This window comes from Coloeus monedula, assembly GCF_965178545.1.
Source record: "Coloeus monedula genome assembly, contig: HAP1_SCAFFOLD_73, whole genome shotgun sequence".
Classification (NCBI taxonomy): domain Eukaryota; kingdom Metazoa; phylum Chordata; class Aves; order Passeriformes; family Corvidae; genus Coloeus; species Coloeus monedula.
The window spans coordinates 183,094-322,221 of record NW_028120821.1 but is presented as its reverse complement, the minus strand read 5'-3'; the positions used below and the strand labels follow the sequence as shown (position 1 = coordinate 322,221).

Genomic DNA, 139,128 nt, shown 5'->3' with positions numbered 1-139,128 from the left:
GTGGCTTTAATAAAGCACAAACGTGGATTTTAAACCACACCTGGCATTGATGTTGCTTGGACTGAATGTGTGCACAGCCCAATGTTTCTCCTCATTGTCCCTGTTATGAATTTCTGCCATTTTTCCTCTTCATTCCTGTCTGAACAAAAGCAGACTTTGTGCCACTGAGTTGAGAACGTTATAAATAAGGTATGGAATTCGTGCTATTATGTATAAAATTGGAGTGTAATCAGACCCTACAGAGACCGAGTTTCAAAATCCCTTCAGCAGCCTGGCTGAGAGAAAAATTTCACAACACTAAAAGAAGTTCTCTCACAATAAGTGAGGATTCCACCCAGGTGGGGTTAGATCTTATCACCGGGACATTTGCACCATAACGACTTGATTGCCACCTTCTGATATCTACATCTCATCTGATAAGGAATCGGACATCCCGGGAACTAAAAATAACTGTTCCAGGAAGAAGAGATGGCCCATTCATCAGCAGAAATGGCCCACTCATCACCCAGGATGGACAATTCCTGGGATCCAGGAAAGGCTTTGTGCAGCCCAACTCCGGGACAAGAAAACTTCATGAATATGCTAAAATGACGAGAAGAATAGAATTAATTCGGACTCTGCCCAAAAAATGTATAAGAAGGGACCAGCCAAAGCAGCATCCGTGAACTTGGGAGGTCTGGTGCGACAGAGATCAGATCTATGCGTGTTCACCCAGCTCCGACCCCGGGCTCGGAGCTGCTTTTCTCCATCGTGGCTTTTAAAACCGATATTTCGGTCACATAATAAATGTCATTTCTTTATAAATTTTGATTGGGCAATTTTGTTTATCTTAAGAACATCCTTCTCAGGCATCAGGAAACTGCCCCATCTCTTTGTTCACCATCTTGAGTGCTTTTCTCACTCAGAGAGGATGGTAACACCACAGAGATTCGTGTACTGACTCTGAGCAGCAAGCTTTGGCCCTGGTGAAGCTGAAGGACCATAAGGCAAGGCAGGAATTTGTTAAGAAGTTCTCACTAATCCCTGGATTTGAAGGAATGATGGAATAAATGGCAAACCTTTTGCTTCAGGCACTGGAGCAGATGATTTTTCTAACAAATAATATTGTTTTGAGTGTTACTGAGCTCATTCACCTTGTGAGGGATTTTTTCTTTAAAAAAACATTGATTTCTTTGTACCTTAACTGCACAGCTTTTGAACAGCTGGGTGCTTTTGTGTTCCTTCTCCTGTTTATGATGTCAGTGTGCTTTTTACTGCATATCCAAGAACAGCTTTTAATTTTTCTCATTTTTAGCTTCACTTCCTAGTTTTTACAGTTAAGTGCATTTTTTATGTTGTAGGTCACCTGTCACATTTCCCTCGGGCAGTATCTGTACACTGCAAGTGATTCAGCCTCTCTCTTTCTGTTTCATCTCATGCTAATGGCTGGGAGATGTTATCTGGGTTAGCCAGGCTAAGGAACATCCTGTTCTTGCTTGATTTTCTTGAGCTGAGAACCTTCTGGCTATCTCACTGCTCCTTGGAGTATTGTGTTGCTCTGGGTTCTGCAGATAGTTATCTGAGGTGTGAACTGGCCAGATGAGTTGCTGCCCTTTGTAAATGGCTCTGTTTAAATTTCTGTGCTATCTTGGACACCGCTTAAGGTGTTGGGTCCTTCTTGCTTCAGGTGCTGTAAAATGGGAAGATGAGAAATTCCTTCCCATCACTGATCAAAGTCCTGGCCAATCTCAGTATCAGGGGAGATCTGTAATGTGATGAATTTCCTTTGCTGCAGTGTCTGTGCCAGGCTTTTCTCCCTTGTGTTTGATCGTTTATAACATACACAGATACATGTTTTACTTAGGGAAAATCTGGGAGCATGGTGTGTTCATAGCTACTCGGTAACATATTTTCAGTATATATAACACGTGAATGGAAAAGGGGAAGTGCAGCACAATGAGTGTGTTTTGGGTATCTCCTGCAGATGTTGAATCTGTCCATAAGAAGAGATTTCTAAGAAAGTTTTATTAATGAACGTTGCATCATTGCTTTTTTTATGCTTGCAGCTGCTCAGAGGGAAGGAAAGTCCCACGTCTCTCTTACACTTGTTGAAACACAGCATGATTTGTTGGTGTATATAAATTTAAGCTAGCTATTTCTCATTTGACTTCATTTTGCTTTGTGCCAAGGTCCTCTGGAGTAACTGAAACAAAAGTAAAATGCCTGTTCTGATGGAATGATTGAATAAAATGTAAAAGGTTAGCAACAGTCAAATTAGATCCCCTTGCTGCTCATTGCCAGGAAGAGCTGGTTCATTAAACCAAAGCAGGATGGAAGTGATGAGCAATGTGCTTGCTTAAAGGATTCCTCTCTTGAGAGGGTGATGGTGTCACCTGGATCCTTGAGATCATCATCTGCTGCTTGCTGACTGCCTCTGAGGAACAAGCCTCAATGTCATCTTACCTGTCTGTGACCCATCGGCCTCGGGAAACAGCTGCATTCTCTCATGCTGCACTGGTTTGGAAAGGAAGAGGCAGGAAAATTGTGACTTTCACCTGTGTGAGTGCTTTGGTGGGAACAAGATTGTGTCTTTCTATGTAAGAAAGTGTGTGTGTGTCTCTCTTAAAAAGCCTGGTGCTTGTTATCTTTGCTAAGCAATTGCAAAGAACCAATAAAATAGACAGTGTTGTGGTGGATATTAACTTTTAATGAGCTTACAGAATAGAGCCTCTCATAATCGGAATTCCTTAGCTCTACAGAGATAATGAAAATAAGAATGCAGTGAAGTTGCTATATACGCTAGGAGATGATTTCCAAACACTGAAACCCAAAGGATTTAAAATTTATTCTGCTAAGAAATTGCTTGGGACATGCAACTCTTGGACAGGAACTATATTTCATGCTAAGTAGACATCATCTGGTTATGTTGAAATGTAAAGACTCAATTGGGGTCTTGCAGAAAGCAGTGGTAGAAGTACTGTTGGCTTTGCTAAACGCAGACCTGGGGCAGTGGGAACTATCCTGGTGCTGGCAGACAACAAGGTCTGCATGGAGGCGGCGGTGGGGGAAATCACGGGTAGGGCTTGGCCCCAGTATTTTCAGAACTATAAAGGACTTGGAATGGCCTGGGAAATTCTGTTCCGGGTAGAGCTGATGATGGGATGGGTCAGCATTTAGGAAATGCTGATTAAATGAAGGGCACGCAGGGAGTTGAAGACATTGTGTTAAGGTGAGGAACAAGACCGGGACACCGCGCTGGGGCCCCGCGCACTTTTCCAGCCCGGCCGCCCCCACGGGCCGGGCCCCGCGGCTCCCGCTGCCGCCCCCCAGCACGGGGCTGTGTCCCAGACCCCACGGTCCAGCCCGAGGGTTGGGGGCGGCAGCGGAGCTGCTGGACGGAGCTTCCAGCCCCGCCAGCCGCAGCTCCGATCCCTTGGGCCGTGACGCTGGGGACGGGTGTCCGTCGGCGCTCGGGTCTGTCAGCTTTTGCAATGCAGAGGGAGAAACTGAGTCCCAAGGGGTGTCGCTTTCCATCAATCGCTATTTCTCCTCTCTTTTCCATGACGGATTTCACAGCGCTTCCTTTCGCCCCAGAGATTTGGAAAACAAAATTCCCGGCTGCCCCGGATCCCTGCAGCTCTCCACAGCTCCAGCCTCGTCCCTCCTCTCCGTTTCCTTCTCTCCAGTCTCTCCCGCCTGGCCCTGCCGGCTCGGAGGAAGGAGATTCCCCCGGCACCCCCTGCCTCCTCCTCCTGTCCCGTGGGGCGCAGTTGGTGCTTCTGGAGCCGCCTGCCCGCGCAGCCGGACCCGCCCTGCGGCCGCTCAGCGCTGCAGCCGAGGGAATGAATTGCAGGCACCGCTGCGCTGGGCTGGCCCTGGCCGGGTGCCCGGGGCCACCAAAGCCGCTCTGGCACTCTGCTCACAGCTGCAGCACACAGAGCACTGAAGGAAAGGCTCGTGGGCTGGGATCGGGGCAGGGAGAGCTCACTCACTGCTCACTGCCAGGGCCACAACAGACCCAAGCTGGGGAAATTAATGGAATTTATTTCCAAACCAATCACACCAGGACAAGGAGAACTAAAACAAATCCTAAAGAAACACCTTCCCCACCCCTCCCTCCTTCCCGGGCTCCCAGTCTCCGCCCGCAGTCCCTCCTCTGCCCTCCCTGCACGGCAATCGTGTCACCAGCCATGAACTTGGCTTTTGCCTCATCCCGGGATCTCTTCCCGGACAGGAAGAACTTTCCCCAGCACAGATTCAGGCTGTGGCAGCCTTTGAGGCTCAGGGTGTTTCTCCTGCAGCTCCTTGCAGGTCTCCTCTCCCCGTGCCGGCTCTCCTGCGCCACAGAACTCTGCCGGCTGCAGCTTTGCAAACGTCAGGTCCAGGTCTGGATGTTCCTGCACGATTTGCTCGAGGTCCTTGGGGGCACTTGGGAGGTCACACCCCAAAGGGGGAGACCCAGGCCAGGGACAGGGACAGACAACCGGAATTCCTGGAGAACAGATGGGCTCAGGTGGACACCTTCTGCCAGCACAACTACGAGACTGTGGCCCCAATCTGCCTGGCTTCGCTGCCCCACAACATTCAGATCCTCCCAAATATTCCTCTGAACCCCAAATTCACCCCCAAATTCCGGTAAAATGGTGCCGCTTTAGACCTCTTTGTTTAATTTCTTTATTTTTACCCCAATTTTGGTTGTTTCAGTAGGATTAACACAGAAGTTACTTAGGCTGCAGAAGATCTCCAAGATCATCCAGGGTTGCTTGATACCACCAGAGAAAACAATTGGACAGAGCAGATGAAAATTTAGGGTGTAAAGGTCAAAAATCAGCTCTTCCCAATGGATCTCCAATGTTGATCTGAGTCCCGATGGATGTTCCTGCCCCTGCGTTCACCCAGGTGCCTAAGGGGATCCAGGAGAACGTGGAGAGCACCAGCCAGGGCTCTTCCCAACCTGGATCACAGGGAATGTGGGTCACCAGGGCTCTGCCAAACGTGGCTCCTCTGATGGGAGATGAAGTTGGAGCAGAGGACAAAGCTCTTCCCGCAGTCGAGGCACTCGCAGGGCTTCCCTTAGTGGTGCCTCTGTTGGTATTTGGTCAAGGTAGAGCTCTGTGAGAAGCTCTTCCCACACTGGGGACACTCGTAGGGCCTCTCCCCTGTGTGGATGCGCCGGTGCCTGACGAGGTGGGAGTTTTGCTTGAAGCCCTCCCTGCAGTCGGGGCAGCGGAAGGGCCTCGCATCCGTGTGAATCCGCTGGTGCCGGAGGAGATTGGAGCTGGTGTGAAACCTCTTCCCACACTCCCCACACTCGTAGGGCCTCTCCCCAGTGTGGATCATCTGGTGGACAATCAGGTGGGAGCTCCACCTGAAGCTCTTCCCACATTCCCCACACTTGTGGGGCTTCTCCCCATCGTGAAGCTGCTCATGAACCACCAGCTCTGACCTCTGGCTGCATCTCCGGCCGCCTTCCCGGCACAGGGTGGGTCTTTCCTCCTCAGAGCACCCTGGGCTGCGTTTGCAGCCCCTCCTCCTGCGGGATCTCCGGGGCTTTTCCTCCCCGTTGGATTCCTGCGCTGCGGAGCCGCTCAAAACGGCCTCTTCCACCAGGTTCTGCCGCGGGGATTTGTCCTCCCTGGGCTCCGTGCTCAGCTCCTTGTCTGGGGAGGAAGGACAAGGAGAGGATGGGATTTGCCTCCGGGCCACAGGGAAGGGCAAGGAGATCCCCCCAGTCCGTCCCCGGCAGGACGGCGTCGGCAGCGGGGTTGTCCTGCAGCCGGGGGCGATGCTGGGCTGGGAGATGGAGCAGGAGAGAGGGGAAAGGGGCACTGACTTCCTCCTCACCTGCCTGGGGCTCCCGGGGCATCTTCCTCTTCCTCACAGCCTCCTCCTCCATCTGGCCAAGGGCTGGGAATGGGAAATCCTGGTTTGGGGAAAACAAGGGATGAGCACATTGAGTTTAAGGTCCCTCTGCCCAAGTCCATCTCTAGAAGTCACTGGGCACTGTGTGTCCATAAAAATCTGCTCTGAAAAAGCCTCTCAGGAGTTCCCTGTCTCTGGTCTCTCCCCTTTGGTGTTTGGGGGTTCCCCCCTGTCCCAGCTGCTGGGGTCCCTCTTTTATTGGGGTCCCCCTCTCTCCTTGGTCTCCACCCTCCCCAGGCTGCTGGGAGTCCAGGAATCCAAAAGCTCCCCGCTTTGGTCTCCCCACTTAGGGATGCTGGGGGTTATGGGATCCCCAGGTCCCTTCTCCCCTTATTCTCTGCTTCGGGGTGCAGGGGGTCCAAGGAGTCCCCCCTGCCCCTCTCCAGGCTGTTGAGGGTCCCGCGAATGGCGGCGCTCCCCCCTCTCTGGGCTCCCCACTTTGGGGCCCTGGGGGTCACAGGGGTTCGCTCCTCCAGACTGCCGGGGCTCCCCTGCTCCCGGTACTGCCCCTCTCTGCTCGTCCCACTCTGGGGCTCCCGAGGTTCCCCCTCCGGCTCTCCCAAGGGGTCCCGCAGCCCCCTGGCTCCGGGCTGGAGGTGGCCGTGCCTGACCCACCAGCATGGGGTGGACCTGACATCCCACCACCCCCCACTGAGGCTCTGCCAGCAGCCAGCACAGGGACCCCCCAAAAACACCGCCTGGGGACCCCCCAGTATCCCCTCAAGGGGCACCTACAGCTCAGCTCTGGACTCCTGCAAGATCCAAACATCCCCCCCACAAACACTGGCCCAGGGACTCCCCAGGATATTTGGGCCAAGCTCCCCCTCCCCATCACCTGTGGGATGGGGGGGTCGATGCTCCTTGGGGTGAGGGGCCTGCAAATTCTGGGACCGCTGGACCCACGAGCTCCCTCCTCTTCCTCCATCTTCTTCTCGTCTACCTTCATCCGTCCTCCTCCTTCTCCCTAATCCCACCTCCTGCTCCTCCTCTCTCCATCCTTTCTCCTGCTTCTTCTTCCCCCGTTCTTCTCTTCCATCCCTCCTCCCCTGTTCCCCAAGCCCCTCACATCCCACGGGAGGAATGGGAATGGAGCCAGGACAGGTCGGGATGGGCAGTGCAGGGCTCTGGGCTGCTCCCACGCCCTGGGGTAACCTGGCCAAGGGAAAAGATGCAAAATTGGTGGGTGGAGATAAAAACTTGGTGTTGTGGTCACCCTGGGTGGGGACTTCCACCCCTCTGGTCTCATGTCAGGATGGAGAGGGGAGCGGGGAATGCAGAGACTGATGGGAGATCCCAAGGGATTTTAGGGGCAGGACGAGGGCTGCTGTGAGTTCTTGTTGGGAGAGGTCAGCCCGGAGACCCCAGAGTGTTCCCAGGGCCCTGGGATGGAGAGTTGTCACCACCTTCTGCTTCAGGTGGTGGTTCTGGAGGGACCTGGGCTCCTTGGGGCTCTTCCTGCAGCCGAGAACTTGTAGGGAACCTCCTCCAGGTGGCTCCTCCAGGTGTTCCAGGGGCTTGGGGCTCACGGTGAAGCCCTTCCCAGAGTCTGGGCATCCATAGGGGCTCCCCAGTGTGGATCCCCTGGTGTCTGGGGAGGCTGGAGCTCCTATGAAAGCTTTTCCTGCCCTCCTGGCCCCTGTAGGGTCTCTCTCCTCTGAGATGGCACCTCTGGGCAAAGCTTGGGCAGACACAGGACTTCTCCCCCACTTGGATCCTGTGCTGGGAGATCAGCTCCGTGCTCCGGCCAAAGCTCTTCCCACAGGAGATCAGTCCCCTGCAATGATGGCAACTTTGGACTTCTCCAGAACCCCTCCCACTCCTCTGGAGGTCCCACCCCCCATCTTTCCCCTCCTCCACCCTTTTCCCATCATCCCCCAATCCTCATCCACCAACGGACCCCACGAAGGGGAAGGGTCCCACTCCCTTTTTCCTCCCTCTCTCCAATATCCCCCTCTCCTTTCTCATCTTCCCCCAAAGCCTCCGTGTCCCACGTACCTGGTTTGGGGCTCTCAGTTCCCTCTCCCACTCAGTCTGGGGAGTCCGATCCCCTTTTCACTGCTCTTCCCCTCTTTAAAACGGGTCTCCCTTCCCCCCCCCGCCCCTCACCCCAGAGCTCCTCGCCCGCGGCCGGGGGGCTCCCAGCACCACCAGTGCCACCAGTGCGGCCCCAGCTGCCCCCACCCGCCCCATGCCCAGCGCCGGGCGCTGCCCACAGCCCCAAAGCAGCCGCGCTGTGCCCTGGGGGGTCCCCAGAGCGGCCCCGCCCCGCACGGCACTGGGAGCACCAGTCCGGACCAGTGCGGAGCGCGGGCGGGCGGCATCAGCCGTGCCCGGGCAGGGCCGGGCCCCGCGGGGCTCCCGCCCGCACTCGGCCCCCGCCGGGACAGCGCGGGGGGGCCCGGCCTGGCCGCCCCCACCTCCCCCTCCCCAAATTCCGCTCCGGGGGGCGCTGGCGGCGGGGGGGGCTCAGCTGGGGCCAGAGCTGCCGGAGCCACGTGTCCCCCGCTGCCGGCACCACCCCCCCAGGATTAGGGGTGCCCCAAAACTCCCTCCGAGCTGCCGGATACCCCGCACGCCCCTCAGGAGTGGGGTCCCCCCGGCCTCATCATCCCCAACCTTCGGCTGCCTCAGCCCAGGCCCCATCCCGCCCATCCCCCTCCGCCACACTTCATCCCACCCCCCAATCCACATCCCACCCTTCCCGGGCCCCATCCCGCCCCATCCCATTTCTCCCGGCAGCCGCCACCGGGACCCCAAAAACCCCGCGTGCCGGGGGCTCCCCAATATCCCCCAAGGGGCATTTGCGACTCACATTTGGAGCCCTGTAAGATCCAAACATCCGCCTCACCCCCCGCCCCACCAAACCCCCTTCCCCCAGGAACCAACAAAGATATTTGGGGCTCGGTGCTGGAGTCCTCCAAGCTCCAAAAATCCCCTCTCCCAAAAATAACCCCAGTGACTCCCCAAGATATTTGGGGCGAGCTGTCCCTACCCGGTCACCTGCGGGATGGGGGGAGCCGAGAGCTGCGGACACAGAGAGCGATGGATGCACGTGGAGGCTCCTCTTCCTGCCTCCTCTGTCCTGCCTCTTCCTCCCGCTCCTCCCCTTTTATCTCTCCTCTTCCTCCCGCCCCTCCCCTTTTATCTCTCCTCTTCCTCCCGCTCCTCCCCTTTTATCTCTCCTCTTCCTCCCGCCCCTCCCCTTTTATCTCTCCTCTTCCTCCCGCTCCTGCTCCTCCATCCGCCCTCCCCCCTCGCTCTTCCTCGTCCTCTCCTACCCCTCCTCCCGTTGTTTGTGGCTCCCATCCCGGCTTTGTCTGGCATCAGCCCTGGGGCCGTCCCGTGCTCAGCAGCAGCAGCAGCAGCAGCAGCAGCATCCTGTGCTCTGGCAGCACTCGCTGCTCCTTAGGGAAGGCTTTGGCATTTCTGCCGGGCACAGACACTGAAGCTCACCCCGACCTGCCCCGCTCCCATTGCTGTCCCCTGAGCGCTGGGCAGCTGCTGTGCCAGGGCAGCCAGAGACACAAAGGAAGCCAAGTCCAGCCCAGCTGCCCGGGCTGATGCAGACGAGCCCCAGGGCCGAGGTCCTGCAGAGCCCCACGGAGCCCTGGGCTCCTCGCTGGGAACGGGCTGTGCTGCGGCTGCCACAGCGGCCACAGCGAGTCCTGGGGCTCCCCCGGCGCCGCTGCAGCAGCACCCAGGTTCCACCTCCTGTGCCAGGCCCTGGCCAGGGGCCATCAGATCCATGGGCTCCGTGCCGAGGGGGAGCACAACAACAGTGGATCGGATGCAGCCCCCAAGGACCTCGAGCAAATCGTGCAGGAACATCCAGACCTGGACCTGACGTTTGCAAAGCTGCAGCCGGCAGAGTTCTGTGGCGCAGGAGAGCCGGCACGGGGAGAGGAGACCTGCAAGGAGCTGCAGGAGAAACACCCTGAGCCTCAAAGGCTGCCACAGCCTGAATCTGTGCTGGGGAAAGTTCTTCCTGTCCGGGAAGAGATCCCGGGATGAGGCAAAAGCCAAGTTCATGGCTGGTGACACGATTGCCGTGCAGGGAGGGCAGAGGAGGGACTGCGGGCGGAGACTGGGAGCCCGGGAAGGAGGGAGGGGGGGGGAAGGTGTTTCTTTAGGATTTGTTTTAGTTCTCCTTGTCCTGGTGTGATTGGTTTGGAAATAAATTCCATTAATTTCCCCAGCTTGGGTCTGTTGTGGCCCTGGCAGTGAGCAATGAGTGTACTCTCCCTGCCCCGATCCCAGCCCACGAGCCTTTCCTTCTGTGCTCTGTGTGCTGCAGCTGTGAGCAGAGTGCCAGAGCGGCTTTGGTGGCCCCGGGCACCCGGCCAGGGCCAGCCCAGCGCAGCGGTGCCTGCAATTCATTCCCTCGGCTGCAGCGCTGAGCGGCCGCAGGGCGGGTCCGGCTGCGCGGGCAGGCGGCTCCAGAAGCACCAACTGCGCCCCACGGGACAGGAGGAGGAGGCAGGGGGTGCCGGGGGAATCTCCTTCCTCCGAGCCGGCAGGGCCAGGCGGGAGAGACTGGAGAGAAGGAAACGGAGAGGAGGGACGAGGCTGGAGCTGTGGAGAGCTGCAGGGATGCCGGGGCAGCCGGGAATTTTGTTTTCCAAATCTCTGGGGCGAAAGGAAGCGCTGTGAAATCCGTCATGGAAAAGAGAGGAGAAATAGCGATTGATGGAAAGCGACACCCCTTGGGACTCAGTTTCTCCCTCTGCATTGCAAAAGCTGACAGACCCCGAGTGCCGACGGACACCCGTCCCCGGCGTCACGGCCCAAGGGATCGGAGCTGCGGCTGGCGGGGCTGGAAGCTCCGTCCAGCAGCTCCGCTGCCGCCCCCAACCCTCGGGCTGGACCGTGGGGTCTGGGACACAGCCCCGTGCTGGGGGGCGGCAGCGGGAGCCGCGGGGCCCGGCCTGTGGGGGCGGCCGGGCTGGAAAAGTGCGCGGGGCCCCAGCGCGGTGTCCCGGTCTTGTTCCTCACCTTAACACAATGTCTTCAACTCCCTGCGTGCCCTTCATTTAATCAGCATTTCCTAAATGCTGACCCATCCCATCATCAGCTCTACCCAGAACAGAATTTCCCAGGCCATTCCAAGTCCTTTATAGTTCTGAAAATACTGGGGCCAAGCCCTACCCGTGATTTCCCCCACCCCCGCCTCCATGCAGACCTTGTTGTCTGCCAGCACCAGGATAGTTCCCACTGCCCCAGGTCTGCGTTTAGCAAAGCCAACAGTACTTCTACCACTGCTTTCTGCAAGACCCCAATTGAGTCTTTACATTTCAACATAACCAGATGATGTCTACTTAGCATGAAATGTAGTTCCTGTCCAAGAGTTGCATGTCCCAAGCAATTTCTTAGCAGAATAAATTTTAAATCCTTTGGGTTTCAGTGTTTGGAAATCATCTGCTAGCGTATATAGCAACTTCACTGCATTCTTATTTTCATTATCTCTGTAGAGCTAAGGAATTCCAATCATGAGAGGCTCTATTCTGTAAGCTCATTAAAAGTTAATATCCACCACAACACTGTCTATTTTATTGGTTCTTTGCAATTGCTTAGCAAAGATAACAAGCACCAGGCTTTTTAAGAGAGACACACACACACTTTCTTACATAGAAAGACACAATCTTGTTGCCACCAAAGCACTCACACAGGTGAAAGTCACAATTTTCCTGCCTCTTCCTTCCTTTCCAAACCAGTGCAGCATGAGAGAAAGCAGCTGTTTCCCGAGGCCGATGGGTCACAGACAGGTAAGATGACATTGAGGCTTGTTCCTCAGAGGCAGTCAGCAAGCAGCAGATGATGATCTCAAGGATCCAGGTGACACCATCACCCTCCCAAGGGAGGAATCCTTTAAGCAAGCACATTGCTCATCACTTCCATCCTGCTTTGGTTTAATGAACCAGCTCTTCCTGGCAATGAGCAGCAAGGGGATCTAATTTGACTGTTGCTATCCTTTTACATTTTATTCAATCATTCCATCAGAACAGGCATTTTACTTTTGTTTCAGTTACTCCAGAGGACCTTGGCACAAAGCAAAATGAAGTCAAATGAGAAATAGCTAGCTTAAATTTATATACACCAACAAATCATGCTGTGTTTCAACAAGTGTAAGAGAGACGTGGGACTTTCCTTCCCTCTGAGCAGCTGCAAGCATAAAAAAAGCAATGATGCAACGTTCATTAATAAAACTTTCTTAGAAATCTCTTCTTATGGACAGATTCAACATCTGCAGGAGATACCCAAAACACACTCATTGTGCTGCACTTCCCCTTTTCCATTCACGTGTTATATATACTGAAAATATGTTACCGAGTAGCTATGAACACACCATGCTCCCAGATTTTCCCTAAGTAAAACATGTATCTGTGTATGTTATAAACGATCAAATACAAGGGAGAAAAGCCTGGCACAGACACTGCAGCAAAGGAAATTCATCACATTACAGATCTCCCCTGATACTGAGATTGGCCAGGACTTTGATCAGTGATGGGAAGGAATTTCTCATCTTCCCATTTTACAGCACCTGAAGCAAGAAGGACCCAACACCTTAAGCGGTGTCCAAGATAGCACAGAAATTTAAACAGAGCCATTTACAAAGGGCAGCAACTCATCTGGCCAGTTCACACCTCAGATAACTATCTGCAGAACCCAGAGCAACATAATACTCCAAGGAGCAGTGAGATAGCCAGAAGGTTCTCAGCTCAAGAAAATCAGGCAAGAACAGGATGTTCCTTAGCCTGGCTAACCCAGATAACATCTCCCAGCCATTAGCATGAGATGAAACAGAAAGAGAGAGGCTGAATCACTTGCAGTGTACAGATACTGCCCGAGGGAAATGTGACAGGTGACCTACAACATAAAAAATGCACTTAACTGTAAGAACTAGGAAGTGAAGCTAAAAATGAGAAAAATTAAAAGCTGTTCTTGGATATGCAGTAAAAAGCACACTGACATCATAAACAGGAGAAGGAACACAAAAGCACCCAGCTGTTCAAAAGCTGTGCAGTTAAGGTACAAAGAAATCAATGTTTTTTTAAAGAAAAAATCCCTCACAAGGTGAATGAGCTCAGTAACGCTCAAACCAGTATTATTTGTTAGAAAAATCATCTGCTCCAGTGCCTGAAGCAAAAGGTTTGCCATTTATTCCATCATTCCTTCAAATCCAGGGATTAGTGAGAACTTCTTAACAAATTCCTGCCTTGCTTTATGGTCCTTCAGCTTCACCAGGGCCAAAGCTTGCTGCTCAGAGTCAGTACACGAATCCCTGTGGTGTTACCATCCTCTCTGAGTGAGAAAAGCACTCGAGATGGTGAACAAAGAGATGGGGCAGTTTCCTGATGCCTGAGAAGGATGTTCTTAAGATAAACAAAATTGCCCAATCAAAATTTATAAAGAAATGACATTTATTATGCTACCGAAATATCGGTTTTAAAAGCCACGATCGAGAAAAGCAGCTCCGAGCCCGGGGTCAGAGCTGGGTGAACACGCATAGATCTGATCTCTGTCGCACCAGACCTCCCAAGTTCACGGATGCTGCTTTGGTTGGTCCCTTCTTATACATTTTTTGGGCAGAGTCCGAATTAATTCTACTCTTCTCGTCATTTTAGCATATTCATGAAGTTTTCTTGTCCCGGAGTTGGGCTGCACAAAGCCTTTCCTGGATCCCAGGAATTGTCCATCCTGGGTGATGAGTGGGCCATTTCTGCTGATGAATGGGCCATCTCTGCTTCCTGGAACAGTTATTTTTAGTTCCCGGGATGTCCGATTCCTTATCAGATGAGATGTAGATATCAGAAGGTGGCAATCAAGTCGTTATGGTGCAAATGTCCCGGTGATAAGATCTAACCCCACCTGGGTGGAATCCTCACTTATTGTGAGAGAACTTCTTTTAGTGTTGTGAAATTTTTCTCTCAGCCGGGCTGGTGAAGGGATTTTGAAACTCGGTCTCTGTAGGGTCTGATTACACTCCAATTTTATACATAATAGCACAAATTACATACCTTATTTATAACTTTCTCAACTCAGTGGCACAAAGTCTGCTTTTGTTCAGACAGGAATGAAGAGGAAAAATGGCAGAAATTCATAATAGGGACGATGAGGAGAAACATTGGGCTGTGCACACATTCAGTCCAAGCAACATCAATGCCAGGTGTGGTTTAAAATTCACGTTTGTGCTTTATTAAAGCCACACACTGTATTTATGGCTCTCAGTGAATTCTGTATCCAAAAGGGACACGTTAGATGATTCAAAATTAGTTGGATTTCTTTCCTTCTCCTGTAGCAGTGCCAGTAGGAGAGGTAACAAAGGCAGTTCCCTGGCCTTCAGACATTGCACAGAAGTGGGATCCATAGATACAAACTCATGCAGCCAAACTGCAGGTATTTCATTCAGGGCCTAAGACATGAAGCTAGGCTTCTTTTAATAAATCACGGACAGGGATGAGCTCCTGACATTAATATTGCACTCCTCCCTCTTTCTGCTGAGACAGTCTGGCCAACACAAATATCCCTAATACAGATGCAGGGCTCTGGTATAACAGCCACCCCAAAAAGCCATAGTTCCAGCTACCTTTCCTTTCTTTGCATCATACCAGGAGGAATCAAAAGGAATGAAACCTATTTCATTTATTATTACAGGTGAGAACCCCTCTAAGGACATAGGAAGAGAAGTTGTAGTTTGTAACCTTGTTCTCCATCTAGAAGTAAAACAGGGGCTGGTGTGAGGCAACGAGGGCAACAGAGAAAATGCTGAAAAGAAACGGAGGAATGTGAAGCCAAATTTTCAAGCATTCCAGGCAATCACACCACTCAGGGACAGTCTACAGCTCAGCAAATCACATGCTGGAATGCAGTGGAGTATGGAGTAGGGCAATAGGGAACTGCTGAACCAAATAGGTGCTACAGCCTCTTGTGCTCAGGCTCTTAGCCCAAAGTATGTTCCAGCTCCAACTGAAGGGCATTCTGAACCAGAAGAGCACTGACCTTTTGATTTTGGCAGTTCACAGTTCTCAGACAACAGAACGTCTGTGGCTCCTCTCATCATTATTTTTGCTGTTTTCACTACTGGCCATCAAGTTTCCTGCAGTAGCCATCCATGAACCCCGGATCACTACTACATTAATAACACAGAACATGGCTCTCAGAGTGCATTAGTGAGGTACCAAGAGAAAACCCAAATGATGATCCTCCTCACTGAAAAGGTAACAGACAAAAAAAATGAAAGTGTGAAAATACTTTTTAAAAGATGGCTGAAATGAGGCAAATTCTTAAAATTAAGTAAATGTCTGAAATGAAATTTAAGCAAATTTAACTGTTGCAAAGTATTCTGAATACACATACAGTACAATATACTAGAGTCCAAAATTAGAAAAACTTCTGGTCATGGAAATATGGGGTAAGGGATATGTTTATTTGGAACAATCAGTTCAGCAGAGATCTCTTTGCTACAAATATCTTGAATTTAATTCTTCTGCCTTGATACAATCTCCTGAGAAAATAAAAAATAAAATAAAAATCCTACAGGAAAAACTTGTGTTGGATGCAATCTCTTCACTCATACCTGATACAAAAGTCTAATTTATTCTCTTGATTTATTGTCTCAAGGAGAATGAATTAATTATTCTTCCACTCAGAAGTCTATGGCATCAATCCTTGAGTTGAATCAGAGAAAATTCAATCTCTCATGAGTTCCCACTCCATTTACTTTTCTTGTAAGTGTTCTGTTTTGTTGAAGTGAAAGCTCCTCTGGACTCAGGCCCAGAGGGAAGCCAAAGCACAGGGGTTGAATTAAAACCTTTGGACAAGCTGAGATACATGAAGTCACACCAAAGTGAAATAGAAATACAGATTTTTTAACCTTTAGTAGAAATATATGCTAAGTGCCTTAAACATTGAAAAGCTGCAGCAGAGACCTTAAACACAGTTCTTACTGCAGCAGTGTTACCTTTTCACAGAATTCTTTACTTTAGACAAAATATGGATAGAATGACACTGTTCACATTTTTTAGATAGAGCGTTCACGTAAACAGTAAGAGCTGATAGAAACTGCATCCACAAATCTGTGTAATACCTGTGTAACACTGGTGTGAGGCTTACGACTGTTAGAATTAGACCAGGATCGGTTAAGAAAAGGAAAACTGGAATCGTGTGTTAATCTTATTGGTCAATTAACAAATATAATCCACACTTCTGCAAGAAAAAATATAGAGTCTAGAGCATATAGAGTATAGAGCATATAGAGCATACAGAAGAAGAAGAAGAAGCTGTTTTGCCTGTTGTTGCTGTTGCTGCTTGCCTTTATCATGTAACCCCCTTTGAACTCTGCCTTCAAGAAAGCTGTGAGACTATGAAATACAGAACTCAGCAGAACAGCAGCCTCCTCTGCTCTCTCACCCTGGTCCGGGAAGGAAGGGTACCCCGTCCAAAGCTCAACAGCGCAGAGCCCCAAGGCTGCTGTGGGCAGCAGGGCCCAGGGGCCGTTCCCACCCGCAGCGCTCCTGTCCTGGGCTGGGCCTGCACAAGGGCTGGGGCACCATGGCTGGGGCAGCGGGGCACAGAGGGGCCACGGAGCCGCTGCCGGGGCTGACAGCAAGGCCAGGGACACACAGGGAATTTCTGGGCATTGCCTGCGCTGGGCAGGGCTGAGTGTGGGGAAGGCAGAGCTCAGCTGGCCTCGGTGGCTGCAGGAAAAGCCAAGAGCCCGAAGAGCCCCCGTGGCTGTGCTGGAGAGCAAGGCTGGAGGAGGGAAATGCGGGGCTGCTGCGGGATGGGGAGGGGGATTGAATTCCAGCAGGCACCGACGGGGGGCTGAGAGACTCAAGGGCTCCTTGGCCTGAGCCTGTCCTGGAAAGGTCTCTCAGCCCTCTGTGCCCATGAAGGGCTCCAAGGAGGAGCAGAGCTCATCTTGGCAGGACCCTCATGGAATCCCTGAGGGACAAATGCCAGTGCCTGCCCAGCCTTCCCAACGTCCCTGACACCAGAGGCCTTTTCCACATCCCTCGGTTCCAGGTCAGTGCCCAGAACACAGCACAGCCTGTCCAGGTGCTGGGGGCGATTCCCAAGGGAGGCAGCTGTGATTTCTCCCCACAGACCCACCACTCCGGTGTCTCTCTGTGCAGCCCTTGGCTGTCCTGAGCACTTTCCCTGGAGCCTCCCTGCCCTGGACGTTTGTCTGCATGCAGTTCTCAGCACAGCCCAGCAAAGAATTCAGGTGCTGTGAAAAGCGAGGTTCACTCTCCTGTTAGAATTTAAAGAGTTTAATATAAAGACAATAAGAGACACGTAAAATAAAGCAAAGGGATAACGGCCGGGTGCCTTGGCGCTCTGCCAAGAGCACACCTGATGCCCGAGGTGAGTCTCTTTTATACCATTTTTACTGTCTGTTCTGTATTCATATTAAAACTTTTCCAGGAATTGATCTGCATGGCCACTCCTTGGGTCCGCCTTTTTAGAGCATGCGTAGTCTTCTGCCTTGTGGTTTTATTTCTTTTGATTCTTGGGGTTGGGCCCGCTAGGTAAGAGTCGATGGTGGGGTGGATCTCTTAATTCTCCAGACAGTCAGGGCTGATTGCAGCTTTGGGCCTCTTTGCCCCCCGGGCAGAGCGGTGATAGCAGCTCTCGGACCCTCCTGGCTGCCCGTTCTCCGGGCGGAGCAGCCTTTGGGCCCTTTTGTTCTCTGGACAAAGTGTTGATTAGCAGCTCCTTGGGCCTCATCCTCTGCTCCCTTGGAGGTTATCTTACTTGCTCACACTTGCTAACATTCTTGCTAAAACGAGAGAAAACTACATCCACACAGCAAAAAGCATTTCTAACATTATATAATATCTACTTTAATACTTTGCGAGAAGCCAATACTATATGTTTATAACAGGTGCTTTCCCAGAGGACATTACTCTGGGAGTGAAGTGGCCTCAGGGCACAGTTTGTGCCCCTGGAATTGTGCCAGCCCCGAGTGCTGCTGATGGTGTTTGTGCTCACTCGGGTTCATCTCCCCACACCCACTCGATGTACTGCTGAAGGCTCCTCAGGACACAGCAAACACGGACTGCTGGCCTGGTCACTTGGTGTCCCTCCGTGCAGGGACAAACAACCTCCTGCAGGGGAGGGCAGAGGCCAGTGCTGGGATTGCTGGTGGCAGGGGCTGGTGTGGGACACTTGCCCTGGGCACCTTCCCAGGCTGTGCCCGGAACAAAGGCACAGCCCAGGCCCTGCTCTGCTGCTCCCTCAGGTCCATCCCAGGAGCTCTGGCAGTGCCAGGACACTGCTGCGTGCCCCCCCTGCACACTCCCCCCTGCCCCTGGGCACTGGGGTTTGCTTTGCCAGGGCATTCCTGGGGCACATTCCTGACAGCAGCTCTGGAGGAGAGCAAAGCCTTCCTGCCCTGGCCCCAGGAGATGCCCTTTGCTGATGGAGCTGCTGTGCTGGAGCCCGGCTGTGTCCCAGCAGTGCCCGTGGCCTGTCCCTGCCTGTGCTCACAGCACGGACACGCAGCAGGACAGTGACCGAGCTGCCCGAGCACTCCGGCCTTGCACCCTCAGAAGGGCTGGGAAAGGGAGTGTGGAGCTGGGAAGAGCAGAGGTGGGAAGAGGCTGGGCCATTGTCCCTGGCCGTGCTGCTGTGCTGGGAGTCTCTTCCCTCCAGCTCTGCCCACAGGCACTGCCCCTGCAGAGCCAGAGAAGGGCTGAGGAACAAACCTTGGACACAAAGGTCAGGACAGCCCCTTGTTTTGATTCAAATGCACAGGGAAGAAGCCTCCTGAAAGTCTTTGTGTTTCAAAAGAAAGGTAGATGTTCATGCAGAAATGCAAGGAGTAGTACTACAGTACTTTATAAAAAGCAGAATAACACCAGAAAAAGAATAAGAAAAAGCACCAATGAAAATATGGACAAAGAGGAAAAAGAGGCCAAGATTGTAAAGAGTTACATTCTGAAGGTTCTGGAGCAGAAAAGAGAGAGTTTATTGCTTCTGAGAAGCATCCTAGTCATCATTTTCCTCGCATGGCAGAAGGAAATAGAAAGATTTTAACTTGTGAAAAGTATCCAGTCCTCACTTTCCTCAGGGCATCCCTGAGCTCCTGGTTCCTCAGGCTGTAGATGAGGGGGTTCAGGGCTGGAGGCACCACCGAGTACAGAACTGACACTGCCACATCCAGGGATGGGAGGAGATGGAGGGGGGCTTCAGGTGGGCAAACATAACAGTGCTGAGGAACAGAGAGAGCACGGCCAGGTGAGGGAGGCACGTGGAAAAGGCTTTGTGCCGGCCCTGCTCAGAGGGGATCCTCAGCACGGCCCTGAAGATCTGCACATAGGAGAAAACAATGAACACAAAACAGCCAAACACCAAACAGGCACTGACAGTGATGAGCCCAAGTTCCCTGAGGTGGGATTTGGAGCAGGAGAGCTTGAGGATGTGTGGGATTTCACAGAAGAACTGGCCCAGGGCATTGCCCTGGCCCAGGGGCAGGGAAAATGTATTGGCCGTGTGCAGGAGAGCGTAGAGAAAGGCACTGGCCCAGGCAGCTGCTGCCATGTGGGCACAAGCTCTGCTGCCCAGGAGGGTCCCGTAGTGCAGGGCTTTGCAGATGGACACGTAGCGCTCGTAGCACATGATGGTGAGGAGGAAATCCTCTGCTGAGAGGAAGAAGAGAAAGAAAAACACGTGAGCAGCACATGCTGAGTAGGAGATGTGGCTGGTGCCCCAGAGGGAATTGTGCATGGCCTTGGGGACAGTGGTGCAGATGGAGCCCAGGTCGGTGAGGGCCAGGCTGAGCAGGAAGAAGAACATGGGGCTGTGCAGGTGCTGGCCGCAGGCTCCGGCGCTGATGATGAGGCCGCTGCCCAGGAGGGCAGCCAGGGAGATGCCCAGGAAGAGGCAGAAGTGCAGGAGCTGCAGCTGCCGCGTGTCTGCCAATGCCAGCAGGAGGAAGGGGCTGATGGAGCTGCTGTTGCACATTTTGAGCCTCTGGCCATGGAGTGCTGTTGAAGGAGGAGACAGTGAGGAGTCAAGGGAGACTTTGCTGAGCAATGTCCAAGCCCTTTCTCCTGGCCCTGCCCCCCAGTTTTCCTTTTCTCAGAGCCCTTCCCTCAGCCCCGTGCCTGGAGCTCTGCTGGGATCTGGCCCCATTGCTGTGACGAGCAGGGGCTGTGCCCATGGACAGCGAGGAGTCAGCTCTGCTCTGCTTCAGCGGGGACATGGGAATGGGGACAGGGGCCGGTCCTGGGGCTGGACTCCATCAGCCCAAAGTGCTCCTGAGGCAGAGGAGCTGGGCAGCATCTCCTGTGCCAGGGCTAAGGAACGGTGACGGCCAAAGGCACTTTGAGAGGGTTTCCTGCTGTGCCCAGGGAGAGCAGAGAGAGCTGTGCAAGGCAAGAGCATTGGCTGTAACTCAGAGAAGGGTGAGGGGAGCTGCTCTGTCACTCCATCTGTCCCCAGCTGCCCCTCCTGAGATCGAGGGCAGTCACTGTGTTCCCCTGAAAATCAGCCTGGCACAGCTGAGAGCAGAGGGACCCACAGCAGAGCAAAGTGGCTCAGCCTTTCTCAGAGTCTCAGCCCCACTGCTGGCCAAGGACACTCCCGGCCCCAGTGTCCCCTGGAAGGCAGCTCACAGCTGGGATGGCATCCCGAGGGCACAGCGAGGGTCCTGTCCATGGCCCTGCTGGAGGAGAGCCGGCTCATTGCCAGCCTCCCAGCCCGGCGTGCCCAGAGCTCCCGGGGCACAGGGAGCTGGGACACCCCATTGCTGTGCTCAGCCTGCACAGGAGGAGCCCCAGGGCTGGGCCTGAGCCTGCAGCTGGAGCTGCCATTCCCAGAGAGCCCCTGAGCAGCGCCAGGAGCAGCTGAGCAGGGCAAGGAGAGAGAGCCGGGCCCTGAGGAAAAGCCTTTCCCTGCGCAGCGCTGCCCAGCCCCTCCCGGGCAGCACCAGGGCAGGACAGTTGCCCTCAGGCCCCGGGCAGCAGGAACGGGCCCGCGGCCGCAGAGATGCCCTTCATCTCTGGTGCTGCTCTGCCGGCCCAGGAGGGCACCGAGGGCCCCGAGCCCCCGGGCTGAGGGCCCCGAGCCCCCGGGCCGAGGGCCCCGAGCCCCCGGGCTGAGGGCCCCGAGCCCCCGGGCTGAGGGCTGTGCTGGCTGCGAGGGGACACCGGGGCTGCGCTGCTCAGGGCGGTGTCTGCACTGCAGGGCAGGCCCGGCAGCTGCCACAGCTCCCCTCAGCAGGGCTGCCCTCAGCGCTGCCTCCCTCCCTCCCTGCCCACGGCTCTGCTGCTGGAGCTGTCCCAGCCGGGAGCTGCTCCTGCGGCCCGGGCTCCGTCCCTGCCGCTGCTGCCGGAGCCCAGCCCAGCCCCTGGGCCAGCCCTGCCCGGCAGCCGCTCGGGGCTGCGGGGATTAAAGAGCAGCTCCCCCGGGCCTGGGCACCATGGAAAGGTGATGCTGGCTGGATCTGGAGGCCGTGGAGGTGCAGGCACTTGCTGAGGCTCCCAGGAATCCTCAGTGGGATGGTTTAAGAGCCTCAGCCCCTGCTCCACCTGCACAGCTGAGTTTCCATTCCCACCAAGCTGAGCCTGGGAAAAGTGGGAGCACAAACTGAGGAAAGCAGAGACTCAAGCAGGAATCTCCTGCCCTGAATGTGCTCATGAAAATCCCCTCAGGAATGAGCTGGAGCTCTGAGCAGCCCTGGCCCCCACAGCAGCCTCTCCACAGCAGCAGGACCTGCCCTGCAGGAGTCACTCCTTGCAGCCACAGCTCCCCTGCACTGCCCATGGGGAGCTGCCAGGCAGGCTGAGAGCTGCCCCTGGCAGGTGGCAGATGCCCTGGCCTGGCAAAGAGCCCTCAGGGCTGCAGGAGCTGCTCTGCAGGACAGCCCTGGGCACCCCTGGCTGCTGCCCACCTTCACAGCCTGCAGCCGGCCCTGGCAGCAGGAGCCGTCCTGCCCTGTCCCTCTGACGGTGCCCAGGGCAGCCCCGCTCTGCAGCACATCCTCCCCCAAGGCAGGAACGGCAGCAGAGCCATCCTCACAGCCATGGCAGCCGTGCCATGGGCCAGCTCTAGAGGATCCCTGCAGCCAGAGACTCACTGTGTCCCACGCTGGGAAGGTTTCTCCAGGAATGAGTTCAGAGCTGTCCTCCCAGCTGCTTTAGCCAGCTCTCTGCTCACTCCTCCCAGGTACCTGCAGGCAGTGCCCTCAGCCCTGCTGGGCTGGCAGAGGAGCTGCTCCTCAGCAGAGCTGCCTCTTTGAAGCTCTCCTTGGTTGCCAGGAGCTTGAGAGTTCCCTCTGTGCCAGGAGCCTGGCCCAGCTCAGCAGCACAGCAGCAGCACAAGGATTTTAATGACCCTCTCGGGCCTTTGGTGTTGTTCATATCAGACTCAGTCCCTCAGAGTGTCTTCAAAAAACTTCCCAAGAACTCAAAGTCAGATTCGAAGTCCAAAGTTTCTTTAACTTTTAATGGGTCCCAGTGAGGGACACGACTCACGTGAAAGTGTCCCCAGGTTCCAGTGAGAGCAGAACTCTGGAGGCAGCGATGGCAGGGGGGGACAAGCAAGGGAAAGGTGTCTCTGGTGCTGAGCAAAGCTGGCTGTGTTCCATGAGTGCAAAGGGCCAAGGCCTGAGCCCCAGCCCCTGGCAAGGCAGATCCTGTCCCTCCCTCAGTGCTCAGGGCTCTTGCCGGGGCACTGGGATGTGGGGATGGGCAGTGCCCAGGGCAGCACCATGGGGCAGCCCCTGCCAGGCTGCTGGGCAGGGACAAGGAGGCCCTGAGGCCCCAGGGCTGCAGGGGTCACTTGTCCCCTCCTGGCCTCAGGGCCAGGGCCAGCAGCCGTGGCCAAAGGGCTGCACAAGTTGCCTCTGTCAGGGCCTTGCAGCTGCTGCCCATCCCTCTGCCCTCTGCAGCCCAGGCTGTCCCACGGTGTCCCTGCCCTGCGCCTCTGTCCCTGCAGGCTGTCCTCATCCCCCCGGCTGCCCCACCTGGCTGGCCCCTTCCTTTGCTGGCAGCTCTGCGTCCTGCCTGCCTCTGCCTGGGCACACAAAGCCTTGGGCTGCTCCAGACTCCTTCTGGGGGACACGTTGCAGCCCAGCCCTGCCTGGGAGGGAAATTCCTTTCTCCTGGTGTCCACTCTGGGCCTCCCCAGCTGCCCTGTCACAAAGGCCCCTTGGTTCTTTGGGGCCAGCAGTGCCACAGTGGCCCCTTGGTTCCATGGAACGCCACAGGGTCACAATGGTCCCCTTGGTGCCACCAGCCCTGCAAGGTCACAACGGCCCCTGGGTTCCACGAGGCCACGCAGGGTCACAGTGGTCTCCAGAGGAAGGGCAGCACCGAGCCCCAGGGATTCAGGGCAGATGAGCTACAGCCACCAGAGGCCAAGGCCAGCCACATCTGTCTGTCCTGGCAGGTTTGTCTGGGAGCAACCCTTGGATATTGGGAATTTGGGAGGTGGAATCCCAATTTTGGCCATGAGCACCTTGTTGAGAAGGATGGGTTTATTCCACATGAAAGAAAAGCACAAAGTCCAAGAGTTTTGTAGAAGATGAGAGGTGGCCACCATGGGCAAGAGCAGCCAGACCTGTCTCTCATGGCAGCTTTTGTCTGGGAGCAATCCTTGGACAGACAGAATTTGGGAGGTAAATCTCAGTTTTGGCCATGGGAGCCTGGATGGGAAGGACGGTTCTCTTCCTTAGGAAGGAAAGCACGGAGCCCCAGGAGCCCCAGGGCTCCTGAGCCAACCCCTGCTGCCCCAGGAGGGAGTTTGGGGAGGGGGCAGAGGGGGTGCACAGCCCCCGCCGGGGGATGACCCCGGCCCAGCGCCCTTCGTTCAGCACCGAGCTGGGCTTGGGGCCGCAGGAGGAAGAGGCCGATGGGAAGCAGATCCTGCAGGGGGGACAGGGCTTGGGCTCAGGGCAAGGTCCTGCCCTGCACACCTGGCTCAGGTGTGAGCCTGCCCTGGGAAGGGAGCGGGACATTGCCATCCCCACGGATCAGGGCTGGGAGCAGCGCTGGGAGCACGGACATGGAAATCCTGGGAGCCACTGGGACCGCCCTGGGGGGTGAATGATCCCCCCCAGCACCTTTCCAGGCCGCCCTGCGAGCTGAGAAATGCTCGCTGGGCCTCGGCCTTGGCCAAGAGCCCCCGGGCTCAGCTGCTCTGAGCTCAGGCGCTGCCGGCTCCCGCAGCCCGCCCAGGGCCGCCCTGCCCGTGCCGGGGCTGTGCTGGAATTCTCTGCTGCTGCTGGGCCACTCGGGGGCTCTGGCCCAGCAGGAAAGGTGACCCTGAGCCAGGAGCTTTCCTTGGCCGCAGCAAAGCCTCGGCACGAAAAGACCTTCCCAGCGCTGGGCCCTGGGCCGGGAGGGATTGTGCCACCAGAGCTGTCCCTCCATTTCTTCTGCCAGGCAGCTTTAGCACATGGAAAGTGGAGAAGCCAGAGCTGCCTCTCAGCTTTCCGCAGTCCTGCAGAGCTCCAGGGCAAGGTCCTGGCCCTGGCTCGGGGCTGGGCCGGGGCCAGCGGCAGAAAATCAACTTGCAGCTTGGGCCCCGCAGCAGGGAGGAGCAGCAATTGCTGGCTGAGAGAGACTCTTGCCAAGGGCCTGCGGGGCCGGGCCCCAGGGAACGGCTTCCCGCTGCCCGAGGGCAGGCTGAGATGGGATGTGGGGCAGCAATGGTTCCCTGGCAGGGCGCTCAGGGCCTGGCCCAGGCTGGCCCCAGAAGCTGCGGCTGCCCCCGCATCCCTGCAAGTGTCCCAGGCCGGCTCGGCCATTGGGGCTTCCTGCCCAGGAGGGCTGGGCTGGGCTGGGCTGGGGCTGCTGAGGGCGGGATGGGCTCTGCCTGAGACAGCTGAAGGCTGCGCATGATGAGGCCGGGGGGACCCCGTTCCTCAGTGGGTTCTGGGGCATCCTTGGGCTCCTGGGGCTCCGTGCTTTCCTTCCTAAAGAAGAGAACCATCCTTCTCATCCAGGCTCCCATGGCCAAAACTGAGATTTACCTCCCAAATTCTGTCTATCCAAGGATTGCTCCCAGACAAAAGCTGCCATGAGAGACAGGTCTGGCTGCTCTTGCCCATGGTGGCCACCTCTCATCTTCTTTCCAAACTCTTGGACTTTGTGCTTTTCTTTCATGTGGAATAAACCCATCCTTCTCAACAAGGTGCCCATGGCCAAAATTGGGATTCCACCTCCCAAATTCCCAATATCCAAGGGCTGCTCCCAGACAAACCTGCCAGGACAGACAGATGTGGCTGGCCTTGGCCTCCTGTGGCTGTGTCTCATCTGCCCCTGAAACCCTGGGGCTCGGTGCTGCCCTTCCTCTGGAGACCACTGTGACCCTGCGTGGCCTCATGGAACCCAGGGGCCGTTGTGACCCTGCAGGGCTGGTGGCACCAAGGGGACCATTGTGACCCTGTGGCGTTCCATGGAACCAAGGGGCCACTGTGGCACTGCTGGCCCCAAAGAACCGAGGGGCCTTTGTGACAGGGCAGCTGGGGAGGCCCAGAGTGGACACCAGGAGAAAGGAATTTCCCTCCCAAGCAGGGCTGGGCTGCAACACGTCCCCCAGAAGGAGTCTGGAGCAGCCCAAGGCTTTGTGTGCCCAGGCAGAGGCAGGCAGGACGCAGAGCTGCCAGCAAAGGAAGGGGCCAGCCAGGTGGGGCAGCCGGGGGGATGAGGACAGCCTGCAGGGACAGAGGCGCAGGGCAGGGACACCGTGGGACAGCCTGGGCTGCAGAGGGCAGAGGGATGGGCAGCAGCTGCAAGGCCCTGACAGAGCCAACTTGTGCAGCCCTTTGGCCACGGCTGCTGGCCCTGGCCCTGAGGCCAGGAGGGGACAAGTGACCCCTGCAGCCCTGGGGCCTCAGTGCTTCCTTGTCCCTGCCCAGGGGTGCAGGATCAGGGGGGTTCTTCTCAGGCGGGCAGCGTCGGCTCCAGGAGGCCCCAGAGTGTCTGGCAGCAGGCGATGGTGGTGGGGGGAAAGGCAAAGTTCAGGGACTCTGCCCCTCGCTTTTCCCTCCACACCTGCACCAGTTTCACCTTCCTTTTTATGGGCCTCAAGGCGAGCTACCCATGGTCTGTACCGCCCATTTTATGATAAGCAGACCAAATGACGAGGCATTTTTGAAGCAGTCATAATGACAAAGCACTTTTTGGAGCCTTTCTCTTATTATTAGGCTCTTACAGTGACCCTGCAGGGCCCATGGAACCAAGGGAACGTGGAACAGCTCTGGCTGCCTTGGGCTCCCGGGGCCGCCTGACAGCTCTGGCTGACCTTGGCATGTCCAGGGCTGATTCTCATCTGCCCCTGGAGTGCTGGGGCTCTGTGCTTTCCTTCCTATGGAACAGAACTGTCCTTCTCCTCCAGGGGCCCGTGGTCCAAAGTGGAATTCTGCCTCCAAAATTCCATCTGTCAAAGGATTGCTCTGTGACGAAAGGTGCCAGGACAGACGGGTCTGGCTGGCCTTGGCCTCTGGCGGTCGCCTCTCATCTGCCTTCCAAACGCTGGGGCTCCGTGATTTCTTCCCATGGAAAAGAAACGTCCTTCTCCTCCAGGAACAAATGGCCAAAAGTGGGATTCTATCTCCCACATTCTGTCTATCCAAGGATTGCTCCTAGGCAGGAGCTGCCAGGACAGACGGGCCTGGCTGGCCTTGGCCTCCTGGGGGCCACTTCTCATCAACCTTCAAAACACCAGTGCTCCACTGTGGGAATTAACAGCAGGTCAGCGAGCCTGTCTGATTCCGACATCGATCTTAGCACAATCCGTTTGTACCCATGAGAAACTTAGTGTGAACAGAAGCAAGACACCTAAACAACAGAAAGAGAAAACAGCAACAAGGCTGCACCTGGTGTTTTTCTGAACACTCAGAATGCTGATGCTATAGGTAACCAATAACAGGATGTTGCAGTTAAATAATAGCCAATGACTCTGTTGTAGAAGTGAAGCAACCAATGGATAAGTTAATGAATGATAAACATACAAAAGTGTATAAATGACACTGACTTTTTAGAATAAACAGCCTTTTGCCTGGGGTTGTTGTTGGGGTTGGTGTGTGTCGTGTCCGTCCCAACAGCAACTCTCCACCCTTTCCCTACAGTGGAAAAGAACCGTCATTCCCATCCAGGTGCCCATGGCCAAAACTGGGATTCCACCTCCAAATTTCTGTATATCCAAGGATTGTTCCCAGATGAAACCTTCCAGGACAGACAGCTCTGCCTGCCTTGGCCTCCCAGGGACCACCTCTCATCTTCCCATGGAATTAAATATCTTTTATGTCCGGGCATCCATGGCCGATATTGAGAATCCACCTCCAAAATTCCAGATATCCAAGGATGGCTCCCAGACCAAAGCTGCCATGAGAGACAGGTCTGGCTGCCCTCACCCATGGTGACCACCTCTCATCTTCTTCCAAAACACTTGGACTTTGTGCTTTTCTTTCATATGGAAAAACCCATCCTTCTCAACAAGGTGCCCATGGCCAAAATTGGGATTCCACCTCCCAAATTCCCAATATCCAAGGGCTGCTCCCAGACAAAAGCTGCCATTACCATCAAGTCTGGCTGGCTTGGCCTCCTGAGGGCCAGATCTCACCCACCTTCCAAACCCTGGGGCTCTGTGCTTTCCTTCCTATGGAAAAGACTCATCCTGCCTGTCCAGGCACAAATGGCCAAAATTTGGATTCCACCTCCCAAATTCCCAATATCCAAGGGTTGCTCCCAGACAAACCTGCCAGGACAGACAGATGTGGCTGGCCTTGGCCTCTGGTGGCTGTGTCTCCTCTGCCCCTGAAACCCTGGGGCTCGGTGCTGCCCTTCCTCTGGAGACCACTGTGACCCTGCGTGGCCTCGTGGAACCCAGGGGCCGTTGTGACCCTGCAGGGCTGGTGGCACCAAGGGGACCATTGTGACCCTGTGGCGTTCCATGGAACCAAGGGGCCACTGTGGCACTGCTGGCCCCAAAGAACCAAGGGGCCTTTGTGACCCTGCAGGGCCCACGGAACCAAGGGAACATGGAACAGCTCTGGCTGCCTTGGGCTCCTGGGGCCGCCTGGCAGCTCCGGCTGACCTTGGCATGGCCAGAGCTGCTTCTCACCTGCCCTGCAGCGCTGGGGCTCCGTGCTTTCCTTCCTATGGAACAGAACTGTCCTTCTCCTCCAGGGGCCCATGGCCAAAACTGGGACTCTACATCCAAATTTGATTATGTAAGGATTGTTCCCATATGAAACTTGCCAGGACAGACAGCTCTGGCGGGCCTTGGCCTCTTGGGGGCCACCTCTCATCTGCCTTTGAAACACTGCGGGGCTGTGCTGTTCTTCCCATGGAAAAGAAACATCTTTCAAGTGCAGGTGTCCATGGCCAAAACTGGGAATCCAGCTCCAAAATTCCATATATCCAAGTACAGCTCCCAGGCAAAATCTGCCAGGACTGATAAGTCCAGCTTCCCTTGGCTTCCTGAGGGCCAGCTCTCAGCTGCCTTTGAAACGCTGGGGCTGTGCTGCTCTTCCTGTGGAACAGAACCATCCTTCTCCTCCAGCTGCCCATGGCCAAAATTGCAATTTGGCCTCCAAAATTCCATCTATCCAAGGATTGCTGCCAGACAAAAGCTGCCAAGGCCAACAGGTCTGGCTGGCCTTGGCCTCTGGTGGCCACCTTTCATGGATCACAGGGATACAGTTTGTTTTATCACAGATACTGTCCATGGTTACATCCACCCCTCGGTCTCGTGCCACCTATAGGTGGCATCTCTGCCCTGATGACCTGAGGCATCATGGGCCCATGAGTAGGGCTAATGAGGAACACCAAAACAACAAGCAGGTAGATCAGGCTGCAAAGATAGAAGTGTCACAGGTAGACTTGGACTGGAAACACAAGGGAGAGTTGTTCCTAGCTCGATGGGCCCATGATGCCTCAGGCCATCAGGGCAGAGATGCCACCTATAAGTGGGCACGAGACCGAGGGGTGGATCTGACCATGGACAGTATCTCCCAGGTGATCCATGACTGTGAGACATGCGCTGCGATCAAGCAGGCCAAGCGGGTGAAGCCTCTGTGGTACGGTGGGCGATGGTCCAAATACAAGTATGGGGAGGCCTGGCAGATTGATTACATCACACTGCCTCAAACCCGCCAAGGCAAGCGCTGTGTGCTCACAATGGTAGAAGGCACCACAGGATGGCTGGAGACCTACCCTGTGCCTCACGCTACTGCCCGGAACACCATCCTGGGCCTTGAAAAGCAAGTCCTTTGGAGGCATGGCACCCCTGAGAGAATCGAGTCTGACAATGGGACTCATTTTAAGACAGTCTTATTAACACCCGGGCTAGAGAACATGGCACTGAGTGGTGTACCACATCCCTTACCATGCACCAGCTGCAGGCAAAGTGGAACGGTGCCATGGATTGTTGAAAACCACCTTGAAGGCACTGGGTGGGGGAACTTTCAAAAATTGGGAACAGAATCTGGCAAAGGCCACCTGGTTAGTTAACACCTGAGGTTCCACCAATAGAGCTGGTCCAGCCCAGTCTGAATCCCTGCATACAGCAGATGGAGATAAGGTCCCAGTAGTGCATGTCAGAGGTCTGTTAGGAAAGACTGTGGGGATGAATTCTGCCTCGAGTACAGACAAACCCATCCGTGGGGTTGTCTTTGCTCAGGGACCTGGTTGCACATGGTGGGTAATGCAGAAAGGTGGAACAACACGTTGTGTACCACAGGGAGATCTGATTGTTGGGTGAAAACCACCTGTAGTGTGAAATGCCTGGGTACCCCTGCTTGCTGAGGGTCACTGTCACTGTTCGTACATAGCTGTATATATATATGTATATGTATATGTATTGATGTGTGTGTGTAGAGTTAGAATATCTTAGTTTGGGCATTGAGCCAATGATATGGGATAAGGGGTGGAATGTCTTGGGGTGACTTTATGATGCATATCCCATATCACTGCCCTATGCCCAGAAATTAATTTTTGTGCCTTTCTATGCCTCTAAACTGAGCCTGAGAGAGGGAAGGAAAAACTGAGCAAAACTTTTTCAAAGCAGTTTGCAGCTTGTTCAGGGTCACACAGAGATAGGGACTTTCTTTTTCCCAGCTGCAGCAGGGGAGGGAGGAGGCACCCAGCTTGCTGCTTCCCTGGTCAGCTTTTGGCCAGTTCTTCAGCTTCTTTTTCTCCAAAGGGAGACTGAGAGCTGAATTTTTTTTTCCTTCCCTGGAATTCTGGATTTTCTTCCTTTTCTGATGGCCTACTTCAATATCAGAGCACATCGGGAGGACTTTCCACTGGGCACAGAGGGCCTGGCCCTGGGCCAAGCCCCAGCTCCGAGGAGACCAAAGGGAGGACTCTGACACTGTCACAGGTTTTTTCTCCACAGTGAGAGATTTTATTACTTAGCATTATTTTCCTTTTCCTGTGTGTTTGTTAAATAAATAGTTATTATCTCCTTCACTTTCCTTTGAGGAAAATTTATCTTTTCCCGAACCAGGTTCGGGGGAGGGGTGGTTGTGCCTTCTCTCAGAGGATATCTTTCTAAATTGGGCAAAACCGGCCCATATGCAAAGGAACCAAACTTACAAAAGTGTGAAGAACTCATGACCTGTTGTCCATCTTGGGGTCCCTCTTGGCAGTAGCCTCTGGCTACCCTGGGTGTACCTTTGAAGGCCTTTCAAATAAATACCTACCTTTATTCCCTTATTCTGGTCTAGCCTCTGTTTTTAGGTGGCCTCTCAAGGCATCAGCAGGGGCTGCGATCCCACACTTGTGGGGACCAGAACCGCCCCCAGGATCCCAACACTGCCTGACAGCGCTCCGGACACCGGGATGGCCGCGTGTCCGAGTCTCGGCCACCGTGCTGCTGCTTCCTTTGCTCATAGACACACCCAGAGGCCACTGTTAAGCCCGGATGGTCTCTGGTTCTGCCCTCTTCCTGATCCCGGGCAGGGATGCAGCACTGCTGCGCTTTCAGGAAGCTGCTCTTGAAAACTTCCAGCATTCCAAGCTCCTTTGCCCTCCGTGGAGGCTTGCCACGGAATCCCTCACAGCTGCCTCCGGAGCATCCTCCTGTTGGCTGTTCTAAAATCCAGGGCCTTCAGGGTGCTCAGCAAGACCTCTGACTCCACAGTGTTGTGGAACTGGACCTTCAGGACAGGGACCTTTCCAGCCTGAGCTGCCCTCGTTCCTCTGTGTCTCTGCACAAAACATGGCATGGTGTGGATACAAAAATGCTGCTAGCAAGGATTTTCTTGCTGTTTTCTAAGCCTGTGAGAGACTTTCCTCTCTCACAGAAGAGGTAGCAGAGTTATGTAAACAACCAAACAGCTGCAGCCTTGAAAAGTCTTGTTTATAGTACAGTAGAAAATATTTTGACAATGGATGCTTTAGGATTTTAGCCAATCACCCCAAGGGGTGGCTGATCCTTTGTCCAATTAGACTATGAAGAAAAAGGTCTATAAAAGAGTTTGTAAAATAGTTAAATAAATCAATCTTGCTGCACAGTTCCTGCCTGCTGGATCTTCTCTCCTCCTCCCTACGGCTGCGGGACACGGTGATATTCCCTAGGGTTGCAGTAATAGCACGGAAGAGAGCGGCAGGAGGGGCCTGTGTGTCCCAGGGCTCAGGTTTTGGGCTGCTTCAGCACCACAGAGATGCAGGTCAAGTGAAGAAGCCAAACTGTTTATTAATAGGAGGCGAAGCGAAGGGATGAGCTGGGAGGGAAAAAGGGGATGGGCAGGGTCTGAGGGCTGGAGGGATGGAGCTGTCAAAAGGGAGGGAGAGGGCAGGAGCTATGGGAGCTTTCCACAGGCTCAGCTGTGACCAGCATCAGCTGTGCCTGGAGCTCCAGCTGCTCTACTCTAGTCTCCAGATGGTCTCATCTTCCAGGATATCTGGAGGGCTTAAAGGGACTCTGGTTCTGAGCCAGCAGATGAACGTAGTTCAGCAGCTCTTTCCTTGAATATTTTCTGAACTACGATGTTTGTCTGGGAAGGGCTGTCGTCTCTCCTCAGGGCTTGAAGGGCTGGAAGAGACAGGAACAGAGCCACGGTCAGAGCCTGGATCTGCGGGAATCCAAGCAGACCTTCCTGCCAGGGCCATCTCACCCAGCTCCTGCCATGGCCAGAAGACAGCAGGGGCCAAGGAGATCAGCCAGAAGGTGCTGGCCATGAAGCTCCCCACCGTGTCCCTGAAACCTCTCTGTGCTCGGCCCACGTCACCCCGAGTCCACACTTGGAGCAAAGCCCCCACAGCCAGGGCAGGGATTGCAGCTCCCGAGCCAGGCATTGCAGCTCGCCCCCGCCAGCCCCCGCTGCCAGCCCGCTGCCCTCACTCACCCTCACTGAGGACCTGGAGCTCTTCCTTGTGCCCCCTCAAGAACACCCTGGCAGTCCCTGGGAGCACAGAGGCGGTCACGGCCCCGCGGCACGGCTCCCTCGCAGCGGCGCTGCCAGCCCCGTGGCCACACGCTCTCCTGCCCCGGCAGGGCTCAGCCCGGGCCCTCGCCGCATCCTGACGCCCGAGGGCACGGCTGCGAGAGGGCGGCAGCGGCCCCGAGGGCAGGCGGGGCTCCACGGCCCCGGGCCCGGATCCCGCTGCCGGGGCAGCAGCCGGGGCTGGGGCCGAGCTGCGGCGGGGCGGGGACGGGCCCCGGGCCCGTGGCTCACCGATGAACCTGACGGCCGCCTCTCGCAGCGACTCCTGCGGGCTCTCCACGAACGGCAGCGCCTGGTGCAGGCGCTCGGCCGCTCGGCTCCTGTCCTCTGCCAGCTGCAGAGAGCGCCAGGAGGGAAGGGTTGGCGCGGGCTCAGCCCCTTGGCCGGGCTCTCTGCGCCCAGCCCTGGCCTCCCCTGCCCGCACGGCCCCGAGGCCCGGCCAGCAGCCGCTGGCGCCGGGCTCTGGAGGGGGCCGAGGGCCGGCTGCTGCCCGGGGAGCCGCGGTGCCGCCCCGCGCCACAGCCCAGCGGGGCCGGGGCTCCATCGGCTCCCGGCTCGGGGCCACAGGAGCCTGGAGCAGAGCCCGGGGAAGGGAGCAGCGTGTGGGGCGCAGGCTGGCGCCCCTGGTGCAGCACTGGGCAGGGGCACAGCTGCCAGCCCCACACACTGGGCTTCTCCAGGCTGTGCCTCAGGCTTCTCCAGTCAGGCTTTACCAGGCACTCGGCGAACGTCAACAGCTGCTCCTTCTTCAGCAGTTGCTTGAGATTCCTCCTCTTCAGGAACCCGGCCGCACAAAGAAGAGTTTCCATCGAGGCCTGGAGAGCAGCAGAGGCACAGAGATGGCACCGCAGCCTAGGGCACAGGACTCGTGTCCCTGTTCCAAGGCCAGGAGGATGCTGGAGCCCAGGAGGTACCAGGGCAGGAGGCAGCTGAGCCCCGTCCTTGGGATGCAGCAGCATCACACAAAACCTCACCTCTGCCACGTGGCGGTTCTCCTCATGGCAGTGCAAGAAGAGCAGGAGCAGGCTCTGGCTCACAGTCCTCTCCAGGGGCTTTTTTCCTTCCTCCACTACCAACTCCATCACCTTGCCGAAGAGGTGAATGGAGAACAGCTGCACATGGCTGTTGTCCTGGTGGAAAAAGATAAGACCCTAAGACCAATTACTCCAGGTTCCCCAAGGAAAAGGCCTGAAAATCCATAAGGCTTGAAGTTTTGCAGGTAGCACCCCAGCCTATGGCTGGGGGCACAGAGCCTTACATTTTCAAAGAGTGGCAGGAGCGCCTCAGCCAGTTTCGGGGCGGTGGTGCTGGATACCAGGATGTCTTTGTTCTCCAGCGCATTCATGAACACAGAGAGGGACATCCTGACCACCTCTCCATCTGCATCGCCCAGCAGCTCCACAAGCCGTTGGGACAGGCTGCCCATTCTTCTGGCCTGTGTGGAACACAAGGCTGTGCTGTGAAGCCATGAACGGCTGCACTGCCTACACCACCCTGGCCCTGCAAGCCCACCCTGCTGCCGCAGGGCCCAGAGGCCAAAGGCCTGTCCTGAAGCACTGGGGCAGCTGAGCCGGGAGGCAGGAGAGCTGGGAGCAGCTGCCTCAGCTCCTGAAGCCCAGCCAAGCCCATGTGACTGCTTTCCCCAGCGCAGCTTCAGCCACTGCCGCCTTCTCACCATCGCGGGATCCTTGCTGAGCACCACGAGGCCTCTGAGTGCCAGGCGACATCTCTGCGTGCACTCGCTCAGCAGGTACCTGGACATCATCTCCAGGACACTGTCACCGCATTCCCTCAAGTCCAGGCACTCGAGGAGCTGAAAGGCACAGGGCAGTGACAGGGGAGCCGGCTGGCAGGAGCCCGGAACCGCCCAGGGCTGGGCCCAGGCAGCAGCGCAGGGCGCGGGCACGTCCCAGGCAGCTGCGGCTACGAGAGGGCAGAGAGGCGGGAGGCAGCTCAGCGAGGCAGCGCTGGCGTCAGGCTCACCTCCACAAGGAATGCCAGGAAGGGCAGATCCCAGCGTGGCTCCTCCCTGCTCAGCAGCCCAAGCAGGCGGAGTGCAATCCCAGCACACATGGGAAGGGAGACCCGGCGCATCTCTCTGGCAGAGGGAAAAAGGCATCAAGGCTGTGAGCTGGGGGGCAAACATCTCCCAGGACTGACTCACAGAGGTCTGGTCTTTCCCCAGCATCCCTGCAGGGGATGTGGGTGCTCTGGGAGGTGGCTGCTCCTGAGCACCCTTCTCCAGCCTTTTCCAGCGTCCTTGGCCATCCCTCATTGACCAGGCCCTCTGGCCCATGGCCACAAGGACTGTGTGGGGCACCGCAGGCACAGGGCACAAGTGCCGGGGGCAGTGGGGAGAAGGGGGTCTCACCTGGCCAGCAGCCCCACTGCATAGTGCTGGGTGTCAGCACACAGCAGCGTGTCCCAGCCACGCTTGCGCTCCATCGCCACCACCTCATTGTCACAGTGCAGTCGACAGAGCAGAGCCTTCATGGCCTGCACTGCAAACCTGTGTGCAGAGCAAAGCCCAGGTCACACTGGGAGCACTGGCGCTGGCCACAAGGGCATGGGAAGGACAGGAGGACTGGGACCTGTTGGGGTTGCTGGGAAGGCGGTGTTCCTCCCGGCACGCTCTCCAGAAGTGATCAACTTCCTCTGGCATCTGCTGTGTGGTGATGACAACATGGGAGAGCAGAGCCACAAAGATGCGGGAGGAGTAAAGGTTCACTGCCTCGTGGCACCGAGGCACCTGGACAATCACCCACAGCCCCAGAGTTGCCTGCAAAAGAAGCAGCCCGAGACAGCGCTCGGTGCCGAGCTGTCCATGTGGCAGGGCCCGAGGGGAGACGCAGGGGGAGCACCGGGCCTGGTGCCCCCTGAGCCTGCCCCTAGCTCAGGTTTCACCCAGTGCTTGAGGCAGGGAGAGGATGGAGAGCTGCTGGAGCAGCAGCTTGGGGGCAAGCAAAGGCCAGTTCCAGAAACTCACAGCCAGGGCGAGGACAGGTGTGTCGTCCCCATCAGAGGTGCACATGCTGTGCAGAGGCCAGTCCTCCATCACACAGAGCAGTGTTGGCAGCACCTTCTCCAGTGTGCTGCCTGACAAGCCTAGGAGTCTCCACATCATTGTGGCAGCTCTGTGGGATCGGAGCTCTGAGTCAGGGGCGTCTCAGTCACAGTACCATGCCCTGTGCAGCTGTGGGGGCCCAGGTGACAGAGCCCCGGTGCCCTGAGGGGCAGGGAGGGAGCATGGCAGCAGGCTCAGGAAGCAGAGGGGCCCGAGGGTCCTGCAGCTCTCCGCCTGTCTGGCAGACCCCATTGGACAGGCGGCACAGGGCGATGGGCCCTAAGGGCTGGTGAGCCCCGAGCTCTCAAGGCAGCTGGGCCCCGTACCTGTCGCACGATGGGGCACAGCGCAGGAGGGTCAGCACCACATCAGCGGGGTGCTCTTCAGCCAGCCTCAGAAGGTTAAAGCCCAGCCTGGCGCCCACAGTGACATGGGACCCGAGACTCTGGTGAATGTTCCTCACCGTGGCTGGCACCTGGAGGAGGCATGGGGAAGACTTGGAGCACTGTCCAAGGGAGCAACTTCCCCAGCTGCCCCCAAGAAATGCTTCCCTTCTCGACTCACTGTTCTGGTCTCAAAGGCTGAGGGGGCCCAGCAGCTGTGGCTTGAGGGGGCACACGATCCTTGGAGGCTCCAGCCCTGACCCCAGGCTGCTTACCTGCTGCTGAGAAGAATCAGCACTCTCCTTGAAATAACCCAGTTCAGGAGCATGAATCCCAGTGGGAATGGGCGTAGTGTCAGTATTTGGGATGCCCTGAGTCTCTCCGGTGTCGGTGTTTGTGATGGCCATGTCCTCAGTCACTGCCACATCAGTCTTCACTCTGTGATCATTCATTGGACTGTCAGAGTCTTCTGAGGGTGCAGTGATATCTGGGCTGACATCAGGCTCTGCCTGGAGCTCGGTCAGCCCAGAGTCAGGCTCAGCTGTGCCCTCAGTTGCTGTGGTGCTGGTCTTTCCACGCCGAATGTGGATGAACTTCCGGAACATCTGCAGGAGAACAAAGGACAGGGAAGGGAGGGATGTTCCAAGGGGTGCTCCAGGCACGGTGCTCGGCTGAGCAGCGACAGCAGCCAGGTGGGGATGGCTGCAGGTACCTGCACTGTTCTCCGGAAGCGGCCGTGGGCACGGTCCTGCTCTTGTGTCCGGTCCGGGGCTGCATCTGGCAAAGAGCGAGCGCAGCCAGAGCTGAGGGGCTGCAGGAGAGGCCGGAGAACGCAGCCCAGCCCTGCGCTCCCCAGGCAGGGACAGACCCGGGATGCCCAGGGCATGGAGCACGGCTGCTGCAGAGGGTCTGGCCCGGCCCCTCTTCCATCCTATCCATGGGCCTGTTCTCCAGGGATGCGATGGGATGGGACGGGACGGGACGGGAGGGCATGGGATGGGATGGGATGGGATGGGATGGGATGGCGCCAAGCTGGCTGCCACCATCAGCCCTGTGGCCCAGCTCTGTCACTCACCGTCCTGCCGTGGCTGGAACTGCTCCAGCTCTTCAGGCTGTTGTGCTGGGGCAGCTCCAGGGCCTTTTTTCCCCCTGAACACCTTGAACAGGCGACGGAATCTGCCCGCCATGCCACAGTCTGGCCTCGAGGGCACCTTCAAGAGAGATTCCTTGGGAAAGCTCTGAGTGAACAAGTCCTGCACTTGTGCCTTGAAGGCACCAGCAGCAGAGAAGCCTCAGGAAGGCTACAGGACAGCAAGTCCTGCAGCCTGGTCTCAGAGGGCTCCTGCCACAAGGACAGGAGACTCCTCGTCAAGGATTGTGGTCAGCAAAGCCAACAGTCTGGCCTTGAGGGCACCGGCCACAGGGATGGCAGATGCCTCAGAAAAGCTCCAGGGCACCAAGTCCCATGGTCTGCCCTCGAGGGCACCTGCAAAAGAGAAGCCTCAAGAAGGCCACAGGTCACCAAGTCCTGTGGTCTGGCCTCGAGGTCACCTGCAGGAATAACGCCTCGGAAAAGCTCCGGGTCAGCGAGGATCGAGTGCGCTGTGCGGGGGCTCCTCACGGCACCGCTCTGTCCCGTCCTGTCCCGTCGCGTGCTCCGAGCACTGTGGCGTGGCCGCGTCGCCGCCAGCCCCTATGTCAGCACGTGTCACAAAGGGCCCTGGGACACCCTGTCCCGTTCCATCCCACGGTGACCATGCTGCACCGTGTCACAAAGGGCCCTGGGACACCCTGTCCCGTTCCATCCCACGGTGACCATGCTGCACCGTGTCACAAAGGGCCCTTGCACACGCTGCCACCTGCCCCGGGGCTGCCCCCAGCCCACCCCAAGTGGCCCAGGTTGGAAGGAATGCCTTGCCCCAAGTGTCTAAGGCAGCCCAACAGGAACTTTAGCATCAGCTCCAGCCATAAGCAAACGCTCCCCTGCTCTGCGGGCTCGGGGCAGCACCAGGAGCCCTCACGGCTGCCGCCGCAGCCGCCGCGGGAAGGGTACGGGGCCTTCCACAGAAGCTGGCACGGCCCCTTCCTCTTCTTCCTCTTCTTCCTCTTCTTCCTCCTCGCTGCTGCCGGGATTCAGCCCCCGCCGCCGCCCGGCTCCTTCTGCCGCTCCTGCCCGGCACGAAGCGGCGGTGCCGCTGACGGGGCCGGAGCGCGGCTGCCCCGCGACTGCCCCGCGCCTCAGGGCCGGGCCGGGGAGTGACCGCACGGCTGGGGAGGGACCCCCCGCTGGCCAGGGCAGGGACTGACCCCATGGGAGGGACCCCGCGCTGGCCAGGGCAGGGACTGACCCCATGGGAGGGACCCCGCGCCGGAGCACGGAAGGATTCCTGTCCCCGAGGGGAAGCAGCGGCACGAACTGACCGCGACTCCCATCCCTTCTCCCTGCCCCGCTGGGCACAGCAGGGAGGAGCCGGGGATAAAGTGAACTCCGGCAAGGAGAAAGAGGTCGGGGGAAGGTTCTGTACCAGGGTTTATTTTCCTCCTCACTCTCCAGTTCTGATTCGCTCCGTCCCAAATCCAGGGGCCGGGGCCGCCTGCGGTGTCCGATCCCCGGCAGCAGCGGGGAGGCCTCGGGCAGCGGCGGCGGGCGGGGCCCTTTGGAGCCGCCCCGGGCCCCTGAAGGAGCCGCAGCGAGGGGCGTCTCCGCCGGCCCGTGGCACTGAAGGAGCTGCACCGAGACACCGGCGAGGAGCCCGGCGCTGAAAGAGCCGCAGCGGAGGGCGTGGGATGGGAGGTGCGAATGGAATAAAAGAAGGAGAATGGAATAATAAATTCTAGAAGAAGTGCACGGGGAGTGGCGGCTGCGCAGTGACTGAAAGAGCTGCAGCGAGGGAGCGTCGGGGCAGCAGCGCGGGGTCTCGGCCGCTCCGTGTCACCGCAAGAGCCGCAGCGAGGGACGGGCGGGGCGCGGCTCGGATCGAGCCCCTCCAGCTGCGCGAAGAGCGGCGACCCCGCGGGACCGCGCCGGGGCCGGGCGGCGGCGGCAGCAGGAGCCGGGGAAGCGGCTTCGAGCGGCGGAGACGAGCGGGGTGTTCCCGTCAGCTCCGCTCAGCCCTCGGGCACCGGGGGGCTCCGGGGCTTGTTCCCGTCAGCTCCGCTCAGCCCTCGGGCACCGGGGGGTTCCGGGGCTTGTTCCCGTCAGCTCCGCTCAGCCCTCGGGCACCGGGGGGTTCCGGGGCTTGTTCCCGTCAGCTCCGCTCAGCCCTCGGGCACCGGGGGGTTCCGGGGCTTGTTCCCGTCAGCTCCGCTCAGCCCTCGGGCACCGGGGGGTTCCGGGGCTTGTTCCCGTCAGCTCCGCTCAGCCCTCGGGCACCGGGGGGTTCCGGGGCTTGTTCCCGTCAGCTCCGCTCAGCCCTCGGGCACCGGGGGGTTCCGGGGCTTGTTCCCGTCAGCTCCGCTCAGCCCTCGGGCACCGCGCTGGGGCCCCGCGCACTTTTCCAGCCCGGCCGCCCCCACGTGCCGGGCCCCGCGGCTCCCGCTGCCGCCGCCTCGGCCCCGCCGAGCCCAGAAATCCCGGAAAATCGCTCCCATGCACTAAAGAACCTTTCCGTGCGCAGCCAGGGGCGCAGAGGGGGGATCCTTATGAAGTCCCCTCCCCTCAGTCCCTCCTGGGCACGGCCGGGCTTTAGCGCAGCTCCCGGGGCTGTGTCCTGGCACCGGCTGCTGCCACAGGGCACGGGGCTGCCGTGCTTGGGCATTAAACGCAACAGATTTGGGGAGCAGGGACAGCCACAGAAACCCTCGGGGAGCCCTCGGGAGCCTGGAGCTGCCCGAGGGCCACAAAGGATGCCCTGGACACAGCGATGGCCCCAGCAGCGGCTCTGCCCCCCAGCACGGGGCTGTGTCCCAGACCCCACGGTCCAGCCCGAGGGTTGGGGGCGGCAGCGGAGCTGCTGGACGGAGGACGGATGGAGGAGCAGGAGCGGGAGGAAGAGGAGGGATAAAGGGGGAGGGGCGGGAGGAAGAGGCGGGACAGAGGAGGCAGCACAGAGGAGGCGGGACAGAGGAGGCGGGACAGAGGAGGCGGGAAGAGGAGCCTCTAAGAGGAGCCTCCACGTGCATCCATCGCTCTCTGTGTCCGCAGCTCTCGGCTCTGGGGGCAGCGGTCCCCCCATCCCGCAGGTGACCGGGGAGGGGCTCGCCCCAAATATCTCGGGCGGTGCCTGGGGTTGTTTTGGGAGAGGGGATTTTTGGAGCTTGGAGGACTCCAGCACCGAGCCCCAAATATCTTTGTTGATTCCTGCGGGAAGGGGGTTTGATGGGGTGGAGGGGGGAGGCGGATGTTTGGATCTTGCAGGGCTCCAAATGTGAGTCGGAAATGCCCCTTGGGGGATTTTGGGGAGCCCCCGGCACGCGGGGTTTTTGGGGTCCCGGTGGCGGCTGCCGGGAGAAATGGGATGGGGCGGGATGGGGCCCGGGAAGGGTGGGATGTGGATTGGGGGGTGGGATGAAGTGTGGCGGAGGGGGATGGGCGGGATGGGGCCTGGGCTGAGGCAGCCGAAGGTTGGGGATGATGAGGCCGGGGGGACCCCACTCCTGAGGGGCGTGCGGGGTATCCGGCAGCTCGGAGGGAGTTTTGGGGCACCCCTAATCCTGAGGGGGTGGTGCCGGCAGCGGGGGACACGTGGCTCCGGCAGCTCTGGCCCCAGCTGAGCCCCCCCCGCCGCCAGCGCCCCCCGGAGCGGAATTTGGGGAGGGGGAGGTGGGGGCGGCCAGGCCGGGCCCCCCCGCGCTGTCCCGGCGGGGGCCGAGTGCGGGCGGGAGCCCCGCGGGGCCCGGCCCTGCCCGGGCACGGCTGATGCCGCCCGCCCGCGCTCCGCACTGGTCCGGACTGGTGCTCCCAGTGCCGTGCGGGGCGGGGCCGCTCTGGGGACCCCCCAGGGCACAGCGCGGCTGCTTTGGGGCTGTGGGCAGCGCCCGGCGCTGGGCATGGGGCGGGTGGGGGCAGCTGGGGCCGCACTGGTGGCACTGGTGGTGCTGGGAGCCCCCCCGGCCGCGGGGTGAGCGGTGAGAAGGGGGGCGGGTCTGGGACCCCAAATTGAGCGAAATGGGGAATGGAACCCCCAAAGTGAGCACGAGGGGCCTGGAACACCCAAATATCAAGGCCGGGGGAGGGGCGGTGGGGATTGGGGATGGGGAAAGTGCAGAAGGTGGGGGGGGGGGCGATAGGGGGCTGGGAGCCCCAAACAAAGCGGGAGGGGGCTGGGACACCCAAATTGAGCTGGAATGGGGCTGTGGATTGGGGGAACGCTGAGAAAGGGGAGGGAAAGGTGGGGTTGGGCCAGAAGAAGAGCGGTTCCATGGGGATCCAGCCCTGTCCCCCAGCACCTGAGGCCTGGAGCGATTCCCTGGGGCTCTGGGGAAGGGAGGGATCCGCACTGGGGGGGTCCCCAACCCCCTGTCCATGCCTGGGGCTGATCGGGGCTCCCCCCCCACAGCAGCCGGTGCTGGGGCAGCCGTGGGGCAGAGGGGATGGGAAAGGGGGGGCAGGGTGGGAGTGGAGGAGGAGCGGGAGGGAGAGGAGGGAGAGAGGAGGAGGAGGAGCAGGAGAACCACGAGGTTCCACCGCCCGCCCACTGTGTCCGCAGCACCCCCAGCCCCGGTAGCATCTTCCCCCCCATCCTGCAGGTGAGCGGGGAGGGGGAGCTCACCCCAAATCTATCGGGGCATCACCAGGAGGGGTTTTTTTGAAGGGGTGTTTGGAGCTTGCAGATTCTGGAATCGAGCCCCAGATGTCCTTGCATGTCCCTGGGAGGGATTTTTTGGGCCAGAGGGGATATGTGGGTCTTGCAGGACTCCAAAGCTGAGCCATAATTGCCCCGTGGGGGTCCATGTGAGGATCACCCGGTACTTGCAGGGTTGGACTTTGGCTTTGGGGATCCCCAGGAGAGCTGGGGGCTGGAACACGGGACCCCTGGAGTGGGGAGAGCAGAGAGGGATGATACCAGAGCTGGGGGACCCCCAAGAGCCTGGAGGGGTGGGGGGGCCTGGAGATGAGGTGGGGCTGGGACCCCTCGTCCCTGAAAGGGGGGGTGAGGAGAGAGGGGAGCCTCAAGTGCCTGGAGTGGAGGGAGGCTGAAGAGGGAGACCCTGGGACCTCTGGGAGCCAAAGCAGAATCAGGAAAAAAGGGACCTGTGGGACCCCTGAAACCCCCAGCATCCCTAAGCAGGACCCCGGAGAGGGGGATCCCCAGGACCCATGGAACAACCAGCAGCCCTGACAAGGGAGGCCCCCAGAACCCAAAGTGAGGAGACTGGAAAGGGGGGACTCCTGGAGGATTCTTTTGGAGTCACTGTCAATTTTTTGTTGGTTTTTATGGACACCGGTGACTTCTAGAGATGGACTTGAGCAGTAGGAAGCCCCAACCCAGGACACTCATCCCTAGTTTCTCCCCAAACCAGGATTTCCCATTCCCAACCCTTGGCCAGATGGAGGAGGAGGCTGTGAGGAAGAGGAAGATGCCCCGGGAGCCCCAGGCAGGTGAGGAGGAAGTCAGTGCCCCTTTCCCCTCTCTCCTGCTCCATCTCCCAGCCCAGCATCGCCCCCGGCTGCAGGACAACCCCGCTGCCGACGCCGTCCTGCCGTGGACGGACTGGGGGGATCTCCTTGCCCTTCCCTGTGGCACGGAGGCAAATCCCATCCTCTCCTTGTCCTTCCTCCCCAGGCAAGGAGCTGAGGACGGAGCCCAGGGAGGACAAATGCCCACGGCAGAACCTGGTGGAAGAGGCCGTTTTGAGCGGCTCCACGGCGCAGGAATCCAACGGGGAGGAAAAGCCCCGGAGATCCCACAGGAGGAGGGGCTGCAAACGCAGCCCAGGGTGCTCTGAGGAGGAAAGACCCACCCTGTGCGGGGAAGGCGGCCGGAGATGCAGCCAGAGGTCAGAGCTGGTGGTTCATGAGCAGCTTCACAATGGGGAGAAGCCCCACAAGTGTGGGGAATGTGGGAAGAGCTTCAGGTACAGCTCCCACCTGATCATCCACCAGCGCATCCACACCGGGGAGAGGCCCTACGAGTGTGGGGAGTGTGGGAAGAGGTTTCACACCAGCTCCAGTCTCCTCTGGCACCAGCGGATTCACACGGATGAGAGGCCCTTCCGCTGCCCCGACTGCAGGAAGGGCTTTAGGTACAACTCTGACCTCATCAAGCATCGGCGCATCCACACCGGGGAGAGGCCCCATGAGTGTCCCCAGTGTGGGAAGAGGTTTCACACCAGCTCCAGTCTCCTCCTGCACCAGCGGATTCACACGGATGAGAGGCCCTTCCGCTGCCCCGACTGCAGGAAGGGCTTTAGGTACAACTCTGACCTCATCAAGCACCGGCGCATCCACACCGGGGAGAGGCCCTACGAGTGTCCCGAGTGTGGGGAGAGCTTCTCCAGGAGCTCTCACTTGACCAGACACCAACGGAGGTACCACTAAGGGAAGCCCTGCGAGTGCCCCGACTGTGGCAAGAGCTTTGTCCTCTGCTCCAACTCCATCTCCCATCAGAGGAGCCACGTTTGGCAGAGCCCTGGTGACCCACATTCCCTGTGATCCAGGTTGGGAAGAGCCCTGGCTGGTGCTCTCCACGTTCTCCTGGATCCCCATTGGCACCTGGGTGAATGCAGGGGCAGGAACATCCATCGGGACTCAGATCAACATTGGAGATCCATTGGGATGAGCTGATTTTTTTACCTTTACACCCTAAAATTTTCATCTGCTCTGTCCAATTGTTTCTACTGGTGGTATCAAGCAACCCTGGATGATCTTGAAGATCTTCTGCCACCTAAGTAACTTCTGTGTTAATCCTACTGAAACAACCAAAATTGGGGTAAAAATAAAGAAATTAAACAAAGAGATCTAAAGCGGCACCATTTTACCAGAATTTGAGGGTGACTTTGCTGTTCAGGGGAATATTCGGGAGGATCTGAGTGTTGTGGGGCTGTGAAGCCGGGCAGATTGGGGCCACAATCTCGTAGTTGTGCTGGGAGAACGTGTCCACCTGAGCCCATCTGTTCTCCAGGAATTCCGGTTGTCTGTCCCAGTCCCTGCCCTGGGTCTCCCCCTTTGGGGTGTGACCTCCCAAGTGCCCAAATCGTTGCTGAAGTGCCTGAGGTGCTCTGGGCTGTGGATGTTCCTGTCCCCCAGCCTGTCCTGGTCGGTGCCATGGGGGGTGGGAGGGTGTCTGGGGGCTCCTTGGGGGACTGGGCTGGGCTTTTGTGTCTCTTGAGGGCATTGGTGGTGCTTGGAGGGGCCTTTTGGGGCGGTCTCTGAGAGAGTTTTGGTGATCTTGGCTGGGCTGTGTGGCTTGGAGAGAATTTTGTGGTTCTTGGGGTCATTTATGATGCAGGGAGTGGTTGGGGAGTTCCTGGCCAGGAGCTGTGGGGTGGTTTGAGGGGTCCGGGAGTGGCTGTGGGGCTGGGAGGGGGTTTTAGGGCAGTTGTGACCTCTCCCCCAGACCCCCAAAGCTGCCACCAGACCCTACCCCCAAGATGCTGCTGGGGGTCTGGTGGCTCCATGTTGGGGTTCACCCTCCTGGCACTGCAGGAGAAGGTGAGGGGGGATCCCCAGGGGCCGTGTGTGTCCCCCCAGAGTGTGTGTGAACCCCCCCCTTCCCGGAGTCACCCTCTTTTCCCTGCCCACAGGGCTCCTGAGCCAGCCCCTGTTGCCCCGGGAGGGAATTTGGGGAGGGGGCAGAGGGGGTGCGCAGCCCCCGCCGGGGGATGACCCCGGCCCAGCGCCCTTCGTTCAGCACCGAGCTGGGCTTGGGGCCGCAGGAGGAAGAGGCCGATGGGAAGCAGATCCTGCAGGGGGGACAGGGCTTGGGCTCAGGGCAAGGTCCTGCCCTGCACACCTGGCTCAGGTGTGAGCCTGCCCCGGGAAGGGAGCGGGACATTGCCATCCCCAGGGATCAGGGCTGGGAGCAGCGCTGGGAGCACGGACATGGAAATCCTGGGAGCCACTGGGACCGCCCTGGGGGGTGAATGATCCCCCCCAGCACCTTTCCAGGCCACCCCGCGAGCTGAGAAATGCTCGCTGGGCCTCGGCCTTGGCCAAGAGCCCCCGGGCTCAGCTGCTCTGAGCTCAGGCGCTGCCGGCTCCCGCAGCCCGCCCAGGGCCGCCCTGCCCGTGCCGGGGCTGTGCTGGAATTCTCTGCTGCTGCTGGGCCACTCGGGGGCTCTGGCCCAGCAGGAAAGGTGACCCTGAGCCAGGAGCTTTCCTTGGCCGCAGCAAAGCCTCGGCACGGAAAGACCTTCCCAGCGCTGTGCCCTGGGCCGGGAGGGATTGTGCCACCAGAGCTGTCCCTCCATTTCTTCTGCCAGGCAGCTTTAGCACAGGAGAAGTGGAGAAGCCAGAGCTGCCTCTCAGCTTTCCGCAGTCCTGCAGAGGAATCCTGTGTGGGAAGCAGCCTGGGAACAGGGTTGAGGTGGCAGGGCAGGGGAATTGAGAGCCCTTTCCTCCGCCGTGGGCCCAGGCTCTGGCCCTTGCCCTTTGCAATGGCCCTGCAGCTGCCAGAGGGGCCTTTTTGGCTCAGCTGAGAGCAGTCCTGCTGCAAGGCTGTCCTCGAGCTGCTTGGGCTGCACATGTGCCCAGGGAATGCTCATTGCTTGCAGTCTCAGGCGCTGTGGGTGTGCAGGTGTAACTACTGCAGGAGGGAACAGCTCTGCTGGGGGCAGTTCTCTTTTTCTTGGTGGTTTTTCTGTTGAAGGAACGTTCCCTGCCAGCTGTGGGCAGAGCTGTGTAGCTGTATGTGCCACTTGTGTGTGGCACTGTGGCTCAGGAGGTGGCCAAGGGGAGCTTGGCCGAGGTGTGGGCAGAGGAATGGCCATCAGGCCAGGCTGGGGGGTCAGCGGCCGGTCAGTTGCGTTGCGTGGCCGCGGCTCTGGAGGCTTGTGTGGGAGCGTGTGCAGGGCTGGAAGGCTGGGGCTGCCGCCGCTGTGTCCCAGAGCCGGGAAGGCCGGGGCTGGCCCGGCCCTGGCCCGGCCCCGCCAGCTCTGGCAGCTGCCGGCGGGGACACAAAGGGCAGCTCCGAGCTGCGGCCGCTGCGCTGCGGCCGCACAAAGGCAGCGCCCGCAGAGCTCCAGGGCAAGGTCCTGGCCCTGGCTCGGGGCTGGGCCGGGGCCAGCGGCAGAAAATCAACTTGCAGCTTGGGCCCCGCAGCAGGGAGGAGCAGCAATTGCTGGCTGAGAGAGACTCTTGCCAAGGGCCTGCGGGGCCGGGCCCCAGGGAACGGCTTCCCGCTGCCCGAGGGCAGGCTGAGATGGGATGTGGGGCAGCAATGGTTCCCTGGCAGGGCGCTCAGGGCCTGGCCCAGGCTGGCCCCAGAAGCTGCGGCTGCCCCCGCATCCCTGCAAGTGTCCCAGGCCGGCTCGGCCATTGGGGCTTCCTGCCCAGGAGGGCTGGGCTGGGCTGGGCTGGGGCTGCTGAGGGCGGGATGGGCTCTGCCTGAGACAGCTGAAGGCTGCGCATGATGAGGCCGGGGGGACCCCGTTCCTCAGTGGGTTCTGGGGTATCCCACATTCCTGAAGGGATCTCAGGGTATGTCCCATTCCTGAGGCAGTTTTGGGGTCCCCCCAATGCTTTGGGAGGGGTTGTGAGAGGGGGGCTCTGGTACTTGGAAGGGGGACCTATTGTCAGGGATGTGGGAAGCCCATTTTGGGAAGGATGCTGCTGTTTCTGGCAATGTTGAGAGGTTCTGAATGGGCTGTGGGGCCCTGGCTCTCATTTTGGGACTTGAGGTGAGCCCATGGGCACAGCAAGGGCTGAGGAGAGGTTCCAAGCTCCCATTTGGGATGGAGGGATTGAGCGGGTGCCTGCAATCAACTCAATGCCAGCCCCAATGTGTCGATGGCAGCCCCAAATGGCTCGATCCGTCAGCCCCAAGGCCCGGCTGTGGGGAGTCAGGAAGCACAGAAGGGGAATTGGTGTCCAGGAGGGGTGGGATGGGATGGGATGGGATGGGATGGGGGTGGCATTGTGGGGGTGGGATGAAGTTTGGGATTGATGGGGTGGTTTGGGCACTTGGAGTGGGGCATTTCAGGAAGGGAAAGAAGGAGCTGCTTTTGGGGAGGCTGCCGGTGCTTTTTGACAATTTTGGGGCCTCTAAGTGGCTTCTGGGAGGTTGCAGTGAATTTGGGGAAGGTGCCGAAACCCCCCGCAATTTGGGGGGCTGAGGTGAAGTCCCCACATTTTGGGAGGGTGAGGGGATCCCAATTGGGAGGGGGTCCTGCTGCTTTGCACCCCTTAAGTGGGGTGAGAATTGGGCAAGGAAGGAAGGAAGGAAGGAAGGAAGGAAGGAAGGAACAAGGAAAGGAAGGAAGAAAAGAAAAATAGAAGAAAGAAAAAAAGAAAGAAGGAAAGAGAGCAACAAGAAATAATAAAAAAGAAAAAAGAAGAAAAAAATTAAAAATGAAGGAAGGAAGCAAGAAAGATATAATAAAAATGAAAAAAAAGAAAAGAAGAAAGGAAGAAGATCAAAAGACATATAAAAAAGGAAATGAAAGTGATTAAAAAAGAAAAGAATTAGAAAGCAAGACTAAATAACATGAAACCAACAAGGAAAAATTATTTAAAAAGAAAAGAAAAATCATTAAAAAAATGAAGCAAGGAAGCAAAAAGATAATAAAAATGAAAGGAAGAAAAGAGGAAAGAAAGAAAGTGAAAGAAAAGAAAAATGAACAAGAAAATGAAAAAAGTGAAGAAATTAGAAAAGAAGAAAGAAACAAAGAAATAAACAAAGAAAGCAAGAGTACATAACATGAAACCAACAGAAAAATAAAAGGAAAAGAAAAACAAAGAAGAAAGAAAGAAGCAAGGAAGAAAGAAAAAAAGAACAGAAAGACACAAGAAAAAAACAAAAGAAGAACAGAAAGAAAGCCAAAAGAGAAAGAAGGAAGACACAAAGCAACAAAAAAAAATTTAAAAGAAAGAAAAAAAGATAAAAGAGTGAAGTATGAAGAAAGCAAGCTAAAAGAAATCAACACGAAAATTTAAAAAGCAAAGGAAAGTAAAAGATAAAGGAAAGACTCAATAATGTGAGACCAAGAAGAAAAATGAAAAAATAAAATGAAGAAAGCAGTAAGAAACAATTAAAGAACCAAGAGAAATATTGAAAAATGAAGAAATAAAGAAAAAAGCAAGAAGGTAATAAAAATGAAAGAAGGAAAGGAAGAAAAAAAAGAAAGACTGAAAACATGAAACCAGCAATAAAATAAATGTTAAGAAAAGTCAAAAAAAGAAGAAAGAAACAAGGAAGAAAGAAAATGACAGAAAGAAAGACATGAGAAAAAAAAAAAGAACAAGAGAACCAAAGAAAGCAGAAAAAGAAAGAAAGATGAAAACCAGAAAGCAACAAAGACAAGAAAAAGAAAAAAGGTAAAAAAATGAAGGAAAGAAAAAAGAAGGAAAGAAAACGAAAAGAAATCAACCAGAAAATTTTAAAAGTGAAGAAAAAGAGAAGAAGAAAGAAAGACTAAGTAATGTGAAACAAAAAAACTTTAAAAAAAAAAGAGGAAAGAAGCAAAAAAGAAAGAGAAAAGAAAAAAAAGAAAGACACAAGAAAAAATAAAAGAAAGAAGAAAGAAAGAAAGAAAGAAAGAAAGAAAGAAAGAAAGAAAGAAAGAAAGAAAGAAAGAAAGAAAGAAAGAAAGAAAGAAAGAAAGAAAGAAAGAAAGAAGAAAGCAACGAAAAAATAGGAAAAAGAAAGAAAAAAGATGAAAGAATGAAGAAAGAAAGCAAGCTAAAAGAAATCCAGGAGAAAATGAAACCCTTGTGCCACTGCGGGACCTTGTGCAGCCAAGGAGAGCATTGTGAGAGTGCGGGGCCATGGAACCAAGGGACCATTGGGACCTTGTGGGGCCTCCTGGACTCAAGGGACCATTGCCACACTGTGGGGCCTCATGGAATGAAGGGTCCATGGTGCCACTGCAGAGCCAAGGACACCGTGGTTACACTGCGGGGCCATGGAACCAAGGCACCATTGGGACACCCCGTGGCCTCATCCTCTGGAATTCCAACACATCTGAGGGATGGCAGCACCTGCAGGCAGCACGGAAGGATTCTGGGGAGAGCCTTTGATCCCTGCTCCAAAGGACATCAGAGAAAGAGCCCTGCTCAGATCAAGGCACCTTTTCCTTTTCCTTTTCCTTTTCCTTTTCCTTTTCCTTTTCCTTTTCCTTTTCCTTTCCCTTTCCCTTTCCCTTTCCCTTTCCCTTTTCCTTTCCCTTTCGCTTTCCCTTTCCCTTTTCCTTTTCCTTTCCCTTTCGCTTTCCCTTTTCCTTTTCCTTTCCTGGTGTAAACTGTTGACCTGCCTGTAAGGTGCAGCAAAAGCTTTGCACGGTTTGGTTCAAGGTGCCCAAGGTTGGAAGAGGGAAGTGTTCAAGTCCCTTCTAAGAGAAGGCTTGGAGTCTTTGTGCCATGACTGCCTGGGATGCATGGAACAAGTGTGTTCTGGCAGACTCTGGGACCTCGAGAGCAATCCCATGCAGGAGCCAGCACTGGCCCTGCACCCTGGTGGGAGCAGCGTGGTGCGGATGGGAAACGGGCAGCTGGGTGTGCAGTGGCAACCTCGAGCCAGGTCCTAGAAGGCCAGGCTTTAGCTTTGAACAGAGCAGCACAAAAAGAATGAATGACCTTGCCTAGAAATCCCTGAAGGACAAAGGGTGACCATATGGACTGATTTGAACTCTGGGTTTGCAATAATACACGCCCAGGGAGCCACATGGAAGGAAAGGGCACAGAGGTCTCCAGTGAGTACAAAAAGAAATCAGTCACCTACTGCAGAGTGTGCCAAAGCCAAAAGAAGTGGCCCTGGTGCCCTTGTAAAGCCCATGGGTTTGGAGACTCCCCAGGTAATCCAGGGAATCCATTGGCTGACCAAGCAGCTCAAGAGGGGGCTGCAAAAGCTCTCCTTGCACTAATACCTAGCAAAAACTGGAATGTTCTGCAACAACAACCAGATTCCAGTGATCAGGACAGGCAGTCAGCCCCAGCAGCAGCAGCAGCTACGGAAAATCCCAGCAGGTGATTGGTAACCCCGTGTGGGCAGGTAATTGTAGCTCCACAATTAATGTAGAACGGAACTAAAACATCAGGAACCACATGAGGAAATGGAGAATCTGGTGGCCAGTTTACAAAGGCATCTAGTAAGCACCAAAATGGCAAAAAATGATAGATCAGTTGTTGAGAAAGATGGGATTGGTTTTGAAGGAAGAAGGCTGCCTGCAGGGCTCGTTAAATGGGAATCACCAGGTGATTTTGGCCAACTGATTTTGCAGAAGTGCCCAGGCAGAAGGGGACTGACACATTTTGGCATTTGGTGGATCCTTTTTCTGGATGGCCAGAAGCTTTCCCATGTGGCACCAACAAGCCAAGGGAAGGCTCAGAAGTTTTGCTGAAATGAATATTTAATAGCACTGGGCCTAACTCTTGTAAGCCTTAAAAGGTGCATGGTTCTCAACAGATCATTGGGGCTGGACTCGCCTGTACATCCTTTCCAACCAGGAGATGCGGTGTGCATCAGAACCTGGAATTTTGGAACAATCCAGCCAAAGTGGAAGGGACCATCTCAAGTCCTCCTGGTAACCTACCCTGCACTCAAGGTAGAAGGAATCCAACTCGGGCTTCATCACATGTGGGTAAAACCAGCGAGCACACATTAAACACAGCAGAAACAAGACTGACTGACACCGTGGGGTTTGGGGTTTTACATAAATCCTATTGTTTTAGGTATTGAATATGATTTTCTAAGGGGATACTATTTATTGGATCTGGATAAAGATGATCAATAATTGTGTATCTATAATAATAATAGAAACAATGTTCCTGACTTCTGGGAAGGGAAATGCGGTTTTCAAAGTCAGTTCAAGGTGTTGGCAGATGACAGAATGTAACCCCTGTAACAGCTTGTTTGCCAACACCAACCTCTGCAGAAAATCCAGTGCCATGGGGAGCTTCAGTCAACAATTTGACAAAAATCTGGGAACACGTGTGGGAAGGAAATAGCACCCAGGGCACCTGGACAGGGATGGAAGGAGAATATTCCTTACCATGGACACATCAGAACAATAATGCTGAGAATTGTAACATTCCAAAGCGGATCTGGAAATTACATCAGGAAATATTGATCAGCTGACAGATTGCACTGATACCCCCTGGGGCTGTCAAATTCCAGCAGTATGGAATGGCCCTCAGACAGGACACTGGGAATGTTTCCAGCCAGTTCAGGGGTGTCTGGGCTGGGCAGGGAGCCCAGGCCTCCCACAGGACCCCTTAGAGGTGGGTATAAAATATCCAGATTTAACAAGGTCAAGGCCAAAGGATCTGAGGACCAAGGAAAAGTGGGATTGCCCTGGGACAGACACTTGAGCTGTTTGGAATGCTGAGGTCCAGCGGCTCCTGGCTGTGGCCCAGGCTCTGAGGCTGGGCTGTGTTTGTAGAAATGATTCTGCCTTTCTCAGGGACACGTGGGCTGAGCCAACAAACAAGGAGCCTTGGAGAGGCACAGAGTGTCAGCAGGACACGGTCAGATCCTTAGGAGCCCCAGGATGGGTGGGAAGGGATGGAATTTGGAGCACACGTTTGCCCTGGGAGAATCAGGAGCACCACGGACACTGGGGGTATGAACGTTCCGTCCCTCGTGCAAGGAGTCACCACTGGGAACCCGACTGTGGGGAAAGGTTAAAGGGGATGGAACTGGGAAACATCCCAGTGCGGGAACTCCAGCGGGATGGATTTTAGAATCCATCTCTGCTCCGCAAAGATCTGCCTTTAGGAACAGACCAGCCCCACACCATTGGGCTCTGCAAATGGGAACTTCAGTGAATGCAGCTCCTTTGGGGTTTGCTGAAATAAAGGAACAATTGCCAGCCCCAGCTAAAATGACCTTCCAGAGCAGATTGGCTTTAGCCCTATTGCTGCTACATGGACAGGGAGTGTGTGGATTCTTGAACTGAAACAGCAACACTTGTTGTGTGCACATTCCAAATGTGATGCTGGATTGGATGATCAGGTAGAGAGGATAAAATCGGCTGCTGCATCCAGCAGGGAATTAAGGGGAGGGTTAGACTGTAATTGTTTGAATAAAATATTTAGAGGACTTGGATTTTCCCTGACTGATGGTTGGCCTCACTTTTGCAAAGTCTAACTGGGATCACAGCACTACTTGTGCTTATGACACTTGCTTTGAGCTGTGTAAAGAACATGGCTGTGAAAGCAGCTGAGGAACTCGTGGGATGTGAGTAAAGGAGCAGAGTGAGGCTTCTGAAGGCTTGAAGGGAAGAGAAGCTTCACAGCCCTCCAAGGGGGGGAGATTTGCCAGATGAAAAACCGTTTGCACCTGGTGGGTTCATACAATGCTTCTTCTCCAAAAGCCACTGGCCATGGACCCGCCCAAGGCTGATTCTGTGGGCAGCAACCAGCCCAGGTGTGCCAACTTTCACCAGTTCACCGGGCAGTCAGGACTGGCTTTGGGGTCAGCGACCAGCAGGGACCCCCAAAGAGACCCCCAGGGCAGAAGAAGGGATGTGCAAAGGGGTGGGGGAAATCTGCAATGATTTTGGGGCAATGATGATCGTGTGTGTGTTTCTGGTGGGACAATCTGGGAATGTGTCTGTGAAGCACAGTCTGCAAACAGGAACATTCCTGAACTCGGCACCCACGGCTTTGGGAGGGGCTCTCCCCTCGTGCATCCGGCCCAATAAAGAATGCTGCTGCTTCGTGCTGCGCTGGTGCTGAGGAGGTTTTGTTTCACTGAAGTTTTGGGAACACCTCTGTGCCTGTGTCACAGACCCACAGAGCAGCTGTGATGTCAGGAAGGGGCTGTGTGACATCACAGAGTGGGCTGTGACATCACAGGGTATTGGTGTGACATCACAGAGAGGGCTGGGCCATCGCAGAGTAGGCTGTGACATCACAGCGTGGGTTGTGACATCACAGGGTATTCGTGTGACATCACAGAGAGGGCTGGGCCATCCCAGAACAGGCTGTGACATCACAGAGTGGGTTGTGACATCCCAGGGTGGCTGTATGACATCACAGAGTCTACTGTGACATCATGGAGCAGCTCTGTGACATCACAGAGTGGTGCTGTGACATCACAGATTGGGTCCTGACATCACAGGTCTGAGGTCAGACATCATCTAGCAGACTATGACATCACAGAACAATTGTGACATCACAGAGGAGGCTGTGACATCACAGGGTGCTGGTGTGACATCACAGTGCAGAGTTGTGATGTCATACATGAAATCCCTATTTGTGCTTGGTCTTTGCATATTAAGTGCTTTAATTAATTAATTTTGAGTTAAATATTTTTAGATTGAATCTTAAAATTAACCCATTAGCCCAGGTACAAAAATCCAGTTCCATTATCAGTGTTTTCAATTGTTCAGGGTGGTTTATTGGGAGAGTTCACCCTTCCCAGTTGGAAATTCCCCAGTTAGAGATCACCAGCTTGCTCCCTTTTCAGGCTTCGGGCCACTTGTGCACTGTGGGAGTTGTCTTTCCTGTGTTTGCTGTGTACTTTTGCAGGTGTTTTGAGATGTGTTGGATGTATTTTAATACTTTTTTTAGGTGTTTTTACTTGCATTTGGTTCCAAGGCCAAAAATCCCAGTTCTAACAGCCAGCAGCTATTTTTAGCCCATAGCTGTTGCCCTGGGGGCAAGCTCCACGGCAACCTGGGTTTTGGTGGGGGCATTTTAGCCCCCTTGTCTCAACTAGTACCACCCCTCTGGCAGCAATGAGCCATTGGTGGATGGAGATGATCCATCAAAGGGAAAGCACCAATCGCTTTGGACCAAAGGGGCGGGCTGTGGGCGGGCTGTGGGCGGGCTGTGGGTGGATAGGGGCGGAGCAAAGACACTATAAAAACAGCGAGGCAGGGAGGTGGGGACCCTTTCCTCTCTTTTTCTCTGCAGGCTGTCTGTGGTTGACGTCGGTGCTGGGCATTCAAAGCCTTACTCCTTTTAAGGAGCCTTTAGTAATTTTTTTACTTTTGGACCAGCCAAAAGCCAGTCCAGCACTGCAAGTCTTTCTTTTTCTCTACCTGAGGTCTAGTGCTGTCTCAGCCAGAAGATCTCAAATCCCTGCGCTCCTGGGGCATACCATCTACCGAGCCATAGGATCTCAAATTTTTATATTTTTCTAATTTCTGTAATTTTTCAATTTTTCTGTTTTCAATGAATTAATCTTTTTAAGAGTTGTCTCATTTCTCACATGTGACATCACAGATAGTTCTGTGACATCACAGGGTGCTTGTGTGACATCACAGAGGGGTCGGGTGACATCCCAGAAGAGGCTGTGACATCACAGAGTGGGTTGTGACATCACAGGGTGGCTGTATGACATCAGAGAGCCTACTGTGACATCATGGAACAGCTCCATGACATCACAGAGTGATGCTGTGACATCAGAGAGTGGTGCTGTGACATCAGAGAGTGGCTATGACATCACTGGGTGGCTGTGTGACATCACAGAGTGAGCTGTGACATCGCAGACATGGCTGTGATATCACAGGGCAGAGCTCTGACATCATAGAGCAGACTATGACATCACTGAGTGGTTGTGACATCCCAGGGTGGCTGTGTGACATCCCAGGGGGTTGGATGCCATGGCAACCCTCAGCAGTTCCAGTGCCCTTGGAAACCCCCCCAGGCCCCATTGCTGCAGTCAGGCTCCGTGGCCACTTGCCCGCAGAGCTGTGGCTGCCCTCGGCTGCCATGGCAGCCCTCAGGACAGAGCGGTGCCGGGCTGGTGCCAGCTACAATTGCAGTGACACTCGCTGATGCCCTCAGGTGCCACGGCAGCGGCCACAGGGACCCGTTCCTCACTTTGGTGCCACGGACACCAACGCTTGGCCCCGCTGCCATGGGCATTGGCACGGTCACCTGCACTCAGGGCCCGTGGCCGGGCACTGCTGCCATGGACACGGGCACGCAGCCCTGGGCCACAGGCGGCTGCCGTGGCCACCAGCCCAAGGTCCCGTGGCCAGGGCCGGGGCCATGGAAAGGAACCCGTGGAGCCGTGGTGATGCTGGGTGGCCATGGGGTGCTGCTGTGGGCTGGGCCACAGGGAATTTCCTTGCCAGCCCTTTCTCTGGGGCTGTGTTGGGCTCTGTGCTGAGCACAGCGTTGCTCCCACTGAGATGGTTTTGTTCTTGCTCAGCTTGCACAGAGCCAAGGCCTTTCCTGCCCCTCGTCCGGCCACGCTGGCGAGGGGCTGGGGGTGCGGGGCAGCTTGGCAGGGGTCACAGCCAGGACAGCTGACCCCAACTGACCCCAGGCATATCCCAGACCACAGGACATCATGGCCAGGGTATAAAGTGGGGGGAACAAGGAGGAAGGGGGGACATTTGGAGTGAGGGGTTTTCTCTTCCCAGGTAACACTCAGGCAGGATGGGGCCCTGTTTTGCTGGTGGGCAGGGTCAGCACCAAAGACACAGACACCAACTGAAGGGGTTGTGCCATTTATAAAATGCAAATCTGCAAAAAGTCACAAAAGCATAAGCTCAGCAAACACATAATCATTAGCAAAGAATCACAGCAGGAGCAGCTCAGCAATGCCCCCAGTCATCCCTGCCAAAGATTGCCTGCAGTGATTAACCAAGATGCAGCCCCAGTTCCCCTCAGACTTTACCAGCACCCAGAGCCACCCATCAGCTGGGGGAAGCTGTCCCAGCCAAGGACTGGAGAGCCACTCGCGGACACTGGGAATTCCTGCAGCTGCCTCCAGCCACAGCTGAGGCTCCAACCCCGCTGGGAGAGGGCCCAGCTTTGACAGTGCTGGAGAAACAGACTGACAGCACTTCTAGAGCGGGAACATCTGCTTTCATCCTCCTCTTGGCTTCCTCCTAAGCCTGGCCAGGGCTCAAGGAGGAGCCAAGGCAGCTGCCTTTGACCATACAGCCCCAAACAAGGCCAGATGTGGGATTTCATGGCCTTGTCCCAGCCGCCCGCAGTGCCCAGGCCGTGCTGGCCGTGCTCAGAGCTGGGCCCAAAGCTGCTGTGGCCTCCTCTGTGCCCTTCACGCCTTTCAGCGCTTTGAAACAGCCAAGAGCTTTCTCCAAGAGTGCAATGAAGCAGCTGTTCCTGCTCCCAGCTCTCGCCCTTCCCAGTCTCTGCCCTTGATGACTGCTTTTGTCCCTCTTGCTGTGCCCTCTGTGCCGCCGGGGCTCGGTGGCTGCTGCCCAGGGCTGTGGCACTGGCACAGATCCAGTGCTCGAGAACCTCCTTTCTCTGCCCTTGGAGCCGCCTGCTCAGAGCAGCCTTTTCCACCTGGAAGCTCCACATGGACAGGGAGTGCCCACCTCATTGATCATTGAAGAGCTCTTCCAAGGACGGCCTGGCCAAGGCTGCTTCCCACACAGGATTCCTCTGCAGGACTGCGGAAAGCTGAGAGGCAGCTCTGGCTTCTCCGCTTTCCATGTGCTAAAGCTGCCTGGCAGAAGAAATGGAGGGACAGCTGTGGTGGCACAATCCCTCCCGGCCCAGGGCCCAGCGCTGGGAAGGTCTTTCCGTGCCGAGGCTTTGCTGCGGCCAAGGAAAGCTCCTGGCTCAGGGTCACCTTTCCTGCTGGGCCAGAGCCCCCAAGTGGCCCAGCAGCAGCAGAGAATTCCAGCACAGCCCCGGCACGGGCAGGGCGGCCCTGGGCGGGCTGCGGGAGCCGGCAGCGCCTGAGCTCAGAGCAGCTGAGCCCGGGGGCTCTTGGCCAAGGCCGAGGCCCAGCGAGCATTTCTCAGCTCGCAGGGCAGCCTGGAAAGGTGCTGGGGGGGATCATTCACCCCCCAGGGCGGTCCCAGTGGCTCCCAGGATTTCCATGTCCGTGCTCCCAGCGCTGCTCCCAGCCCTGATCCGTGGGGATGGCAATGTCCCGCTCCCTTCCCGGGGCAGGCTCACACCTGAGCCAGGTGTGCAGGGCAGGACCTTGCCCTGAGCCCAAGCCCTGTCCCCCCTGCAGGATCTGCTTCCCATCGGCCTCTTCCTCCTGCGGCCCCAAGCCCAGCTCGGTGCTGAACGAAGGGCGCTGGGCCGGGGTCATCCCCCGGCGGGGGCTGCGCACCCCCTCTGCCCCCTCCCCAAACTCCCTCCCGGGGCAGCAGGGGCTGCCTCAGGAGCCCTGGGGCTCCTGGGGCTCCGTGCTTTCCTTCCTAAGGAAGAGAACCGTCCTTCCCATCCAGGCTCCCATGGCCAAAACTGAGATTTACCTCCCAAATTCTGTCTGTCCAAGGATTGCTCCCAGACAAAAGCTGCCATGAGAGACAGGTCTGGCTGCTCTCGCCCATGGTGGCCACCTCTCATCTTCTACAAAACTCTTGGACTTTGTGCTTTTCTTTCATGTGGAATAAACCCATCCTTCTCAACAAGGTGCTCATGGCCAAAATTGGGATTCCACCTCCCAAATTCCCAATATCCAAGGGTTGCTCCCAGACAAACCTGCCAGGACAGACAGATGTGGCTGGCCTTGGCCTCTGGTGGCTGTAGCTCATCTGCCCTGAATCCCTGGGGCTCGGTGCTGCCCTTCCTCTGGAGACCACTGTGGCCCTGCGTGGCCTCGTGGAACCCAGGGGCCGTTGTGACCTTGCAGGGCTGGTGGCACCAAGGGGACCATTGTGACCCTGTGGCGTTCCATGGAACCAAGGGGCCACTGTGGCACTGCTGGCCCCAAAGAACCGAGGGGCCTTTGTGACAGGGCAGCTGAGGAGGCCCAGAGTGGACACCAGGAGAAAGGAATTTCCCTCCCAGGCAGGGCTGGGGTGTAACACATCCCCCAGAAGGAGTCTGGAGCAGCCCAAGGCTTTGTGTGCCCAGGCAGAGGCAGGCAGGACGCAGAGCTGCCAGCAAAGGAAGGGGCCAGCCAGGTGGGGCAGCCGGGGGGATGAGGACAGCCTGCAGGGACAGAGGCGCAGGGCAGGGACACCGTGGGACAGCCTGGGCTGCAGAGGGCAGAGGGATGGGCAGCAGCTGCAAGGCCCTGACAGAGCCAACTTGTGCAGCCCTTTGGCCACGGCTGCTGGCCCTGGCCCTGAGGCCAGGAGGGGACAAGTGACCTCTGCAGCCCTGGGGCCTCAGGGCCTCCTTGTCCCTGCCCAGCAGCCTGGCAGGGGCCGCCCCATGGTGCTGCCCTGGGCACTGCCCATCCCCACATCCCAGTGCCCCGGCAAGAGCCCTGAGCACTGAGGGAGGGACAGGATCTGCCTTGCCAGGGGCTGGGGCTCAGGCCTTGGCCCTTTGTACTCATGGAACACAGCCAGCTTTGCTCAGCACCAGAGACACCTTTCCCTTGCTTGTCCCCCCCTGCCATCGCTGCCTCCAGAGTTCTGCTCTCACTGGAACCTGGGGACACTTTCACGTGAGTCGTGTCCCTCACTGGGACCCATTAAAAGTTAAAGAAACTTTGGACTTTGAATCTGACTTTGAGTTCTTGAGAAGTTTTTTGAAGACACTCTGAGGGACTGAGTCTGATGTGAACAACACCAAAGCCCCGAGAGGGTCATTAAAATCCTTGTGCTGCTGCTGTGCTGCTGAGCTGGGCTGGGCTCCTGGCACAGAGGGAACTCTCAAGCTCCTGGCAACCAAGGAGAGCTTCAAAGAGGCAGCTCTGCTGAGGAGCAGCTCCTCTGCCAGCCCAGCAGGGCTGAGGGCACTGCCTGCAGGTACCTGGCAGGAGTGAGCAGAGAGCTGGCTAAAGCAGCTGGGAGGGCAGCTCTGAACTCATTCCTGGAGAAACCTTCCCAGCGTGGGACACAGTGAGTCTCTGGCTGCAGGGATCCTCTAGAGCTGGCCCATGGCACGGCTGCCATGGCTGTGAGGATGGCTCTGCTGCCGTTCCTGCCTTGGGGGAGGATGTGCTGCAGAGCGGGGCTGCCCTGGGCACCGTCAGAGGGACAGGGCAGGACGGCTCCTGCTGCCAGGGCCGGCTGCAGGCTGTGAAGGTGGGCAGCAGCCAGGGGTGCCCAGGGCTGTCCTGCAGAGCAGCTCCTGCAGCCCTGAGGGCTCTTTGCCAGGCCAGGGCATCTGCCACCTGCCAGGGGCAGCTCTCAGCCTGCCTGGCAGCTCCCCATGGGCGGTGCAGGGGAGCTGTGGCTGCAAGGAGTGACTCCTGCAGGGCAGGTCCTGCTGCTGTGGAGAGGCTGCTGTGGGGGCCAGGGCTGCTCAGAGCTCCAGCTCATTCCTGAGGGGATTTTCATGAGCACATTCAGGGCAGGAGATTCCTGCTTGAGTCTCTGCTTTCCTCAGTTTGTGCTCCCACTTTTCCCAGGCTCAGCTTGGTGGGAATGGAAACTCAGCTGTGCAGGTGGAGCAGGGGCTGAGGCTCTTAAACCATCCCACTGAGGATTCCTGGGAGCCTCAGCAAGTGCCTGCACCTCCGCGGCCTCCAGATCCAGCCAGCATCACCTTTCCATGGTGCCCAGGCCCGGGGGAGCTGCTCTTTAATCCCCGCAGCCCCGAGCGGCTGCCGGGCAGGGCTGGCCCAGGGGCTGGGCTGGGCTCCGGCAGCAGCGGCAGGGACGGAGCCCGGGCCGCAGGAGCAGCTCCCGGCTGGGACAGCTCCAGCAGCAGAGCCGTGGGCAGGGAGGGAGGGAGGCAGCGCTGAGGGCAGCCCTGCTGAGGGGAGCTGTGGCAGCTGCCGGGCCTGCCCTGCAGTGCAGACACCGCGCTGAGCAGCGCAGCCCCGGTGTCCCCTCGCAGCCAGCACAGCCCTCAGCCCGGGGGCTCGGGGCCCTCAGCCCGGGGGCTCGGGGCCCTCAGCCCGGGGGCTCGGGGCCCTCGGTGCCCTCCTGGGCCGGCAGAGCAGCACCAGAGATGAAGGGCATCTCTGCGGCCGCGGGCCCGTTCCTGCTGCCCGGGGCCTGAGGGCGACTGTCCTGCCCTGGTGCTGCCCGGGAGGGGCTGGGCAGCGCTGCGCAGGGAAAGGCTTTTCCTCAGGGCCCGGCTCTCTCTCCTTGCCCTGCTCAGCTGCTCCTGGCGCTGCTCAGGGGCTCTCTGGGAATGGCAGCTCCAGCTGCAGGCTCAGGCCCAGCCCTGGGGCTCCTCCTGTGCAGGCTGAGCACAGCAATGGGGTGTCCCAGCTCCCTGTGCCCCGGGAGCTCTGGGCACGCCGGGCTGGGAGGCTGGCAATGAGCCGGCTCTCCTCCAGCAGGGCCATGGACAGGACCCTCGCTGTGCCCTCGGGATGCCATCCCAGCTGTGAGCTGCCTTCCAGGGGACACTGGGGCCGGGAGTGTCCTTGGCCAGCAGTGGGGCTGAGACTCTGAGAAAGGCTGAGCCACTTTGCTCTGCTGTGGGTCCCTCTGCTCTCAGCTGTGCCAGGCTGATTTTCAGGGGAACACAGTGACTGCCCTCGATCTCAGGAGGGGCAGCTGGGGACAGATGGAGCGACAGAGCAGCTCCCCTCACCCTTCTCTGAGTTACAGCCAATGCTCTTGCCTTGCACAGCTCTCTGCTCTCCCTGGGCACGGCAGGAAACCCTCTCAAAGTGCCTTTGGCCGTCACCGTTCCTTAGCCCTGGCACAGGAGATGCTGCCCAGCTCCTCTGCCTCAGGAGCACTTTGGGCTGATGGAGTCCAGCCCCCGGACTGGCCCCTGTCCCCATTCCCATGTCCCCGCTGAAGCAGAGCAGAGCTGACTCCTCGCTGTCCATGGGCACAGCCCCTGCTCGTCTCAGCAACGGGGCCAGATCCCAGCAGAGCTCCAGGCACGGGGCTGAGGGAAGGGCTCTGAGAAAAGGAAAACTGGGGGGCAGGGCCAGGAGAAAGGGCTTGGACATTGCTCAGCAAAGTCTCCCCTGACTCCTCACTGTCTCGTCCTTCAACAGCACTCCATGGCCAGAGGCTCAAAATGTGCAACAGCAGCTCCATCAGCCCCTTCCTCCTGCTGGCATTGGCAGACACGCGGCAGCTGCAGCTCCTGCACTTCTGCCTCTTCCTGGGCATCTCCCTGGCTGCCCTCCTGGGCAGCGGCCTCATCATCAGTGCCGGAGCCTGCGGCCAGCACCTGCACAGCCCCATGTTCTTCTTCCTGCTCAGCCTGGCCCTCACCGACCTGGGCTCCATCTGCACCACTGTCCCCAAGGCCATGCACAATTCCCTCTGGGGCACCAGCCACATCTCCTACTCAGCATGTGCTGCTCACGTGTTTTTCTTTCTGTTCTTCCTCTCAGCAGAGGATTTCCTCCTCACCATCATGTGCTACGAGCGCTACGTGTCCATCTGCAAAGCCCTGCACTACGGGACCCTCCTGGGCAGCAGAGCTTGTGCCCACATGGCAGCAGCTGCCTGGGCCAGTGCCTTTCTCTACGCTCTCCTGCACACGGCCAATACATTTTCCCTGCCCCTGGGCCAGGGCAATGCCCTGGGCCAGTTCTTCTGTGAAATCCCACACATCCTCAAGCTCTCCTGCTCACACTGCCACCTCAGGGAACTTGGGCTCATCACTGTCAGTGCCTGTTTGGTGTTTGGCTGTTTTGTGTTCATTGTTTTCTCCTATGTGCAGTTCTTCAGGGCTGTGCTGAGGATCCCGTCTGAGCAGGGCCGGCACAAAGCCTTTTCCACGTGCCTCCCTCACCTGGCCGTGCTCTCTCTGTTCCTCAGCACTGTTATGTTTGCCCACCTGAAGCCCCCCTCCATCTCCTCCCATCCCTGGATGTGGCAGTGTCAGTTCTGTACTCGGTGGTGCCTCCAGCCCTGAACCCCCTCATCTACAGCCTGAGGAACCAGGAGCTCAGGGATGCCCTGAGGAAAGTGAGGACTGGATACTTTTCACAAGTTAAAATCTTTCTATTTCCTTCTGCCATGCGAGGAAAATGATGACTAGGATGCTTCTCAGAAGCAATAAACTCTCTCTTTTCTGCTCCAGAACCTTCAGAATGTAACTCTTTACAATCTTGGCCTCTTTTTCCTCTTTGTCCATATTTTCATTGGTGCTTTTTCTTATTCTTTTTCTGGTGTTATTCTGCTTTTTATAAAGTACTGTAGTACTACTCCTTGCATTTCTGCATGAACATCTACCTTTCTTTTGAAACACAAAGACTTTCAGGAGGCTTTTTCCCTGTGCATTTGAATCAAAACAAGGGGCTGTCCTGACCTTTGTGTCCAAGGTTTGTTCCTCAGCCCTTCTCTGGCTCTGCAGGGGCAGTGCCTGTGGGCAGAGCTGGAGGGAAGAGACTCCCAGCACAGCAGCACGGCCAGGGACAATGGCCCAGCCTCTCCCCACCTCTGCTCTTCCCAGCTCCACACTCCCTTTCCCAGCCCTTCTGAGGGTGCAAGGCCGGAGTGCTCGGGCAGCTCGGTCACTGTCCTGCTGCGTGTCCGTGCTGTGAGCACAGGCAGGGACAGGCCACGGGCACTGCTGGGACACAGCCGGGCTCCAGCACAGCAGCTCCATCAGCAAAGGGCATCTCCTGGGGCCAGGGCAGGAAGGCTTCGCTCTCCTCCAGAGCTGCTGTCAGGAATGTGCCCCAGGAATGCCCTGGCAAAGCAAACCCCAGTGCCCAGGGGCAGGGGGGAGTGTGCAGGGGGGGCAGGCAGCAGTGTCTTGGCACTGCCAGAGCTCCTGGGATGGACCTGAGGGAGCAGCAGAGCAGGGCCTGGGCTGTGCCTTTGTTCCGGGCACAGCCTGGGAAGGTGCCCAGGGCAAGTGTCCCACACCAGCCCCTGCCACCAGCAATCCCAGCACTGGCCTCTGCCCTCCCCTGCAGGAGGTTGTTTGTCCCTGCACAGAGGGACACCAAGTGACCAGGCCAGCAGTCCATGTTTGCTGTGTCCTGAGGAGCCTTCAGCAGTGCATCGAGTGGGTGTGGGGAGATGAACCCGAGTGAGCACAAACACCATCAGCAGCACTCGGGGCTGGCACAATTCCAGGGGCACAAACTGTGCCCTGAGGCCACTTCACTCCCAGAGTAATGTCCTCTGGGAAAGCACCTGTTATAAACATATATTATAGTATTGGCTTCTCGCAAAGTATTAAAGTAGATATTATATAATGTTAGAAATGCTTTTTGCTGTGTGGATGTAGTTTTCTCTCGTTTTAGCAAGAATGTTAGCAAGTGTGAGCAAGTAAGATAACCTCCAAGGGAGCAGAGGATGAGGCCCAAGGAGCTGCTAATCAACACTTTGTCCAGAGAACAAAAGGGCCCAAAGGCTGCTCCGCCCGGAGAACGGGCAGCCAGGAGGGTCCGAGAGCTGCTATCACCGCTCTGCCCGGGGGGCAAAGAGGCCCAAAGCTGCAATCAGCCCTGACTGTCTGGAGAATTAAGAGATCCACCCCACCATCGACTCTTACCTAGCGGGCCCAACCCCAAGAATCAAAAGAAATAAAACCACAAGGCAGAAGACTACGCATGCTCTAAAAAGGCGGACCCAAGGAGTGGCCATGCAGATCAATTCCTGGAAAAGTTTTAATATGAATACAGAACAGACAGTAAAAATGGTATAAAAGAGACTCACCTCGGGCATCAGGTGTGCTCTTGGCAGAGCGCCAAGGCACCCGGCCGTTATCCCTTTGCTTTATTTTACGTGTCTCTTATTGTCTTTATATTAAACTCTTTAAATTCTAACAGGAGAGTGAACCTCGCTTTTCACAGCACCTGAATTCTTTGCTGGGCTGTGCTGAGAACTGCATGCAGACAAACGTCCAGGGCAGGGAGGCTCCAGGGAAAGTGCTCAGGACAGCCAAGGGCTGCACAGAGAGACAACGGAGTGGTGGGTCTGTGGGGAGAAATCACAGCTGCCTCCCTTGGGAATCGCCCCCAGGACCTGGACAGGCTGTGCTGTGTTCTGGGCACTGACCTGGAACCGAGGGATGTGGAAAAGGCGTCTGGTGTCAGGGACGTTGGGAAGGCTGGGCAGGCACTGGCATTTGTCCCTCAGGGATTCCATGAGGGTCCTGCCAAGATGAGCTCTGCTCCTCCTTGGAGCCCTTCATGGGCATAGAGGGCTGAGAGACCTTTCCAGGACAGGCTCAGGCCAAGGAGCCCTTGAGTCTCTCAGCCCTCCGTCGGTGCCTGCTGGAATTCAATCCCCCTCCCCATCCCGCAGCAGCCCCGCATTTCCCTCCTCCAGCCTTGCTCTCCAGCACAGCCACGGGGGCTCTTCGGGCTCTCGGCTTTTCCTGCAGCCACCGAGGCCAGCTGAGCTCTGCCTTCCCCACACTCAGCCCTGCCCAGCGCAGGCAATGCCCAGAAATTCCCTGTGTGTCCCTGGCCTTGCTGTCAGCCCCGGCAGCGGCTCCGTGGCCCCTCTGTGCCCCGCTGCCCCAGCCATGGTGCCCCAGCCCCTGTGCAGGCCCAGCCCAGGACAGGAGCGCTGCGGGTGGGAACGGCCCCTGGGCCCTGCTGCCCACAGCAGCCTTGGGGCTCTGCGCTGTTGAGCTTTGGACGGGGTACCCTTCCTTCCCGGACCAGGGTGAGAGAGCAGAGGAGGCTGCTGTTCTGCTGAGTTCTGTATTTCATAGTCTCACAGCTTTCTTGAAGGCAGAGTTCAAAGGGGGTTACATGATAAAGGCAAGCAGCAACAGCAACAACAGGCAAAACAGCTTCTTCTTCTTCTTCTGTATGCTCTATATGCTCTATACTCTATATGCTCTAGACTCTATATTTTTTCTTGCAGAAGTGTGGATTATATTTGTTAATTGACCAATAAGATTAACACACGATTCCAGTTTTCCTTTTCTTAACCGATCCTGGTCTAATTCTAACAGTCGTAAGCCTCACACCAGTGTTACACAGGTATTACACAGATTTGTGGATGCAGTTTCTATCAGCTCTTACTGTTTACATGAACGCTCTATCTAAAAAATGTGAACAGTGTCATTCTATCAATTTTTTGTCTAAAGTAAAGAATTCTGTGAAAAGGTAACACTGCTGCAGTAAGAACTGTGTTTAAGGTCTCTGCTGCAGCTTTTCAATGTTTAAGGCACTTAGCATATATTTCTACTAAAGGTTAAAAAATCTGTATTTCTATTTCACTTTGGTGTGACTTCATGTATCTCAGCTTGTCCAAAGGTTTTAATTCAACCCCTGTGCTTTGGCTTCCCTCTGGGCCTGAGTCCAGAGGAGCTTTCACTTCAACAAAACAGAACACTTACAAGAAAAGTAAATGGAGTGGGAACTCATGAGAGATTGAATTTTCTCTGATTCAACTCCAGGATTGATGCCATAGACTTCTGAGTGGAAGAATAATTAATTCATTCTCCTTGAGACAATAAATCAAGAGAATAAATTAGACTTTTGTATCAGGTATGAGTGAATAGATTGCATCCAACACAAGTTTTTCCTGTAGGATTTTTATTTTATTTTTTATTTTCTCAGGAGATTGTATCAAGGCAGAAGAATTAAATTCAAGATATTTGTAGCAAAGAGATCTCTGCTGAACTGATTGTTCCAAATAAACATATCCCTTACCCCATATTTCCATGACCAGAAGTTTTTCTAATTTTGGACTCTAGTATATTGTACTGTATGTGTATTCAGAATACTTTGCAACAGTTAAATTTGCTTAAATTTCATTTCAGGCATTTACTTAATTTTAAGAATTTGCCTAATTTCAGCCATCTTTTAAAAAGTATTTTCACACTTTTATTTTTTTTGTCTGTTACCTTTTCAGTGAGGAGGATCATCATTTGGGTTTTCTCTTGGTACCTCACTAATGCACTCTGAGAGCCATGTTCTGTGTTATTAATGTAGTAGTGATCCGGGGTTCATGGATGGCTACTGCAGGAAACTTGATGGCCAGTAGTGAAAACAGCAAAAATAATGATGAGAGGAGCCACAGACGTTCTGCTGTCTGAGAACTGTGAACTGCCAAAATCAAAAGGTCAGTGCTCTTCTGGTTCAGAATGCCCTTCAGTTGGAGCTGGAACATACTTTGGGCTAAGAGCCTGAGCACAAGAGGCTGTAGCACCTATTTTGTTCAGCAGTTCCCTATTGCCCTACTCCATACTCCACTGCATTCCAGCATGTGATTTGCTGAGCTGTAGACTGTCCCTGAGTGGTGTGATTGCCTGGAATGCTTGAAAATTTGGCTTCACATCCCTCAGTTTCTTTTCTCTGTTGCCCTCGTTGCCTCACACCAGCCCCTGTTTTACTTCTAGATGGAGAACAAGGTTACAAACTACAACTTCTCTTCCTATGTCCTTAGAGGGGTTCTCACCTGTAATAATAAATGAAATAGGTTTCATTCCTTTTGATTCCTCCTGGTATGATGCAAAGAAAGGAAAGGTAGCTGGAACTATGGCTTTTTGGGGTGGCTGTTATACCAGAGCCCTGCATCTGTATTAGGGATATTCGTGTTGGCCGGACTGTCTCAGCAGAAAGAGGGAGGAGTGCAATATTACTGTCAGGAGCTCATCCCTGTCCGTGATTTATTAAAAGAAGCCTAGCTTCATGTCTTAGGCCCTGAATGAAATACCTGCAGTTTGGCTGCATGAGTTTGTATCTATGGATCCCACTTCTGTGCAATGTCTGAAGGCCAGGGAACTGCCTTTGTTACCTCTCCTACTGGCACTGCTACAGGAGAAGGAAAGAAATCCAACTAATTTTGAATCATCTAACGTGTCCCTTTTGGATACAGAATTCACTGAGAGCCATAAATACAGTGTGTGGCTTTAATAAAGCACAAACGTGGATTTTAAACCACACCTGGCATTGATGTTGCTTGGACTGAATGTGTGCACAGCCCAATGTTTCTCCTCATTGTCCCTGTTATGAATTTCTGCCATTTTTCCTCTTCATTCCTGTCTGAACAAAAGCAGACTTTGTGCCACTGAGTTGAGAACGTTATAAATAAGGTATGGAATTCGTGCTATTATGTATAAAATTGGAGTGTAATCAGACCCTACAGAGACCGAGTTTCAAAATCCCTTCAGCAGCCCAGCTGAGAGAAAAATTTCACAACACTAAAAGAAGTTCTCGCACAATAAGTGAGGATTCCACCCAGGTGGGGTTAGATCTTATCACCGGGACATTTGCACCATAACGACTTGATTGCCACCTTCTGATATCTACATCTCATCTGATAAGGAATCGGACATCCCGGGAACTAAAAATAACTGTTCCAGGAAGCAGAGATGGCCCATTCATCAGCAGAAATGGCCCACTCATCACCCAGGATGGACAATTCCTGGGATCCAGGAAAGGCTTTGTGCAGCCCAACTCCGGGACAAGAAAACTTCATGAATATGCTAAAATGACGAGAAGAATAGAATTAATTCGGACTCTGCCCAAAAAATGTATAAGAAGGGGCCAGCCAAAGCAGCATCCGTGAACTTGGGAGGTCTGGTGCGACAGAGATCAGATCTATGCGTGTTCACCCAGCTCCGACCCCGGGCTCGGAGCTGCTTTTCTCCATCGTGGCTTTTAAAACCGATATTTCGGTCGCATAATAAATGTCATTTCTTTATAAATTTTGATTGGGCAATTTTGTTTATCTTAAGAACATCCTTCTCAGGCATCAGGAAACTGCCCCATCTCTTTGTTCACCATCTCGAGTGCTTTTCTCACTCAGAGAGGATGGTAACACCACAGGGATTCGTGTACTGACTCTGAGCAGCAAGCTTTGGCCCTGGTGAAGCTGAAGGACCATAAGGCAAGGCAGGAATTTGTTAAGAAGTTCTCACTAATCCCTGGATTTGAAGGAATGATGGAATAAATGGCAAACCTTTTGCTTCAGGCACTGGAGCAGATGATTTTTCTAACAAATAATATTGTTTTGAGTGTTACTGAGCTCATTCACCTTGTGAGGGATTTTTTCTTTAAAAAAACATTGATTTCTTTGTACCTTAACTGCACAGCTTTTGAACAGCTGGGTGCTTTTGTGTTCCTTCTCCTGTTTATGATGTCAGTGTGCTTTTTACTGCATATCCAAGAACAGCTTTTAATTTTTCTCATTTTTAGCTTCACTTCCTAGTTTTTACAGTTAAGTGCATTTTTTATGTTGTAGGTCACCTGTCACATTTCCCTCGGGCAGTATCTGTACACTGCAAGTGATTCAGCCTCTCTCTTTCTGTTTCATCTCATGCTAATGGCTGGGAGATGTTATCTGGGTTAGCCAGGCTAAGGAACATCCTGTTCTTGCTTGATTTTCTTGAGCTGAGAACCTTCTGGCTATCTCACTGCTCCTTGGAGTATTGTGTTGCTCTGGGTTCTGCAGATAGTTATCTGAGGTGGGAACTGGCCAGATGAGTTGCTGCCCTTTGTAAATGGCTCTGTTTAAATTTCTGTGCTATCTTGGACACCGCTTAAGGTGTTGGGTCCTTCTTGCTTCAGGTGCTGTAAAATGGGAAGATGAGAAATTCCTTCCCATCACTGATCAAAGTCCTGGCCAATCTCAGTATCAGGGGAGATCTGTAATGTGATGAATTTCCTTTGCTGCAGTGTCTGTGCCAGGCTTTTCTCCCTTGTGTTTGATCGTTTATAACATACACAGATACATGTTTTACTTAGGGAAAATCTGGGAGCATGGTGTGTTCATAGCTACTCGGTAACATATTTTCAGTATATATAACACGTGAATGGAAAAGGGGAAGTGCAGCACAATGAGTGTGTTTTGGGTATCTCCTGCAGATGTTGAATCTGTCCATAAGAAGAGATTTCTAAGAAAGTTTTATTAATGAACGTTGCATCATTGCTTTTTTTATGCTTGCAGCTGCTCAGAGGGAAGGAAAGTCCCACGTCTCTCTTACACTTGTTGAAACACAGCATGATTTGTTGGTGTATATAAATTTAAGCTAGCTATTTCTCATTTGACTTCATTTTGCTTTGTGCCAAGGTCCTCTGGAGTAACTGAAACAAAAGTAAAATGCCTGTTCTGATGGAATGATTGAATAAAATGTAAAAGGTTAGCAACAGTCAAATTAGATCCCCTTGCTGCTCATTGCCAGGAAGAGCTGGTTCATTAAACCAAAGCAGGATGGAAGTGATGAGCAATGTGCTTGCTTAAAGGATTCCTCCCTTGAGAGGGTGATGGTGTCACCTGGATCCTTGAGATCATCATCTGCTGCTTGCTGACTGCCTCTGAGGAACAAGCCTCAATGTCACCTTACCTGTCTGTGACCCATCGGCCTCGGGAAACAGCTGCTTTCTCTCATGCTGCACTGGTTTGGAAAGGAAGGAAGAGGCAGGAAAATTGTGACTTTCACCTGTGTGAGTGCTTTGGTGGCAACAAGATTGTGTCTTTCTATGTAAGAAAGTGTGTGTGTGTCTCTCTTAAAAAGCCTGGTGCTTGTTATCTTTGCTAAGCAATTGCAAAGAACCAATGAAATAAAATAGACAGTGTTGTGGTGGATATTAACTTTTAATGAGTTTACAGAATAGAGCCTCTCATAATCGGAATTCCTTAGCTCTACAGAGATAATGAAAATAAGAATGCAGTGAAGTTGCTATATACACTAGCAGATGATTTCCAAACACTGAAACCCAAAGGATTTAAAATTTATTCTGCTAAGAAATTGCTTGGGACATGCAACTCTTGGACAGGAACTACATTTCATGCTAAGTAGACATCATCTGGTTATGTTGAAATGTAAAGACTCAATTGGGGTCTTGCAGAAAGCAGTGGTAGAAGTACTGTTGGCTTTGCTAAACGCAGACCTGGGGCAGTGGGAACTATCCTGGTGCTGGCAGACAACAAGGTCTGCATGGAGGCGGGGGTGGGGGAAATCACGGGTAGGGCTTGGCCCCAGTATTTTCAGAACTATAAAGGACTTGGAATGGCCTGAGAAATTCTGTTCCGGGTAGAGCTGATGATGGGATGGGTCAGCATTTAGGAAATGCTGATTAAATGAAGGGCACGCAGGGAGTTGAAGACATTGTGTTAAGGTGAGGAACAAGACCGGGACACCGCGCTGGGGCCCCGCGCACTTTTCCAGCCCGGCCGCCCCCACGGGCCGGGCCCCGCGGCTCCCGCTGCCGCCCCCCAGCACGGGGCTGTGTCCCAGACCCCACGGTCCAGCCCGAGGGTTGGGGGCGGCAGCGGAGCTGCTGGACGGAGCTTCCAGCCCCGCCAGCCGCAGCTCCGATCCCTTGGGCCGTGACGCCGGGGACGGGTGTCCGTCGGCGCTTGGGTCTGTCAGCTTTTGCAATGCAGAGGGAGAAACTGAGTCCCAAGGGGTGTCGCTTTCCATCAATCGCTATTTCTCCTTGCTTTTCCATGACGGATTTCACAGCGCTTCCTTTCGCCCCAGAGATTTGGAAAACAAAATTCCCGGCTGCCCCGGATCCCTGCAGCTCTCCACAGCTCCAGCCTCGTCCCTCCTCTCCATTTCCTTCTCTCCAGTCTCTCCCGCCTGGCCCTGCCGGCTCGGAGGAAGGAGATTCCCCCGGCACCCCCTGCCTCCTCCTCCTGTCCCGTGGGGCGCAGTTGGTGCTTCTGGAGCCGCCTGCCCGCGCAGCCGGACCCGCCCTGCGGCCGCTCAGCGCTGCAGCCGAGGGAATGAATTGCAGGCACCGCTGCGCTGGGCTGGCCCTGGCCGGGTGCCCGGGGCCACCAAAGCCGCTCTGGCACTCTGCTCACAGCTGCAGCACACAGAGCACTGAAGGAAAGGCTCGTGGGCTGGGATCGGGGCAGGGAGAGTACACTCATTGCTCACTGCCAGGGCCACAACAGACCCAAGCTGGGGAAATTAATGGAATTTATTTCCAAACCAATCACACCAGGACAAGGAGAACTAAAACAAATCCTAAAGAAACACCTTCCCCACCCCTCCCTCCTTCCCGGGCTCCCAGTCTCCGCCCGCAGTCCCTCCTCTGCCCTCCCTGCACAGCAATCGTGTCACCAGCCATGAACTTGGCTTTTGCCTCATCCCGGGATCTCTTCCCGGACAGGAAGAGCTTTCCCCAGCACAGATTCAGGCTGTGGCAGCCTTTGAGGCTCAGGGTGTTTCTCCTGCAGCTCCTTGCAGGTCTCCTCTCCCCGTGCCGGCTCTCCTGCGCCACAGAACTCTGCCGGCTGCAGCTTTGCAAACGTCAGCTCCAGGTCTGGATGTTCCTGCACTATTTGCTCGAGGTCCTTGGGGGCTGCATCCGATCCACTGTTGTTGTGTTCCCCCTCGGCACGGAGCCCATGGATCTGATGGCCCCTGGCCAGGGCCTGGCACAGGAGGTGGAACCTGGGTGCTGCTGCAGCGGCGCCGGGGGAGCCCCAGGACTCGCTGTGGCCGCTGTGGCAGCCGCAGCACAGCCCGTTCCCAGCAAGGAGCCCAGGGCTCCGTGGGGCTCTGCAGGACCTCGGCCCTGGGGCTCGTCTGCATCAGCCCGGGCAGCTGGGCTGGACTTGGCTTCCTTTGTGTCTCTGGCTGCCCTGGCACAGCAGCTGCCCAGCGCCCAGGGGACAGCAATGGGAGCGGGGCAGGTCGGGGTGAGCTTCAGTGTCTGTGCCCGGCAGAAATGCCAAAGCCTTCCCTAAGGAGCAGCGAGTGCTGCCAGAGCACAGGATGCTGCTGCTGCTGCTGCTGCTGAGCACGGGACGGCCCCAGGGCTGATGCCAGACAAAGCCGGGATGGGAGCCACAAACAACGGGAGGAGGGGGGGAGGGGCAGGAGAGGACGAGGAAGAGCGAGGGGGGAGGGCGGATGGAGGAGCAGGAGCGGCAGGAAGAGGAGAGATAAAAGGGGAGGGGCGGGAGGAAGAGGAGAGATAAAAGGGGAGGAGCGGGAGGAAGAGGCAGGACAGAGGAGGCAGGAAGAGGAGCCTCCACGTGCATCCATCGCTCTCTGTGTCCGCAGCTCTCGGCCTCGCTCCCCCCATCCCGCAGGTGACCGGGTAGGGACAGCTCGCCCCAAATATCTTGGGGAGTCACTGGGGTTATTTTTGGGAGAGGGGATTTTTGGAGCTTGGAGGACTCCAGCACCGAGCCCCAAATATCTTTGTTGGTTCCTGGGGGAAGGGGGTTTGGTGGGGCGGGGGGTGAGGCGGATGTTTGGATCTTACAGGGCTCCAAATGTGAGTCGGAAATGCCCCTTGGGGGATATTGGGGAGCCCCCGGCACGCGGGGTTTTTGGGGTCCCGGTGGCGGCTGCCGGGAGAAATGGGATGGGGCGGGATGGGGCCCGGGAAGGGTGGGATGTGGATTGGGGGGTGGGATGAAGTGTGGCGGAGGGGGATGGGCGGGATGGGGCCTGGGCTGAGGCAGCCGAAGGTTGGGGATGATGAGGCCGGGGGGACCCCACTCCTGAGGGGCGTGCGGGGTATCCGGCAGCTCGGAGGGAGTTTTGGGGCACCCCTAATCCTGAGGGGGTGGTGCCGGCAGCGGGGGACACGTGGCTCCGGCAGCTCTGGCCCCAGCTGAGCCCCCCCCGCCGCCAGCGCCCCCCGGAGCGGAATTTGGGGAGGGGGAGGTGGGGGCGGCCAGGCCGGGCCCCCCCGCGCTGTCCCGGCGGGGGCCGAGTGCGGGCGGGAGCCCCGCGGGGCCCGGCCCTGCCCGGGCACGGCTGATGCCGCCCGCCCGCGCTCCGCACTGGTCCGGACTGGTGCTCCCAGTGCCGTGCGGGGCGGGGCCGCTCTGGGGACCCCCCAGGGCACAGCGCGGCTGCTTTGGGGCTGTGGGCAGCGCCCGGCGCTGGGCATGGGGCGTGTGGGGGCAGCTGGGGCCGCACTGGTGGCACTGGTGGTGCTGGGAGCCCCCTCGGCCGCGGGGTGAGCGGTGAGAAGGGGGGCGGGTCTGGGACCCCAAATTGAGCGAAATGGGGAATGGAACCCCCAAAGTGAGCAGGAGGGGCCTGGAACCCCCAAAACCAAGGCCGGGGGAGGGGAGGTGGGGATTGGGGATGGGGAAGGTGCAGAAGGGGAGGGGCTCGAGAGGGGCCTGGGAGCCCCAAACAAAGCGGGAGGGGGCTGGGACACCCAAATTGAGCTGGAATGGGGCTGTGGATTGGGGGAATGCTGAGAAAGGGGAGGAGAGGGGAGGGAAAGGTGGAGTTGGGGCAGAAGAAGAGCGGTTCCATGGGGGTCCAGCCTTGTCCCCCAGCACCTGAGCCCTGGAGCGATTCCCTGGGGCTCTGGGGAAGGGAGGGATCTGCACTGGGGGGGTCCCCAACCCCCCTGTCCATGCCTGGGGCTGATCGGGGCTCCCCCCACACAGCAGCCGGTGCTGGGGCAGCCGTGGGGCAGAGGGAGTGGGAAAGGGGGGGCAGGGTGGGAGTGGAGGAGGAGCGGGAGGAAGAGGAGGGAGAGAGGAGGAGGAGGAGCACGAGAACCACGAGGTTCCACCGCCCACCCACTGTGTCCGCAGCACCCCCAGCCCCGGTAGCATCTTCCCCCCCATCCTGCAGGTGAGCGGGGAGGGGGAGCTCACCCCAAATCTCGGGGGGTCAGCGGGAGGGGTTTTTTTGGAGGGGTGTTTGGAGCTTGCAGATTCTGGAATCGAGCCCCAGATGTCCTTGCATGTCCCTGGGAGGGATTTTTTGGACCAGAGGGGATATGTGGGTCTTGCAGGACTCCAAAGCTGAGCCATAATTGCCCCTTGGGGGTCCATGTGAGGATCACCCAGTACTTGCAGGGTTGGACTTTGGCTTTGGGGATCCCCAGGAGAGCTGGGGGCTGGAACACGGGACCCCTGGAGTGGGGAGAGCAGAGAGGGACGATACCAGAGCTGGGGGACCCCCAAGAGCCTGGAGGGGTGGGGGGGCCTGGAGATGAGGTGGGGCTGGGACCCCTCGTCCCTGAAAGGGGGGGTGAGGAGAGAGGGGAGCCTCAAGTGCCTGGAGTGGAGGGAGGCTGAAGAGGGAGACCCTGGGACCTCTGGGAGCCAAAGCAGAATCAGGAAAAAAGGGACCTGTGGGACCCCTGAAACCCCCAGTATCCCTAAGCAGGACCCCGGAGAGGGGGATCCCCAGGACCCACGGGACCCCCAGCAGCCCTGACAAGGGAGGCCCCCAGAACCCAAAGTGAGGAGACTGGAAAGGATGGACTCCTGGAGGATTCTTTTGGAGTCACTGCCAATTTTTTGTTGGTTTTTATGGACACCGGTGACTTCTAGAGCTGGACTTGGGCAGGAGGAAGCCCCAACCCAGGACACTCATCCCTTGTTTCTCCCCAAACCAGGATTTCCCATTCCCAACCCTTGGCCAGATGGAGGAGGAGGCTGTGAGGAAGAGGAAGATGCCCTGGGAGCCCCAGGCAGGTGAGGAGGAAGTCAGTGCCCCTTTCCCCTCTCTCCTGCTCCATCTCCCAGCCCAGCATCGCCCCCGGCTGCAGGACAACCCCGCTGCCGACGCCGTCCTGCCGGGGACGGACTGGGGGGATCTCCTTGCCCTTCCCTGTGGCACGGAGGCAAATCCCATCCTCTCCTTGTCCTTCCTCCCCAGACAAGGAGCTGAGCACGGAGCCCAGGGAGGACAAATCCCCGCGGCAGAACCTGGTGGGAGAGGCCGTTTTGAGCGGCTCCACGGCGCAGGAATCCAATGGGGAGGAAAAGCCCCGGAGATCCCGCAGGAGGAGGGGCTGCAAACGCAGCCCAGGGTGCTCTGAGGAGGAAAGACCCACCCTGTGCGGGGAAGGCGGCCGGAGATGCAGCCAGAGGTCAGAGCTGGTGGTTCATGAGCAGCTTCACAATGGGGAGAAGCCCCACAAGTGTGGGGAATGTGGGAAGAGCTTCAGGTACAGCTCCCACCTGATCATCCACCAGATGATCCACACCGGGGAGAGGCCCTACGAGTGTGGGGAGTGTGGGAAGAGGTTTCACACCAGCTCCAATCTCCTCCTGCACCAGCGGATTCACACGGATGAGAGGCCCTTCCGCTGCCCTGAATGCAGGAAGGGCTTCAAGCAAAACTCCGCCCTCGTCAGGCACCGGCGCATCCACACCGGGGAGAGGCCCTACGAGTGTCCCCAGTGTGGGAAGAGGTTTCGGAGCAGCTCCCATCTCCTCCTGCACCAGCGGATTCACACGGATGAGAGGCCCTTCCGCTGCCCCGACTGCAGGAAGGGATTCAAGCAAAACTCCACCCTCATCACCCACCGGCGCATCCACACCGGGGAGAGGCCCTACGAGTGTCCCCAGTGTGGGAAGAGCTTCTCACAGAGCTCTACCTTGACCAAACACCAACGGAGGCACCGCTAAGGGAAGCCCTGCGAGTGCCCCGACTGCGGGAAGAGCTTTGTCCTCTGCTCCAACTCCATCTCCCATCAGAGGAGCCACGTTTGGCAGAGCCCTGGTGACCCACATTCCCTGTGATCCAGGTTGGGAAGAGCCCTGGCTGGTGCTCTCCACGTTCTCCTGGATCCCCATTGGCACCTGGGTGAATGCAGGGGCAGGAACATCCATCGGGACTCAGATCAACATTGGAGATTCATTGGGAAGAGCTGATTTTTGACCTTTACACCCTAAATTTTCATCTGCTCTGTCCAATTGTTTTCTCTGGTGGTATCAAGCAACCCTGGATGATCTTGGAGATCTTCTGCAGCCTAAGTAACTTCTGTGTTAATCCTACTGAAACAACCAAACTTGGGGTAAAAATAAAGAAATTAAACAAAGAGATCTAAAGTTCCACCATTTTACCAGAATTTGGGGGTGACTTTGCTGTTCAGGGGAATATTCGGGAGGATCTGAGTGTTGTGGGGTCTGAAGCTGGGCAGATTGGGGCCACAATCTTGTAGTTGTGCTGACAGAACATGTTCACCTGAGCCCATCTGTTCTCCAGGAATTCCAGTTGTCTGTCCCAGTCCCTGGCCTGGGTCTCCCCCTTTGGGTTGTGACCTCCCAAGTGCCCAAATCGCTGCTGAAGTGCCTGAGCTGCTCTGGGCTGTGGATGTTCCTGTCCCCCAGCCTGTCCTGGTCAGTGCCATGGGGGGTGGAAGGGTGTCTGGGGGCTCCTTGGGGGACTGGGAGGGGCTTTTGTGTCTCTTGAGGGCATTGGTGGTGCTTGGAGGGGCCTTTTGGGGTGGTCTCTGAGAGAGTTTTGGTGATCTTGGCTGGGCTGTGTGGCTTGGAGAGAATTTTGTGGTTCTTGGGGTCATTTATGATGCAGGGAGTGGTTGGGGGAGTTCCTGGCCAGGAGCTGTGGGGTGGTTTGAGGGGTCTGGGAGTGGCTGTGGAGCTGGGAGGGGGTTTTAGGGCAGTTGTGCTCTCTCCCCCAGACCCCCAAAGCTGCCACCAGACCCCACCCCCAAGATGCTGCCATGGGTCGGGGGCTCCATGTTGGGGTTCATCTTCCTGGTGCTGCGGGAGAAGGTGGGGGAGCGTCCCCAGGGGCCGTGTGTGTCCCCCCAGAGCGTGTGTGACCTCCCCCATGCCGGTGTCACCCCCTTTTCCCTGCCCACAATGTTCCTGAGCCAGCCCCTGCTGCCCCAGGAGGGAATTTGGGGAGGGGGCAGAGGGGGTGTGCAGCCCCCGCCGGGGGATGACCCCGGCCCAGCGCCCTTCGTTCAGCACCGAGCTGGGCTTGGGGCCGCAGGAGGAAGAGGCCGATGGGAAGCAGATCCTGCAGGGGGGACAGGGCTTGGGCTCAGGGCAAGGTCCTGCCCTGCACACCTGGCTCAGGTGTGAGCCTGCCCCGGGAAGGGAGCGGGACATTGCCATCCTCACGGATCAGGGCTGGTAGCAGCGCTGGGAGCACGGACATGGAAATCCTGGGAGCCACTGGGACCGCCCTGGGGGGTGAATGATCCCCCCCAGCACCTTTCCAGGCCGCCCTGCGAGCTGAGAAATGCTCGCTGGGCCTCGGCCTTGGCCAAGAGCCCCCGGGCTCAGCTGCTCTGAGCTCAGGCGCTGCCGGCTCCCGCAGCCCGCCCAGGGCCGCCCTGCCCGTGCCGGGGCTGTGCTGGAATTCTCTGCTGCTGCTGGGCCACTCGGGGGCTCTGGCCCAGCAGGAAAGGTGACCCTGAGCCAGGAGCTTTCCTTGGCCGCAGCAAAGCCTCGGCACGGAAAGACCTTCCCAGCGCTGGGCCCTGGGCCGGGAGGGATTGTGCCACCACAGCTGTCCCTCCATTTCTTCTGCCAGGCAGCTTTAGCACAGGAGAAGTGGAGAAGCCAGAGCTGCCTCTCAGCTTTCCGCAGTCCTGCAGAGGAATCCTGTGTGGGAAGCAGCCTGGGAACAGGGTTGAGGTGGCAGGGCAGGGGAATTGAGAGCCCTTTCCTCCGCCGTGGGCCCAGGCTCTGGCCCTTGCCCTTTGCAATGGCCCTGCAGCTGCCAGAGGGGCCTTTTTGGCTCAGCTGAGAGCAGTCCTGCTGCAAGGCTGTCCTCGAGCTGCTTGGGCTGCACATGTGCCCAGGGAATGCTCATTGCTTGCAGTCTCAGGCGCTGTGGGTGTGCAGGTGTAACTACTGCAGGAGGGAACAGCTCTGCTGGGGGCAGTTCTCTTTTTCTTGGTGGTTTTTCTGTTGAAGGAACGTTCCCTGCCAGCTGTGGGCAGAGCTGTGTAGCTGTATGTGCCACTTGTGTGTGGCACTGTGGCTCAGGAGGTGGCCAAGGGGAGCTTGGCCGAGGTGTGGGCAGAGGAATGGCCATCAGGCCAGGCTGGGGGGTCAGCGGCCGGTCAGTTGCGTTGCGTGGCCGCGGCTCTGGAGGCTTGTGTGGGAGCGTGTGCAGGGCTGGAAGGCTGGGGCTGCCGCCGCTGTGTCCCAGAGCCGGGAAGGCCGGGGCTGGCCCGGCCCTGGCCCGGCCCCGCCAGCTCTGGCAGCTGCCGGCGGGGACACAAAGGGCAGCTCCGAGCTGCGGCCGCTGCGCTGCGGCCGCACAAAGGCAGCGCCCGCAGAGCTCCAGGGCAAGGTCCTGGCCCTGGCTCGGGGCTGGGCCGGGGCCAGCGGCAGAAAATCAACTTGCAGCTTGGGCCCCGCAGCAGGGAGGAGCAGCAATTGCTGGCTGAGAGAGACTCTTGCCAAGGGCCTGCGGGGCCGGGCCCCAGGGAACGGCTTCCCGCTGCCCGAGGGCAGGCTGAGATGGGATGTGGGGCAGCAATGGTTCCCTGGCAGGGCGCTCAGGGCCTGGCCCAGGCTGGCCCCAGAAGCTGCGGCTGCCCCCGCATCCCTGCAAGTGTCCCAGGCCGGCTCGGCCATTGGGGCTTCCTGCCCAGGAGGGCTGGGCTGGGCTGGGGCTGCTGAGGGCGGGATGGGCTCTGCCTGAGACAGCTGAAGGCTGCGCATGATGAGGCCGGGGGGACCCCGTTCCTCAGTGGGTTCTGGGGTATCCCACATTCCTGAAGGGATGTCAGGGTATGTCCCGTTCCTGAGGCAGTTTTGGGGTCCCCCCAATGTTTTGGGAGAGGTTGTGAGAGGGGGGCTCTGGTACTTGGAAGGGGGACCTATTGTCAGGGATGTGGGGAGCCCATTTTGGGAAGGATGCTGCTGTTTCTGGCAATGTTGAGAGGTTCTGAATGGGCTGTGGGGCCCTGGCTCTCATTTTGGGGCTTGAGGTGAGCCCATGGACACAGCAAGGCCTGAGGAGAGGTTCCAAGCTCCCATTTGGGATGGAGGGATTGAGCGGGTGCCTGCAATCAACTCAAAGCCAGCCCCAATGTGTCGATGGCAGCCCCAAATTGCTCGATCCGTCAGCCCCAAGGCCCGGCTGTGGGGAGTCAGGAAGCACAGAAGGGGAATTGGTGTCCAGGAGGGGTGGGATGGGATGGGATGGGATGGGATGGGATGGGATGGGATGGGATGGGATGGGATGGGATGGGATGGGGGTGGCATTGTGGGGGTGGGATGAAGTTTGGGATTGATGGGGTGGTTTGGGCACTTGGAGTGGGGCATTTCAGGAAGGGAAAGAAGGAGCTGCTTTTGGGGAGGCTCCTGCTGCTTTTTGACAATTTTGGGGCCTCTAGGTGGCTTCTGGGAGGTTGCAGTGAATTTGGGGAAGGTGCCGAAACCCCCCGCAATTTGGGGGGTTGAGGTGAAGTCCCCACATTTTGGGAGGGTGAGGGGATCCCAATTGGGAGGGGGTCCTGCTGCTTTGCACCCCTTAAGTGGGGTGAGAATTGGGCAAGGAAGGAAGGAAGGAAGGAACAAGGAAAGGAAGCAAGAAAAGAAAAATAGAAGAAAGAAAAAAAGAAAGAAGGAAAGAGAGCAACAAGAAATAATAAAAAAGAAAAAAAAAGAAAAAAATTAAAAATGAAGGAAGGAAGCAAGAAAGATATAATAAAAATGAAAAAAAAGAAAAGAAGAAAGGAAGAAGATCAAAAGACATATAAAAAAGGAAATGAAAGTGATTAAAAAAGAAAAGAATTAGAAAGAAAGCAAGACTAAATAACATGAAACCAACAAGGAAAAATTATTTAAAAAGAAAAGAAAAATCATTAAAAAAATGAAGCAAGGAAGCAAAAAGATAATAAAAATGAAAGAAAGGAAGAAAAGAGGAAAGAAAGAAAGTGAAAGAAAAGAAAAATGAACAAGAAAATGAAAAAAGTGAAGAAATTAGAAAAGAAGAAAGAAACAAAGAAATAAACAAAGAAAGCAAGAGTACATAACATGAAACCAACAGAAAAATAAAAGGAAAAGAAAAAAAAAGAAGAAAGAAAGAAGCAAGGAAGAAAGAAAAAAAGAACAGAAAGACACAAGAAAAAACCAAAAGAAGAACAGAAAGAAAGCCAAAAGAGAATGAAGGAAAACACAAAGCAACAAAAAAAAATTAAAAGAAAGAAAAAAAGATAAAAGAGTGAAGTATGAAGAAAGCAAGCTAAAAGAAATCAACACGAAAATTTAAAAAGCAAAGGAAAGTAAAAGATAAAGGAAAGACTCAATAATGTGAGACCAAGAAGAAAAATGAAAAAATAAAATGAAGAAAGCAGCAAGAAACAATTAAAGAACCAAGAGAAATATTGAAAAATGAAGAAATAAAGAAAAAAGCAAGAAGGTAATAAAAATGAAAGAAGGAAAGGAAGAAAAAAAGAAAGACTGAAAACATGAAACCAACAAGAAAATAAATGTTAAGAAAAGTCAAAAAAAGAAGAAAGAAACAAGGAAGAAAGAAAATGACAGAAAGAAAGACATGAGAAAAAATAAAAGAACAAGAGAACCAAAGAAAGCAGAAAAAGAAAGAAAGATGAAAAACAGAAAGCAACAAAGACAAGAAAAAGAAAAATGGTTAAAAAAGAAGGAAAGAAAAAAGAAGGAAAGAAAACGAAAAGAAATCCACAAGAAAATTTAAAAAGTGAAGAAAAAGAGAAGAAGAAAGAAAGACTAAGTAATGTGAAACAAAAAAACTTTAAAAAAAAAAGAGGAAAGAACCAAAAAAGAAGGAGAAGAGAAAAAAAAGAAAGACACAAGAAAAAATAAAAGAAAGAAAGAAAGAAAGAAAGAAAGAAAGAAAGAAAGAAAGAAAGAAAGAAAGAAAGAAAGAAAGAAAGAAAGAAAGAAAGAAAGAAAGAAGAAAGCAACGAAAAAATAGGAAAAAGAAAGAAAAAAGAGGAAAGAATGAAGAAAGAAAGCAAGCTAAAAGAAATCCAGGAGAAAATGAAACCCTTGTGCCACTGCGGGACCTTGTGCAGCCAAGGAGAGCATTGTGAGAGTGCGGGGCCATGGAACCAAGGGACCATTGGGACCTTGTGGGGCCTCCTGGACTCAAGGGACCATTGCCACACTGTGGGGCCCCATGGAATGAAGGGTCCATGGTGCCACTGCAGAGCCAAGGACACCATGGTTACACTGCGGGGCCATGGAACCAAGGCACCATTGGGACACCCCGTGGCCTCATCCTCTGGAATTCCAACACATCTGAGGGATGGCAGCACCTGCAGGCAGCACGGAAGGATTCTGGGGAGAGCCTTTGATCCCTGCTCCAAAGGAAATCAGAGAGAGAGCCCTGGTCAGATCAAGGCACCTTTTCCTTTTCCTTTTCCTTTTCCTTTTCCTTTTCCTTTTCCTTTTCCTTTTCCTTTTCCTTTTCCTTTTCCTTTTCCTTTTCCTTTTCCTTTTCCTTTTCCTTTTCCTTTTCCTTTTCCTTTCCCTTTCCCTTTCCCTTTCCCTTTTCCTTTCCCTTTCCCTTTCCCTTTTCCTTTCCCTTTTCCTTTTCCTTTCCTGGTGTAAACTGTTGACCTGCCTGTAAGGTGCAGCAAAAGCTTTGCAGGGTTTGGTTCAAGGTGCCCAAGGTGGGAAGAGGGAAGTGTTGGAGTCCCTTCTAAGAGAAGGCTTGGAGTCTTTGTGCCATGACTGCCTGGGATGCATGGAACAAGTGTGTTCTGGCAGACTCTGGGACCTCGAGAGCAATCCCATGCAGGAGCCAGCACTGGCCCTGCACCCTGGTGGGAGCAGCGTGGTGCGGATGGGAAACGGGCAGCTGGGTGTGCAGTGGGAACCTCGAGCCAGGTCCTAGAAGGCCAGGCTTTAGCTTTGAACAGAGCAGCACAAAAAGCAGAATGAATGACCTTGCCTAGAAATCCCTGAAGGACAAAGGGTGACCATATGGACTGATTTGAACTCTGGGTTTGGAATAATACACGCCCAGGGAGCCACATGGAAGGAAAGGGCACAGAGGTCTCCAGTGAGCACAAAAAGAAATCAGTCCCCTACTGCAGAGTGTGCCAAAGCCAAAAGAAGTGGCCCTGCTGCCCTTGTAAAGCCCATGGGTTTGGAGACTCCCCAGGTAATCCAGGGAATCCATTGGCTGACCAAGCAGCTCAAGAGGGGGCTGCAAAAGCTCTCCTTGCACTAATACCTAGCAAAAACTGGAATGTTCTGCAACAACAACCAGATTCCAGTGATCAGGACAGGCAGTCAGCCCCAGCAGCAGCAGCAGCTACGGAAAATCCCAGCAGGTGATTGGTAACCCCGTGTGGGCAGGTAATTGTAGCTCCACAATTAATGTAGAACGGAACTAAAACATCAGGAACCACATGAGGAAATGGAGAATCTGGTGGCCAGTGTACAAAGGCATCTAGTAAGCACCAAAATGGCAAAAAATGATAGATCAGTTGTTGAGAAAGATGGGATTGGTTTTGAAGGAAGAAGGCTGCCTGCAGGGCTCGTTAAATGGGAATCACCAGGTGATTTTGGCCAACTGATTTTGCAGAAGTGCCCAGGCAGAAGGGGACTGACACATTTTGGCATTGGTGGATCCTTTTTCTGGATGGCCAGAAGCTTTCCCATGTGGCACCAACAAGACAAGGGAAGGCTCAGAAGTTTGGCTGAAATGAATATTTAATAGCACTGGGACTAACTCTTGTAAGCCTTAAAAGGTGCATGGTTCTCAACAGATCATTGGGGCTGGACTCGCCTGTACATCCTTTCCAACCAGGAGATGCGGTGTGCACCAGAACCTGGAATTCTGGAACAATCCAGCCAAAGTGGAAGGGACCATCTCAAGTCCTCCTGGTAACCTACCCTGCACTCAAGGTAGAAGGAATCCAACTCGGGGTTCATCACATGTGGGTAAAACCAGCGAGCACACATTAAACACAGCAGAAACAAGACTGACTGACACCGTGGGGTTTGGGGTTTTACATAAATCCTATTGTTTTAGGTATTGAATATGATTTTCTAAGGGGATACTATTTATTGGATCTGGATAAAGATGATCAATAATTGTGTATTTATAATAATAATAGAAACAATGTTCCTGACTTCTGGGAAGGGAAATGCGGTTTTCAAAGTCAGTTCAAGTTGTTGGCAGATGACAGAATGTAACCCCTGTAACAGCTTGTTTGCCAACACCAACCTCTGCAGAAAATCCAGTGCCATGGGGAGCTTCAGTCAACAATTTGACAAAAATCTGGGAACACGTGTGGGAAGGAAATAGCACCCAGGGCACCTGGACAGGGATGGAAGGAGAATATTCCTTACCATGGACACATCAGAACAATAGTGCTGAGAATTGTAACATCTCCAAAGCGGATCTGGAAATTACATCAGGAAATATTGATCAGCTGACAGATTGCACTGATACCCCCTGGGGCTGTCAAATTCCAGCAGTATGGAATGGCCCTCAGACAGGACACTGGGAATGTTTCCAGCCAGTTCAGGGGTGTCTGGGCTGGGCAGGGAGCCCAGGCCTCCCACAGGACCCCTTAGAGGTGGGTATAAAATATCCAGATTTAACAAGGTCAAGGCCAAAGGATCCCAGGACCAAGGAAAAGTGGGATTGCCCTGGGACAGACACTTGAGCTGTTTGGAATGCTGAGGTCCAGCGGCTCCTGGCTGTGGCCCAGGCTCTGAGGCTGGGCTGTGTTTGTAGAAATGATTCTGCCTTTCTCAGGGACACCTGGGCTGAGCCAACAAACAAGGAGCCTTGGAGAGGCACAGAGTGTCAGCAGGACACGGTCAGATCCTTAGGAGCCCCAGGATGGGTGGGAAGGGATGGAATTTGGAGCACACGTTTGCCCCTGGGAGAATCAGGAGCACCACGGACACTGGGGGTATGAACGTTCCGTCCCTCGTGCAAGGAGTCACCACCGGGAACCCGACTGTGGGGAAAGGTTAAAGGGGATGGAACTGGGAAACATCCCAGTGCGGGAACTCCAGCGGGATGGATTTTAGAATCCATCCCTGCTCCGCAAAGATCTGCCTTTAGGAACAGACCAGCCCCACACCATTGGGCTCTGCCAATGGGAACTTCAGTGAATGCAGCTCCTTTGGGGTTTGCTGAAATAAAGGAACAATTGCCAGCCCCAGCTAAAATGACCTTCCAGAGCAGATTGGCTTTAGCCCTATTGCTGCTACATGGACAGGGAGTGTGTGGATTCTTGAACTGAAACAGCAACACTTGTTGTGTGCACATTCCAAATGTGATGCTGGATTGGATGATCAGGTAGAGAGGATAAAATCGGCTGCTGCATCCAGCAGGGAATTAAGGGGAGGGTTAGACAGTAACTGTTTGGATAAAATATTTAGAGGACTTGGATTTTCCCTGACTGATGGTTGGCCTCACTTTTGCAAAGTCTAACTGGGATCACAGCACTACTTGTGCTTATGACACTTGCTTTGAGCTGTGTAAAGAACATGGCTGTGAAAGCAGCTGAGGAACTCGTGGGGTGTGAGTAAAGGAGCAGAGCGAGGCTTCTGAAGGCTTGAAGGGAAGAGAAGCTTCACAGCCCTCCAAGGGGGGGAAATTTGCCAGATGAAAAACCGTTTGCACCTGGTGGGTTCATACAATGCTTCTTCTCCAAAAGCCACTGGCCATGGACCCGCCCAAGGCTGATTCTGTGGGCAGCAACCAGCCCAGGTGTGCCAACTTTCACCAGTTCACCGGGCAGTCAGGGCTGGCTTTGGGGTCAGCGACCACCAGGGACCCCCAAGGAGACCCCCAGGGCAGAAGAAGGGATGTGCAAAGGGGTGGGGGAAATCTGCAATGATTTTGGGGCAATGATGATCGTGTGTGTGTTTCTGGTGGGACAATCTGGGAATGTGTCTGTGAAGCACAGTCTGCAAACAGGAACATTCCTGAACTCGGCACCCACGGCTTTGGGAGGGGCTCTCCCCTCATGCATCCGGCCCAATAAAGAATGCTGCTGCTTCGTGCTGCGCTGGTGCTGAGGAGGTTTTGTTTCACTGAAGTTTTGGTAACACCTCTGTGCCTGTGTCACAGACCCACAGAGCAGCTGTGATGTCAGGAAGGGGCTGTGTGACATCACAGAGTTGGCTGCGACATCACAGAGTGGGTTGTGACATCACAGGGTGGCTGTATGACATCATAGAGTCTACTGTGACATCATGGAGCAGCTTTGTGACATCACAGAGTGGTTCTGTGGCATCACAGAGTGGTGCTGTGGCATCACAGATTGGGCTATGACATCACAGGGCAGAGGTCAGATATCATCTTGCAGACTGACATCACAGAGCACTTGTGACATCACAAAGCAGGTTGTGACATCACAGGGTGCTGGTGTGACATCACAGAGTGGTCGTGTGACATCCCAGAACAGGCTGTGACATCACAGGGTGGCTGTATGACATCAGAGAGTCAGCTGTGACATCACAGAGCAGCTGTGTGATATCACAGAGAGGACTGTGACATCACAGGTGGTGTGACATCACAGAGTGGCTATGACATCACAGGGTTGCTATGTGACATCATAGAGTGAGCTGTGACATCGCAGATAAGGCTGTGATATCACTGGGCAGAGGTCTGACATCATAGAGGAGACTATGAAATCACTGAGTGGTTGAGAATGTCCAACACCAAAGCTTCGAGCCAACAACAGCTCCTGGAGGGGATTCTGCCCCCTCTGCCTGTCCTGGGAGCCCAAGGGCAACGCCCCGGGCACAACAGCCCAGAGTGCTGGAGCACAGTGTCCCTGCGCCAGGCCGTGTTCCCTGGCTGTCCCCTGTCCCTCGGCTGTCCCCTGTCCCTCGGCTCTCTGGGGCCGGGGGTGGCAGCAGCCCTGGGGGAGAACAACCCTGAGCCCCAGCTGGGCCAGTTCCACCAGTTCCACCCGGGGTGGGGCCCTGGGGCTCCCAGTCACCCCCAGTATGATCCCAGTCACTTTCAGTTACACTCAGTATGATCCCAGTCACTCCCAGGATGATCCCACTATGATCCCACCATGGTCCCAGGTGTTCCCATTCACCCGTCTGTGCCCCCCAGATTTCTTCTGCAGCCCCCCCGTCAGAGTGGGGGGTGGGGGTCGAGTGCTGGTGCCCCCCTGCCTGCAGCAGATCCAGCGGTGAGAGGAGTTCAGGGGTCCCTCAGCATTTGGGGTCCCCTGGGATTTGGGGTGAACCCCCCGGGCCCCCCAGGATCTCCCTGAACACGCTGACGCTGCCCGTGCGCAGCGAGAAGGTTCATACCCGGCACGGGGTCCCCAGCTCTGTCACCAGCATCGCCCAGGTACCCCAAAACCTCCCGGGAATCCCCAACACCCCCCGGGGAACCCCAACCTCTCCTAGGACCCCGAAAATATCCCCGGGACTCTCCAAAAACTCCCCAGGACCGCAAAGCCCCACACAGACCCCCCAAAACCCTCCCAGGACACCAAAATTCCCACGGGACCTCCCAACACCCCCCAGACCGCCTTGAGAAGGTTTATACCTGGCACGGGGTCCCCATCTCCATCACCGGCAGGGACCCCAAAACAGCCTTGGGACCTCCAAATATTCCCCCCGGGATCACCCAAACCCCCACTTTGGGACCACTGGAAACCCCCCTCGGGAACCCCAAAAACCCCTGCGACCCCAAAAACCGCCGGGACCCACAAAACCCCCCCAGGAGCCCCTCGCGAATGTTCACACCCAGCACGGGGTCCCCATCGCCATCATCGGCACCACCCAGGTACCCCCAAACCCTTCCGGGACCCCCAAACCCCCCCGGGGCTCCGCTGCCGGAATCAACGGGAGTGGTGTTGCCCTTTTAACGGGAGTTACAGTGGGCACCGACTTTACCGGGGCATCTTAAAGCGCCGATGGTAGAGCGAACCCCAAAAATTCACCCGGGGGGCACTCTCCCGTTTGCTGCACTCGGGGGAGCCCCGAACGGCGACGGCTCCTGGGCTGAGCCCCGCACTCAGCCGGGGCTGGGGAGGGAACGGGGAGGGCTGGGACGGGCTTTGGGGTGCTGGGCTTAACTGGGGGACCCCACTGGAAGCCCTTTGCCGCTGTCCCACCTGCCCGGATCCCCCCTCTCGCACCCCTTTGCCGCTGTTGCCCCAAAGCTCCGCTGCCCCAGCTCGCTCTGGGGTGACCCAGCCCTTTCCCATCGTGGCCCGGCCCGGCCCCGCTGCCCCGAGAGCTCCCGGGCCGCGGCCGCAGGCACGGAGGAAGGGCAGGAGGAGGAGGAGGCGGGCCAGAGGAGGAGGAAGAGGAGGCACGGGGGGAAGAAGGAGGAGCCGGAGCAGGCGGAGGAGGCTCCAGGTGCGGGCAGCGCTCTCTGGATCCGCAGCCGCTCGGGCCGGGAGCATCGCCCGCCCCGCATCCCGCAGGTGCCCGGGGAGTGGGAGCTCGGCCCAAACATGCCGGGCGGTGTTTTTGGAGGGGGGAGGGATATTTGGAGCTCCCGGGGAATCGATTTGGGGCTCGCTGTTTCATGCTGTCTGTCGGGGCGGGCGGCGCGATGTTTGGAGCTTGCGGGGCTCCAAAGGCGAGCCGCAGATGCCCCGGCGGGGGCGGATATCGGGGGGTCCCGGGAGGTGTTTTTGGGGGTGGCGGTGGCGGCAGAGCCCCGGCGGGGGCGGGGGGATGCGGGTCCCCCCGCGGTGGGGGTTGGGCTTCCCGGGCCGGGCCCTCCGAGCTCTGCCGGGGCCCCGTGGGGACGGCGCGGGGCCGGCGGGGGCGGGGGGACACCGGTTTTGGGGAGCCCCGGGAGAGCCGCGGCTTCCCTAAGCGGGACCCCGGAGAGAGGAGAGCCCCAGAAGGCCAAAGCGGGGAGCCCGAGAGGGGGGGACCCCTGGGATTGGCGGGACCCCGGCGGGGGGGTCTGGGGGCTGCAGGGGCGGCACGGCCGGGAAAGGGGCTCGGGGGTCCCGGGGCCGGGAAAGGGGCTCGGGGGTGCCGGGGCTGGAAAGGGGCTCGGGGGTCCCGGGGCTGGGAAATGGCTGCTCCCAGTATGAGCCCAGTTCCCTCCCCGAGTGGTTCCAGTTTCCTCCTCAGTCCCAGTATGAGCCCAGTCAGTCCCAGTATGATCCTGGTCACTTCCCCTCAGTCCCTGCAGATTCCCTGTTGCACCCAGTATGAACCCAGTCACTCCCAGTCATTCCCCATTAGGATGCAATTTGCCCCCAGCACAGTCTCAGTTGCTCCCAGTTCCTCCCACTTTTGTCTGGTGTGTTCCCAGTTCTCGCAGTTGCCCCAGCATAGTCCCAGTCACTCCCAGTATGATGCCAGTCTCTCCCAGCAGGGCCCCAGTCACTCACAATTGCTCCCAGTTGCCCCCAGCATGGTCCCAGTTTTCCCCGGCACATTCCCAGTCACACCCAGTGTGGTCCCAGTCACCACCCGCCTGGTCTCAGGCACTCCCAGTATATCCCAGTTGCCCTGAATATTCTTGTGGTCATTCCCAGGCACTCCCAGTTACCTCAGCATGGATCAGTTGCCCCCAGATTTATCCCAGTCACTGCCAGTACATCCCAGTTGTCACCAGCATGCATCCTATCACTCCCAGTTCCTCCCAGTGCATCCCCAGTAGGCTCTCAGCATGGGCCTGGTCGCTCCCAGTAACCCCCATTGACACCCACTATAATCCCAGGATGATCCCAGTCACCCCCAGTATGATGCCAGTGGCCCCCAGTGTGATCCCAGTTGCTCCCTGTCAATGCCAGCATGAGCCCAGTAGCCTCCAGTATGATCCCCGTGACTCCCTGTCTCTCCCAGTATATCCCAGTCACCCCCAGCATGCTCCCACTCCTTCCCAATTCTTCCCAGCTGCTTTCAGCACGATTCCAGTTGCTCACAGCCACTCCCAGTCAATCCCAGTATGATTCCAGTCACCCTCAGTATGATGCCAGTCTCACCCAGCATGGACCCACTGTGATACCGGTATGATCCCAGTTGCCCCCAGCATAGTTCCAGTTGTTCCCAGTTCCTCCCAGTATGATCCCACTTGCCCCTTGAATAGTCCCAGATATGCCCAGTTGCCCCCAGCATAGATCCAGTTGCTCCCAGGTGCATCCAGCGTGGTCTCATTTCCCCCCAGCATGATCCCAGCTGTTCCCAGTGTGGTTCCAGTCATCCCCAGTATGGTTACAGACACTCCCAGTATATCCCAGTTGCCCTCAGCATGCTTGTAGTCATACCCAGGCACTCCCAGTTGCTCCAGTAAGGTTCCAGTTACCGCAGAATGATCCCAGTCTTTCCCAGTTACTTCCAGGGTCTTCCAGCATGATCCCAGTTTCTTGCAGTTGCCCAAAGTGTGGTCCCAGTTGCTCCCAGTATGATCCCAGTTGTGATCTCAGTCCCCTCAGCATGGTTCCAGTACCTTCCAGTTGATCCCAGTTGCTCCCAATGTGTCCACATTTTCCTCCCAGCATGGGCCCAACAGCTCCCAGTAACCCCCAGTCAGGTTCCATTCACACCCACTGTAATCCCAGTGGCTCCCAGGATGATCCCAGTAGGACCCGCAGTCACTGCCAGTATGGTTCCAGTCACTTCCAGTATGGTCCCAGTGTCCCCAAATGTGATCCCAACTGCTCCCTCTCAATGCCAGTATGATCCCAGTTGTACCCAATCACCCCCAGTATGCCCCCAGTCAGTTTCAGGTACTCCCAGTATTATTCCAGTCATGCCCAGAGTGCCTCCCTGTCACTCCCAGTGTGGGCCCAGTTGCTCCCAGTATGAATCCAGTCACTCCAAGTTCCTCCAAATACGATCCCATTTGCTCCCAGCATGGTCTCTGTTGCTCCCAGTCACCTCCAGTATGGTTCCAGTCATGTCGAGCACCTTTCCAGTCCCTCGCAGTCTGATTCCAGTATGATCACAGTCCCTCTCAGATACTCCCAGTATCATCCCAGTCAGTTCCAGTAGGATCCCAGTATGACCCCAGCATGGGCACAGCTGCTCCCATTATCTTCCAGTGTGGTTCCAGTTGAACCCAGTTGCCCCAGTTCAGACCCAGTCACTCCCCACATGAGGTTGAGCGCTCCCTGAATTCACAGCCCCCCACCCGTGGGATCATCGCCCCCCATCCCGCAGGTGCCCGGGGAGGGGGAGCTCGGCCCAGATATCCCGGGGGGTTCCCTGGGTTGGGTTTTTTGGGGGGATGTTTGGAGAATGAAGAACTCCAAAGCTGAGCAGAAAATGTCCCTTGTGAGGACATTGGGGGTCCCCAGGAGGTGTTTCTGGGGGTCCCGGTGGCGGTGCCAGCAGAGCCCTGGCAGCGGGCAGGGGGATGTGGGGTACGCCCCGTGGTGGGGGTTGGGTCTGCCCGGGTCAGGCACGGCCACCTCCAGCCCGGAGCCAGGGGGCTGCGGGACCCCTTGGGAGAGCCGGAGGGGGAACCTCGGGAGCCCCAGAGTGGGACGAGCAGAGAGGGGCAGTACCGGGAGCAGGGGAGCCCCGGCAGTCTGGAGGAGCGAACCCCTGTGACCCCCAGGGCCCCAAAGTGGGGAGCCCAGAGAGGGGGGAGCGCCGCCATTCGCGGGACCCTCAACAGCCTGGAGAGGGGCAGGGGGGACTCCTTGGACCCCCTGCACCCCGAAGCAGAGAATAAGGGGATAAGGGACCTGGGGACCCCATAACCCCCAGCATCCCTAAGTGGGGAGACCAAAGGGGGGAGCTTTTGGATTCCTGGACTCCCAGCAGCCTGGGGAAGGTGGAGACCAAATAGAGAGGGGGACCCCAATAAAAGAGGGACCCCCAGCAGCTGGGACAGGGGGAACCCCCGGACACCAAAGGGGAGAGACCAGAGAGAGGGAACTCCTGAGAGGCTTTTTCAGAGCAGATTTTTATGGACACACAGTGCCCAGTGACTTCTAGAGATGGACTTGGGCAGAGGGACCTTAAACTCAATGTGCTCATCCCTTGTTTTCCCCAAACCAGGATTTCCCATTCCCAGCCCTTGGCCAGATGGAGGAGGAGGCTGTGAGGAAGAGGAAGATGCCCCGGGAGCCCCAGGCAGGTGAGGAGGAAGTCAGTGCCCCTTTCCCCTCTCTCCTGCTCCATCTCCCAGCCCAGCATCGCCCCCGGCTGCAGGACAACCCCGCTGCCGACGCCGTCCTGCCGGGGACGGACTGGGGGGATCTCCTTGCCCTTCCCTGTGGCACGGAGGCAAATCCCATCCTCTCCTTGTCCTTCCTCCCCAGACAAGGAGCTGAGCACGGAGCCCAGGGAGGACAAATCCCCGCGGGAGAACCTGGTGGAAGAGGCCGTTTTGAGCGGCTCCACAGCGCAGGAATGCAACGGGGAGGAAAAGCCCCGGAGATCCCACAGGAGGAGGGGCTGCAAACGCAGCCCAGGGTGCTCTGAGGAGGAAAGACCCACCCTGTGCCGGGAAGGCGGCCGGAGATCCAGCCAGAGGTCAGAGCTGGTGGTTCATGAGCAGCTTCACGATGGGGAGAAGCCCCACAAGTGTGGGGAATGTGGGAAGAGCTTCAGCCAGAGCTCCCACCTGATTCGCCACCAGCTCACCCACACAGGGGAGAGGCCCTACGAGTGTGGGGAATGTGGGAAGAGCTTCAGAGATAACTCTGACCTGATCGTCCACCAGCGCATCCACACCGGGGAGAGGCCCTACGAGTGTCCCCAGTGTGGGAAGAGCTTCTCACAGAGCTCTAACTTGACCCAACACCAACGGAGGCACCGCTAAGGGAAGCCCTGCGAGTGCCCCGACTGTGGCAAGAGCTTTGTCCTCTGCTCCAACTCCATCTCCCATCAGAGGAGCCACATTTGGCAGAGCCCTGGTGACCCACATTCCCTGTGATCCAGGTTGGGAAGACCCCTGGCTGGTGCTCTCCACGTTCTCCTGGATCCCCGTAGGCACCTGGGTGAACGCAGGGGCAGGAACATCCATCGGGACTCAGATCAACATTGGAGATCCATTGGGATGAGCTGATTTTTTACCTTTACACCCTAAAATTTTCATCTGCTCTGTCCAATTGTTTTCTCTGGTGGTATCAAGCAACCCTGGATGATCTTGGAGATCTTCTGCAGCCTAAGTAATTTCTGTGTTAATCCTACTGAAACAACCAAAATTGGGGTAAAAATAAAGAAATTAAACAGAGAGATCTAAAGTTCCACCATTTTACCGGAATTTGGGGGTGACTTTACTGTTCAGGGGAATATTCGGGAGGATCTGAGTGTTGTGGGGCTGTGAAGCCAGATTGGGGCCACAATCTCGTAGTTGTGCTGGCAGAAGGTGTCCACCTGAGCCCATCTGTTCTCCAGGAATTCCAGTTGTCTGTCCCAGTCCCTGCCCTGTGTCTCCCCCTTTGGGGTGTGACCTCCAAAGTGCCCAAATCGCTGCTGAAGTGCCTGAGCTGCTCTGGGCTGTGGATGTTCCTATCCCCCAGCCTGTTCTGGTCAGTGCTATGGGGGAGGGTGGGAGGGTGTCTGGGGGCTCCTTGGGGGACTCGGAGGGGCTTTTGTGTCTCTTGAGGGCATTTGTGGTGCTTGGAGGGGCCTTTTGGGGTGGTCTCTGAGAGAGTTTTGGTGATCTTGGCTGGGCTGTGTGGCTTGGAGAGAATTTTGTGGTTCTTGGGGTCATTTATGATGCAGAGTGTGGTTGGGGGGTTCCTGGCCGGGAGCTGTGGGGTGATTTGAGGGGTCCGGGAGTGGCTGTGGGGCTGGGAGGGGGTTTTAGGGCAGTTGTGCTCTCTCCCCCAGACCCCCAAACTCGCCACCAGACCCCACCCCCAAGATGCTGCTGGGGGTCAGGGGCTCCATGTTGGGGTTAATCGTCCTGGCACTGCAGGAGAAGGTGAGGGGGGGTCCCCAGGAGCCGTGTGTGTCCCCCCAGAGCGTGTGTGAACCCCCCCCTTCCCGGACTCACCCCCTTTTCCCTGCCCACAATGTTCCTGAGCCAGCCCCTGCTGCCCCGGGAGGGAATTTGGGGAGGGGGCAGAGGGGGTGCGCAGCCCCCGCCGGGGGATGACCCCGGCCCAGCGCCCTTCGTTCAGCACCGAGCTGGGCTTGGGGCCGCAGGAGGAAGAGGCCGATGGGAAGCAGATCCTGCAGGGGGGACAGGGCTTGGGCTCAGGGCAAGGTCCTGCCCTGCACACCTGGCTCAGGTGTGAGCCTGCCCCGGGAAGGGAGCGGGACATTGCCATCCCCACGGATCAGGGCTGGGAGCAGCGCTGGGAGCACGGACATGGAAATCCTGGGAGCCACTGGGACCGCCCTGGGGGGTGAATGATCCCCCCCAGCACCTTTCCAGGCCGCCCTGCGAGCTGAGAAATGCTCGCTGGGCCTCGGCCTTGGCCAAGAGCCCCCGGGCTCAGCTGCTCTGAGCTCAGGCGCTGCCGGCTCCCGCAGCCCGCCCAGGGCCGCCCTGCCCGTGCCGGGGCTGTGCTGGAATTCTCTGCTGCTGCTGGGCCACTCGGGGGCTCTGGCCCAGCAGGAAAGGTGACCCTGAGCCAGGAGCTTTCCTTGGCCGCAGCAAAGCCTCGGCACGGAAAGACCTTCCCAGCGCTGGGCCCTGGGCCGGGAGGGATTGTGCCACCAGAGCTGTCCCTCCATTTCTTCTGCCAGGCAGCTTTAGCACAGGAGAAGTGGAGAAGCCAGAGCTGCCTCTCAGCTTTCCACAGCGCCCGCAGAGCTCCAGGGCAAGGGCCTGGCCCTGGCTCGGGGCTGGGCCGGGGCCAGCGGCAGAAAATCAACTTGCAGCTTGGGCCCCGCAGCAGGGAGGAGCAGCAATTGCTGGCTGAGAGAGACTCTTGCCAAGGGCCTGCGGGGCCGGGCCCCAGGGAACGGCTTCCCGCTGCCCGAGGGCAGGCTGAGATGGGATGTGGGGCAGCAATGGTTCCCTGGCAGGGCGCTCAGGGCCTGGCCCAGGCTGGCCCCAGAAGCTGCGGCTGCCCCCGCATCCCTGCAAGTGTCCCAGGCCGGCTCGGCCATTGGGGCTTCCTGCCCAGGAGGGCTGGGCTGGGCTGGGCTGGGGCTGCTGAGGGCGGGATGGGCTCTGCCTGAGACAGCTGAAGGCTGCGCATGATGAGGCTGAGGGGACCCCGTTCCTCAGTGGGTTCTGGGGTATCCCACATTCCTGAAGGGATCTCAGGGTATGTCCCGTTCCTGAGGCAGTTTTGGGGTGCCCCCAATGCTTTGGGAGAGGTTCTGAGAGGGGGGCTCTGGTACTTGGAAGGGGGACCTATTGTCAGGGATGTGGGGAGCCCATTTTGGGAAGGATGCTGCTGTTTGTGGCAATGTTGAGAGGTTCTGAATGGGCTGTGGGGCCCTGGCTCTCATTTTGGGACTTGAGGTGAGCCCATGGGCACAGCAAGGGCTGAGGAGAGGTTCCAAGCTCCCATTTGGGATGGAGGGATTGAGCAGGAGCCTCCAATAAACTCAATGCCAGCCTCAATGTGTCGATGGCAGCCCCAAATGGCTCGATCCGTCAGCCCCAAGGCCCGGCTGTGGCGAGTCAGGAAGCACAGAAGGGGAATTGGTGTCCAGGAGGGGTGGGATGGGATGGGATGGGGGTTGGTTGAAGTTTGGGATTGATGGGGTGGTTTGGGCACTTGGAGTGGGGCATTTCAGGGAGGGAAAGCAGGAGCTGCTTTTGGGGAGGCTCCTGCTGCTTTTTGACAATTTTGGGGCCTCTATGTGGCTTCTGGGAAGTTGCAGTGAATTTGGGGAAGGTGCCGTAAACCCCCTGCAATTTGGGTGGCTGAGGTGAAGTCCCCACATTTTGGGAGGGTGAGAGGACCCCAACTGGGAGGGGATCCTGCTGCTTTGCACCCCTTCAATGTGGCGAGAAGCAGCCTGTGAGGGAGGGGGGGAGGGAAAGAAGGAAAGAAGGAAGGAAGGAATTCGGAAGGAAGGAAGGAATTCGGAAGGAAGGAAGGAATTCGGAAGGAAGGAATTCGGAAGGAAGGAATTCGGAAGGAAGGAAGGAAGGAAGGAAGGAAGGAAGGAAGGAAGGAAGGAAGGAAGGAAGGAAGGAAGGAAGGAAGGAAGGAAGGAAGGAAGGAAGGAAGGAAGGAAGGAAGGAAGGAAGGAAGGAATTCGGAAGGAAGGAAGGAAGGAAGGAAGGAAGGAAGGAAGGAAGGAAGGAAGGAAGGAAGGAAGGAAGGAAGGAAGGAAGGAATTCGGAAGGAAGGAAGGAATTCGGAAGGAAGGAAGGAAGGAAGGAAGGAAGGAAGGAAGGAAGGAAGGAAGGAAGGAAGGAAGGAAGGAAGGAAGGAAGGAAAAGAAAGAAAGAAAGTAAGAAAGAAAAGAAAGAAAGAAAGAAAGAAAGAAAGAAAGAAAGAAAGAAAGAAAGAAAGAAAGAGAAAGAAAGAAAGAAGAAAGAAAAAGAAAAAAAGAAACAAAGTAAGAAGAAACAATAAAAAAAAAAAGAAAGAAAAAAGAAAGAAAGAAAAAGTCCTAGAACAAAAAGCCAGTGCTGCCTTTCATAGCCCCTTTGCTCTCTAGGAACTAGAGGAAACAAGCTCGTGATACGCACTTTCTTTCTCAACTCCATCTAGCACATCCTTCTCGCAAGGTGGCAGAGTCCTTGGTGGAAGTGAAGCATCTCCAGCTGCCGTTCAGACTGAGACATGTGCCAGGACAGGAAACATTTGCTGACCTTCCCTCTTCCCTGTGCAACATGATTCTTGCAGCCCAGTCACTCTCGCACACTTTCGGGATCCCTGAGTCCAAGCACCTGAAGCTCCCACAGACAGACGTGTCAGGAAGGAAAACGTTCCAAAATCACCCCCTTCTCTTAGCAGCATAGAAATTGTGCACAGCACGCTGCGGCACTGAACCGTCCTTCTCAGATAGACATGCCATCACACTTTTCACTCCTGCAGCTCGGTTGAAAATGTCCACCAGCTGCTCCCGCAAGAGCAAAAGGTTCTCGAAGTGAAAGCCAGCTCTGGGCTGCAGCTTCTCCTTGCCGCATGTAAGCCACACCAAACTCACTGATGCACTCTGTCCTTCCCTTCTCAAACGAGTACACGGCGGCCATCAGGACACACCTGTGTCCCAGCAGCTGCGTGCCCAGCCAGGACCAGGAGCAGGGCTGGGGCTGCTGCCAAAGTTGCCCTGCCCCAATGACACAGCCGGGCTGAGGGGGGGCTGGATCAGGCTTTCTTGTCCACCTGCATGCCAGGAGGGAGCACAACATCTACCTGCATTCTCTGCAGCATGCCATCCTGCAGCAGAGCCATTCCCAAAGGAAGCCGTGAGCCCGTGACAAGCCAGTGCCGCAGGGGCATCCTAGCAGCACCTGTGGAAGCTGGGAGAGAGGAGCCCAGCTGGAGCAGGTTCCTGCCAGCATTAATCATCCCGTGGCTTCCCATCAGGGTCTCCTTGCTTCCAAAAGGCCCCAGAGTGTCACTGTAGCCCCTCCATTCCACCAGGTTCCACAGCGTCACTGTGGTGCCCAGGCTTCCGTCAGCTTCCCCAGCATCCCCACGGTCTGCAGGGATCCCCGAGCTTCTGTGCTGGTGTCACAGTGGAGCCAGGCTTCCGGGTAGGTCCCCAGCATCACAAAGGCTCTCCTGGCAGCCACGGGTCACAAAGCACCGTGGCTTCTGTGCAGCCCCGCTGGGTCACAATGGCCGCTGGCTTCCACGAGCCCCCGCAGTGTCCCAGTGGGCCCGTGGCTTTAGGAGTGGCTGGCTGGGAGTTGGTGCCCCGCCAGCGGCTGGGCGAGAAGCAGCAGGGACAGCGTGCGGACAGTGCCATGGCCACTTCTGTGGCCACTCGTGTCTCTGTCCCAGGCACAGCCGTGGTGGGGAACACCGGCTCCTTTGGGTGTGCAGCTGGCAGTGACGGCCTGGAGCATGGCTGCTCCCGGGGGACACTCTGGGGCAGGAGGCTGCTGGAGATTCATCCCCACACGCTGCAGCTCCTTGTCATGAGGTGCTCGGAGTGATTCTAAAGGCTCCTCCCACCAGGCACTTCTCTGGCTTAGAGCTGTTGAGCTGTCAGCGGGAATGCAAAGGCCAAGCTCGGGAGCCTTTTGTCCTGGTGCCTTTCGTGTGTGAGCAGTCCCTGGTGCCGTTGTCTTTGGATCCTGACTCTGGCAGAGGGAAGGCTTAGGATGGTGCCTAGAGCTGAGAAGGAAAGTGCAAGTTAGGGCAAAGGAGTTCATCTTGCTCTTGAAGTGTGGGTGCAAAGAGGAGTCTGCACTTGCAAGGGGAAGATGAGGGAAATCTTTTTGTCCTGATACCGTTGATTTGAGAGCAGGGAAGTTTCCAAGTTGCCTCTGCCCTTGGGGTGCTTTCGAGCTGGGCTCGCAGTGATTCCTTCTCCTGCAAGTGGGCAGCGCTATCGTGTGCTTGTTTCCATGAGCGCTGACAGTGGCCAGCAAAAAGCCAAGCGCTTGGCTGGCGCGGCCCCAGTCGTGTGTGAGCAGTGGGTGGAAGAGCTCGGCTGTGCATCCTGCCTCTTGGAGACAGAAAGGAATGGGATCCTGCATGGAGCAGGCAAGGAGGAGGAGGAATCGTTTTTGCTGTTGGCTGTGCAGTTTCTAGGCTGCAAAAGAAAAGGCAATTCCAGCACGGCCTCTTTCTTTAGAACCTTTTCTGTGCCATCAGCTGCTCAGCATGGAACTCCCAGCCTCTGAAATGCATCCAAAGCCCTGAAGATAGGCTTTTTCTCTCAAGCTCAGTGTACCATCTTACCCTCTCATTTTTGCATAGCCCAAACGCCCTTCCTAACATCCAGCAGCTGCTTGTCAAGAAAAAGTCCTAGAACAAAAAGCCAGTGCTGCCTTTCACAGCCCCTTTGCTGTCTAGGAACTAGAGGAAACAAGCTCGTGATACGCACTTTCTTTCTCAACTCCATCTAGCACATCCTTCTCTCCAGGTGGCAGAGTCCTTGGTGGAAGTGAAGCATCTCCAGCTGCAGTTCAGACTGAGACATGTGCCAGGACAGGAAACATTTGCTGACCTTCCCTCTTCCCTGTGCAACATGATTCTCGCAGCCCAGTCACTTTCACACACCTTCCGTATCCCTGAGCCCAAGCACCTGAAGCTCCCACAGACAGACGTGTCAGGAAGGAAAACGTTCCAAAAGCACCCCCTTCTCTTATCAGCATAGAAATTGTGCACAACACGCTGCGGCACTGAACTGATTTTGGGGGGTCGTGTGTCCCCCCCAGCCCCGCTGTCACTCTGCCCCTGCCCGGCTGCTCCCAGTGTTCCCAGGAAGGCTTCCCAGTTCGCCCCGGTCCCGTTTATTGGGGAACAGTGGGAAGGGACTTTGGGGGATCCCGCGCGGGGACCGAGAGTGGAGGGGGCGGAACCGGCCCCAGGATGGATCGGGAATGGGACCCCCGTGTGTCACCCGTATGTCGCCCCCCCCGGGGGGTCCTTGGGAGGCACCTCAACCCCAAATCGCCACCCAGCGAACCCCAAAGGCGCAGAGACCCCCCCCCAAGCCGCCCCACAGCCCCCAAGGACCAACCAAAATTCCCCGCGAGTGTCAGAGAATCAGAGAAGGCGCTGAACAACCTTCAGCCAATCAGAGCGCGCGGCGCTGGTGACTCACCAGTTGCCAGGCAGACCCGCAGCGCCCAGCGCTCCCCCCCCGGACCCCACCTGCGCCCCCCCTCGCCCCCAGCGCCCCCCGCCAGGGGAATTTGAGGAGGGGGCGCGTGGGGGGCTCCCAGGCCGGGCCCACAGCCCAGCCCTGCCCCAGCCCGACCTGCCCCGGCTCCATCCCTGCTCCTCCCGCGGGATGCGACCGCGCTGGGAAAACGGGGGGCCAAGGGTGGGCGCTGGGCCCGGGGGGAGCAGGAGAAGGGATGGGGGAGGAGGAGAAGGAGAAGGAGAAGGAGGCATCTTTTAATGGTATTTTATTGAGTCACATTTTTTAGAGACCAGGATCAATACTCCCCGGGCGTCAGGGCGAGTCCCTCAGGGCTCTGGGGCCCTGCTGCCGGCTCACCCCGTGCCAGCGCAGCGCCAGCGCTCAGCGGGGCTTTGGCTTCCCGCGCCCTTTCCCGTGCCCTTTCCCGTGTCCCCAGCCCACCGTCACCACCCCCGTGTCCCCAGCTCGTGCCCCACCCCTCCCCCTCTCCCGCTCTGTCGAGACATGGAGATTGAGAATTTCCCCACCATCCACCCCAAAGGTTCCCCCGAGGCCATTTCCTCTCGTCCTTTCCCTTGGCAGCAGAGCCCCAGCCCTCCTGGCTGCCCCCTCCTGTCAGGGACTTGGAGAGAGCCAGCTCCCCCCTGAGCCTCCTTTCCTCCAGGCTCAGCCCCCTCAGATCCCTCAGCTGCCCCTCAGAAGTCCTCCAGACCCTTCCCCAGCTCCATTCCCATCTCTGGACATGCTCCAGCCCCTCCATGTCTTTCTTGAAGTTTGAAGCCCAATCGCTACCCTGTCGCTGCAGGTGCCAAAACCCCAGGGAGACTCCTTGGAAATGGGAGGAGAGAGGAGCCCTTCAAAGGGAACCGTGTGCAAAAATGCTCCCAAAGGCCGAGCGGGTTTGCTGTGGCTGCGGGAGGAAGAGATGCTCCGGGACTCCGCCTCGGCCCCGGAGCGGAGCGGCCCGTGCTGCCCCGGGGCGCGCGGGGCTCGGCCGTGGGGCGCGCGGGGGGCAACGGACACACGGGCACCGGACACACGGACACGCGGACAAACGCTCCCAGCGCTTCAGCGGCAGCGGCAGCAGCGGCAGCAGCGGCAGCAGCGGCAGCAGCACAAGAGCAGCAGAAGAGCAGCGAGTCCACGAACCCTCTGCTAAGTCCCTTCTCCTGCTCCTCCTCTCCCTCTCCCAGGGTCTCGCACCCTGTCCCGCTCTCCCTTTCGTTCCCCAACCCCCCCGTCCCGCGGCCTCCCTCTCCCCGTGCCCGGCCGGGCCATGCCCCCGGCCCGGCCCCGGCCCCGGGCGGGGCTGCCCCCTCCCCGCCCCCGGGCGTCCCGCCGCGGTCCCGCCTCCGCCCGGCTCTCGCCGTCCTGGCTGTGGCGCTGCTGGGCGGGCATCAGTGCCTGGCTCCTGGGCACCATCGCCAGCCCCTGGCTCCGGCTGGCCCGAGCCCGACCCCCACCCCGACCCCGGCCCCGGCCTCGGCTCCTCCCGGGGCCCGCCGGGGACACAGGCGGCGCGGCCGCTCCCGCCGCCTCCGCAGCGTCTTCCCCGCTCCGAACTCCGCCGCTCTTGAGCGCGGCCGCCGGCCCCGAGCCGCCGGTGTCCGCTTCAAAAGAGGCAACATGTGGGGATGGCCGGCCCGGGGCGGTTGAGCGGCGCTCGGGGGCCGTTCCTGGCCCCGGGCCGAGCGCTGACGGCCGCGTCTCGCCGGCACGGAAGGCGCAGCAGGGCCTGAAGGAGCGCTACCGGCTGGGTTCGCTGCTGGGGCGCGGCGGCTTCGGCAGCGTCTTGGCGGCGACGCGGCTCTCGGACGGCGCCCCGGTGAGTGGCGGGGCCGGCGGCGGGCGCGGGAGGCGGGGGGCAAAGGAGGAGGAGAAGGAGCATGGGGCTCGGCAGGGCGGGCGGCGAGCTCAGCCCGCTGCTCCCCTTGCCTTGCAGGTGGCCATCAAACGTGTGCCGCGGAACCGCATCCACCATTGGGGCCAGCTGGTGAGTGAGCGAGGGGCAGCGGGAGAAGCCGGGGCGCGACGGGCGGGGATGAGCCGAGGCCCGGCAGGGTGGAAGCCGCCAGAACGCCTCGAGGGAGAGCGGCCGTGGGGCCAGCGGAGCGCGCAGAGCGTCCCCGGCTGGCTGAGGGCTTGCCGAGCCCCGGCACGGCATGGGCCCCGCTGACGGCATCGTGCTCCTCCCACAGCCCGACGGCACCCGAGCACCACTGGAGATCGTGCTGCTGGCCAAGGTGTCCGCTGGCTTCCCTGGCATCGTCCAGCTCCACGAGTGGCTGGAGCTCCCCAACAACGTGGTGATGGTGCTGGAGCGCCCGGAGCGGTCTCAGGACCTCCTTCATTTCATTCGGGCACGGGGCTTCCTGTGCGAGGAGGTGGCGCGGCACCTGTTCCGCCAGGTGCTGGAGGCCGTGCGGCACTGCACCAGCTGCGGGGTCCTGCACCGGGACATCAAACCAGAGAACATCCTGGTTGACCTGGCCACCGGGCAGGCCAAACTCATCGACTTTGGCTGTGGCACCTACCTGCAAGCCGCAGCCTACACCAGCTTTGCAGGTGAGCCCACGCAGGGGGAGGCTCCTGGGAGCGGCATCTCAGAGCCCAACAGCTCACAGCCCAAGGCGGCTGTGGCAGGGGGGATTCTCCCTTTTGCTGCCAGTCATGGCAGCCGGAGTCTTCAGCCTTGCTGCTTTTGAGCGGCGCTGGCTGAGGGGCCATCTTCCAGCCCTGCTGGCAGCCTTTGCCAGCCCCTCTGCCCAGGACTGGCGCTGGGGCTGGGGCAGCCAGCGCCACAGAAACACCCGTGGGAGGGGGTAGCAGAGAGGGGGGGCCAGAACCTGTGCTCCAGCCCGTTTGGTGTGCAGGCGAGACAGGGCTCAGACTGCTCTGCTGCCCGTGCTTGCCTTGGCTTAAGAATGGTTTCTGGGGCAGTGCAGGCAGGGAGGATGAAAGCGTGGTTTTTCCCCAGCACCAAGTGGGTTTTTCCTTTGCATGGAATGCTCGGGCCTTGCCAGGGCTTCCGCTGCCCTCTTGCGACACCGGCGGCTTCTTTTCCAACCCCCAGTCTGTACACAAGCCCCAGGTGCTGGCGAGAGGGCAGCGGGTCAGGCCGCGTGCCGCTGGTGCAGCCCCCGCATGCCCGGGGATGCTGGGGCGAGGCTCTGGGAGCAGGCAGCGTCCCCCTGAAGAACTCCATCTCTATTCCATAGGAACACCGTCCTACAGCCCCCCGGAATGGACGCACCTGGGCTGGTACCACGGCGAGGCAGCGACCGTCTGGTCCCTGGGCATCGTGCTGCACCAGATGGTCTGCGGGGAGCACCCTTTCAGGAGGGGCTGGAACAGCACCTGGGGCCGGCTCTCGCTCCCACGACGGCTCTCTCCAGGTGGATCCTCGTCTCTGCAGCACGGGGGGAATAGCAGTGCTGGGAGGCAGCAGCGGGCTCAGGAGCATCCCACCCTGGCAGCTGCTGAGGAGGTGGCAATGTCCTGCTCTCCTCCAAAAGAAAGAATTGATGGCAAAGTTTAGGCACAGCCCTGAGCACACGCAGCACGGCCTGGCCATGGCAAGAGTGGGGCAAAGCGGACAGGAGCCTTCTGCAACTGACTGGTGCTTTCTGCTTTCTCTGCGCAGAGTGCCAGGATCTCATCCGACGGTGTTTATCCGTGCTCTCCTCGGAAAGGCCCTCATTAGAAGACCTGTCCTGTGCTCCTTGGATGCAGGATATTCGCGTGCCATAGGAGAAGGGAGAGAGCCACACGCACGCTTTGAGCCAGGGAGCCGGTGAGTTCCAGCTGCACACGCGCCTTGGCAAGGAGCAGCAAAGAAAGGCAGAGTTTTTGTCCTGCCTGAATCGCTGCGCAGGGCTCCTCAGCTGGGCACGCGCAGCCCTGCTGCTGGAGCTGAGCTGCTCTTCCCAGCTCTGGTGGCCCCCGTGCCAGCTGCTTTTGCTTGTCCTGCTTCAGCAACAGCCGGGGCCCTGGGCAGAGCACTGACAGCCTGCTCCAGCCCCAGGGAAGAAGAAGCCCCTGGAGAAGCTGTGCCAGGTGCGGCTGCTGCTGCTGGAGACATGGAGGGTGACATCAAGGATGACAAGCTCTTCCTCCACCTGGCAAGCTGAAGATGATGGACTTCAATTGTGGCACCTTCTTCAAAGCCAGGCTCCACAGCGAATTTACAGATGAGTCCACACCCAGGGGGATGCTCCCAGATTTGGGCATTGCACGGCCTGGCCAGGAAGCAAAGGTTCCTCCCTTTGCTGGGGCGGAGGCAACCAATCCTTCAGCCGGCTGCCAAGCTGCTTTTGGGCAGGGTGGGCGGGATGGGCTGGGGTGCTTACGAAATGGGAGTCAGCCCCTGGCCCTGCCAACAGCCCCCACCACCCACTGTTCCCTGGGCTGGGGCTGGGGCTGGCAGCCCGACACAAACAAGCCCCCATGGCAGGAGCAGAGGTGGCACTCCAGGAGCTGTGCACGGGCTGCTTTGTTTTGCAGGAAAGGAAGGGCTTGGGCTGCTCCCCTCCCCTTGTTTGCTTTGGGCTCGCCGTGCCTGTTGGGGGGCAGTGCAGGGGGGAAGGGAGAAAGCGTGGGCTTCCCTCGCCCGTGGGTGGGTTTTTCCCCAGCATGTAGGGAAGGTTGGGCCTTGCTCAGGCCCCCGACAGAGAGAAGATTTTTTAGCTTTTTTCTTGTTTCTCCTTTTTGTCTGTAATGCCTTTTCTTTAATTTGTTGTTTTTCTTCAAGGAAGCGTTGTAGGTGGTGTCCAGTCTGGATCGGGAAGTGCTTGGGAGCAGCTGCGGCGTGGATGGGACGTGGCCTTGGAGAAGGCCGAGGACATGGCTTGGGAGCAGCTTTTCTTCCGGCGGCGGGTGGCGTGCGGTGGGTCCCCGTCTTCTTGGCACGGCTGGGATAAGGGCTTTTGGGAGATGGCAGCGAGCGCAGCAGCATCCCGCTCTGGGCAGCTGCTGAGGAGGTGGCTGTGCCACGGCCGGCTGCAGGCTGGGCACGTGTCCTGCCCTCCTGCTCTCCTGCCAAAGGCAGCAGGGACGGGCGGCTTCGGGCACCGCTCTGAGCACGGCCAGCACGGCCTGGGCACCGCGGGCGGCTGGGACAAGGGGGACGGGAGCCTTCAGCTGACGGGCGGTTTCTGCTTTCTCTCCTTGCAGCCGGGCTCTGTGGATGCTGAGGCTGCTCTGGGCTCCGCCAGGGCTCTGCTGCGGCTCAGCACCGGGCCGGAAGAAGCCAAAGAAGAACCGGTGTGAGCTGCAGCAGAGACGTGCCCGAGCATTTCGGCAACGCAGCTCAAGCCTGCAGAGTGCACGCCTCCAGGGGAAAACATGACACCCCCCCGCCCAAAATAAACTTGTTCAATAACTTGTGAAATGAAATCAATCTGGGATGACCCCAAATGACATTTTTCAGCTTGCTCAAGCTTTAGCTCAGCCCTTCTCTGCACAGTTCTCTGCCCCACCTGCCTTTACTTCACAAGTGCTCCCTCTTTTCCCCCAGTGAGTTGCCAGCTCAGGGCAGTCTCTGTCGCACTGTAGCCTTCCTTGATGCCCCTGACCACGAGGAGGAGCGAGCCCCAGGTTTAGGGACTCATCCTTTCACTGGCAGAAGAACAGCAATGTCTCAGAGGTCCGGTGAGATTTGAGCGTCATTCAAGAGCTGCTCTCCAGGCCTCAGCTCTCCTCACTGTTGGCTTCCCACTGCCACTTTTCCTCGTCCTTGCAGCAGGATGAGCTCTGGGAATCCCCTTGACCCTCGCCACTCCTGCCAGCCCAGCCACCCAGCTCAGTTTGGCTTAAGCTGAAGCTTCTCTGTCTCCTCTGGCACGGCAGTGCAGTTCCCTCTGCGGGGAGCAGCAGCCCCAGAGCACAGCAGGCAACAGCGCAGGCCGTGATGCCTTTCCCTGGTCTTAAAATCAAGAGTCATACACGGTTAGAAGGGGAAAAGGGATTTTACCTTGGTATTTATTTTTAAGGATCCGTAGGTGTTCACGTCCAGGTCATATGCATCGAGATGCACCCCGCCGAGTCTTTCCTGTGTCTCTGTGTCTCTCCTCCTCTTCTTCTCCCCCCAACATTGGGTATAACATTATAGGTGTTACTAATTAGCAGATCTATCAAAGATTCCCCAATGAGAGACTCAAGTGAGCCCCCCCTCCCCAAGGAACCTTCTCCTGGATGGTTCTATCTTGGTTTACAGAATATGTTCTGGAGAGGACCTTGGGCTCTGGGGCACACTGATCCCTAGCTACGAAGCTTCTAAAATGTTTAGCCTCTTAGCTTGACTAACAAGTCCAAGAATGTAGGCAAAAAGCACTGGGAATACAGAAGTTGTAAAAAGGTATAACAGGGGTAAAAAAGAAAAGGCAAAAATCTTCATGGCATCATTTCCACCCTTTTAGAGACTAACAAAACTCTACCTTGTCTAGTCTCTACTCTACTCTACCTTTCTAACCACAGAACCGGTTTACACAACCGGCTGCTCCACAGGAAATTACACAGATAATAACTACAATTACAACTATTATGAATATTTCTTTTACCCAGGCCCAGTTTGGTAACCATGAGGTGAGGGTATCAAAAATATGATCAAATTTTAAAGTGTTATTTTTAGAAGCCACTTCATGTAGAATTTGAGTTCCCTTCCAAATTTCATCCAAATCTTTCTTAATTCTTCCATTAAAATGCCAATCAATGGCCAGTGACCCTTCCCATCTAGGGGTGGTAACTGAGTACAGATCCAGCAATCGCTCTTATTAAGAATTTTGGACACATTTTGGACCACAGTCTTATGTAAATCATGGGGTGAACCCTGAACCATGGTTACCAGTTGGGCAAACAGCAAACATGTAAAAAACAGTTTAGACTGCATCTTTCTGATTTGAATCAGTCTCTGTCTTCTTGGTGATTTTGGGAGCAGAAGCTTTCTTCACCCTGGAGTAGTGAATCCACGGTCCCTTGCCAGCAACCTTGACTGCAGTAAAAGTGGTCAGCAAAACTTGGACTGGTCCCTTCCACTTGGCTTGCAAGGGGTCGCTGTCCCAGCACTTGATGCAGACCCGGTCTCCAGGCTGGAACGGATGAGCAGCTGTGTCCAATCCTATTGGTTTGGATAACACAACGAATCGCTGGAGCTTCTGCAAAGTGGAACTCAGAGCCATTAAATACTTTTGCAAATCAGTTTTACCTCTCGTATGAATTTCCCCTGGGATATGTGGAACCTGATATGGCCTGCCATATAATATTTCATAGGGACTGATGTTGTCCCTTCGCCTTGGCTGTATGCGGACTCTCAGCAAGGCTACAGGCAGGGCTTGAACCCACGTCATGGATGTCTCTTGACAAATCTTGCAAATCTGGGTTTTGAGGGTCCCATTTCTACACACATAGCTACTTTCTCTGGGTTGTCCCTGTACTTCCCAGTTGAGTTTTTCCACTGCTGTAATTCTCGATGCATATGACCTGGACGTGTGCACCTAAGGATGCTTAAAATAAATACTGAGGTAAATTCCCTTTTTCCCTTCTAACCGTGTATGACTCTTGATTTTAAGACCAGAAAAAGGCATCACCCTGAGCGTAGAACTGCAGCCAGGAGCCACCCGGCGAGGAGAAATCCACCCCCCTCCCACCGGGAGCTCTTTAGGGAGCGCTCCAAGTGCCCCTCTGAAAGTCATCCTGGAGAGCAGCAGCAACCAGGGATCCTGAGCCAGCTGCGCTGCCTTTGGCAGCACTTTGGCAAAGGGTCTGGAGCAAGGGCGAGGGAACAGTGAGTGTAACTGCTGCAGGGCAGGGATGAGGGAAGGGCCATTGACCCAAGTGCTGAAATGCTCCAAAATCCAGAAGGATGCTGCAGAACTGGGAAGCAACAAGTTCTCACAAGTGCTAAAGTGATGGAAGCCCTTTGAAGTGCCCTGAAGGAACTCGCAGGGGAACTGATGCTATAATAAGTAGGACCAGAAGGCAAAAATGTAGCACTGCTAGGAGATGGTCTATAAGCCCCACAGGCAATGGCTTAGGAAAAGATCAAGTATATATTTTACATATTCTATTTATTATATCTATTAAAATATATAGTATATCATACTATATAGGATAAATTGAATAGATGATAAATTAGTATGGATTATTTGATACCTTTTGATAAATTTTGAGAAATATTTTCAATTCATGTAGATTTGAAATATTTTTCCAACTTGGGAGAGTGAAGATGTACTGCTGTCCAAAGTCTTCTGCCCACACAGCAATCAGCCCACTCTTCTCGGCACCTCTGGGCTGCTGTTTGCACACAATTAGGGTGAATTCAACTCGACAGACCTACGAGTGGGGTGTCCAGCTTGTCACGAACGCTGATGTGGCAAGGCACAACACACAGCTCTCAAATCACTTACATTATCTCACGTGCTCTCTTTCCTGCTGGGGACTGAGGAACTCTTAAAAGCACCAAAGATACAGAAAAGAGCTGCAAAGAATTGGCATCTTACTACTGCTGGTATCCTCAGGTAGGAAAACCTGTTGGGTTTTTTAAGGTTGCAACTTTCCAAAAACTAGGAAAGCTGCTCAGCATCAGTACCCCCATTGTAAATGGTTTTATTGACTTGGCGAAACTGGAACGTTACCTTTGGACTCCATCCTTGGTTAAAATCACCTGCCCTGACCTGCAGACTAAAGCACCAGCAGCAGCAGAAGCTACGTCAGTCACTTCTCTCAAAAAGATGTCTTAAATTTGCAAGAAGAAAGGAAAACACGTCAGAATCTATGGATTAATGACTCGAAGAAATAGTCCAAAGAAGAACTCGGAAGAACTACTGGGAGAAATAGTTCCAAAGCAAAGGGCCGCAGCTTCTCTGCGACGCTCCTGGTGCTCCAAGGCAGCCGGGCTGCCCTGGCTGCCCAGGACGCTGCGCACCACGGGCCCCGCAGAGCTGCGCAGCAGGGAGGCAGCTTCGGGCACCTCAGCCCCTGGGCAGGAGCGGCCTCCTTGCTCTGCACGGCTGCCTGTGGGCAAACGCAGCGTGCCGGCCTTCTGCTCTTGGCCCCAGCCCGGCCTGGCAGGGCTAATCCCGTTCCCTGTCTGCAACGTGCTCAAGAGAGACTTGTTCGTTTCCAGCCCTCCAGGGCATTCATTTGCAACACAAAAACACTGAAGGACTGAGGCCTCAACAACAGGCCCTGAGCCAAAGTTGCCCTCTAGATGGCCCTTCCGACCAAATGTTCTTCGGGTCTGCTCCTTAGCAGGCATTACCATCAATGGGATCTGTGCATCCCTTCATTCAAGGAACGTGTCTTTACCTTTTGGCATCAAGAAACCGGACAAGGCCACATCTGGCCTCGGTTCCTCCTTGAGGCCTGGGCAGGCTTGGGGAGAAAACCAAGAGGAGAATGAAATCAGGTGTCCCTGCACTAGAAGTTCTGTCAGATGCTCCCGCAGCACTGTCCAAGCCGGGCTACTCTCACAGCGCCCTCGCAAGCCTCGTGGCCGGCAAAGGTGGAGGCACCGCAGGATGTCCCCGTTGCCAGCCGTGGCTCTGCAGGGCTTTGCTGGGACAGCTTCCCCCAGCTGATGTGCAGATCTGGATGAAGGGGAAAGGATTAGGGTATCTGGTGATGTATCCCTCTTAATCACTAGAGGCAACCTTTTGTAACAATGATGAGCTGCACTGCTTAGCTTGTCCTTTCCTGATTATTTCCTTGTACTTCTGCATTAGAGTAAATGACACTGTTCCTTCAGCTGGTGTCTGTGTCTGTGTCTCTGACCCTCCCCACCATCCAAACAAACACACAGCCAGTTCAGCACAAGACCTGCCTCTCTGCAAGCCCATTTCTTGGAAAACACTCCTGATCGCCATCTCTGCCAATGAAATTCCCACTTTGCAGCTTCCTTTTCTGCCCGCAGGTGAGAAAAGGATCCACTCCCAGCTCCGGGCTCCTCCGCAAACCAACTGCTTTCAGCAGCGCCAGTCCTGAAATACCAACCTCCTTCCTTAACCTGCCCCCTGGGAGCTCACGCACCAAGAGGCCTTTTGTCCAAGGACACCCGCAGAAGAGCTCGAGGATGGAGCGGTCTGAAACGCAGCTCCTTCAGAGTTTAAACCTCCCTTTATCAACTGAACGCAGCCCAGCCTGTCCCAAAGGGAAAGCAGGCAGGAAAGAGGAGCTCCTCTCCCACAACAGCAAACCCTGCGCTTCCTTAAGTTCCACTTGGAGGACGGAGGCCATGGGCTACTCCTCTGCTTGGGAAGGAACCCAACCCAGGGAAATGGCCTGATTTGGGAGCCCAGCAGAGGCAAGTACCCCAAAAAGAAGGAAAAGATTCTCTGGAAGCAAAAGATTATGGCAATAGTTGTGCAGAAAGAAAAAAAAAAAGAATGGAAGCATTTCAAAACGTTCCCAGACACAAAGTTCTGCCTCAACACAAAAACCCCTAAGTCTCTGTGGTGTGTCAGGAAGCTCATGAATGAACCTGCAAGGCTTGGATACACATCATTTGTGTCCGTCCCCCAGAGCACAAGCAGCTCCCCAACAAGACTTCAAGTGACCAAAGGACAACGCTTCCCCCTTCACCTCTCCACACCAGCTCTAGGGAGGCTCTGTCCATTGCAAGATCTCCTTTGTGTCTGCATTGACAAGAGCTGGCTGCAGGAGGGGTTTGCATTGGAACTCTCCCCAGACTGGGGGGAAAAAAAAGAAGTGATTCCAGAGAAAAGAAAATGTGATTCCCTTTGGGAAGACACCGGCATGAGTTCACTCCAGCTGCAGGCCATTAATCCCTTGGGGAAAGCACCATCCGTCCATGGCGCAGCACTTCAGCTTTGATGACAATGCTGACAAAATTGCTGCCCCTTCCTGCTGCTGCTGCTGCTGCTGCTGCTGACCCCAAATCATGAGAAATGTGCCAAATCTGCCAACAACAGGCAGAGATGGCGAGAACACAACAGCGGGTCTGCTGAAAAGGAGGCAAAACCAATGTTTTCTAATCTCCCTTTTTCATCCTTTCTTTAGCCAACACAGAGCAATGTCCTTTCCCTCTGGCACCGATGCTGACCCAGGCACGGCATGCAGCGTGGGGACACAGCCCGCCGCTGCTCCCAGAGCCCTCGCCAGGGGCTTCCCGTGTCATGCCGTGCCGGTCCATGCTGTGCCGGTCCGTGCCGTGCCGGTCCGTGCCGGTCTGTGCTGGTCCATGCCGTGCCGGTCCGTGCCATGCCGGTCCGTGCCGTGCTGTGCCGGTCTGTGCTGGTCCGTGCCGTGCCAGTCCGTGCCATGCCGGTCTGTGCCATGCCGTGCCGTGCCGGTCCGTGCCGGTCCGTGCTGTGCCATGCCAGTCCGTGCCGTGCTGTGCCGGTCCGTGTCGTGCCGGTCCGTGTCGTGCCGGTCCGTGCCGGTCCGTGCTGTGCCATGCCAGTCCGTGCCGTGCTGTGCCGGTCCGTGTCGTGCCGGTCCGTGTCGTGCCGTGCCATGCCGGTCCGTGCCGTGCCGGTCCGTGCCGGTCCGTGCCGGTCCATGCCGGTCCATGCCGGTCCGTGCCATGCCGGTCTGTGCCGTGCCGGTCCATGCCGGTCCATGCCGGTCCGTGCCATGCCGGTCCGTGCCGGTCCATGCCGTGCCGGTCCGTGCCATGCCGGTCCATGCCATGCCGGTCCGTGCCGGTCCGTGCCGGTCCGTGCCGGTCCATGCCATGCCGGTCCGTGCCGGTCCATGCCGGTCCGTGCCGGTCCATGCCGGTCCGTGCCGGTCCGTGCCGGTCCGGTCCGTGCCGGGCAGCGCCCCGGGACGCCCCGCCCGCGCTGTGCCCGCAGCCCCGGCTTTGTGCCGCTCGTTCCCGCGCGGGGCCGAGCGCAGCGCCCCCCTCAGGCCGCGCGCCGCCGCTGCAGCTGCGGCCGTTGCGCTGCGGCCGTTGCGGCGCCAGTGGGCGACAGGCGCGATGGCCGAGCTGCCGCTGCCCGCCGGGCTCGACGCCCGCACCTTCCCCGCCAAGCTGTGGCGCCTGGCCAACAGCCCCCGCGTCCGCTCCGTGCGCTGGGACACCCAGGGCCGGGGGCTGCTCATCGACCGCGCCCTCTTTGAGCAGGAGCTGCTCAGCCCGGCCGGCATCCAGGGGCCGGCCCCGCGCACCTTCAGAGCCACGCAGTTCCGCAGCGTCGTGCGCCAGCTGAACCGCTACGGCTTCTCCAAGGTGCCGGGGCGGGCTGGCGCGGCTGTGCCGGGCGGTGCCGGGGCCTGCCTCCACTACCGCAACCCCTGCTTTCGCCGCGACCGCCCCCACCTCCTGCTGCGCATCAGGCGCCGGAGCACGGCCAACAAGCACCGCCTGGTGCCCGGGGCGGAGCGGCGCAGGCGCTCGCCCTGCGGCTCCCAGCAGCGCCCCCGGCAGCGGCCGCGGCCGGCGGGGCCGGAGGGGCGCGGGCGGTTCCGGCCGCTGCCTCGGGAGCGGCCGCCGCTGCCGGCGGGGCGGCCGCCCAGCGGCTTCTTGCTCCTGCACAGGGAGCGGACGCTGCCGGACGGGCGGGAGCTGCGCAGCCGGCGGCCCAGCCGCTTCCAGCAGCCCCCCAGGGAGCGGCCGCTCCTGGCCCGGCGCCCGCCCTGTGGCTTCCACCTCCTCCACAGGGACCGGCCGCAGCCGGCCCGGCGGGACGGGCCCAGCCGCTTCCAGGAGCTGTACGGGGAGCGGCCGCTGCCTGCCGAGCGGGAGGTGCCCAGGATCCCGCCCTGCGAGCTCCTCGGGCTCTACGGGGAGCCGCTGCTGCCGGTCAGGCGGGAGGGGCCCAGCCGCCTCCAGGAGCTGTACGGGCTGCAGCCGCCGCCGGCCGGGCTCCCGCCCTGGGCTTTCCAGCAGCCCCACACGGAGCGGCCGCCTCCGGCCGGGCGGGAGCTGCTCAGGATCCCGCCGTGCAGCTTCCAGCAGCTCCAAACGGAGCAGCAGTCCCCAGCCTGCAAGCCATCAGGTAGGAAAAGTGTTCTCCCTTTGCTTTTCCAAAAGGTCGTGAAAAGTGACCGTTTGAAGTATTTCCCCACAATGCTCTGTCATTCTCAGACAGAAATTGTCAAACCTACTAGGAAGGGGGACCTGGAAAGCCAGAAGAATCTCTGTCTGGTTTTCCTGTGTGCTTCCTGTGATGTTTGCTGCAAGGCAGCAGTAGAGCTCTGTGTCCCAAAGCCACATTCTGGAGCCTGACCAATGTGTTTGGATTCTTGCAGCCACACCGGGCAGTTCAGCCTCCAGTGCTCCTCCTGGCAGTGCTGCTTGTGCAGCATGGAAGGCCTCCAGCAAGACACGGAGTGCACCTGGGCAAGAGGAATTGCCTTCAGTGGATCTGGGCCTTCAGGTCGAGGCAATGATTCGGGAGATCAGGAGATCCATGGCTGAAAGGTCTCCCTTTGCTCAGGTAACCCCACTGGATGGGAATGAAGGGGCTGGGCTGAGAGCTTTTGAACGTTGCTGCAAAGGCTTCTTTAGTTGATTTCATGATTATTTAGTGATTGAATTCTTGTTGATCAAGCAAGATTTCTAAAAGAAGAGGGATGACAAAGTCTCCCCCCTTAGTGAGGATGAGAGGTGTGATCCTGTGCTGGCCACGTTTGGGTGCTCCTTTTGCTGGGAAGAATCCCTGGTGCAGGGGCCTTTGTGGTGATGCTGTGTAGGTTCTAAGAGGCTTTGTTTGATGGGAAAGAAGAGAAGAGTGTGGGGAGAATTGCCACTGAAGGCAAAGTGTCCCCTGCAGGGAGGGGCATGCGAGAGGTGCCTCTATTAGAGCAGCAGACGTGGGCTCTGCCTGTTTTGCCTGGGAAGGCCAAGGCCAAGCAAGGGCTGGGCTGCTGCTGCTGCTGCTGTGTGAGCCGTGCCGAGCGTGCAGGCGCTGCCAGAGCCGTGCTTGGGGATGGGCTGGAGCTGCAGCTTTCTGCTCCTTTTGTTTGACAGATGCAGTCTTGGGATTAGGAATCCCATTTCTCTTAACTCTTGCCTCTTCCCAGACTTGCCTGGAGTGTCTGTGTTGGCACAGGCCTTTTTGCAGGTTGTTCTACATGTTGGCCAGAGAATGTCTCTTTCTAGTCATGTGCAGCCCCACTGCCTGCAGTAGATTTCTGGTTGAGGAAGGGCAGACTCAAGGTGGGGAGTGGGGCTTTTTGGATTTACCAATATGTTATTCTCAAGTGTGATGTCTTCTGTCTTCTGTAAACTCCCACACAGCAGTTTTCAAAGGCATTTTATTCCCTAATAAAAGGAAACATTGCAGGCTCTGAACCATCTTTAGAATCTTTAAGATTCTGATGGACAGGCTGTTGCAGAGGAGATGAATATTCTGCAAGTGGTCAGAGTGAGAATATCTTTCTGTCTAAAGGTAACTTGCAGGTGGTTAATCTTGGGCATTTCCTTCCTCCGTGGAATTAGGAAACACAACTTGGTCGTCTGGCTTTTCTTGTCTTTTGGGTTGGTTTTTTTTGTACCCTCCAGATTTACAGACTTTTGGCACTGGAAAATTTGATGCTGGAAATACCCTAGGTCCGTAAATGTTTGCCCGGATCATCCATATGGGACAGCAGCAGAGGGCTCCAAAAAGCACCGCCTTGTGGTTGATGGTCTGAGCGGCTGGGTGGGGGTGGTGAGAGTGCCAGGCAGAAATGTGTGCTTTGTGTGCAGGTTGGCAGCACCCAGCCCTGGGCAGTGCTGGCAGCGAGCTCTGCCCCTGCCGACGGCCGTGTTGGGAAGCAGGAGGGCCCCTGGCTTCCTGCTGGCTGATTTCTTACAGCTGGTGGGAGAAGCCAGGCTCAGGGTGTGAGGGCACGTCCCCTCCCTTGGTGTCTCCTGGTTTTCTGAGTTCATGGTTTGCCTCCAAGGTCATTTTGTAAGAGCTTCAGTTGCACCTTGGTCACACGAATCCTGAGTTTCAAACAATTGTCATGTGAATGGTTTGGGCAGCGTTCCCCTGCTGTTGGGAGTGGAGAAGAGCTGTTGTATCCCCGATGTGATTCCAAGAAAATATGGAGTGATCTTTGGGTTTCTTTCTTTCTGGTTCTCTTTCAAGGGGAATGCTAATGTTGCGGCCGAGTCTTCAGGAGGAGAGGCTGGGAACAGGGCTGCAGCAGAGGGAGCTTCACCTGGCACCGAGAGCTGCAGGAACAGTTCCCCAGAGCCCGAGGAGCCTGGTAAGGAGAGAGCCCACACTGCTTTAGAGAGCTCTGAGGCGGCTGCTCTGAGCCTGCCTCTGGCAGGAAGGGAGATGAGAAGAGGTGAGTTCTTGTCTGCAGGGTTGGTGCTCCCTGGTGCCTTTAGGTCAAATCCTGCCCTGGCACAGCCTCGCCGAGCCCTGCCCTCCACGCTTCTCCAGAGGCACTGACACCGAGTGCTGTGGCCAGAGAGCAGTGAATAAACCCAACCTGTGGGAGTTGTGTCACCAACCTGGCTGTCCCAATTCTGTCCTGAAGTCCGTGGATGAGTTTGCTGCAGGGTGACAGCACTCTGGAAGCAACACTGAGGGACTCTTGAATCAAGAGAGCAAAACCTCAGCAAGAAGTCAGTGTAGAAGTCTGAGCTTTTTGTCTCAGAGCATTAAATCAATGTAGTACCAGTCTGCTGATGGCTCTAGTGAGACACATTAAAAATACAAGCAGCAGAGGCCAAACAAATAATAAATCACAAGTATTTATGATTTGGAAAGGAAAAACTTAAATTACCCCAGATTAGCGAGAACTAATAGGAGAGAGGGAGCACCTTGGATCTGCATTCTTGAGCAAAGCTGGTGCTGCCTGCAGGCCTCACAGGGAGCTCTTTCCCTCCCAGCTCTTCCTGCCAGAGCTGATGGTTGTGTTGGAGGAGCTGTTGCTCACTGCAGAGGGCAGTTTGTAGATGGCAGGGAACGGTGCTGGTTCGTAACTCAGCTCACAGCACCCGTCAGCTTCAGCCATTTCAGTGAGGACTGAGGTGTCTCTGTCAGCACAGAGAAAGAGCAAGGCTGGGCTTCTGTGTGGGAGTTGGGACTGTCTGTGCTTCAAGCTCTCGTGGGTGCCATTTGCACTGCGGGTGCTGAGACTCTATTGGGATACTTCAAACCTTTGGAGGTTTTGAAAACTTGAAAGGATCCCTGTTCTTTAAAGAGCAACCTTCAAATTCCCAAGTGAATTCCCAAGTGATGGCCCTTTCAGGCCGTCTTTTACAGTCCTTGATAGAAGGACAATTGCTGCCCAAGGGAAACGTGCATGAGGGCCGATATTGACTCAGTGTTCCCTTTGCTTCCCAGATTCCATCTGATCGACCTCTCCAAGAGGGCTGTCCTGCATGGGAGAAAGAGACAGAGGGAGAGCTTGTGACCATCCGGCAGATGCAATCCCTCTGTCTCTAGTTGCATTTGTAGGTATGTAGTTATATTTATAGATTTATGTAGTTGTATTTAAATGTCTAGATAGTTGTAGTTACAGATCTGAGTAGTTAAATATATATTTGTAGTTGCAGATGTAGATAGGTTTTTTTTATATGTAGTTGTATTTATAGATGTACAGTTGCATTTAAAGATGTGCAGTTACATTTATATATGTATATCGTTATAAATGGGCGTAATTATATTTATATAGCTATAGGTATATGGAGCTTTAGATAGGTTGATATTTGAATAAATATAGGCTGCTTTTTAAGCTCTTTCCCTGCTCTGCTTCCTCTCTCACCTCTTGCTTTTGCCCCTGTGCCCCCTCTGTCCCCTCTTCCTGTGCTGGCTCCGAGCTGGCGGCCGGGCCGGGCGGAGCAGCAGCTGCAGCCCCGGTGTCCCTGGAGCGGTGGGAGCTGCCGGTGGCCGCAGGCACGGTGCCCTGAGGAGCTGCTGGAGGACGGTGAGCCAGAGGGGCTGGGGAGAGGTGACACTGAAGGGACGGTGATGCTGAGGTGCTGGTGGGGCTGAGGGGATGGTGGGGGAGCAGAGGGGAATGGTGGGGGCTGCGGTGACAGAGAAGTGGCACAGGCTAAGGAGGGTGGTGGGAATGAGGGAACTGGGAGAGCTGAGGGGGATGGTGGAGCTGAGGGGTGTGGGTGTGCTGAGGTGACAGGGAAGTGGCACAGGCTGAGGAGGACGGCAGGTCTAAGGGCACTCAGTGGGTCTGAAGGGACTGACAGGGGTGAGAGGACTTTGAGGGGCTGAAGGAACTGGGGGTGCTGTGGGTTTGCCAAGGGGATGGCGGGGCTGAGGGGCTGGAGGGGGCCAGCAGGGAGCACAGTGGGGTCCGGGCCTGTGGCTCTGCCAGCCCTTGGAACCAATTCCAGAGCCTCCACTTTTGCCACAGCTGCCCTGAAGTCCTTGAGAAGACCCAGGACTGACGAGAACCAGCAGGAAGAAGCTGAAGGCCGCCGGCAAGAGCAGCGAACGGGGACCCGGTGCTGCCGCCCGAGACCCTGGGTGAGGCCCCACGGCTGCTGAGGCAGGGTGGGCATGAGGCTGGCGTGGGCTTTGGCCGCGGGCACTGGCCGGCCGGGCAGGAGCGGGCACTGGCCGGCTGGGGCCGCTCAGCGCGGCTGCCCCGGGCGGCACAGGGGCTGTCCTTGGGCACGGCAGCTGTGCCGGCAGGGCCCGGCAGCGGTGCCGGCTGTGCCGCGCTGCCGGGGCTGCGGGACGGTCCCGCCGGGGCTGCGCTCGCCACAGCCTGGCCCACTGGGCCTGGTTTTTCTTTCTAACCCTCCTGGGGAGGCTCTGAGATTTCCTCTTCCCTGATGGAAGCGCAGGTGCTGCCAAGGGAAACGTCCCGATCCGGACTCAGTGTTCCCTTTGCTTGCCAGGTGTCCCATCTGCTGTCCCCGTCCAGGAGAGCTGCTCTGCACGGGAGGAAGCAACCGAGGGAGAGGCTTTGAAGATGGGGCGGCTGGAATCCCTCTGCTTGTAGTTCTGCTTATAGATGTATGGAGTTGCACATAGAGAGTGATAATTGTATGGATATTTACATACATACATATTTTTATAGGTATAATTCTATATGTGTATGATTATATTTATGGATGTACTATGTATAGATGTATGTACAGATATATACATACATGTTTGTAGTTCCATATTTCTATATATATGTCTTTAGCTTTGTATGTATGTTGTTATATCTGTGTTTAGTTCTATTTCCATATGTATACAGTTTTCTAAGTATCTATTTCTCTTGATGTAGTTGTAGACATATGGCTCTTTAAATAGGTATAGTGCTATTTGTATAGGTATATTATGTCTATTTTTATAGTTTTGTATGTATCTCATTCTATTTCTGTATCTAACTGTATTTACATGTGTCGAGATGTATAGGTGTGTATTTGTATTGATGCAGTTGTATGGATATTTAGATTGGTACAGTTGTCTATTTACAGATAGGTTTGTTTGATGTATCTATTTTTATATGTATTGTATGTAATATGTCATATTTAATCTATATTTACATCTGTATATTGTGGTGTTTAGATATGTATTCATTTCTATTTAAATATGTATGTGGTTGTATAATTCTGTTGATTGAGTTCTTGGCATAGGACTATTTAGAGAGCGATATGATATTTTAGTATTTATATATGGGTGTACAGTTGTAGTATGATGCAATAAATTAAGTTGTTAAACACCTAATTGATCTTTGTATATAGTACGTTGTAGAGGTTTGCAATAAATTAATTTTTGTTAAAGAAGTTGATATTTGTTTGATTGTTGTAATAATCAAATAAATTAGTTTTTTTAACTTGAGATTTGTATCATTTTATATTGTCAGCGCAGGTGTAGCAACCGGCAATAAATGACATTTGTCAACTGAGATGAGTGTTCTGTGATTTGTGCTCTCCAAAGCAATGGGCAGATGTAGACGTGAGGACGCTGGAGGATTTTGGCCATGAAAATCCCCAGCCATACCCAGCAGATCCCCCAGCTGCAGCCAGGCTGGGCAAGGGAACGGCACCTTTGGCATGGCAGCAGAGCCACACGTTGGCTACAGACTCGCTGCAGAGGCCTGCTGAGAAAACGGGACTCCCCTGAGCGTAGAACTGCAGCCAGGAGCCACCCGGCGAGGAGAAATCCACCCCCCTCCCACCGGGAGCTCTTTAGGGAGCGCTCCAAGTGCCCCTCTGAAAGTCATCCTGGAGAGCAGCAGCAACCAGGGATCCTGAGCCAGCTGCGCTGCCTTTGGCAGCACTTTGGCAAAGGGTCTGGAGCAAGGGCGAGGGAACAGTGAGTGTAACTGCTGCAGGGCAGGGATGAGGGAAGGGCCATTGACCCAAGTGCTGAAGTGCTCCAAAATCCAGAAGGATGCTGCAGAACTGGGAAGCAACAAGTTCTCACAAGTGCTAAAGTGATGGAAGCCCTTTGAGTGAAGTGCCCTGAAGGAACTCCCAGGGCAGTTGCTGCTGGGATCAGCAGTACCAGGAGACAGCAGGATCTGCTCGTTTTGCTGGATCTGTTTCCAGGACACGGGCTGTGATCGCCCTGCTCACACAAACCCCGTGCCCGTGGAGCCTGCAGGGTAACAGCAATGCCGTTCCAAAGAGAGGCTTTGCAGCTGAAGTCCACTGCCCTCGTGTTTAGGGAATGAATGCCTCCCGTGCCAAAGCACTGGCAGGTCACCAGGGCTCCATGAGGCAGAGCCTTTAGAGGGAAAGAGAGATGAGGCACTCACACGCCAGAAACTCCTTCAGCTCTCTTGTGGAATGAGAAATAAGAAAGCTGAGGAGAGGGAAATGCAGTCCTCTCAGAAAACATTGGGACAAACAAGTCTTGTGGGAAAAGAAAAGTAGGTAAGAACTTTGCCTTGTTTTCATGGGCTGTGTCTTTGCAGAGGAGACAATGGGATGTACAGCTACCAGGAACAGGAGGCACTGCAAGGAACTGTGCACGTGCTCAGCAACTCAACCCTACTGGTGCACTTTGATGCGCCAAAACTAGGCCAGAAAACAGTACTCCATAGTATAAGGCCTGCAGAGCAGGTATTTGTTTATTCAACGGCGGGAGTGAGGGGGATAACTCCACCACAAACTCACTCGTCCTCACTGGTTCCCATAGTAGTAGCTTTTATACTTTTTTCCTTAATGTGCACATTCTACTTTCCTATCCTTCCTATTGCAACACATTTTCTAATGACATGGTTATGCAAGCCCTTGCAGCACATGCGTGGTTTCTGCATGAGGTGGTCATCAGCCTCCTGGTGGTTGTTTCTGATGAAGGCTCCTAAGTCTTCCTCGGGCTTGAACTTCTCACCCCTGTTCCCTGTGCATGCTCTCTAAGATTGTCTGCTCAAATAGCCAGTGGTTAGCTTTTGCAGTCAGCCTGTTCTGCTGAATGTGCTGATTTCTACAAGTGCTTCATGCACATACCCTGTTACAGACCAACTACTTCTTTCTGCATAGCTACAGCTTTTTGCAGAGCTCAAGCAGTATCTTGTTGCCTTGTCTTCAGCTTTGTAAGGACACAGGCTGCAATTGGATCTGTGTATCCACACATTAATCAAGTATTGTTAGCAATAGGATCTACGTATCCGCTCCTTGGGGAAACAGGTATTACCTTTGGCATTTAGAATCCGGACAAGGCCACACCTGGGCCTGTCTGGGGGTGTAGGATCCAAGACAACTCCTTTGCTTCCTCCTTGAGGCCTGGGCAGGCTTGGGGAGAAAACCAAGAGGAGAATGAAATCAGGTGTCCCTGCACTAGAAGTTCTGTCAGATGCTCCCGCAGCACTGTCCAAGCCGGGCTACTCTCACAGCGCCCTCGCAAGCCTCGTGGCCGGCAAAGGTGGAGGCACCGCAGGATGTCCCCGTTCCCAGCCGTGGCTCTGCAGGGCTTTGCTGGGACAGCTTCCCCCAGCTGATGTGCAGATCTGGATGAAGGGGAAAGGATTAGGGTATCTGGTGATGTATCCCTCTTAATCACTAGAGGCAACCTTTTGTAGTAATGATTAGGTCTAGTGCTTAACTTATCCTTTTTGGATCATGTTTTGGCAGTGCTGCATTAGAGTAAATTGCACTATTCCATGCTGGGGTCCGTGCTGGCAGCGGGGCCGGGCCGAGCAGCGCTTTCAGCCCCAGGTCCCGGCTGGCCGCAGCTGACGGGAGCGGCGGGAACCGGCGGTGGCACCGGGCACCGTCCCCCTCAGGGGCCGCGGGGCTCCAGGCACCGGGGAGCCGCTGAAGGGCCGGGAAGGCTGAGGGCACCGGGGCTGCCGCAGGGACAGCGCCGCCCAAGGCCCCGCGCTGCTGAGCTGCTGCTGGTGCCTACGGCACGGAGAGGGTGGGGAGGCGGTGGGGGCTGAGGGGAAGCAGCGGAGCTCTGCGGGAGCTGAGGGCGATGGCGGGGGCTGAGAGGACAGGGAAAAGGCACGGGCTGAGAGGGCTGGCGGGGCTCAGGGCACCCCGGACACTGAGGGCGATGGCAGCACTGGGGGGCCGATGGGCTTGGAGGGTCTGAAGGGACTGGGGGGGCCGCGGGTGTGCTGAGGCTGTGGCGGGGCTGAGGGCACGCTGCAAGTGACTCAGCATTCCCTTTGCTTCCCAGATCTGCGTCTGCTCTGCGTTTCCAGAAGGGCCGCTCTGTGCAGGACAAAGCCACCCCGGGGAGAAATGGGGGCCGGGGGGAAACAGAGCGGGCACGTTCTCTTTGTAGCTTGTCCTACCCCTCTGCTTTCATCCTCCTCTTGGCTTCCTCCTAAGCCTGGCCAGGGCTCAAGGAGGAGCCAAGGCAGCTGACTTTGACCATACAGCCCCAAACAAGGGCTGCCATCCTCTAGGGCACATGAACACCCTGCAGCCAAGGCTCACAGAAGAGCTCTTCCAAGGACGGCCTGGCCAAGGGCTGCATGGACAAGCACCTCTTCAGAACATCCTGGCACTCTGGGCACAGAAAGCAGAAACCCCCAGGCAGCTGCAGAAGGATCCTGCCCGCTTTGCCCCCCGTTCCCGTGCCCAGGCCATGCTGGCTGTGCCCAGAGCTGTGCCTAAACTTGCCCATGCATTCTGTGCTTTGGAGGGCAGCAGGAGAGCAGGACATGTGCCACCTGCTCAGAGCTGCCAGAGCGGGATGCTCCTGAGCCCGCTGCTGGCTCCCAGCACTGCTATTCCCCCCGTGCCGCAGAGATGAGGGATCCACACAAAAGGAACCAGACCCGGAGCCCACACTTTCAGTGCCTGCCAGAAATGGGTCTCATTTTGCTCTGCATTCCTTTCCTAGCAGGTGTTATCTATTAAAAACAAGAGAAAAAAGAAAAGAACCTGAAGAAGTAGGAGAGATAAAAACAAAAGCCAAATGTGGAGTGAAAAGTCTTCTGCAACTTTGGATTCAGAGGGAATTGATATTTTTTAAAAGAGAACTCAGTTATTTACCTTTGTTTTTTTGGTTTCATTCAGTAATTACATTCTTTTCACTCCTTCCTTCCTTCCTTCCTTCCTTCCTTCCTTCCTTCCTTCCTTCCTTCCTTCCTTCCTTCCTTCCTTCCTTCCTTCCTTCCTTCCTTCCTTCCGAATTCCTTCCTTCCGAATTCCTTCCTTCTTTCCTTCTTTCCTTCTTTCCTTCTTTCCTTCTTTCCTTCTTTCCTTCTTTCCTTCTTTCCTTCCTTCCTTCCTTCCTTCCTTCCTTCCTTCCTTCCTTCCTTCCTTCCTTCCGAATTCCTTCCTTCCTTCCGAATTCCTTCCTTCTTTCCTTCTTTCCTTCTTTCCTTCTTTCCTTCTTTCCTTCCTTCCTTCCTTCCTTCCTTCCTTCCTTCCTTCCGAATTCCTTCCGAATTCCTTCCGAATTCCTTCCGAATTCCTTCCTTCCTTCCGAATTCCTTCCTTCTTTCCTTCTTTCCTTCTTTCTTTCCTTCTTTCTTTCCTTCCTTCCTTTCCTTCCTTCCTTCCTTCCTTCCTTCCTTCCTTCCTTCCTTCCTTCCTTCCTTCCTTCCTTTCCTTCCTTCCTTCCGAATTCCTTCCGAATTCCTTCCGAATTCCTTCCTTCCGAATTCCTTCCTTCCGAATTCCTTCCTTCCTTCCTTCCGAATTCCTTCCTTCCGAATTCCTTCCTTCCAAATTCCTTCCTTCCTTCCGAATTCCTTCCTTCCTTCCTTCCCTGATTCTCACCAGCAAAGGGGGAACCTTTGGTGCCCGGCCAGGCCGTGCCATGCCCAGCTCTGGCAGCATCCCCCTGGCTCTGGACTCACCTGCACACTGGCCGTGGAGTGTGTCTTTGGAGAAGGTGCCACAATCAAAGGCCATCATCTTCAGCTGCCGCTGGCCAGCTCCAGGAAGAGGTTGTCGGCCTTGAGCTTGTCCTTGGTGGCTCCAGCAGCAGCAGCCCCACCTGCTACAGCTTCTCCAGGGGCTCCTTCTCCTTCCCTGGGGCCACACCAGGCTCTCAGCGTTCTGCCCAGGGCCCCAGCAGACAATCAGTGAACCAGACAAGCAAAACCAGGGGGGACAGTGGCCACCAGGGCTTGCCAGAGCAGACCCCAAAACTGCCTCAGGACCGGGACATACCCTGACATCCCTTCAGGAATGTGGGATACCCCAGAACCCACTGAGGAACGGGGTCCCCCCGGCCTCATCATGCGCAGCCTTCAGCTGTCTCAGGCAGAGCCCATCCCGCCCTCAGCAGCCCCAGCCCAGCCCAGCCCAGCCCTCCTGGGCAGGAAGCCCCAATGGCCGAGCCGGCCTGGGACACTTGCAGGGATGCGGGGGCAGCCGCAGCTTCTGGGGCCAGCCTGGGCCAGGCCCTGAGCGCCCTGCCAGGGAACCATTGCTGCCCCACATCCCATCTCAGCCTGCCCTCGGGCAGCGGGAAGCCGTTCCCTGGGGCCCGGCCCCGCAGGCCCTTGGCAAGAGTCTCTCTCAGCCAGCAATTGCTGCTCCTCCCTGCTGCGGGGCCCAAGCTGCAAGTTGATTTTCTGCCGCTGGCCCCGGCCCAGCCCCGAGCCAGGGCCAGGACCTTGCCCTGGAGCTCTGCGGGCGCTGCCTTTGTGCGGCCGCAGCGCAGCGGCCGCAGCTCGGAGCTGCCCTTTGTGTCCCCGCCGGCAGCTGCCAGAGCTGGCGGGGCCGGGCCAGGGCCGGGCCAGCCCCGGCCTTCCCGGCTCTGGGACACAGCGGCGGCAGCCCCAGCCTTCCAGCCCTGCACACGCTCCCACACAAGCCTCCAGAGCCGCGGCCACGCAACGCAACTGACCGGCCGCTGACCCCCCAGCCTGGCCTGATGGCCATTCCTCTGCCCACACCTCGGCCAAGCTCCCCTTGGCCACCTCCTGAGCCACAGTGCCACACACAAGTGGCACATACAGCTACAGAGCTCTGCCCACAGCTGGCAGGGAACGTTCCTTCAACAGAAAAACCACCAAGAAAAAGAGAACTGCCCCCAGCAGAGCTGTTCCCTCCTGCAGTAGTTACACCTGCACACCCACAGCGCCTGAGACTGCAAGCAATGAGCATTCCCTGGGCACATGTGCAGCCCAAGCAGCTCGAGGACAGCCTTGCAGCAGGACTGCTCTCAGCTGAGCCAAAAAGGCCCCTCTGGCAGCTGCAGGGCCATTGCAAAGGGCAAGGGCCAGAGCCTGGGCCCACGGCGGAGGAAAGGGCTCTCAATTCCCCTGCCCTGGCACCTCAACCCTGTTCCCAGGCTGCTTCCCACACAGGATTGCTCTGCAGGACTGCGGAAAGCTGAGAGGCAGCTCTGGCTTCTCCACTTTTCCTGTGCTAAAGCTGCCTGGCAGAAGAAATGGAGGGACAGCTCTGGTGGCACAATCCCTCCCGGCCCAGGGCCCAGCGCTGGGAAGGTCTTTCCGTGCCGAGGCTTTGCTGTGGCCAAGGAAAGCTCCTGGCTCAGGGTCACCTTTCCTGCTGGGCCAGAGCCCCCGAGTGGCCCAGCAGCAGCAGAGAATTCCAGCACAGCCCCGGCATGGGCAGGGCAGCCCTGGGCGGGCTGCGGGAGCCGGCAGCGCCTGAGCTCAGAGCAGCTGAGCCCGGGGGCTCTTGGCCAAGGCCGAGGCCCAGCGAGCATTTCTCAGCTCGCAGGGCGGCCTGGAAAGGTGCTGGGGGGGATCATTCACCCCCAGGGCGGTCCCAGTGGCTCCCAGGATTTCCATGTCCGTGCTCCCAGCGCTGCTCCCAGCCCTGATCCGTGGGGATGGCAATGTCCCGCTCCCTTCCCGGGGCAGGCTCACACCTGAGCCAGGTGTGCAGGGCAGGACCTTGCCCTGAGCCCAAGCCCTGTCCCCCCTGCAGGATCTGCTTCCCATCGGCCTCTTCCTCCTGCGGCCCCAAGCCCAGCTCGGTGCTGAACGAAGGGCGCTGGGCCGGGGTCATCCCCCGGCGGGGGCTGCGCACCCCCTCTGCCCCCTCCCCAAATTCCCTCCCGGGGCAGCAGGGGCTGCCTCAGGAGCCCTGTGGGCAGGGAAAAGGGGGTGACACCGGGATGGGGGGGTCACACACGCTCTGGGGGGACACACACGGCCCCTGGGGAACCCCCCTCACCTTCTCCCACAGTGCCAGGAGGATGAACCCCAACATGGAGCCCCCGACCCCCAGCAGCATCTTGGGGGTGGGGTCTGGTGGCAAGTTTGGCTATCTGGGGAGGAGGTCACAACTGCCCTAAAACCCCCTCCCAGCTCCACAGCCACTCCCAGACACCTCAAACCACCCCACAGCTCCCAGCCAGGACTCTCCCAACCACTCCCTCCAATAGAAATGGCCCCAAAAGCCACAAAATGCCCTTTCCATCTCCCCCAACACCCACCCAAATTCTCTCCCAGCCACATAGCCCTGCCAGCACCCCAAAACGCCCTCACAGACTGCCCCAAAAGCCCCCCAAACCTGGTCCCAGCACCGTAAGTGGCTCCAAGGGACACAAAAGCCCCTCCCAGTCCCCCAAGGAGCCCCCAGACCCCCTCCCACCCCCCATGGCACTGACCAGGACAGGCTGGGGGACAGGAACATCCGCAGCCCAGAGCAGCTCAGGCACTTCAGCAGCGATTTGGGCACTTGGGAGGTCACACCCCAAAGGGGGAGACCCAGGCCAGGGACTGGGACACACAACCGGAATTCCTGGAGAACAGATGGGCTCAGGTGGACACGTTCTGCCAGCACAACTACGAGACTGTGGCCCCAATCTGCCTGGCTTCGCTGTCCCACAACATTCAGATCCTCCCAAATATTCCTCTGAACCCCAAATTCACCCCCAAATTGCAGGAAAATGGTGCTGCTTTAGATCTCTTTGTTTAATTTCTTTATTTTTACCCCAATTTTTGCTGTTCCAGTGGAATCAATACAGCAATTACTTAGGCTGCAGAAGATCTCCAAGATAATCCAGGGTTGCTTGATACCAGCAGAAGAAAGAATTGGACAGAGCAGATGAAAATTTTAGGGTGTAAAGGTAAAAAATCAGCTCTTCCCAACTAATTTCCAATGTTGATCTGAGTCCCGATGGATGTTCCTGCCCCTGCGTTCACCCAGGTGCCTACGGGGATCCAGGAGAACGTGGAGAGCACCAGCCAGGGCTCTTCCCAACCTGGATCACAGGGAATGTGGGTCACCACGGCTCTGCCAAACGTGGATGGAGTTGGAGCAGAGGACAAAGATCTTCCCACAGTCGGGGCACTCGCAGGGCTTCCCTTAGCGGTGCCTCCGTTGGTGTCTGGTCAAGTTTGAGCTCCAGGAGAAGCGCTTCCCACAGTGGGGACACTCGTAGGGCCTCTCCCCGGTGTGGATGCGCTGGTGGGTGACGAGGTCAGAGTTGTACCAGAAGCCCTTCCTGCAGTCGGGGCAGCGGAAGGGCCTCTCCTCTGTGTGAATCCGCTGGTGCAGGAGGAGATTGGAGCTGGTCTGAAACCTCTTCTCACACTCAGAACACTCGTAGGGCCTCTCCCCGGTGTGGATGCGCCGGTGGCGGATCAGGTTGGAGCTGTACCTGAAGCTCTTCCCACATTCCCCACACTCGTAGGGCCTCTCCCCGGTGTGGATCTTCTGGTGCTCGATCAGGTGGGAGCTCCGTCTGAAGCTCTTCCCACATTCCCCACACTTGTGGGGCTTCTCCCCATCGTGAAGCTGCTCATGAACCACCAGCTCTGACCTCTGCCTGGATCTCCGGCCGCCTTCCCAGCACAGGGTGGGTCTTTCCTCCTCAGAGCACCCTGGGCTGCGTTTGCAGCCCCTCCTCCTGCGGGATCTCCGGGGCTTTTCCTCCCCGTTGGATTCCTGCGCTGCGGAGCCGCTCAAAACGGCCTCTTCCACCAGGTTCTGTCGCGGGGATTTGTCCTCCCTGGGCTCCGTGCTCAGCTCCTTGTCTGGGGAGGAAGGACAAGGAGAGGATGGGATTTGCCTCCGTGCCACAGGGAAGGGCAAGGAGATCCCCCCAGTCCGTCCCCGGCAGGACGGCGTCGGCAGCGGGGTTGTCCTGCAGCCGGGGGCGATGCTGGGCTGGGAGATGGAGCAGGAGAGAGGGGAAAGGGGCACTGACTTCCTCCTCACCTGCCTGGGGCTCCCGGGGCATCTTCCTCTTCCTCACAGCCTCCTCCTCCATCTGGCCAAGGGTTGGGAATGGGAAATCCTGGTTTGGGGAAAACAAGGGATGAGCACGTTGAGTTTGAAGCTCCCTCTGCCCAAGTCCATCTCTAGAAGTCACTGGGCACTGTGTGTCCATAAAAATCTGCTCTGAAAAAGCCTCTCAGGAGTTCCCTGTCTCTGGTCTCTCCCGTTTGGTGTCCGGGGGTTCCCCCTGTCCCAGCTGCTGGGGGTCCCTCTTTTATTGGGGTCCCCCTCTCTCCTTGGTCTCCACCCTCCCCAGGCTGCTGGGAGTCCAGGAATCCAAAAGCTCCCCTCTTTGGTCTCCCCACTTAGGGACGCTGGGGGTTATGGGGTCCCCAGGTCCCTTCTCCCCTTATTCTCTGCTTCGGGGTGCAGGGGGTCCAAGGAGTCCCCCCTGCCCCTCTCCAGGCTGTTGAGGGTCCCGCGAATGGCGGCGCTCCCCCCTCTCTGGGCTCCCCACTTTGGGGCCCTGGGGGTCACAGGGGTTCGCTCCTCCAGACTGCCGGGGCTCCCCTGCTCCCGGTACTGCCCCTCTCTGCTCGTCCCACTCTGGGGCTCCCGAGGTTCCCCCTCCGGCTCTCCCAAGGGGTCCCGCAGCCCCCTGGCTCCGGGCTGGAGGTGGCCGTGCCTGACCCGGGCAGACCCAACCCCCACCACGGGGCGTACCCCACATCCCCCTGCCCGCTGCCAGGGCTCTGCTGGCACCGCCACCGGGACCCCCAGAAACACCTCCTGGGGACCCCCAATGTCCTCACAAGGGACATTTTCTGCTCAGCTTTGGAGTTCTTCATTCTCCAAACATCCCCCCAAAAAACCCAACCCAGGGAACCCCCCGGGATATCTGGGCCGAGCTCCCCCTCCCCGGGCACCTGCGGGATGGGGGGCGATGATCCCACGGGTGGGGGCTGTGAATTCAGGGAGCGCTCAACCTCATGTGGGGAGTGACTGGGTCTGAACTGGGGGCAACTGGGTTCAACTGGAACCACACTGGAAGATAATGGGAGCAGCTGTGCCCATGCTGGGGTCATACTGGGATCTTACTGGAACTGACTGGGATCATACTGGGAGTATCTGAGAGGGACTGTGATCATACTGGAATCAGACTGCGAGGGACTGGAAAGGTGCTGGACATGACTGGAACCGTACTGGAGGTGACTGGGAGCAACAGAGACCATGCTGGGAGCAAATGGGATTGATCGTATTTGGAGTAACTTGGAGTGACTGGATTCATACTGGGAGCAACCGGGCCCACACTGGGAGTGACAGGGAGTCACTCCCAGCATGACTGGAATAGTACTGGGAGTACCTGGGAGTGACTGGGGGCATACTGGGGGTGACTGTAACCATACTGGGATTGACTGGGAGTGGCTGTGAGCAACTGGAATCGTGCTGAAAGAAACTGGGAAGAAGTGGGGGTGACTGGAATCATACTGGAATTGACTGGGAGTGGCTGTGAGCAACTGGAATCGCGCTGAAAGCAACTGGGAAGAAGTGGGAGTGACTGGGAGCATGCTAGGGGTGACTGGGATATACTGGGATATACTGGGAGTCACGGGGATCATACTGGAGGCTACTGGGCTCATGCTGGCATTGACAGGGAGCAACTGGGAACACCCTGGGGGCCACTGGCATCATACTGGGAGTGACTGGGGCCTTGCTGGGATTATCGTGCATGTCAGTGGGGGTTACTGGGAGCTACCAGGCCCATGCTGAGTGCCTACTGGGGATGCACTGGGAGGAACTGGGAATGATAGGATGCATGCTGGTGACAACTGGGATGTACTGGCAGTGACTGGGATAAATCTGGGGGCAACTGATCCATGCTGAGGTAACTGGGAGTGCCTGGGAATGACCACGAGAATGGTCAGGGCAACTGGGATATACTGGGAGTGTCCGAGACCATGCGGGTGGTGACTGGGACCACACTGGGTGTGACTGGGAATGTGCTGGGGAGAACTGGGACCATGCTGGGGGTAACTGCGGGCAAACATGAGTGACTGGGGCTCTGCTGGGCAAGACTGGTATCATACTGGGAGTGACTGGGACTATGCTGGGGCAACTGGGAGAACTGGGAATACACTGGGCAAAAGTGGGAGGAACTGGGAGCAACTGAGACTGTGCTGGGGGCAAATTGCATCCTAATGGGGAGTGACTGGGAGTGACTGGGCTCATACTGGGAGTAACAGGGATTCTGCAGGGAGTGAGGGGAAGTGACCAGGATCATACTGGGATCATACTGGGCTCATACTGGAGCAGCCCTTTCCAGGCCCGGGACCCCCGAGCCCCTTTCCAGCCCCGGCACCCCCGAGCCCCTTTCCAGCCCCGGGACCCCCGAGCCCCTTTCCGGCCCCGGGACCCCCGAGCCCCTTTCCCGGCCGTGCCGCCCCTGCAGCCCCCAGACCCCCCCGCCGGGGTCCCGCCAATCCCAGGGGTCCCCCCTCTCGGGCTCCCCGCTTTGGCCTTCTGGGGCTCTCCTCTCTCCGGGGTCCCGCTTAGGGAAGCCGCGGCTCTCCCGGGGCTCCCCAAAACCGGTGTCCCCCCGCCCCCGCCGGCCCCGCGCCGTCCCCACGGGGCCCCGGCAGAGCTCGGAGGGCCCGGCCCGGGAAGCCCAACCCCCACCGCGGGGGGACCCGCATCCCCCCGCCCCCGCCGGGGCTCTGCCGCCACCGCCACCCCCAAAAACACCTCCCGGGACCCCCCGATATCCGCCCCAGGGGCATCTGCGGCTCGCCTTTGGAGTCCCGCAAGCTCCAAACATCGCGCCGCCCGCCCCGACAGACAGCATGAAACAGCGAGCCCCAAATCGATTCCCTGCGAGCTCCAAATATCCCTCCCCCCTCCAAAAACACCGCCCGGCATGTTTGGGCCGAGCTCCCCCTCCCCGGGCACCTGCGGGATGCGGGGCGGGCGATGCTCCCGGCCCGAGCGGCTGCGGATCCAGAGAGCGCTGCCCGCACCTGGAGCCTCCTCCGCCTGCTCCGGCTCCTCCTTCTTCCCCCCGTGCCTCCTCTTCCTCCTCCTCTGGCCCGCCTCCTCCTCCTCCTGCCCTTCCTCCGTGCCTGCGGCCGCGGCCCGGGAGCTCTCGGGGCAGCGGGGCCGGGCCGGGCCACGATGGGAAAGGGCTGGGTCACCCCAGAGCGAGCTGGGGCAGCGGAGCTTTGGGGCAACAGCGGCAAAGGGGTGCGAGAGGGGGGATCCGGGCAGCTGGGACAGCGGCAAAGGGCTTCCAGTGGGGTCCCCCAGTTAAGCCCAGCACCCCCAAAGCCCGTCCCAGCCCTCCCCGTTCCCTCCCCAGCCCCGGCTGAGTGCGGGGCTCAGCCCAGGAGCCGTCGCCGTTCGGGGCTCCCCCGAGTGCAGCAAACGGGAGAGTGCCCCCCGGGTGAATTGTTGGGGTTCGCTCTACCATCGGCGCTTTAAGATGCCCCGGTAAAGTCGGTGCCCACTGTAACTCCCGTTAAAAGGGCAACACCACTCCCGTTGATTCCGGCAGCGGAGCCCCGGGGGGAGTTGGGGGTCCCGGCAGGGTTTGGGGGTCCCGGCAGGGTTTGGGGGTACCTGGGTGGTGCCGATGATGGCGATGGGGACCCCGTGCTGGGTGTGAACATTCGCGAGGGGCTCCTGGGGGGGTTTTGTGGGTCCCGGCGGTTTTTGGCGTCCCGGGGTTTTTCGGGGTTCCCGAGGGGAGTTTTCAGGGGTCTCAAAGTGGGGGTTTGGGCGATCACAAGGGGAATATTTGGGTGTCCCGAGGCTGTTTTGGGGTCCCTGCCGGTGATGGAGATGGGGACCCCGTGCCAGGTATAAACCTTCTCAAGGGGGTCTGGGGGGTGTTGGGAGGTCCCGTGGGAATTTTGGTGTCCTGAGAGGGTTTTGGGGGGTCTGTATGGGGCTTTGCGGTCCTGGGGAGTTTTTGGAGGGTCCCGGGGATATTTTCGGGGTCCCAGGAGAGGTTGGGGTTCCCCGGGGGGGTGTTGGGGATTCCCGGGAGGTTTTGGGGTACCTGGGCGATGCCGGTGACAGAGCTGGGGACCCCGTGCCGGGTATGAACCTTCTCGCTGCGCACGGGCAGCGTCAGCGTGTTCAGGGAGATCCTGGGGGGCCGGGGGGTTCACCCCAAATCCCAGGGGACCCCAAATGCTGAGGGACCCCTGAACTCCCCTCACCGCTGGATCTGCTGCAGGCAGGGGGGCACCAGCACTCGACCTCCACCCCCACTCTGACGGGGGGGCTGCAGAAGAAATCTGGGGGGTACAGACAGGTGAATGGGAACACCTGGGACCATGGTGGGATCATAGTGGGATCATCCTGGGAGTGACTGGGATCATACTGAGTGTAACTGAAAGTGACTGGGATCATACTGGGGGTGACTGGGAGCCCCAGGGCCCATGCTGGGAGTGACCTGGGCCCCACCCCGGGTGGAACTGGTGGAACTGGCCCAGCCGGGGCTCAGGGTTGTTCTCCCCCAGGGCTGCTGCCACCCCCGGCCCCAGAGAGCCGAGGGACAGGGGACAGCCGAGGGACAGGGGACAGCCAGGGAACACGGCCTGGCGCAGGGACACTGTGCTCCAGCACTCTGGGCTGTTGTGCCCGGGGCGTTGCCCTTGGGCTCCCAGGACAGGCAGAGGGGGCAGAATCCCCTCCAGGAGCTGTTGTTGGCTCGAAGCTTTGGTGTTGGACATTCTCAACCACTCAGTGATTTCATAGTCTCCTCTATGATGTCAGACCTCTGCCCAGTGATATCACAGCCTTATCTGCGATGTCACAGCTCACTCTATGATGTCACATAGCAACCCTGTGATGTCATAGCCACTCTGTGATGTCACACCACCTGTGATGTCACAGTCCTCTCTGTGATATCACACAGCTGCTCTGTGATGTCACAGCTGACTCTATGATGTCATACAGCCACCCTGTGATGTCACAGCCTGTTCTGGGATGTCACACGACCACTCTGTGATGTCACACCAGCAGCCTGTGATGTCACAACCTGCTTTGTGATGTCACAAGTGCTCTGTGATGTCAGTCTGCTAGATGATATCTGACCTCTGCCCTGTGATGTCATAGCCCAATCTGTGATGCCACAGCACCACTCTGTGATGTCACAAAGGTGCTCCATGATGTCACAGTAGACTCTATGATGTCATACAGCCACCCTGTGATGTCACAACCCACTCTGTGATGTCACACAGCCCCTTTCTGACATCACAGCTGCTCTGTGGGTCTGTGACACAGGCACAGAGGTGTTCCCAAAACTTCAGTGAAACAAAACCTCCTCAGCACCAGCGCAGCACGAAGCAGCAGCATTCTTTATTGGGCCGGATGCACGAGGGGAGAGCCCCTCCCAAAGCCGTGGGTGCCGAGTTCAGGAATGTTCCTGTTTGCAGACTGTGCTTCACAGACACATTCCCAGATTGTCCCACCAGAAACACACACACGATCATCATTGCCCCAAAATCATTGCAGATTTCCCCCACCCCTTTGCACATCCCTTCTTCTGCCCTGGGGGTCTCCTTGGGGGTCCCTGGTGGTCGCTGACCCCAAAGCCAGCCCTGACTGCCCGGTGAACTGGTGAAAGTTGGCACACCTGGGCTGGTTGCTGCCCACAGAATCAGCCTTGGGCGGGTCCATGGCCAGTGGCTTTTGGAGAAGAAGCATTGTATGAACCCACCAGGTGCAAACGGTTTTTCATCTGGCAAATCTCCCCTCCTTGGAGGGCTGTGAAGCTTCTCTTCCCTTCAAGCTTTCCTAAGCCTCACTCTGCTCCTTTACTCACATCCCACGAGTTCCTCAGCTGCTTTCACAGCCATGTTCTTTACACAGCTCAAAGCAAGTGTCATAAGCACAAGTAGTGCTGTGATCCCAGTTAGACTTTGCAAAAGTGAGGCCAACCATCAGTCAGGGAAAATCCAAGTCCTTGAAATATTTTATCCAAACAGTTACAGTCTAACCCTCCCCTCAATTCCCTGCTAGATGCAGCAACCAATTTTATCCTCTCTACCTGATCATCCAACCCAGCATCACATTTGGAATGTGCACACAACAAGTGTTGCTGTTTCAGTTCAAGAATCCACACACTCCCTGTCCATGTAGCAGCAATAGGGCTAAAGCCAATCTGCTCTGGAAGGTCATTTTAGCTGGGGCTGGCAATTGTTCCTTTATTTCAGCAAACCCCAAAGGAGCTGCATTCACTGAAGTTCCCATTTGCAGAGCCCAATGGTGTGGGGCTGGTCTGTTCCTAAAGGCAGATCTTTGCGGAGCAGGGATGGATTCTAAAATCCATCCCGCTGGAGTTCCCGCACTGGGATGTTTCCCAGTTCCATCCCCTTTAACCTTTCCCCACAGTCGGGTTCCCAGTGGTGACTCCTTGCACGAGGGACGGAACGTTCATACCCCCAGTGTCCGTGGTGCTCCTGATTCTCCCAGGGGCAAACGTGTGCTCCAAATTCCATCCCTTCCCACCCATCCTGGGGCTCCTAAGGATCTGACCGTGTCCTGCTGACACTCTGTGCCTCTCCAAGGCTCCTTGTTTGTTGGCTCAGCCCAGGTGTCCCTGAGAAAGGCAGAATCATTTCTACAAACACAGCCCAGCCTCAGAGCCTGGGCCACAGCCAGGAGCCGCTGGACCTCAGCATTCCAAACAGCTCAAGTGTCTGTCCCAGGGCAATCCCACTTTTCCTTGGTCCTGGGATCCTTTGGCCTTGACCTTGTTAAATCTGGATATTTTATACCCACCTCTAAGGGGTCCTGTGGGAGGCCTGGGCTCCCTGCCCAGCCCAGACACCCCTGAACTGGCTGCAAACATTCCCATTGTCCTGTCTGAGGGCCATTCCATACTGCTGGAATTTGACAGCCCCAGGGGGTATCAGTGCAATCTGTCAGCTGATCAATATTTCCTGATGTAATTTCCAGATCCGCTTTGGAGATGTTACAATTCTCAGCACTATTGTTCTGATGTGTCCATGGTAAGGAATATTCTCCTTCCATCGCTGTCCAGGTGCCCTGGGTGCTATTTCCTTCCCACACGTGTTCCCAGATTTTTGTCAAATTGTTGACTGAAGCTCCCCATGGCACTGGATTTTCTGCAGAGGTTGGTGTTGGCAAACAAGCTGTTACAGGGGTTACATTCTGTCATCTGCCAACATCTCGCACTGACTTTGAAAACCGCATTTCCCTTCCCAGAAGTCAGGAACATTGTTTCTATTATTATTATAGATACACAATTATTGATCATCTTTATCCAGATCCAATAAATAGTATCCCCTTAGAAAATCAGATTCAATACCTAAAACAATAGGATTTATGTAAAACCCCAAACCCCACGGTGTCAGTCAGTCTTGTTTCTGCTGTGTTTAATGTGTGCTCGCTGGTTTTACCCACATGTGATGAACCCCGAGTTGGATTCCTTCTACCTTGAGTGCAGGGTAGGTTACCAGGAGGACTTGAGATGGTCCCTTCCACTTTGGCTGGATTGTTCCAAAATTCCAGGTTCTGATGCACACCGCATCTCCTGGTTGGAAAGGATGTACAGGCGAGTCCAGCCCCAATGATCTGTTGAGAACCATGCACCTTTTAAGGCTTACAAGAGTTAGTCCCAGTGCTATTAAATATTCATTTCTGCAAAACTTCTGAGCCTTCCCTTGTCTTGTTGGTGCCACATGGGAAAGCTTCTGGCCATCCAGAAAAAGGATCCACCAAATGCCAAAATGTGCCAGTCCCCTTCTGCCTGGGCACTTCTGCAAAATCAGTTGGCCAAAATCACCTGGTGATTCCCATTTAACGAGCCCTGGAGGCAGCCTTCTTCCTTCAAAACCAATCCCATCTTTCTCAACAACTGATCTATTATTTTTTGCCATTTTGGTGCTTACTAGATGCCTTTGTAAACTGGCCACCAGATTCTCCATTTCCTCCTGTGTTTGCTGATGTTTTAGTTCCGTTCTACATTAATTGTGGAGCTACAATTACCTGCCCACACGGGGTTACCAATCACCTGCTGGGATTTTCCGTAGCTGCTGCTGCTGCTGGGGCTGACTGCCTGTCCTGATCACTGGAATCTGGTTGTTGTTGCAGAACATTCCAGTTTTTGCTAGGTATTAGTGCAAGGAGAGCTTTTGCAGCACCCTCTTGAGCTGTTTGGTCAGCCAATGGATTCCCTGGATTACCTGGGGAGTCTCCAAACCCATGGGCTTTACAAGGGCACCAGGGCCACTTCTTTTGGCTTTGGCACACTCTGCAGTAGGGGACTGATTTCTTTTTGTGCTCACTGGAGACCTCTGTGCCCTTTCCTTCCATGTGGCTCCCTGGGCGTGTATTATTGCAAACCCAGAGTTCAAATCAGTCCATATGGTCACCCTTTGTCCTTCAGGGATTTCTAGGCAAGGTCATTCATTCTGCTTTTTGTGCTGCTCTGTTCAAAGCTAAAGCCTGGCCTTCTAGGACCTGGCTCGAGGTTGCCACTGCACACCCAGCTGCCCGTTTCCCATCCGCACCACGCTGCTCCCACCAGGGTGCAGGGCCAGTGCTGGCTCCTGCATGGGATTGCTCTCGAGGTCCCAGAGTCTGCCAGAACACACTTGTTCCATGCATCCCAGGCAGTCATGGCACAAAGACTCCAAGCCTTCTCTTAGAAGGGACCCGAACACTTCCCTCTTCCCACCTTGGGGACCTTGAACCAAACCCTGCAAAGCTTTTGCTGCACCTTACAGGCAGGTCAACAGTTTACACCAGGAAAGGAAAAGGGAAAGGGAAAGGGAAAGGGAAAGGGAAAGGGAAAGGGAAAGGGAAAGGGAAAGGAAAAGGAAAAGGAAAAGGAAAAGGAAAAGGAAAAGGAAAAGGAAAAGGAAAAGGAAAAGGAAAAGGAAAAGGAAAAGGGAAAGGAAAAGGAAAAGGTGCCTTGATCTGAGCAGGGCTCTTTCTCTGTTGTCCTTTGGAGCAGGGATCAAAGGCTCTCCCCAGAATCTTTCCGTGCTGCCTGCAGGTGCTGCCATCCCTCAGATGTGTTGGAATTCCAGAGGATGAGGCCACGGGGTGTCCCAATGGTGCCTTGGTTCCATGGCCCCGCAGTGTAACCATGGTGTCCTTGGTTCTGCAGTGGCACCATGGACCCTTCATTCCATGAGGCCCCACAGTGTGGCAATGGTCCCTTGAGTCCAGGAGGCCCCACAAGGTCCCAATGGTGCCTTGGTTCCATGGCCCCGCACTCTCACAATGCTCTCCTTGGCTGCACAAGGTCCCGCAGTGGCACAAGGGTCTCCTTGGTGCAGAGACCAGGGCAGAAGGGTTCCACAAGGCCCCACAGTGTCACAAGGATCTCTTTGGATCTGCAGTGTCAGAACTGACCCTGGGTTACACGAGATCCTCCTGTGTCCCAAGGGCTCGTTGGTTCCACAGGGCCTGATTCTCTGACACTTCAAAGATGGTGTTGGACAGTTTCTATTTTCCCGCAGTTTGGTGGCAAAAGGAGCATGCTGGGCAGAGCACGGAGATGCTGCTGCTGTCTGCCCAGGGGAAAGGGCCCAACAAGGCTGAGGGGCTGGGAGGCTGCTGGAAGGGCCGTGCCCCACATGGTGCAGCTTTCCTGGGAGCGAGGGAGGGAACAGCAGCAGAGACACGCACTGCCCCACAGAGCAGCTGGGCAGGGACACTGGGCATGAGGAGGAGGAAATGTCCCTCCCAGGGCAGTGCTGGGGCAGCAGAAGCACCCAGAGGGAGGATGAGCTCAGGGCATGTGTGTGTGCCCAAGGCACAGAGGGTGAGGCTGGGCACAGCTCAGGCCAGGGCTGGCAGTGGCAGGGCAGAGCTGGCGGGGCAGCGAGATGGGAGTGTGCAGCCTGCAGGGACACAGCAGCAGCTGTGGGACAGCGCAGGACAAGCTGTGCTGGACATGGCCAAGGGCCCTGGCAGGGCTGGCAGTGCCCAGGAAAGCCAAGCCTTGGTGCCCTGGGGCACAGCAGCATCTGGGCCACCAAGGGCTGGGAGGAGACACCTTGTCCTGAGGCCCTGGGGCCTCCTGGCACAGCCCCAGCAAGGCTGGGCACTGTCAGCCCCTTGTCCTGCCCTCAGCATCCCCCCACATCCCAGTGGCCTCAGGGATCTGCTGGAAGGAGTCCCTGCGGAGCCTTGGTCAGGAATGGCCCTGGGGGCTCCTCAATGCTCCCAGGGACTGCAGGGTTTTCAAAGGACTTTGGCTTTGGCTTTTGCCTGGGAGCCTCTGAGAGCTTTGTGCAATCCTGGCCCCCAATTCTCTGCTCTAATGAGTCCCTGGAGATTCTTTGTCAGTAACAATACTCAGTGGGGCTCATTAATGCTTTCAGATACTCCAGGGTAATTAAAGTACCTCTTTTTGACACTGACTCTCTGAAAGGTTTGTGAAGTCACAGTCTCCAATTATCTCCTTCAATCAGTCCCTTGAGAGCCTTGGTCATTAACAACAGTTCATTAGTGCTTCAAGGTACTTCTGGTTTTTCTAAGGTACTTTCCTTTTTCCACACTTGAGTCTCTGAGAGGTTTGTGCAGTCATGGTCTCCAGTCATCTGCTTTAATCAGTCCCTTGAGAGCTTTGTACTGACACACATGTATTGGCAGCCACTGAAGGATTGGCTGCAGGTGCCCCAGCAAAGGGGGAACCTTTGGTGCCCGGCCAGGCCGTGCCATGCCCAGCTCTGGCAGCATCCCCCTGGCTCTGGACTCACCTGCACACTGGCCGTGGAGCGTGTCTTTGGAGAAGGTGCCACAATCAAAGGCCATCATCTTCAGCTGCCGCTGGCCAGCTCCAGGAAGAGGTTGTCGGCCTTGAGCTCGGCCTTGGTGGCTCCAGCAGCAGCAGCTCCACCTGCTACAGCTTCTCCAGGGGCTCCTTCTCCTTCCCTGGGGCCAAACCAGGCTCTCAGCGTTCTGCCCAGGGCCCCAGCCATCAGTGAACCAGACAAGCAAAACCAGGGGGGATGGTGGCCACCAGGGCTTGCCAGAGCAGGCCTCCAGCTCAGCTGCAGCCCAAGAGCTGCGTGTTCCCTTCTAATGCTCCCTGCTCAGAGCTACAGGCAGGACAAAAGAGTCTGCTTTGCTTTGCCACTGATTGCCAAGAGATGGGTGGGGCTGTTCCCTGCCAGGCCCCTGGATCACACTGTGCCCGTGGCTCTCTGCCATCCTCTAGGGCACATGAACACCCTGCAGCCAAGGCTCACGGAAGAGCTCTTCCAAGGACGGCCTGGCCAAGGGCTGCATGGACAAGCACCTCTTCAGAACATCCTGGCACTCTGGGCACAGAAAGCAGAAGCCACCAGGCAGCTGCAGAAGGATCCCACCTGCTTTGCCCCCCGTTCCCGTGCCCAGGCCATGCTGGCTGTGCCCAGAGCTGTGCCTAAACTTGCCCATGCATTCTGTGCTTTGGAGGGCAGCAGGAGAGCAGGACATGTGCCACCTGCTCAGAGCTGCCAGAGCGGGATGCTCCTGAGCCCGCTGCTGGCTCCCAGCACTGCTATTCCCCCCGTGCCGCAGAGATGAGGGATCCACACAAAAGGAACCACACCAGGAGCCCACACTTTCATTGCCTGCCAGAAATGGGTCTCATTTTGCTCTGCATTCCTTTCCTAGCAGGTGTTATCTATTAAAAACAAGAGAAGAAAGAAAATTACCATAAAAAGTATGAGATTAAAACAAAAGCCAAATGTGGAGTGAAAAGTCTTCTGCAACTTTGGATTCAGAGAGAATTGATATTTTTCAAAAGACAAATCAGTTATTTACCTTTGTTTTTGTTTCATTCAGTGCTTACATTGTTTCCTTCCTTCCTTCCTTCCTTCCTTCCTTCCTTCCGAATTCCTTCCTTCCTTCCTTCCTTCCTTCCTCCCTTCCCTCACAAGCCAATTCTCGCCCCATTGAAGGGGTGCAAAGCAGCAGGATCCCCTCCCAACTGGGGTCCCCTCACCCTCCCAAAATGTGGGGACTTCACCTCAGCCCCTCAAATTGCAGGGGGTTTACGGCACCTTCCCCAAATTCACTGCAACCTCCCAGAAGCCACTTAGAGGCCCCAAAATTGTAAAAAAGCAGCAGGAGCCTCCCCAAAAGCAGCTCCTGCTTTCCCTCCCTGAAATGCCCCACTGCAAGTGCCAAAACCACCCCATTCCTCCCAAATTTCATCCCACCTCAATGATGCCACCCCCACCCATCCCATCCCATCCCATCCCATCCCATCCCATCCCATCCCATCCCATCCCATCCCATCCCATCCCACCCCACCCCTCCTGGACACCAATTCCCCTTCTGTGCTTCCTGACTCCCCACAGCCGGGCCTTGGGGCTGATGGATCGAGCCATTTGGGGCTGCCATCGACACATTGGGGCTGGCATTGAGTTGATTGCAGGCACCCGCTCAATCCCTCCATCCCAAATGGGAGCTTGGAACCTCTCCTCAGGCCTTGCTGTGCCCATGGGCTCACCTCAAGTCCTAAAAGGAGCCCATTCAGAACCTCTCAACATTGCCAGAAACAGCAGCATCCTTCCCAAAATGGGCTCCCTGGCTCCCTGACAATAGGTCCCCCTTCCAAGGAACAGAGCCCCCCTCTCAGAACCTCTCCCTAAGCATTGGGGGGACCCCAAAATTGCCTCAGGAACGGGACATACCCTGACATCCCTTCAGGAATGTGGGATACCCCAGAACCCACTGAGGAACGGGGTCCCCGGGGCCTCATCATGCGCAGCCTTCAGCTGTCTCAGGCAGAGCCCATCCCGCCCTCAGCAGCCCCAGCCCAGCCCAGCCCAGCCCTCCTGGGCAGGAAGCCCCAATGGCCGAGCCGGCCTGGGACACTTGCAGGGATGCGGGGGCAGCCGCAGCTTCTGGGGCCAGCCTGGGCCAGGCCCTGAGCGCCCTGCCAGGGAACCATTGCTGCCCCACATCCCATCTCAGCCTGCCCTCGGGCAGCGGGAAGCCGTTCCCTGGGGCCCGGCCCCGCAGGCCCTTGGCAAGAGTCTCTCTCAGCCAGCAATTGCTGCTCCTCCCTGCTGCGGGGCCCAAGCTGCAAGTTGATTTTCTGCCGCTGGCCCCGGCCCAGCCCCGAGCCAGGGCCAGGCCCTTGCCCTGGAGCTCTGCGGGCGCTGTGGAAAGCTGAGAGGCAGCTCTGGCTTCTCCACTTTCCATGTGCTAAAGCTGCCTGGCAGAAGAAATGGAGGGACAGCTGTGGTGGCACAATCCCTCCCGGCCCAGGGCCCAGCGCTGGGAAGGTCTTTCCGTGCCGAGGCTTTGCTGCGGCCAAGGAAAGCTCCTGGCTCAGGGTCACCTTTCCTGCTGGGCCAGAGCCCCCGAGTGGCCCAGCAGCAGCAGAGAATTCCAGCACAGCCCCAGCACGGGCAGGGCGGCCCTGGGCGGGCTGCGGGAGCCGGCAGCGCCTGAGCTCAGAGCAGCTGAGCCCGGGGGCTCTTGGCCAAGGCCGAGGCCCAGCGAGCATTTCTCAGCTCGCAGGGCGGCCTGGAAAGGTGCTGGGGGGGATCATTCACCCCCCAGGGCGGTCCCAGTGGCTCCCAGGATTTCCATGTCCGTGCTCCCAGCGCTGCTCCCAGCCCTGATCCGTGGGGATGGCAATGTCCCGCTCCCTTCCCGGGGCAGGCTCACACCTGAGCCAGGTGTGCAGGGCAGGACCTTGCCCTGAGCCCAAGCCCTGTCCCCCCTGCAGGATCTGCTTCCCATCGGCCTCTTCCTCCTGCGGCCCCAAGCCCAGCTCGGTGCTGAACGAAGGGCGCTGGGCCGGGGTCATCCCCCGGCGGGGGCTGCGCACCCCCTCTGCCCCCTCCCCAAATTCCCTCCCGGGGCAGCAGGGGCTGGCTCAGGAGCCCTGGGGCTCCTGGGGCTCCGTGCTTTCCTTCCTAAGGAAAAGAACCATCCTTCCCATCCAGGCTCCCATGGCCAAAACTGAGATTTACCT

At 56.8% G+C, this 139,128-nt stretch overlaps 3 protein-coding genes and 1 pseudogene across 4 annotated transcripts in view; 2 read left to right on the top strand and 2 right to left on the bottom strand.

Moving 5' to 3' along the window:
- LOC309585569 (olfactory receptor 14J1-like) overlaps positions 1 to 10,132 on the top strand; it is a gene marked incomplete at both ends in the record, with an annotated part of 16,088 nt that extends 5,956 nt beyond the window's left edge. The window contains one exon of the mRNA XM_082303526.1: positions 10,123 to 10,132. Coding sequence (XP_082159652.1) covers positions 10,123 to 10,132 — 10 coding nt within the window. The remainder of the gene's footprint in view (positions 1 to 10,122) is intronic.
- An 8,885-nt stretch (positions 10,133 to 19,017) lies between these two features.
- On the bottom strand, positions 19,018 to 19,866 carry LOC309585593 (olfactory receptor 14J1-like; the record flags this gene model as incomplete). Its single annotated transcript, XM_082303538.1, has 1 exon — positions 19,018 to 19,866. The coding sequence occupies one exon, from the start codon at positions 19,864 to 19,866 to the stop codon at positions 19,018 to 19,020; it is 849 nt and encodes a 282-aa protein (XP_082159664.1).
- Positions 19,867 to 31,771: 11,905 nt separating this feature from the next.
- On the bottom strand, positions 31,772 to 36,939 carry LOC309585568 (maestro heat-like repeat-containing protein family member 7; the record flags this gene model as incomplete). Its single annotated transcript, XM_082303525.1, has 14 exons — positions 31,772 to 31,893; positions 32,537 to 32,639; positions 33,019 to 33,120; positions 33,280 to 33,435; positions 33,564 to 33,740; positions 33,981 to 34,118; positions 34,289 to 34,403; positions 34,677 to 34,814; positions 34,897 to 35,084; positions 35,292 to 35,439; positions 35,696 to 35,844; positions 36,028 to 36,357; positions 36,465 to 36,529; positions 36,828 to 36,939. The coding sequence occupies 14 exons, from the start codon at positions 36,937 to 36,939 to the stop codon at positions 31,772 to 31,774; spliced, it is 2,043 nt and encodes a 680-aa protein (XP_082159651.1).
- A 23,687-nt stretch (positions 36,940 to 60,626) lies between these two features.
- Positions 60,627 to 103,514, top strand: LOC309585566 (olfactory receptor 14J1-like; annotated as a pseudogene). Its single transcript has 2 exons — positions 60,627 to 61,528; positions 103,488 to 103,514. The product of its transcript is annotated as an olfactory receptor 14J1-like (transcript).
- Positions 103,515 to 139,128: the final 35,614 nt, after the last annotated feature.